The sequence below is a fragment of the Oncorhynchus mykiss genome, chromosome 16 (assembly GCF_013265735.2).
Source record: "Oncorhynchus mykiss isolate Arlee chromosome 16, USDA_OmykA_1.1, whole genome shotgun sequence".
Lineage (NCBI taxonomy): Eukaryota > Metazoa > Chordata > Actinopteri > Salmoniformes > Salmonidae > Oncorhynchus > Oncorhynchus mykiss.
In genome coordinates, this window is record NC_048580.1 from 27,430,700 (window position 1) to 27,554,238 (window position 123,539).

A 123,539-nucleotide genomic window follows, 5' to 3' on the forward strand; every position below is an offset into this window, starting at 1 on the left:
AGTTGTACTGAAGGGATGCAAGTATTTCATTGGTGCAAGGCTGCATATCATTTTTAGAAAGGTACAGTTGACCAATTTAGCTTGCATGTCTTGTCCAATTATAAACATTGTTAAGACAAGCTTACTAAGGCTGATTGCCCACAAGTCAGTGCTAAGCAACTGCTTTGGTTTAAGTGCACTCTGTTGGCTTCTTTTTCCCATGTATCCAACCTTGGTGATGCACCATGTGGAGCCCATCAGTCACTGTCCTATTTGGTGAACCCCCTTCTCTTAGTCTAAGTGTTAATGTAATTTAACTGTCCAAGTGTGTGTACACCATGGCCAAGGAATTGGGTTGTGGGGCTGTCATGTTTCCTAGAAAAGGGAGGAGCATCTCCAAAATGGGAACGTCCAAAGCCAGAGAGCTGATGAGAGGAGGGGCACCTGAAACAAGAGTGTATATGAAGCCCTCACATGCACAGAATATGCCAACAGTAGAGCAGCTGCATTCCCTTTTCTGCTGGTGTCTCTCTCTCTTTTGGCTTTTTTATTCTGTTGTGTCTCCACCATGTTGGGATGGCTACTTCTACGGACTTTGCTGGTCCTTTGGCTGGCGCATAGTGCGCACCTGAAGAACAATGGTAAGTGGAAGAGTTGTGGAAAGAGAGAAAGGCTCTGTCACATATTTATCAGAAGTATCAGTGGTTTTGATGGCTAAGTAGATTGGAGTAAAGTGCTGGTAACACCAGGGTTGTGGGTTCAATTCCTGGAGGGGCCACATACAGTATGTGACACTGTTAATGTTGCCAGTTCTGTAAGTTGCTTTGGATACAAGTATCTACATGATGCTAACCCGGCAGGGTAGCCTAGTGGTTAGAGCGTTGGACTAGAAACCGTAAGGTTGCAAAGTCAAACCCCCGAGCTGACAAGATACAAATCTGTCGTTCTGCCCCTGAATAGGCAGCTAATCCACTGTTCCTGTAATTGGTTACAAATCCTTCTACAATCTTTTTGATTCTTAGACATTCCTTTTTATTTATTTATTGAACATTCTTGCACAGAGGCTTTTCTTTGAGACTTGAATTGCACCTTCATTTGCAAATATAGTATTGGGCTTAATATTGATTTATTACCTTGGATGTCAGTATGCACGGAAAATGGTGTGGCTAGCCTACACTAGTCTTACATTTTTATGGTGGCATTTTGATCATTTAGATTAGTATACAATTGCTGATAGATTTTATTACAGTAAATGTGTACAATTTAACTTTCTTTGAAGAATTTCATGAAGTCAGTAGTTTGTCACGGGCATGTCTGTTATGAGAAGGTGCAACGCTCCATGACCCACGGCTTTTGAGTTATGAGCGTCGAGACATGTGGCCAGCAGGTTATGATGCTGTGGCTCAGTAGCAGTTGGCGCTGATTTGATTGTCTGTTTTATGTTTGTGTAAGTCCCACATAACTACCTTTTGGCTATTTGCAGTGTGGGTATACTTGTGTCACTCAATTACAATTTCTTAAGATGTGGACATGTTGGTTTCTGTGGTTCAGTTCAAGTAAACAGCTGTTAAGTAAATGACCTGTTGCTACACATGGCTCATTCAAAAGGCATTATACTGTGCATGTTTATGCAACATTACACTTGGTATACAGTACCACTTGTATAAAACCTCACACATTAACTTTTAAAAAGCACATTTAAAAAAAAAAAAAACGTCTTTCTATGAGGCAGTTTTCCAGCAGACTCTAAATGGTTGATAATAAAACTCAGGATCATTAGAGGATCAAGATGATGATAACACAAGGAGTTTATAGATGCTTGACAAGTCATGTTATGTGTTGTGACCATATTATAAGGCATTACACGTGTTATCTAGGTCGAAATATGATCTTCAACCGAGCCTGTTGTAAAGGTCTTTTCCATTTGTTTGAAGGCAAACATGTCAGTTTCACTTGGAGCAGTTAATTACCATGTGTTACCATAAAAAATCAACCTGGATTGGTTTTTAAGGAGCCAGACACCTACAGTACATGTATACATTTTTTGGGATGTGTGCCCTCTAAGACCTGATGTGAGATGCACCGCTATTTAGATTATCATACAAAAGGGGTGTGGTAACATGGGTATTGAAACACTTGGAGATGGGTGGTAATGCTGCATGACGATTCAAATACGGCTTGAGTCTGCAAACAATATCAAATCAAATCACATGCGCCGAATACCACAGATGTAGACCTTACAGTGAAATGCTTACTTACGAGCCCTTAATCAAAAATGCAGTTTTAAAAAATACGGATAAGAATAAGAAATAAAAGTAACAAGTAATTAAAGAGCAGCCGTAAAATAACAATAGCGAGACTATATATAGGGGGGTACCGGTACAGAGTCGATGTACGGGGGCACCGGTTAGTTGAGATAACATGTACATGTAGGTAGAGTTATTAAAGTGACTATGCATAGATGATAACAGAGTAGCAGTGGTGTAAAAGAGGGGGGGAATGCAAATAGTCTGGGTAGCCATTTGATTAGGTGTTCAGGAGACTTATGGCTTGGGGTTAGAAGCTGTTTAGAAGTCTCTTGGACCTAGACTTGGTGCTCCGGTACCACTTGCCGGGCGGTAGCAGAGAGAATGACACGGGTGGCTAGAGTCTTTGACAATTTTAAAGGCCTTCCTCTGACACCGCCTCATATAGAGGTCCTGGATGGCAGGAAGCTTGGCCCCAGTGATGTACTGGGCCGTTCGGACTACCCTCTGTAGTGTCTTGCGGTCGGAGGCCAAGCAGTTGCCATACCAGGCAGTGATGCAACAGTCAGGATGCTCTCAATGGTGCAGCTGGGGGAATAGGTTTTGTCGTGCCCTCTTCACGACTTGGTGTGCTTGGACCATGTTAGTTTGTTGGTGATGTGCACACCAAGGAACTTGAAGCTCTCAACCTGCTCCACTGCAGCCCCGTCGATGAGAATGGGGGCGTGCTCGGTCCTCCTTTTCCTGTAGTCCACAATCATCTCCTTTGTCTTGATCACGTTGAGGGAGAGGTTGTTGTCCTGGCACCACACGGCCAGGTCTCTAACCTCCTCCCTATAGGCTGTCTCGTCATTGTCGGTGATCAGGCCAACCATTGTTGAGGCATTGGCAAACTTAATGATGGTGTTGGAGTCGTGCCTAGCCGTGCAGTCGTGAGTGAACAGGGAGTACAGGAGGGGACTGAGCACGTACCCCTGAGTGGCCCCTGTGGTGAGGATCAGCGTGGCGGATGTGTTGTTACCTACCCTTACCATCTGGGGGCGGGTGTTTAGTCCCAGGGTCCTTAGCTTATTGATGAGCTTTGAGGGCACTATGGTGTTTAACGCTGAGCTCTAGTTAATGAATAGCATTCTCACATAGGTGTTCCTTTTGGTGCTGGAGATTCATTAAAAAAATATTATGCTGGGCACATGCAGTGTATGTTTCTATGCAATATATTATTCTGAAAGTCAAGACAACATTCAATGTAAGTTTTTTTTTTTTAATGATGCCAGATACTGTAGATCTGTTCAAAAGTATGAATTAAGTTTACGATGGTGGTGTTTGCATAGGCCTTCTTACTTTTGTTCATTATTTCCTATGATTGCAAGAAGGGTGTTAAACGGGCAAAGTCTGTCTTCTTTTAAATCTATTTTCAAACTTTTAATAGATGGCTTTTAATTGATTGGCATGTACACAGTGAATATAGTATACGGTATTGATTACCTGGTGTGGGTTTTATCTAACCTTTTTATATTTTACTCGTTGATAGTTTCACTGTATGTTGTCTTCACCTGTTGGTTTATATAATGGGTATATATATATATATATACACCCATTGATTCTTGAAGAATATAACTTATAATTGCCTCATGAGCTTAGTTCAACTGTCATTCCCCATCAGAACTCAAAATATGAGCTTGTTTTACTCCTTTGTTTGTGAACATTGTGAACGTAAACAAACACTGTAAAGCCTTAAAACATGGTTAAAACTATAATCTTGATATCATGGATGGTTAGACCCTATATCCAAAGCTCTGGCAATGAGTTTGAGAGTGGTTCAATTTCTCCAGCCCGATCCCTCAGCTATTTACCAAATCAGTGGCAGGGTGATGCTATTTAAATTTTATTTTACCTTTATTTAACTAAGCTAGTCAGTTAAGAACAAATTCTTATTTTCAATGACGGCCTAGGAACAGTGTTCAGGGGCAGAACAACAGATTTGTACCTTGTCAGCTCGGGGATTCGAATTTGCAACCTTTCGGTTACTAGTCCAACGCTCTAGCCACTAGGCTACCCTGCCGCCCCAATCTCTAGTTATTGTTTGACAGATTGCCCATTTAAGTGTTTATTGTATGTTTACAAATTAATATTTTCATTTTTTTGTGTGTGTGCAAAGCACTTTGAACTACTGTGTGTAAAGTGGTATCGAAATAGTAATTACAATTAGTTTTACTAAAAATATTTTCTACACAATTACGTGTCATTTTGTTGAAAGATTGAGCTAGTACTACTTCATGAAATGGTCCAGTCCACATGCCTGAATGAAGAAGAGAGAAGGCAAAGAAGAGAGAAATCTCTAGCAAATGCTGGTGTTTACCTGTCACATTTCAAACGATCATGTCAAACTGTAGAAAGACAAACATCTGAGTGATGCTTGCTGTGAAACTCTTAAGTGCATTGCTGTGTCCCTCAAGTTCTCTTGTGATTGTGCGAGAAAAAAAAACATATTCCTTTTCCACTGGTTCTCTTTCTTGAAATCAAAGGCAGCTAAGCTTTGGTGACAGCGACAGTCTAAATTTGACATCTCACCGTGAGAAAATAGATTTGACTACTTGTACACAGTCCCTGTATTGAGGGATTTTCCCCTAGTGTCAATGGATCTCATTTCCCTTAAATGATCTGCAAAATCCAGACTCACACAGGAATGTCATAGTTTTTATATTTGACATTAGAAAGTAGCCAATCAGTTTCTCCAAATGTCATGTTGATTCGTTAATGTGAGATTACATCACTGTCAACATGTGACACCTTTTACATTTTTGCTGATGTCATTTGTGATTCCCAATTGTAGGATATAGACTGGCACCGGCAGCTGTTGTGCCCGATGGACATAGCCCTCGACCCAACTCAATTCAACTTAGGCTATTTGAGATCGTTACGCTTTATTTTAAAACCTTTTATTTTCCCATTTCAGGAAATGGTGGGGGTGTTGGAAGGATGTTGATGCCATCCAATGGATATGGATACAAGGGAATTGGTAAGTTGTGTGAAGAGGTTGCTGTGGGCTGCTTGGTCTGTACATTATGTGCATTAGGGTAAATGTGTGATAACTGGTATGGTAGTCTGACCTACTACTTTTAACATTTTCCTGAGTCTGCCTGGAGTGCAGGGTGTGCAATTTTTTGACATTTCTATTGGTGCATTAAGTCAGACAAGCTCAAACTAAGTGCTAGAAACAATTGTCAAGTATTTGAAACCTAGGTCTAAATGGTAATAACAGTTGCCATGCTAATTGTAGGATATTTAACTAGGCAAGTCAGTTTAGAACAAATTCTTATTTACAACGATGGCCTACCCCGGCCAATCCCTAACCCAGACGACGCTGGACCAATTGTGTGCCACCCTATGAGACTTTCAATCACGGCCGGTTGTGATACAGCCTGGAATCGAACCTGTAGTGGCACTTCTAGCACTGAGATGCAGTGCCTTAGACCACTGCATCACTCGGGAGCCCAGTGGTGCAACAAATGATCAGGGGGCTAAACCTAATGGTATATGCTTTTTTTTCATTGTGAATCTGCTTTAATTTGTCGGAGAGGGTCGAGTTTGTGAAACGACGTTGTATAGTCACGTTTGGTATAACACTGTATGATCCCAATGGTGCTTGAGGTGGACTGCTCAATGGACAGGGGGCTAAACCCAATGGTAAATCCACCCTATTTTGTGTGTGTTTTTTAAGGCACACATTTATGATATTTCTTTACTACTAATTGCTCTTTTGACCAATCAGATCAGCGTTTTGCCAATAATTGGGCAAAAGATCAGAATGGGCTGCTTGTGTAAACGCAGCCTAAGAGTTTACGTCTGACTGTATATCAACAACTTGAATGCTTGACTATTGACCAGTAGGTGTCATGTCCTAATCATTGTCTTATAAACGTTGTCAAATCAGCATAAGGGTCGTTCCAACAAACGAATACCTATTGCTTCCCTTTGAAATTTTAAGTATTGAATATATTGAATATTAAAGGAAGTGCCCTTTAATATACTGCATACCACATGGGAACATTAAATAAATCAGATTTTGCATATGAATGAAGACTTGCTAAAGTGTCAAAATTCTGCATTTTGACATGTTCCACTGTGTACCCTGTTATTTCTCTGAAGATTTGAACCCACAACCCCAAAATGTCTCCCAATTCTCATCATTGTAAAGCCCTCGTTATTTTTGTTGCATTGACAGTCCTTTCTGAAGATGATTATTTATTTAATGTGATTAGTGATTCATCTAATCACATGAAATGTCTGTCCCTCATTTTAAGTGCCTAAGAACACCAACGTAACCTATCTGAATGACTACCGTCCCGCAGCACTCACATCTGTAGCCATGAAGTGCTTTGAAAGGCTGCCCATGGCTCACATTAACACCATCATCCTAGACACCCTGGACCCCCTCCAATTCGCATACCTCACCAACAGATCCATAGATGACTCAATCGCTATTGCACTCCACACTGCTCTTTCCCACCTGGACAAAAGGAACACCTACGTGAGAATATTGTTCATTGACTACAGCTCCACGTTCAACACCATAGTGCCCATTCAAGGTCATCACTAAGCTAAGGACCCTGGGACCGAACACCTCCCTCTGAAACTGGATCCTGGACTTCCTGACGAGCCGCCCTCAGGTGGTGAGAGTAGGCAATAACACATCTGCCATGCTGATCCTCAACACGTGGGGCGTCTCAGGGGTGCGTGCTCAGTCCCCTCTTGTACTCCCTGTTCACCCACGAATGCGTGGCCGCACACAACTACAACACCATCATTAAGTTTGCCGACGACTCGGCGGTGGTAGGGCTGATCACCGACGACGACGAGACAGCCTATAGGGAGGAGGTCAGAGATCTGGCAGTGGTGCCAGGACAACAACCTCTCCCTCAATATGGGCGATACAAAGGAGCTTATCTTGGACTACAGGAAACAGAGTGCTGAACAACCAACATTTACATCTACAGGGCTGTAGTGTAGTGGGTCAAGAGCGTCAAGTTCCTCAGTGTCTACATCAGTAAGGATCTATCATGGTCCAATCACACCAACACAGTTGTGAAGAGGGCACGACAATGCCTCTTCCCCCTCAGGATACGGTGACACGATTCCTTTTTAAATATATATATATATAAAAAATAAACATTGAATCGTAGTGTAAAAGCAGATCAGCTGGTTCTACTCTTTTGGGCCATTTTCTGATGTTTTGTGGTGGAAAGCTGAGCGGGTCGAGCATAAGATGTTAACCATATACAGTATAGGTTAGAAATGTTTTATCATTTATTTTTTGTGAAGCTTGCATTCAATTGCCCCTCCCTGTTGCACCCAACAAGCTTCCATTCCCCCTGTCACAATGGCTGATTTTAAGATGAAATCGTCAACCCTGTTACTTTATTTGGCACTTAATAGACACTTACAATAGTCATGTTTTCATTTAACCTCTTGAAATGGGACAACGTGTTTTTTTATTAAGTTGTACATGTGCTCTTTATGATCATGTTAAAATGAGGTGAAATAAAACCTTTTTTTAGGGTACACTACGCCAATAATACTCATTTGGTGGAACGAACCATAACGCGATGTATAACCTTTTATACCTGCAATGCCAATGCTAACCTTTTATGTGTTCATAATTTTCATATGTTATACAGTATATGTTGGTAACACCTGGGTGTTTAGGTTACAGTGCTGGAGCCGGAGTGCCCAATGGAAACGGTGCCAAACCCAATGGTAAATACTCACTTTGCACTGTGTTTCTCTGTTTACATTATGTTTCTTGCACAATACTACAGTCGGAGAACATGTTTTGGTTGGTGTTGAATTGATGACACCTCATCAGTGTCTGTCCAGCAGGGTTGGTGGGGTGTGACACGTTGTTCCATGAGAGTTGAGTTTATTCAATAGCTAAATGACATATGGAGGGTTTACACCTGTGGAGTGCAGCGATTTAATCTACATGCAATGTGTGTTTGATTTCTATAGGTTATGGTGCTCCTGCAGCTATGTCCAATGGAAATGGTGCTAAACTCAATGGTTAATCTCCCTTTTTTTCTTTCATGCCAATTTTTGGTTGTTGTGCTTAAGCAAGTAGTCTGCATTAGTACTTTTTCAGAGATTCAGTAAGTGATACAACTTTGACTATTGGTTTTAACCTGTCTGATCTCTAGGTTATTATGGTGCTCCTGCAGCTGTGCCTAATGGAAATGGTGCTAAACCCAATGGTAAATTACCCACTTATCTGCACTATGTCATATCGGATTTATTTGTTGAGATTTGGTACAATCATGCATTTTCTGTAACACTTTGGCATCCCTGTTGAAGGATATGGTGCTCCAGCTGCTGTACCCTATGGCCAAAGGTCAAAAGGTAAATCACGTCTTTTTTTTCCCTTTGAGTGTCAATTGTGTGTGTTAGTAATTATATAGGTATTAGGTTTTCAGAGGTTCAGGAAGTGACACAACTACCATGTGGTTCGAGTTAACAGCTGTTGTTAACTGCTGTTAACAGTTCGAGTTAACAGTTTGTCTGATCTCTAGGTTATGCTAAACACAATGGTAAAATGATCCCCTTATCTGTACTACTACCATATCAGATGTATTTGTTTATCTGGTACAATCATGCTTTCTCTGTAACACTGACGTCCCTGTTGCAGGCTATAGTGCTCCAGCTGCTGTACCCAATGGAAATGGTCAAAAATCAAAAGGTAAATCGTTTTTTCCCCTTGAGTATCACTTTAGTGTTTTAGTAATTATATTGGTGTTCAGAGGTTCAGTAAGTGGCACAAGTACCATTTGGTTTATTTTAATTAACATTTGCCTTATCTCTAGGTTATGGTGCTCCTGCAGCTGTGCCTAATGGAAATGGTGCCAAGGCCAATGGTAAACCTCCTTGGCTTTGTTTCTGTCCATATCTAGATCATTCATGGTGAATTTGCAGTATATAATCATTGTTTTGTTGTGACAACTGTGTTATTTCCAGGTTATGGTGCCGGTGTGCCTAATGGCAATGGACAAGGAGCTAAACACAATGGTATAGTAAACTCTTATATTGGTGCCGCAATCAAAGCTCATAATGATGCCTTTGCCAAGTAAATTTTCATTGAGACTGAAAATGATTACTTGTTCCCAAACTGTCTGTGAACGATTGTTTCGGGTTCCGTTACTTTTAATAATTTATTTATAGGTTACGGTGCTGCTCCAATATTGTTTAAATATCAATTTATAAGAATAAGTTGTGTGGTGTCATTTACCTGAAACCTCTAGGTCAAGGAGCTGGAGCTGGTGCACCCAATGGACATGGTGCTCCGAATCCAAATGGTGTGTGTGTTGTACTTATGTGTTGTACTTCAGAGTTGGTTGGTTGTTTAGCATCAAAAACCGATACTTGCGCAACTATGCGGCAAAACAGACTGGGTTGGCTTAGATTGTTGACAGCAGGTCAGCTATATTTTGTCCCCAATGTTTAATGGAAAGCATAAATACATTTGCACAATGTTTCTCAAATACATTGTTAGTTGTCGGTTAGCTAGCAAATTTATTAAGTAATATTAGCTTGGACATGAAATGAGTCAAAACACCTCAAAACAAGACATGGTATCAAGAACAAGGTTAAGCTATCTGAAACGAGCCACTTACGATTCCCCACATGGCAGTTTCTTGTCATTGTTGCTAACTATCTGGCCATCAGAATCACAACAACACACGGCCTTTTGCCCCATTTGAAGCGAGTGTTATCGTTTTCGCGACGTTGTCAACCCGCCTATATATTGCCAATATTCATTCAGCATGACTAAATTAATGAGTTTACACTAGCACTGCATGCTAGTCTTGTTAGCTTGTAGCTTGTAGCTTTCCTCATCTTTTCCGAGGTGACTTCTGCATGTCCGTGTGCGTTGTGTTTGTGTTTTTTTTGTGTTCACGTTGTGTGTATTGCGTGTTCATATTCTTCATATTTTACAAGCTTACTGCTGTAACACCATGTATGTGTGTTAAATGGTGGAGGAGTTTGAGTTGGGTCACATCATGTTGTTTTGTGTATGTGTTTTAAAGCTGGCATGAAAGGACCCATGAAAGGATACGGCCGACCACCTTTTGGTGCAGGTAAAGTACTGTCTTCTCTAATCACCCACCATTTTTTATAGCATAATAATCTATAATTTATCACAATGACCACATATTTGCTCCTTTGTTCTTGTTTTGGTACCAGGTGCTTCTCTTGGAGTGGGGACTCGAAAGGGTCTGGGGGTACCTCAACTAGCTACAAACAGGAGGGGAGGTAAGTGAGAAACTGAAAGTTGTGTATGGGTATATTAAATCACTTTTTATAGATACTTGTTTTAACTAACTATTAATGTTGTCATTTGTGTTTCCAGTGTATGGCGGTAATGGATATGGCTCACAGCCAATGAATGGTGAGTCAATACAAAACTATCTGAGCTATTTACATTTTTTTTTTTTAACTAATCATTTGGAATATTATAGTATATCCTTGTATACTTTTGACCCTTGTCCGTTGTCTAACCAGGCTACAGGCCAAATGGTGCCTATGCCAGGGCTGGTCTTGGCCTGGGTGGTGGCCTCTCGGCTGGATACTCTAATGGAGGAGGCCAAAAAAGTAAGCTTAGAATTGTGTTTGAATAAGTCTTCCTCAGCTGTTGATATGAAAAGTGTTTTGTTAATTTACACCATTTGTGATTCTCTCTGTAGGTTACGGCGGTCCCAATGGACAAGGTGTTAAACCCAATGGTAAATCTCCCTTTTTCTTTATATGTACATTTTGTGTTTTACAAGTTAGTATGTTTTAAGATATTCAGTAAGGCTATACACATAATTTTGGACTATTTGAAGGATCACATTTCTCACTTCGCCACAGTGTGGAAGTTTGGGTTTGGATCAATCGCGGTACATTGAATCATGGGAATCAAAATAATAATTTGTCAATCTGTCAATGATTAGCTGTTGCCTTTCATTTGAATTATGTCTCTGCAACACATGTATTGTACATACTTAAACTTGATTTGGACATTACATTTATGGGACATTGCAACTCAATAGATGCTAGTCAGCCTGCAAAGTAAACACTTCTAAGGTAAGTTAAATACATTACATGACCAAAAGTATGTGGACACCTGCTCGTCGAACATCTTATTCCAAAATGGTGGGCATTAATATGGAGTTGGTCCCCCTTTGCTGCTATAACAGCCTCCACTCTTCTGTGAAGGGTTTCTACTAGATGTTGGAACATTACTCTGGGGACTTGCTTCCATTCAGCCAAAAGAGCATTAGTGAGGTCGGGCACTGATGTTGGGCGATTAGGCCTGGCTCGTAGTCGGTGGTCCAATTACTCCCAAAGGTGTTTGATGGGGTTGAGGTCAGGGCTCTGTGCAGGCCATTCACGTTCTTCCATATCGATCTCAACCAACCATTTCTGTATGGACCTCGCTTTGTGCACGGCGGCATTGTCTTGCTGAAACAGGAAAGTGTCTTTCCCAAACTTTTGCCACAAAAGTTGGAAGATCAGAATAGTCTAGAATGTCATCAAAACTATGCATCATACAGGGATCATTTCTGTAGAGAGAGAACTTTGCCTTTTTAAAGCTTAAATTACAGTGCATTTATGTATGTTTTTGGTGAGTACAAGAAGTGTTGAGTTAAAGTTACAATTGGTGGAGTACTGTGGATGCCAATATCCCTGTGAGCCTCCCAGACCCATGTTGCCCCAGGTTAAGAACATAAATTGTAGATTAATAATATTACATTGTATTACACTTTCTAAACGTATTCCAAGGACCCCTGTGACAAAATTAGTTTAATATGTTCTTAGTAATATTCATAAAAAAATAACATGTAAAAAATACAGAGTTTACAAAACATTAAGGACACCTGCTCTTTCCATGACATAGACTGACCAGGTGAATCCAGGTGAAAGCAATGATCTATTATTGATGTCACTTGTTAAATCCACTTCAATCAATGTAGATGAAGGGGTGGAGATAGGTTTAAAGACATGTTTTTAAGCCTTGAAACAATTGAGACATGGATTATATGTGACTGCCATTCACAGGGTGGATGGGCAAAACCAAAGACTTAAGTGCCTTTGAACGTGGTATGATAGTAGGTGCCATGTGTCAAGAACTGCAACGCTGCTGGGTTTTCACGCTCAACAGTTTCCCGTGTGTATAAAAAATGGTCCACCACCCAAAGGACATCCAGCCAACTTGACACAATTGAGGGACGCATTGGAGTCAACATGGGCCAGCATCCCTGTGGGCTGTTCTGAGGGCACTTTGAGAACCCCTGGCCTAAGTGGTACAACCATGAACATTGGTTTGAATCTGTCTGATCTCTAGGTTATGGTGCTCCTGCAGCTGTGCCAAATGGAAATGGTGCTAAAAAAAACAAAGGTAAATCTCCCTTTTTTTCTTGGTATGCTAATTTTGTGTTAAACCAAGTATTTTAGGATTATTTTAGTCAGGGAAACATGGTGCTGCTGTGCCCAAGGAAATGGTGCTAAACCAATGGTAAACCGCCTTGGCTCTGTTTCTGTTCATTCTAGATGATTCATGTTGAATTAGCAGTATATTATAATTAGGTGTGCTTGCTGAATGCAAGAACAGCTGAAATCTGACATTTATTATTCACCTTCCGCTGCTACCTGTAGCACCAAAACCATCAAAGCTACTAATACCAAAACAACTATAAAATGTACAAGCTGATTGTCTTCAGGTTGCTAGAAATAAACTTATTGATACTAATTATACTTTTCACACTACAACCATATTTGCAGAAATCCCAATGCATTTCAATGGCCATAGACTTGAATGGTAAACAAAAATGGAGACATCTACTATTGAACTGTTTAAGCTACCAACATCAAACCAATGTTGAAATGTGCAGACTGACTAAACCTAGATTGCTTATATACAGCTTTTTGTTACTATTTATAATTTGAACTATAACAATTTTAAATTTGCATAAAAGGGAAGTATTGGGAAGTATCTGGATTCGCCACTGCTCAACCGTTTATTCTACAAACACCACACTAACGTTGAAATGTGTAGACTAACTCAACTAACATTGGTTTTAAAAAGCTTTTAGAATATATTTATACTTTTTGCACTAACATTCTACATTTACATAAAAGCTCCATAGTCTACGATTGGCACATTTTGCTTTTCCGCACTGCTCTTGAACCGTTAAAGTTACAAACACCGAACGTTGACATGTACAGATTGACTGAACTTAGAAGCTTGTAAAAAAAAAAAAAGATTGTTGATACTATTTGTACTTTTAACCCGAACCATTTCATATTTTCAATAAATGCTCCGTAGACTTCAATGGTCAAATTGGATCAGACACCTTTCTTGAACCATTTATGTTACAAACACCAAACCAATGCTGACGTGCTGACTGATTCAACTGCTTGTCTAAAGATTGTTGATACTTTTTGTACTATAACTATTTTAAATGTGCACTATTTTAAATGTGCATCCATAGTCTACAGAAAGGCACATTTTGAATTTGCCACTGCTCTTGATCCGTTTCAGCTACAAACACCGAACCAACGTTGAGATATGCAGACTGACCCAACTTAGATTGCTTTAACACATCTTTATGCTACCATTCATCATTTATCATCTATAAAGCTTGTTGTATTCCCGCTTCAATGGCAAAATGCAGGCTTCAACGTTCTAAACTGAGAACTTTCAAAATGTTGAAAAATCAACAATCCTATTCCTCGGCCAGTGTCCAGTGTGCGCTCTAAATGCTCTGAGAGCGGAACGCTCTGAATTTACAGACAATCTGACAACGCTCTGAATTTATGAATGCCCAGAGCGCACTCTGAGCACACTCTGGCACTCCAGAGTGAATTTACAAACACACCCATAGTACTCCCTCTAGCCTACTATACTAACTCACTAAAGTAACTCCACACGACAGCTCACCACACAACTAACCCATAAGCCTATAACAGCCCTATTACTGCCATTGCTAATACTAATATTACTACTAGAGTCACTACCACTACTACTATTTCACAACAATGCAAGCACACACATTTTTTTTTTTTAAGGAAATGTCATTTTCTAGTTGTTTTTGTTGTGACAACTGTGTTATTTATAGGCTATGGTGCTGGAGCTGATGTGCCAAATGGACAAGGTGCCAAACCCAATGGTAAGTCCAACCAAAACAACTCTGTGTTTGTCAATTTATCGTTAGTGTTTTAAGCATATTATATCAGTATTGTGTTTTCAGAGTTTGGTTTGAGTTAACATTTGTCTGGTTTCTAGGTTATAGTGCTGGAGCTGGTGTACCCAATGGACAAGGAGCTAAACCCAATGGTAATGTAAACCCCTACATTGGTGCTACAATCACAGCTATTAAGTGACATTTCTATTGAGACTGTTCACCATGAGAACTGGTTTTATAACTGCATGTAGTCCAGGGTTTCTTGAAAGACGGGACAATCACAATAAATAAATACAAATCTTAATATTAACAACATTGTAAATATACTCCATCAGACACCATAAAAAGCATTTACAAAAAAAAGTGTTTAAAGACCTTGATTGTTTCATTCTAACATTAGATTATTCAAATGTGTAATACAAATCTCCAAACCCAATAGTAAGTCCCCCCTAGAATTTTGTTTGCAGGAGTTTCCTAAATCTCATGATTTGTTGTTGTTGAACCATGTCATTCAAGGACCCAATTTTGTTTGAAATTTGTCACAATCATCTTTAAGTAAAAAGTTTTGAATTTATTCTTCCTGTGGGGATAACTTCAGGTTATGGTGGTGTACCCAATGGATATGGTTCCAGACCCAGTGGTAAGACTGCAAAGTTACTCAGTTGTATGAATTCCTTTTTTGTTCTATAGTTATGGTCATTTGATATGAAACCAGTTGTAATGACCATCTAAGAACATAAGCATTTGTCTGTTCCTGATGCCTAGGGTATGGATATCCCAATGGTGGGGCAAAGGCACCCAAACCAGGTAAATATCAACAACACGTCCCAACCCGTGTACGACCCGACTGATAGATAGAAATAGAATAGAAATGATAGAAATGCGAGTTATAGACCTGTCATGCTCATTTAATGCAAGTCTGATAAGTGGTCCTCATCCTTGTTATGAGCGATACTTCTATGCTTCCCTTTCCGGTAAGTTTTTTTATTTAGTTTTACTTTCTGTTTTGTACATCAGCTTCAAACTGCTGAAAATAGGATATTTTTGGTTATTGAAAAGATATTTCACAGAGTTTTAGATGGAACAATGTTGAGCCAACCATAAGAAAATATATGCACACATTACTGTAAATCGCTTTGGATAGAAGTGTCTGCTTAGTGGCATATATTATACAATTGTATTATGTATTATTATATACACTACTGTTCAAAAGTTTGGGGTTACTTAGAAATGACCTTGTTTTTCAAAGAAAAAAAAGAGATTGTCCATGAAAATGACATCAAATTGATCAGAAATACAGTGTACACGTTGTTAATGTTGAAAATGACTATTGTAGCTGGAAACGGCTGATTTTAAAAACAATTTTCTTTATGGAATATCTACATATGCGAACAGAGGCCATTATCAGCCACCATCACTCCTGTGTTCCAATGGCACGTTGTGTTAGCTAATCCAAGTTTATCATTTTAAAAGGCTAATTGAACATTAGAAAAGCTTTTTGCGATTATGTTAGCACAGCTGAAAACTGTTGTCCTGATTAAAGAAGCAATAAAACTGGCCACCTTCAGACTAGTTGAGTATCTGGAGCATCAGCATTTGTGGGTTTGATTACAGGCTTAAAATGAACAGAATCAAATAACTTTCTTCTTAAACTCGTCAGTTTATTCTTGTTCTGAGAATTGAAGGCTATTCCATGTGAGAAATTGCCAAGAAACTGAAGATCTTGTACAACGCTGTGTACTACTCCCTTCACAGAACAGCGCAAGCTGGCCCTAACCAGAATAGAAAGAGTGGGAGGCCCCGGTGCACAACTGAGCAAGAGTACAAGTACATTAGTGTGTCTAGTTTGAGAAACAGACGCCTTACAAGTCCTCAACTGGCAGCTTCATTAAATAGTACCCACAACACCAGTCTCAATGTCAATAGTGAAGATGCGACTCCGGGATGTTGGCCTTGAGCCATACAGTGCCTTGCGAAAGTATTCGGCCCCCTGGAACTTTGCGACCTTTTGCCACATTTCAGGATTCAAACATAAAGATATAAAATTGTATTTTTTTTGTGAAGAATTAACAACAAGTGGGACACAATCATGAAGTGGAATGACATTTATTAGATATTTCAAACTTTTTTAACAAATCAAAAACTGAAAAATTGGGCGTGCAAAATTATTCAGCCCCTTTACTTTCAGTGCAGCAAACTCTCTCCAGAAGTTCAGTGAGGATCTCTGAATGATCCAATGTTGACCTAAATGACTAATGATGATAAATACAATCCACCTGTGTGTAATCAAGTCTCCGTATAAATGCACCTGCACTGTGATAGTCTCAGAGGTCCGTTAAAAGCGCAGAGAGCATCATGAAGAACAAGGAACACACCAGGCAGGTCCGAGATACTGTTGTGAAGAAGTTTAAAGCCGGATTTGGATACAAAAAGATTTCCCAAGCTTTAAACATCCCAAGGAGCACTGTGCAAGCGATAATATTGAAATGGAAGGAGTATCAGACCACTGCAAATCTACCAAGACCTGGCCGTCCCTCTAAACTTTCAGCTCATACAAGGAGAAGACTGATCAGAGATGCAGCCAAGAGGCCCATGATCACTCTGGATGAACTGCAGAGATCTACAGCTGAGGTGGGAGACTCTGTCCATAGGACAACAATCAGTCGTATATTGCCCAAATCTGGCCTTTATGGAAGAGTGGCAAGAAGAAAGCCATTTCTTAAAGATATCCATAAAAAGTGTCGTTTAAAGTTTGCCACAAGCCACCTGGGAGCCACCAAACATGTGGAAGAAGGTGCTCTGGTCAGATGAAACCAAAATTGAACTTTTTGGCAACAATGCAAAACGTTATGTTTGGCGTAAAAGCAACACAGCTCATCACCCTGAACACACCATCCCCACTGTCAAACATGGTGGTGGCAGCATCATGGTTTGGGCCTGCTTTTCTTCAGCAGGGACAGGGAAGATGGTTAACATTGATGGGAAGATGGATGGAGCCAAATACAGGACCATTCTGGAAGAAAACCTGATGGAGTCTGCAAAAGACCTGAGACTGGGACGGAGATTTGTCTTCCAACAAGACAATGATCCAAAACATAAAGCAAAATCTACAATGGAATGGTTCAAAAATAAACATATCCAGGTGTTAGAATGGCCAAGTCAAAGTCCAGACCTGAATCCAATCGAGAATCTGTGGAAATAACTCAAAACTGCTGTTCACAAATGCTCTCCATCCAACCTCACTGAGCTCGAGCTGTTTTGCAAGGAGGAATGGGAAAAAATGTCAGTCTCTCGATGTGCAAAACTGATAGAGACATACCCCAAGCGACTTACAGCTGTAATCGCAGCAAAAGGCGGCGCTACAAAGTATTAACTTAAGGGGGCTGAATAATTTTGCACGCCCAATTTTTCAGTTTTTGATTTGTTAAAAAAGTTTGAAATATCCAATAAATGTCGTTCCACTTCATGATTGTGTCCCACTTGTTGTTGATTCTTCACAAAAAAATACAGTTTTATATCTTTATGTTTGAAGCCTGAAATGTGGCAAAAGGTCGCAAAGTTCAAGGGGGCCGAATACTTTCGCAAGGCACTGTATCTCAGACTGGCCAATAAAAGAAAAGATTAAGATGGGCAAAATAACACAGACATTGGATAGAGGAACACTGCCTAGAAAGCCAGCATCCTGGAGTCGCCTCTAAACTGTTGACATATTAATACTATATTAATGCTATATTTGATCTCAAGGTCATGGTGCAGGAGCTGGTGTACCCAAGAGATATGGAGCTAAACCTAATGGTAAATTCCTGCTAAAGTGTTTGAAAGTCCTGAAAAGTGTATCCAATATTTATTTTTTCTACACATAAATACCCCATTTAAAAAAAAGAAAGAAAAAAAAGAAATACAGATATATCTAATTTACCTAAGTATTCACACCCCTGAATCAATACTTTGTAGAAGCACCTTTGGCAGCGATTACAGCTGTGAGTCTTTCTGGTTCAGTCTCAGAGCTTTCCACACCCAGATTGTGCAACAATTATTTAAAGAATTCTTCCAGCTCTGTGAAATTGGTTGTTGATCATTGCTAGATAACCATTTAAGTCTTGCCATAGATTTTCAAGCAGATTTAAGTCAGACTAACTCGGCCACTCAGGAATATTCACTGTCTTCTTGATAAGCAATTCCAGTGTCGATTTGGCTTTGTGTTTTAGGTTATTGTCCTGCTGAAAGGTGAATTCATCTCCCAGTGTCTGGTGGAAAGTAGACTGAACCTGGTTTTCCTCTAGGATTTTACCTGTGCTTAGCTCCATTTTGCTTATTTTTTTTTATCCTGAAACTGCCCAGTCCTTAACGATTACAAGCATAGCCATAACATGATGCAGCCACCACTATGCTTGAAAATGTGGAGAGTGGTACTCCATAATGTGTTGCAATTAGATTTGCCCCAAATTACAACACATTAGGACAAAAAGTGAATTTTTGTGCCACAATTTTTGCAGTATTTCTTTAGTGCTTTGTTGCAAACAGGATGCATGTTTTAGATGTAAAAAAAATAATCTGTACCGTCTTCCTTCTCTTCACTCTGTCAATTAGGTTAATATTGGGGAGTAACTACAATGTTGTTGATCCATCCTCAATTTTTTCCTATCACAGGCATTAAACTGTAACTGTTTTAAAATCACCATTGGCCTCATGGTGAAATCCCTGAGTGGAACTTGTTGGGTTACACACTTTTCAGCTTTTAATTTGAATTAATTTGTAAAGAATTTTTAAAAAAAGAAGAAAATTCCGCTTTAACATTATGGGGTGTGTGTAGGCCAGTGACAAGAATCTAAATGTAATCTGTTTAAAATTCCGGTTGTGTAAAAATGTGTAATAAAGTAAATGGGTGTGAATACTTTCTGAAGGCACTATCTGATCTGTTGAATAGGAAGTGTCTACACTAAAACTATTATGGTGATTTTGCAGTAGGTCGATTAGGAATTTTCAGTCGGTCTAAATCGTAATTGTTTGTTGTTGTCATTTCCAGGTTATGGTGCTGGAGCTGGTGTGTCCAATGGACAAGGAGCTAATGGTGAGTCTACCCTGGAAGTAGATTCCATCCCAGGTAATACATGTCTCTTCTTGATTGTGCTGTGGCAAATTGATATGTTACTGGGATATGTTGTAGGTTATGGAAATGGATCACCTCAACCTCAAAATACTAAAGGTGTCGGAGCAGGTGCACCCATTGGAGGAACTGAAGCGTCCAAGGGAGGAGCTAAAGCACCAAATGGTGGTAAGCATTCACTGTCAAAAGCTGAGATTGTGTACATCTGCGCCCCTATGTTTCAACGTTTGTATTATTTCAAATAAAACATTTGCTCACTCTATCCGATGTCTGTCATTTTCCAATGTCTATCAATTGCCACTTTGATCTTAACTTGTAAGCAATGAATATTGTAAATGCGCACTTGATTTGTGAGCCAGTATTTTTAACTCTTGTGATTCCTAGGGTATGGTGTTCCTGCTGGTGTACCCAATGGACATTTGGCTAAAGTAGTCAATACTGGTAAATGCTCCATGTTGTCTGATTGTGGCCTCAGCTTTTCTGTCTTAACCAGTTTGAGTCCATTTTTGTTCTGTATGGTTGAGTTTATCTTGTATGTGGTTTGTCTCAGCATGTCCTACAATATGTGTCTTCTGATCTAATATGGGGGAAACTAGTAGTATGGTGTTTAAAGCATGTTTTCATGTTCTTCTTGCATGTTGTAATTTGTGTCAATCGGTCTGTACTGTACAGTTTGTCTCAGAGTAACTGTACTAAGGTATTATGGTGCATGTGTTTTATTTTATAAGCAATAATTGAGCAGTATTGCATTTCAGACTTCAAGCATGTCTTCCTGTTCTACTTATGCATGTGCTGTATGTCTGTCGTGGTTTGTGTTAATCGGTAAGGTGTCCCTTGTTTGTTTTTATCTCCTAAATGATCATGTCAAGATACTGTCATACTGCATGTTTCACTGTTGCACTTTTTCACTGATTAGTTATCTTTTAGTTGGTACAAAGTTACTGTGTTTTGGTTCCCAGGTTACGGCATGCCAAATGGATACAGCATGTCAAATGGTCAGGGTACTAAAGGTGTTGGTGCACCGAATGGAAAGGGCCCCAAAGGTGAAGTTCTTACTCCTGAAGCACTAAACCTTGCACCGGCACCTGAGCCAGGATTTGTAGTACCTGAGCCAACAAAGGGTGTAGCTCTAATCTTTCCACAAGGGAAGACATACCCTAAGCCAGCACCAGTTCCACAAGGGAAGCTTTTCACTAAGCCAGTACCTATAGTACCACAGGCAAAGAGTCCAAAGACAGCGCCAGAGCCAGCACCGGTTCCACAAGGAAAGACATACGCTAAGCCAGCACCAAAGCTAGCACCTGTCGTTCCACAAGGAAAGCCGTGCCCTAACAAAGCACCAGCGGCAGCACCAGTTCCACAAGGGAAGACATACCCGAAGCCAGCCCCAAAGCCAGCAGCTGTAGTACCACAGGCAAAGAGTCCGAAGCCAGCGCCGGTTCCACAAGGGATGCCGTACCCTGAGCCAGCACCTGTTGTTTCACAAGGGAAGCCGTACCCTGAGCCAGCACCTGTCGTTTCACAAGGGAAGCCGTACCCTGAGCCAGCACCTGTCGTTTCACAATGGAAGCCGTACCCTGAGCCAGCACCTGTCGTTTCACAATGGAAGCCGTACCCTGAGCCAGCACCTGTCGTTTCACAAGGAAAGACGTACCCTAAACTAGCACCAGAGCCAGCCTCACAGGCAAAAAGTCCAAAGCCAGTGGCACCAGCCGTGCCTCAAGGAAAGAGTCCCAAAGTACCAGATATGGGTAAAACTCTACTATTCTCTGCATGTCCATGAAATGGTGTGCCATGTTAATGGCATGCTTCGTATTTAGTTAGAATTTGTATCACACTGGGCAAGGGGTGTAAAAGCATCAGATTTTCTTATAGCATGTGAGTAGCTAGCTATGGAAATAACCTGTATTGAAATGGAATATCCTCACAAACAGAATAATGGTTTGGGATGTTCAATCCATGGGGGAATATTTTTAAACCAACCTTTACTTGGCGATTCTTCCTTCTCGACTTGGAAGGAACCGTTGTCTTCTGAATTCCTATGGCTAGTTGCAGCTGCATTTTGGAATTTAGGAAATGCTCTGTTAAATAAAAATATGTTTGTGCCATGAAGTAATTCAACAATGGACAGTGGGGTTCGCAATTATTGACACCCTTGATAAAGATGAGCAAAAATGACTCTAAAATAAATCATTCAAATACTGAGCTATATTTATTGTATGCAAAAAAACAAATTGGGAAACTATATTATGGTATACTCATACAATTGCTCATTGTGTACTCACACAAAATATAGGGGTCAAAATTGACACCCCTGTTTTCAATAACTTTCAATACCACACCTTGCAAGGATAAAGACACAGACTTTTTCTAAAATGTTTTATGGTTTAGAGAACACATTGGGAGGGATCTTAGACCATTCCTCCATACAGAGTCCTTCCAGATCCTTGATATCCTTTGCCTGCACTTATGAACTACACTCTTCAATTCAAACCACAGGATTTCAATGGATTTCAAGTCTGGAGACTGAGATGGCCATTGCAAAATGTAGATTTTGTGGCCAATTAACCATTTCTTTGTTGATTTTGATGTGTGCTTGGGGATGTTGTCTTGCTGGAAGATCCACTTGCAGCCACATTTCAGCCTCCTGGCAGGCAACCAGGTTTTTGGTTCAAATATCCTGGTACTGGGTAAAGTTCATGATGCCATTGACCTTAACAAGGGCCCCAGGATCAGTGGAAGCAAAATAGCCCCATAACATCAAAGATCCACCACCACATTTTACAGTAGGTACAGTGGTTCTTCCTTTAAAAATGTTGAGCTTATGCTGTTACCGTTTGTGGTAGATGGTGACAGATTGTGGTAAATTTCGTCATTCTGGCACCAATGGCTGACACTTAAATAACATGCCATAGAATTCTGCGGCACCCCTCAAGCTGTATGCCGCAACTTTTAAAGGAAGAACCACTATGTGGTTATTTTCTGCTCATGCATTCTAATTGAGAAGCCAAACCCACCACTGGTGTTCGTGGCCAAAGAGCTCTATTTTCATGTCATCTGACCAAAGCCCCTGTTCCAATCCAAGTATGGTGGTGGATCTTTGATGTTGTGGGGCTATTTTGCTTCCAAGTGGCTCTTGCAGCAAGACAACCCCAAGCACACATAAAAATCCACAAATAAATGGTTAATTGGCCATAAAAATCAACATTTTGCAATGGCCATCTCGGTCTCCGGACTTAAAACCCATTGAATTGAAGAGGGCAGTCCATAAGCGCAGATGAAATATATCAAGGATATGGAATGATTCTGTGTGGTGAAATGGCCTAAGAACCCCCCTAATGTGTTCTCCAAGTCATAAAACGTTCTAGAAAAAGGCTCCGTGCCATTATCCTCGCAGTTGAGCTATTGAGAACAGGGGTGTCAATCATTTTTACCTCTCCCTTTTCTCTGAGCAATTGTATTAGTATACAATATAGCTCAGTATTTTAATGTGTTATTTTATTCAGTCATTTTTTGCTAATCTTTCATCAAGAGTTTCAATCATTTCAGACCCCACTGTATAATGTATGCCACCATATTTTCGAAAGCACAAATGTGCCTTCCAAGTCGAGAATTAATGAAGTATCGCCAAGTTGAGGTTGGTTGAAAAATTATCTCCCTTGGACTGAACATACCAAACCATAATGGCTGGTCATGGGAGGATAATCCATTGCGTTACTGGTCATTTCCATAGCTAGTGAGTAGCTTCACCACTCAAATCTGGTATACTGTAAGTAGCATCATATATGGGTGAAAAAAAAGCTGACACTTTGTAGATTCCCAAATATAATCTTCTATCAGCAAAGGTCTAGCCAGTGATAATTCTCTGTACTAGGGACTAGATATCTATGGTCCTTCTCTTTTTAGAAAGCACTGACGGGTCAGCAATATCCTGTGGACAGGTAACCCCGACAACAGTCAAGCCCTCTAGTCTGAAGTTTTTTTTACACCCCTTTTCCCATGATCGGATAATAGTCTACTACTATGGTACTCATGTTTTAATGCGTTCTTAACATGTGCCGTGTTATACTACATGTATGGTCAATCTGCATCACTTGTTTCTAATTTGCTAGTCTAGAAATTGTCTACAAGGCATTGTAGTAGTCTAATCTAGACGTGACAAAAGCATGGATTAATTTTTCTGCCACATTTTTGGACAAAGTTCCTGATCTTTGCAATGTTACATAGATGGAAACAAGCTAATAATAATGATATGTGTGGGGTACAGAGATGAGGTAGTCATTCAAAAATGATGTTAAACAGTATTATAGTGCACAGTGGGAATCCATGCAACTTATTATGGGATTTATTAAGCACATGTTTACTCCTGAATTAATTTAGGCTTGCCATAACAAAGGGGTTGAATACTTACTGACTCAAGACATTTCAGTTTCTCATTTTTTATAATTTAATATTTTGAAAAATGTAATCCCACTTTGATATTATTGGGTATTATGTGTAGGCCATTGACAAACATATTAATTTAATATTTTAAATTCAGGCTGTAACAAAACTAAATGTATGTCTAAATCTGTTTACATGTTTGTTTTTTACCGTGTTTAACATAGTCTGCTTTAGTTTGTGGTGTTTTCTGTAGTTTAGACAATGAAGGCTTTGACAGTGCCTGTATTTACACATTTTGGGCTGAATCCTATCTCGAGATCCATGCAACCAAGTCAGATCTTCGCATAGATCATGCATTGAAATTATGTCAAAGAGAAATGTATGAAAAGTTTCAAGATAGAGGTACGGATTTTCATGTTGGGTTTCCACCCTGTGTGTTTTCAGTGTTTACAATGCAATTTTTTTTTGCACACCATGGTTGTTGTTCATTAGGTCATAGTTTTTTGTGTCCACCAAAATGTTTCTGTCCATTGATGTTCTAAAAAGAAGAGCCGTATGTGGGAACTTCACTGGGAATGTTTAATTTTAGGCAAATAACGGAAACCAGATGACCATTTACATATTTGTTTACAATTTCCAACTAAAATGACCAGTGGCTGTAAATGGTGATGACCTTGTGGCCCTTAGGTTATGTCACTGGAAGTGAGGTCCCTGAGAAAAAAAATGGTGGGTCGGGCACACCTCCTGGGAAAGGTGATTGGGGCGTAGACCCTGAAACTCAGGTGCCTAAAAGTACTGGACCCATGGTTACAAAGGCTGTGCCTGCGTTGGTACCTGAAACGATGGCAGCTAAAAAGACTGGTCCCATCGTCCCTGGAGAAACCCTGACTAAAAGTGCACCAGGGGTGGCACCGGAAGAAGTGAGCATTAAAAGTGAGCCTGCAGTTGTACCTGAAAAATCAGCAGTGGAACATGGGGTGCTGGAATCTAAAGTTGGGAGTCCACCTGCTAAACTAACACTTGATATTGTTTGCGTCTTTGGATGTGTAAGTGCTGTCATATAAACACAGTGTATGTTTGTCATACTGGTCCTTGCATACAGTGCCTTGCGAAAGTATTCGGCCCCCTTGAACTTTGCGACCTTTTGCCACATTTCAGGCTTCAAACATAAAGATATAAAACTGTATTTTTTTGTGAAGAATCAACAACAAGTGGGACACAATCATGGAGTGGAACGACATTTATTTGATATTTCAAACTTTTTTAACAAATCAAAAACTGAAAAATTGGGCGTGCAAAATTATTCAGCCCCTTTACTTTCAGTGCAGCAAACTCTCTCCAGAAGTTCAGTGAGGATCTCTGAATGATCCAATGTTGACCTAAATGACTAATGATGATAAATACAATCCACCTGTGTGTAATCAAGTCTCCGTATAAATGCACCTGCACTGTGATAGTCTCAGAGGTCTGTTAAAAGCGCAGAGAGCATCATGAAGAACAAGGAACACACCAGGCAGGTCCGAGATACTGTTGTGAAGAAGTTTAAAGCCGGATTTGGATACAAAAAGATTTCCCAAGCTTTAAACATCCCAAGGAGCACTGTGCAAGCGATAGTATTGAAATGGAAGGAGTATCAGACCACTGCAAATCTACCAAGACCTGGCCGTCCCTCTAAACTTTCAGCTCATAAAAGGAGAAGACTGATCAGAGATGCAGCCAAGAGGCCCATGATCACTCTGGATGAACTGCAGAGATCTACAGCTGAGGTGGGAGACTCTGTCCATAGGACAACAATCAGTCGTATATTGCACAAATCTGGCCTTTATGGAAGAGGGGCAAGAAGAAAGCCATTTCTTAAAGATATTCATAAAAAGTGTTGTTTAAAGTTTGCCACAAGCCACCTGGGAGACACACCAAACATGTGGAAGAAGGTGCTCTGGTCAGATGAAACCAAAATTGAACTTTTTGGCAACAATGCAAAACCTTATGTTTGGCTTAAAAGCAACACAGCTGAACACACCATCCCCACTGTCAAACATGATGGTGGCAGCATCATGGTTTGGGCCTGCTTTTGTTCAGCAGGGACAGGGAAGATGGTTCAAATTGATGGGAAGATGGATGGAGCCAAATACAGGACCATTCTGGAAGAAAACCTGATGGAGTCTGCAAAAGACCTGAGACTGGGACGGAGATTTGTCTTCCAACAAGACAATGATCCAAAACATAAAGCAAAATCTACAATGGAATGGTTCAAAAATAAACATATCCAGGTGTTAGAATGGCCAAGTCAAAGTCCAGACCTGAATCCAATCAAGAATCTGTGGAAAGAACTGAAAACTGCTGTTCACAAATGCTCTCCATCCAACCTCACTGAGCTCGAGCTGTTTTGCAAGGAGGAATGGGAAAAAAATTCAGTCTCTCGATGTGCAAAACTGATAGAGACATACCCCAAGCGACTTACAGCTGTAATCGCAGCAAAAGGTGGCGCTACAAAGTATTAACTTAAGGGGGCTGAATAATTTTGCACGCCCAATTTTTCAGTTTTTGATTTTAAAAAAAAGTTTGAAATATCCAATAAATGTCGTTCCACTTCATGATTGTGTCCCACTTGTTGTTGATTCTTCACAAAAAAATACAGTTTTATATCTTTATGTTTGAAGCCTGAAATGTGGCAAAAGGTCGCAAAGTTCAAGGGGGCCGAATACTTTCGCAAGGCACTGTATGTCTACACCTGTCCCGCACCTGTGTGATGTGTAGTGTATGTGTCCTCTGTGACATGTCAAGTCCTCTGTTTTGTCTTGTCAACAAGTTCATCCTATGTTGGTATCATTTATGGCACTGTCAGGTCTGTTTGAGTGTGTCACATTATTTATTTTGAATTGTTTTAGTGTGTTGGTTGTCATATTAATTTTATGTTTTTGTTGCATGCTTTCTTGTGGTGTTGGCTTTTCGCAAAATGTATTTAAGAAAATGTAGGTATATTAATGTCATGATGTGTTTTTTCTTATTGTACTTCTCATGTGTTGGTCTGTTGGAACTTCCGCTGGCGCACGGCTGCATCCAATGTTATTGGACATGAATAACCTAAATGATACCATATAGATTGTAGGTTCAAGTATTTGTTTGATGTTGAGTGTGAAGCCTGTGGTCTGTCTATGAAGTAATTGGTTGTTACAAGACATCTCTTTGTGTTTCCCTAGTTTGAGATCAGTTTCAATCAACGTTTTAAGTATGATGACTGGATTACTGGCGGTTATTTGTCTTGATAAGTCTGTGGTGTAGCCTGATATTTCTCTGCGAGTAAGTTGAGGGATGTATGTTGAGGTCGGCCTTGCCAGTCTTGTTTTATTGATACCGTTGTGACCCCTAGTAGATGGTGAAGGAGCTGGGAACCCCAATGGCAATGGGCAGGGAGCTAAACCAGCCAAACCTGGTAAACATCAGTTACTAGTAAAATATACAGTATAAATACACCCATAGATAAATACAAAGTATAACTAATGTAGAAATAGTTTGCTACCCCAGCACCGCATTTGTATTGTGCTATTAGTATAATTCTTGTTAGGTTTTGTCATTTTATTCATTTGTTTACTTGAATACATGGCATTCTATTTATATTGCATTTTTCTGACATGGATATTCTAGACGGTGGACCATCAGGAGTGCCAAATGGACAATGGGTGAAAATACCCAGTAATGGTAAACCAAGAGTACTATATGTTATTCACAGGTGATCTGAATGGCATTTATTGAACAATGTGCCATAATCACCTCAACCTAAATGGTTTAAAGTGCATGCTGTTTTTCCGTTTTTGCCTATTTGTGCAGTTCATGTTTTTGCATGGATATTGTTTGTCCTGGCATGGTAACAACTGCTGGAATGTCTTTGCTATTGTACGGTGAATGTTGAGTCTCACTCTGAGTGCATGACCTTTGACTCATGCTGCTTGTGACCCCTCTTCCCTAGATTGTTCACGTTGAGCACCTGCGACGTGTCCCACTTGGTTGACCTGTGCTGGTGGAGGAATTGTTCATTTATAGTGCTGAACCTAACTTGAACACAATAATATCATACGACATGTATAGGAGTTACACAGTTGTAGAACAGTTAACTCGTACCTGATTTCACTTTACACCATGTTATTTAAGGTTATGGTCCAGGAGCTGGTGTCCCCATTGGCTTGGGTGCTAAACCCAATGGTAAATTTGCCCTAATATCATACATTCTTGCCTAATATCATACATTCTTGTGCATGGCATCAATGAGGTCTTCCACACACTCAGCTTTCTGTGTATGATGATTAGGTTACGGAGGAGGAACTGGTGTAAACGGAGGTGGTGCCCCCAATGGCTATGGTGCAAAACCCAATGGTAAATTGTTACTGGTTAATTGAAGCAGTCATAGTAGCTATTTATTATAGATTATTTAAAGATTAATGTTACCATGTAGGCCCACAAGATAACAGTCACTCTTATACAGTGCATTCGGAAAGTATTCAACTCCTTCCCTTTTTCCAAATGTTGTTACATTACAGCCTTATTCTAAAATGGATTAAATAGTTTTCCTCATCAAGCTACACACACTACCCCATAATGACAAAGTGAAAACAGGTTGTTAGAAATGTTTGCAAAAACAGCAATACCTTATCTACAGAAGTATTCAGACCCTTTGCTATGAGACTCGAAATTGAACTCCGGTGCATCCCGTTTCCATTGATCATCCATGATTTTTCTACAACTTGATTGGTGTTCACCTGTGGTATATTCAATTGATTGGACATGATTTGGAAAGGCACACACCTGTCTATATAAGGTCCCACAGTTGGCCGTGCATGTCAGAGCAAAAACCAAGACATGAGGTTGAAGGAATTGTCCGTAGAGCCCGAGACAGGATTGTGTCGAGGCACAGATCTGGGGAAGGGTAAGAAAAAATGTCTGCAGCATTGAAGGTCCCCAAGAACACAGTGGCCTCCATCATTCTTAAATGGAAGAAGTTTGGAACCACCAAGACTCTTCCTAGAACTGGCTGCCCGGCCAAACTGAGCAGTCGGGGAGGAAAGGGCCTTGGTCAGGGAGGTGACCAAGAACCCGATGGTCAGTCTGACAGAGTTCCTCTGTGGAGATAGAACCTTCCAGAATGACAACCATCTCTGCGGCACTCCACCAATCAGGCCTTTATGGTAGAGTGGCCAGGGGGAAGCACTCCTCCGTAAAAGGCACATGACAGCCGGCTTGGAGTTGCCAAAAGGCACCTAAATGACTCTGACCATGAGAAACAAGATGCTCTGGTCTGACGAAACCAAGATTGAACTCTGGCCTGAATGCCAAGCATCACGTCTGGAAGAAACAGAGCACGGACAACACTCCCCATCCAACCCGACAGAGCTTGAGAGGATCTGCAGAGAAGAACACCCCAAATACAGGTGTGCCAAGCTTGTGCCAAGAAGACTCAAGGCTGTAATCACTGCCAAGGGTGCTTCAAACAAAGTACTGAGTGAAGGGTCTGAATACTTAAGTAAATGTGATTTTTCATATTATCATTTTTGTACATTTGCAAAAATGTCTAAAAATCTGTTTTTGCTTTGTCGTTATGGGGTATTGTGTGTAGATTGATGAGGGGGGAAATGTAATCCATTTTAGAATAAGGCTGTAACGTAACAAAATGTGGAAAAGGTCAAGGGGTCTGAATACTTTCCGAGTGCACTACATGTGGTGATATAATACCCAATGCGGAATTCATTATAAAATAACTTTGGCAGAGATAATGGTGTGTGTGCAGGAGTTGTCTTTTATAATAAGTGTTTTTAGTGGGGGTTTTTGGTACACATTTTTACATGATTGTGCATGCTATCAATGAGATCTTCTACACACTTTGATTTCTGTTAATGGTGAATAGGTTACGGTGTCGGAGCCGGTGCACCGCACGGACGTGGAGCCAACCCCAATGGTAAACCTACTCTGTTTTCTTGTGTAGTTTTAAGCCTAAACAAAATGTTTGCCATTTCGTGGTGGCATCAGGTTTTCCAGTGCAATTAGGATGAAGGTTCATATTTTTTGTTGAGCTGTTGTCTTTGTCAATTTTAATGGTTTGTGGGAGTTTACTTTTACATTAAGTTTAGTTTTCATCATCATTCTTGTGCATACCATTAATGAGGTCTTCCACACTAAGATTTTCGTTAACGGTCATTAGGTTACGGTGCAGGAGCTGGTGTACCAAATGGAGATGGTGTCCCCAATGGCTATGGTGCTAAACCAAATGTTAAATTGCTACTGTTTTGAAGAAGTCATATGTGGTTCTTGGAATAAAACCCCCAGGGTTGAATTCATTATCAAAATTATTTATTGTTGACGTTTCAGTCTTTGGTCACATACCTAAATGTTGACATGTGCAAAGGTAATAAAGTGTGCAGGAGTTGTCTTTTATATTTTAAATTACCCCACAATTTGAATTCATGTATAAAAAATGTCTAAGTGTGTGTGTGTGTGTGTGTGTGTGTGTGTAATGTATTTGTTTCTAACCCATTTATCGACTGTGTGCAATGCACTCAGTGGCTCTGTTTTGGAAATGCCTTTACAGATTGTCTTTTTAGAGGCTTAATTTCAAGTAAATCTGTGTGCCCTGACCGAATAAATGCATTTTACTAGTGTCATTGGCCACAATTCATCTCCATATGCGTCTCCGATTTTGCTCAATTTCATGTAAATGCTTGTCCAGGGTTCAAGCACCATTTTCTATTGCACTCAGTGACTAAGTTCTGCTGTTTCAGATATTAAGTAAAAGATATTCAGACTTTGTGATATATTTGTTATAGGATATGGAGCTGGGGTACGTCCGAATGGAGGGGGAGCTAATGCACCCAAACCAGATAAACGCCTTGTTTTTAAATAAGTTATGAGCCTTGCAACCTTTCTAACACCTGGCAGTGTTTTCTCTCTATAGTGTGTCGTAAATGTTGTCTTGTGATCCATAGGTGATGGTGCTTTTGCAGGAGGCTATAATCCTGTTGCTGCTGGCTATGGATATGGACCTGGAGCAGGTAATGCCAATATTAACTGTACAATGATTGTGAGTGTGAACCATTTTCCATTTTTGTACTGAAGAAAACATGTTCAATATAGGCTATTAAAATGTCCTAATATAAATTCCTCGATGGATTGTCTTTGTGCAGGTGAAAATCCTTTCGCAGGGAAACCCAAACAACATAGTGGTGAGTACCCAGCTAGCACACAACATTCTAAGAGAGCATGCCCAAGCGAAAAACAATTAATTGTATTATATTACAAGTATACTTAAATATACAAAACATTAAAATAATATACTTCAAATATGAGATGTATATCTTATGTATACTATACATATAATATAATTACACTTCAACACACTTTAAAGTTTACTTTAAATTCATTGTTTTTTTTGTATTTTTTTGTATACTATAAATATACAATTATCAACCTTCAATACACTTATTGAAAGTGTACTTCAAATTCATTGTTAAAGTATACTATATGTTCCCTATCATTAAACGTACACTCATTAAAACTGTACTAAAATTTAAAACGCTTTAATTGTAATTTAGTATATTAATTCTAAATGCACTTGGAGTTGAAGCATAGATTTATTTTTAAAGGAAACTCTGGTTGTGAGTGATCAAGTACACAGTGCCTTGCAAAAGTGTTCATACTCCTTGTATTTCTTCACACTTTTGTGTTACAAAGTGGGATTAAAATTGATTTGTCATTTGTTGTCAATAATGAACTCAAAATACTCATGTCAAAGTGGAAGGGGAAAAAAGTTTGATTAATAAAAATGTGATAAGTAGAGTCGTTGCATAAGTATTCAAGCCCTTTGTTTAAGCAAGCCTAAATTATGCTGAACAAAAATATAACATGCAACAATTTCAAAGATTTTACTGAGTTACAGTTCATATAAATAAATCTGTCAACTGAAATCAATTCATTAGGCCTTAATCTCTGGATTTCACATGACTGGGAACAAAGATATGCATCTGTTGGTCACAGATAAATTGCAACAAAAAGGTAGGGGTGTGGATCAGAAAACCAGTCGGTATCTGGTGTGACCACCATTTGCTTCATGCAGCGCAACACTTCTCCTTCACAGGGTTGATCAGGATGTTGATTGTGGCCTGTGGAATGTTGTCCCACTCCTCGCTGCCAAAGGTGTTTCTAGCATGTATTGTCTCGAGGAGCTGAATACTTTAATTTTACCAAATTGTTCAGAGAACTTTAAGAAACATAATTATTTTATAGGAATTTCAGTACTTCAACATAATGTTTCCTAGAGGTTCCCAAAGGTTCTATTTAAAAACCTCTGACTATATTCTGGGAGCGCTCTCCAAAATGTTGTGACATTACAGATGTTCTCAGAACATAAAGACAACTTAGAGAAACAACTATATTTTTGGACAATGTCATTACTTCATCAGAACATTTCATACAAGTTCTCATGTGGTTCTATTTAAAAAAAAATGGTTTTACTATTGTAGGTTATGGTCAAGGTGTCTACCATGGAGCTGGTTATGGCTATGACGCAGCTGCAAATGGAAATGGCTACGGTGCACCTGCAATTGGTAAGTTTAGCATCACACATTGTGTGACCAAACAAAGATATACACACATGCAAGAGGCATATCTCATCGGATACAAATCATAGATTTAATATATTTCAGAATTTTCTATGATTTTTTGGAACGCCACCAAGCTACCTTTTTCACATAATCGAGAACTAAGAAAGTATTGCCAAGAAGAGGTTAGTTGAAAAATCTATAGTGACGGTTTATATGGGGCTTTCCTGTAATGGACACCAAAAATCTTTGCTTATATCAAATTATCTGGCCTACAATCTGTAGCTACATAAATGCTACCTCGTTAGAGGCATCCTACTGAGCACAAGATGTCTTGTGCTCAGTCGGATTGTTCAAAATCACGCTATTTTGTCTATCTTGTATCTGTACCAATTCAAGTTAGTTGAGTAGTCTATGCTGATGGAGAGTTGCCTGTTTTAGACATACTGGCTAGGACTGCTACACCTACATGTGAGAAGCCTGGTTTCTAAAATTGACTTTAACATATGGACCTTTCAGGCAAACCAGGACACTGCTTTTAGCCGTGTCTTTTTCTAATAACAGTTTCAGACTCTGTAACTTGAGGGATACAACATTTACAGATCTGATTGAAAAAGGAAGAGGTGAAGGTATTACATTCCACCTCTGTCCCTAGTCAGTTGGAATGCCAAGCCCTAAACGTATGCTCAGGAAATGGCACCCGATTTACGGTGGAAGGGGTACGCCCTCATTTGCTTTATTACTCCAGTGCTTTTAAAGGGCTAGTTCACCCAAATTTCCTTACCCTGTAAGTAGTCTATGAACAAGGTATGGCAGCAGTTCTTGCCTTGATCTTGTGTATCTGGCCACTATTTCTAGAATTTGTGGCACAAATGCAAGTCAATGGTACCGATATTATAATTTTTCATTATTACAGTTGTCATAGCTTTACCTCCTGGGTGAGGATCAAAGAGACCCCCTCTCTCCTACCGGAGAGTCGTAAACTTCCTCTCTTGTGCACTGCAATATGGAGAAGTCAAAAATCCCACAGAGAGACTCTGCCCCAAAACTTTATGGAGATTTCACAATGTATATGTCAGAGTTACATCTAAATGTTGTAAAACTTATATGATTAAATATGAAACTATTTGTAAAAACATATCAATGTGATTTTAACCTTCTAAATGAGAAATTGTATTTGATTTAAAGTTCAAGTCATGAACCATGCCCACATGAGAACAGACATTATGCCAGCGTGATGGAACGCCCCCTTTGACCAGAGCGCTTTTTAATTGACTCGTAACAACATTTTACATTAGACCAAGCAGACGGACAGTGTAAGCCTAACGTCACGAATGGTTAGACTCTACTAGACCAGACAGTGTGGAGCGGTGGCTATACGGCTGACAAATAGTTTAAAACTACTAGACCAGTATACGTGCACTAAATAGAGAAGACTAGACATGCACCGCCTGCAGATTTGCATGTAAAGTAGTCTAGAACTTTGACCATAGGCACGAGGAAGATCTTATCAAACGATCATTGGAACGTCTGATGTAACCAGTCTAACGGACACTTCCAGAACAAAGAAAGCTACTACTACAACTACTAAGGACATGGTGATCTCTGGTGGACCACCAGAGACTTACACAACCAGAGACTTTCTGTCGAACTATTCGTCACAGACGAATCGGGCAATTTCAACAGAGAGAGACAAAGACATACAAGCGTAAATATTTACATTGCATTTCTAAATCCAAATGCTAAATATCCATTTTTACAATGAGCATATTATTCAACTGTATGTACGATACTTTGTCTCTCCTTCTCCTGCTATTTCTTTCCCCACCCCTTTCATTGTGTAACCAGCTGCCATATCGAGTTAGTCCACTAGGGACTTTATTGTTAGTAATCAATGTGTAATCTATCCTGTGTGTGTTTATGTAATTGTGTGATTATTTGGTAGTTAGTAAATAAATGATTTAGCCAATTTGTGCATCACTGAGTCATGTAGACTAGGGTTTATGCAGATTTATAGAATATTAGGACGTTCAGAATGAGACTGATATGAGGTAATAATAATTCATGCATGACTAATATGATAACGATATATTCTGATATTCTTGAGTTAATTCGGGAAAGGGTAACTTATTACATTTTTTTTGTGGTGCCCATGATTGCTTTGAGTTAATTGTTACGTGATTAATTTAATCACAAACAGTTGATTTGATAAGATAAGTCATTGCATTAATGATAGTCACGACACAGCACATTTTTATTTTTATTTTTTACCTTTATTTAACTAGGCAAGTCAGTTAAGAACAAATTCTTATTTACAATGACAGCCTAGGAACAGTGGATTAACTGCCTGTTCAGGGGCAGAACATTCACAAAGTATTCAGACCCCTTCCCTTTTTCCACATTTTGTTACGTTACAACCGTATTCTAAAATTGATTAAATAAATAAAAAATCCTCAATCTACACACTATACCCCATAATGACAGTGAAAAAAGTTTTTTTTGGGGGGGGGGGGGGGGGGGGCAACTTATTTACATAAGTATTCAGACCCTGCTATGAGACTTGAAATTGAGCTCAGGTGCATCCGTTGATCATCCTTGAGATGTTTCAACAACTTGATTGGAGTCCACCTGTGGTAAATTCTATTGATTGGACATGCTTTTGAAAGGCACACACCTGTCTATATAAGGTCCCACAGTTGACAGTGCATGTTAGAGCAAATACCAAGCCATGAGGTCGACGGAATTGTCCGTAGAGCTCCGAGACAGGATTGTGTTGAAGCACAGATCTGAGGAAGGGTACCAAAAATGTCTGGAGCATTGAAGGTCCCCAAGAACAGTGGTTTCATCATTCTTAAAATGGAAGAAGTTTGGAACCACCAAGACTCTTCCTAGAGCTGTCCGCCCGGCCAAACTGAGCAATTCGGGGAAAAGGGCCTTGGTCAGGGAGGTGACCAAGAACCCGATGGTCAGTCTGACAGAGATCCAGAGTTCCTCTGTGGAGATAGGATAACCTTCCAGAAGGACAACAATATCCGCGGCACTCCACCAATCAGGCCTTTATGGTAGTGGCCAGACGGAAGCTACTCCTCAGTAAAAGGCACATGACAGCCCGCTTGGAGTTTGCCAAAAAGCACCTAAAGACTCTCAGACCATGAGAAACAAGATGCTCTGGTCTGATGAAACCAGGATTGAACTCTTTGGCTTGAAAGCCAAGCGTCACGTCTGTAGGAAACCTGGCACCATCCCTACGGTGAAGCATGGTGGTGGCAGCATCACGCGGGGATGGGGATGTGGGGATGTTTTTTGCAGCAGGGACTGAGACTAGTAAAGGATGATCACTCTTGGACTCAATATACTGTTTTTTTGTCAAATCAAAATGTTCTGAAAAAATGTCAAATCCAGTACTATAAGTACTGTATCCAGTACTATAATCATTTATAATCATTTTCTGCGAAAAATTCATGAAATAGTTTTTTTCCTTCATAAAATAAAACATGTATTTGTCACATACCTGTTGTATTCGGCGCATGTCAAATGTCAGTCAAATGCTTACTTACAAGCCCTTAACCAACAATGCAGTTTTAAGAAAATACCTAAAAAAAGTAAGAAATAATTAAAGAGCAGCAGTAGAATAACAATAGCGGGGCTATATACTGGGGGTACCGGTACAGAGTGAATGTGCTGGGGCACTGGTGGGTCGAGGTAGTATGCACATGTAGGTAGAGTTATTAAAGTGACTATGCATAGATAATAACAGAGAGTAGCAGCGGGGGGGGGGGGGGGGGGGGGGGGGTTGGCAGGCAATGCAAATAGTCTGGGTAGCCATTTGATTAGATGTTTAGGACTCTTATGGCTTAGGGGTGGAAGCTGTTTAGAAGCCTCTTCAACCTAGACTTGGTGCTCCGGTAACAGAGAGAACAGTCTCTGACTAGGGTGGCTGGAGTCCATTTTTAGGGCCTTCCCCTGACACCGCCTGGTATAGAGGTCCTGGATGGCAGGAAGCTTGGCCCTGGTGATGTACTGGGCTGTACGCACTACCCCCTGTGGTGTCTTGCGGTCAGAGGCCGAGCAGTTGCCATACCAGTCAGTGATGCAACCCGTCAGGATGGTCTCGATGGTGCAGCTGTACAACTTTGAGGATCTGAGGACCCATGCCAAATCTCTTCAGTCTGAGCTTGTTGTCATTGCAGGCAATCTCAACGCTGTGCATTACAGCGAAGACATCCTCCTCATGTGGTTTGATGGTTCGTCGGAGTGCATAGCAGGATTTCTGCTATGCAGAGTCCCACTCCTTGAAAGCGTAAGCCGTACCGTTTAGCTCAGTGCAGATGTTGCCTGTAATCCATGGCTTCTGTTTGGGGTATGTACGTACAGTCACTGTGGGGACTTATTGATGAAGCCAATGACTTATTTGGTGTACTCCTCAATGCCATCAGAAGAATCCTTGAACATATTCCAGTCTGTGCTAGCAAAACAGTCCAGTAGTTTAGCATCTGCTTCATCTGACCACTTTTTTATTGACCGAGTCGCTGGTGCTTCCTGTTTAATGTTTTGCTATACCCCATAATGACAAAGCAAAAACGGGTGTTAACTTTTGTCCTCTGAAAGTATTCCTTAATTTTTTTTTATACACCATCAATCTACACACAATACCCCAAAATGACAAAGCAAAGGTTAAATCCATTTTTGCTTTGTCATTATGGGGTATTGTGTGTAGATTGATGAGGTGTATTTATAACAGGCATGAGGTGTATTTAACATATTGATGAGGTATATTTATAACAGGTAAAAACCTGTTTTTGCTTTGTCATTATGGGTTATTGTGTCTAGATTGATGAGGTGTATTTAAAAAAAAAAAAGTTTTATCATAAGGCTGTAACGTAACAAAATGTGTAGACAAGTCAAGGGGTCTGAATACTTTCTGAAGGCACTGTATGTGCTAGATTTAACTATAATGTGTAATGATGACCTGTGATCCTTTAGATATTCAGAGAAAAATTAGGATGGATTATAGTACTGGATTTGACAATTCATTCATATTTTTTTTTTTTTTACAATAGAACATTTTGATTTGACTAAAAAACAGTATTGAGTCCAAGAGTGAGTGCCCTAGTTTTCAAAATAACAGTGAATGTCAAACGTTTCATCTTTCTATCAAGGTGTGCCTGCTGGTATGGAGGGAAAATCAGGTATGTAGGCTACTATATGTTATAGACAAATACAACATCAGTCCTAGCCTCCCACCATGTCGAGCAATCAATCCATGCCAATGAATGAATCCATACATCCTAATGCAGGTGGGGTTGGTGCAGGACTTGAAGAGCCTGCAAATGGCGGCAAATATGGTGAGAAGGGCCCCCTCAAATTTTTAAGAACAAATTAGTGCATGACAACACTGAATGGATCAGAATAATAGTTTAAAACAAAATCAGAACTGCCTGCATTCCCCTCATTTTCTTTAACAGGTGGTTCCGGACCTTATGGTGGAGCACCAATCATTCCTGCTGGACTGGATGGTACGATTACACCCATATCTATACACAGTGCTTATCTCGTGTACAGTGTGGGTGTACACTCGTATACACAGTAGCTGAAATGCGTCTCTCCTCCTTGACAGGAACAAGTCAGTTTGAACCTCAACCCGCTGGCCTACGTCCTGATGGGAAATCAGGTGGAATATATGGTGGTGAGTTGGTTGTACACAAACACATTTTCTTCAGGAAATGTACCTTTTCTAAATGATATGTAAAGTCAGCAAAAAAAGAAACGTCCCTTTTTCAGGACCCTGTCTTTCATAGCTAATTCGTAAAAATCCAAATAACTTCACAGATCTTCATTGTAAAGGGTTTAAACACTGTTTCCCATGCTTGTTCAATGAACCATAAACAATTAATGAACATGCACCTGTGGAACGGTCATTAAGACACTAACAGCTTACAGACGATAGGCAATTAAGGTCACAGTTATGAAAACTTAGGACACTAAAGAGGCCTTTCTACTGACTCTGAAAAACACCAAAAGAAAGATGCCCAGGGTCCCTGCTCATCTGCGTGAACGTCCCTTAGGCATGCTGCAAGGAGGCATGAATACTGCAGATGTGGCCAGGGCAATAAATTGCAATGTCCGTACTGTGAGACACCTAAGACAGAGCTACAGAGAGACCGGACGGACAGCTGATTGTCCTCTCAGTGGCAGACCACGTGTAACAACACCTGCACAGGATCGGTACATCCGAACATCACACCTGAGGGACAGATACATGTGGGCAACAACAACTGCCATCACCAGACGTCACCGGCAACAACGTTGCCTATGGGCACAAACCCACCGTCGGTGGACCAGACAGGACTGGCAAAAAGTGCTCTTCGCTGACGAGTCGCGGTTTTGTCTCACCAGGGGTGGTGGTCGGATATGCGTTTATCGTCGAAGGAATGACCGTTACACCGAGGCCTGTACTCTGGAGCGGGATAGAGTTGGAGGGTCCGTCATGGTCTGGGGTGGTGTGTCACAGCATCACCGGACTGAGCTTGTTGTCATTGCAGGCAATCTCAATGCTGTGCATTACAGGGAAGACATCCTCCTCCCTCATATGGTACCCTTCCTGCAGGCTCATCCTGACATGACCCTCCAGCATGACAATGCCACCAGCCGTACTGCTCGTTCTGTGCGCGATTTCCTGCTTGACAGGAATGTTAGTGTTCTGCCATGGCCAGCGGAGTGCCCGGATCTCAACCTGTTGGATTGGAGGGTAAGGGCTAGGGCCATTCCGCCCAGAAAGGTCCGGGAACTTGCAGGTGCCTTGGTAGAAGAGTGTGGTAACATCTCCCAGCAAGAACTGGCGAATATGGTCTAATCCATGAGGTCGGAGATGCACTGCAGTACTTAATGCAGCTGGTGGTCAGATACGGTCTTTTACTTTTGTTTTGACCCCCCCCTCCCTCCCTCCCTTTGTTCAGGGATATGTTATTCCATTTCTGTTATACACGTGGAATTTATTCAGTTTATGTCTCAGATGTTGAATCTTGTTATGTTCATAGAAATATTTACAAATGTTAAGTTTGCTGAAATTAAACGCAGTTGACAATGCGAGGACGTTTCTTTTTTTTGAGTTTGTGTAAAATTTAAATGGAGTTTACTCTTTTGCTCTGTCGGTCACAGGATTGGGTGGGCCATATGGTGGTCAGCCCCTCGGAATGGGCTCAGAGGCAACATCTCAGGCCAAATATGGTGAGTGAGTTGCTTGTGGTGGGGCTCAGGGTTGCATTTCTCCAATGATACATATTTACAGGAAAATAATGAGAAACAGGAAGATAAATGTATAACTGATGCTGCCTCGCTTTGTGGACCTTTTTCTCATCAAGCTTTAGAAATTCGCAATTGTCCACATAATGTGGAAATTTGTCTTTGGCTTTGCATTAACATCACAGCAGAGTGACTCACAATGAACAGTAGTCCACTCCCTCTCTTGCTTCGTGCCCTAATACATTATCTTGCTCTGACTCAGGCATTGGGGGGTTGCCATTTGGTGGTCAACCCCTCGGGTTGGGGACTGATGGTGCAGGCAAGTATGGTATGTGTATGGTATATGTACGCCTGCTGCATCTACGGGTAACAGCCAAAATAACGTAAACACTTGAGGATTTGTATTTATTAAGGATCCCCATTAGCTGCTTCCAAGGCAGCAGCTACTCTTCCTGGGCTCCATCACCATTAAGGCAGTTATATACCATTTTAAATATGACATTACATTTCACAACACTTTTCACAACACATTGTGTTCACTCAGGCCACTACTCTACTATCACATACAGGTATCTATCTGCAATACAAAATCCATGTGTATGAGTGAGTGTCTTATGTGTGCTTGTGTGTGTCTCTTCACTGTTCCATAAAGGTGTATTTTTATCTGATTCTACTGCTGGCATAATTTACATGATGTGGAATAGAAATCCATGTGGCCATGGCTCTATGTACTACTGGGCACCTCCCATACATAGTCTGTTCTTGACTTGGGTATTGTGAAGAGACCTTTGGTGACATGTCTCGTGGGGTACACATGGGTGTCTGAGCTGTGTGCTAGTAGTTTAAACAGACACCTCAGTGCATTCAGCTTGTCAACACTTCTTACAAAAACAAGTAGTGATCAAGTCAATCTCTCCTCCACTTTGAGCCAGGAGAGATTGACATGCATATTATTGTTAGCTCTCTGTGTACATCCAAGGGCCAGCCGTGCTGCCCTGTTCTGAGACAATTGCAATTTTCTGAGGTCCCTCTTTGGGGCACCTGACCACACGACTGTACAGTAGTTCAGGTGCGACAAAACTAGGCCTGTGGGACCTGCCTTGTTGATAGTGTTGTTAAGAAGGTAGAGCAGCGCTTTATTATGGACTGACTTCTCCCCATCTTAGCTGCTGTTGTATCAACATGTTTTAACCATGACAGTTTACAATCCATGGTTACTCCAAGCAGTTTAGTCACGTCCACTCAATTTTCACATGATTTATTACAAGATTCAGTTGAGGTTTAGGATTTAGTGAATGATTTGTCCCAAATAAAATTGAAATATTTAGGACTAACTTATTCCTTGCCACCAATTCTGAAACTGACTGCAGCTCTTGGTTAAGTGTTGCAGTGATTTCACTCGCTGTAGTCGCTGACGTGTATAGTGTTGAGTCATTTGCATACATACACACTGGCTTTACTCAAAGCCAATGGCATGTCATTAGTAACGATTTAAAAAAAATAAGGGACCTAGACAGCTGCCCCGGGGAAGTCCTGATTCTACCTCGATTATGTTGGAGGGGCTTCCATTTTAGTGATAATGCCTGAGAAGCCAGTGTTTGGAGGATATATTGGCATGGGTGTTGTTAGCAGCAAACCATGCCAATATATCCTCAAAACACCGGCTTCGAGGCTATTATCACTTTTAGACAACGCATTTAAATAATGATTGACATTTTCATTAATGTTATTTCAATAAATGTATTCATACTATTTCATCCTTCCACAAGATATAGTCCCTAGTGTTGCTACCCAAACCGGCTGTTCGTTTGTTCTTTTGGTTTGGTTGCTAGAGACTCGACCCAGTCATTGTCTTTTTGTTCTGCATCTATGAACGCAACCCAGTCATTCGTTCTAAATGTTCCATTGCCATACTGGCTGGCAACGTTCTTATCCCTTTCTTGCTAGCTAGCCAACTACAGCTAACTTACAGTCACGTCAAAAAGTGCATTCAGAATCACACCAAAGTAGCTGCATTTGCATAAGCTGTTTTCTAGAGACATTTATTTGGATACGTCCATAACAATGAGCTAATAAGACACGATTTCGCCTGGCATAGAAAATGTGCACTCTCGTCAGGACACTGTTGCTCAGAAGAGCTAGCCATCAAACAGCTAGCACAATCACTTCAAACTCGAGCTGGAAAGACTACAAACTAGCTGCACTTCGTTTCGTTTTTACTTTATTTCAATTGAGAAAAAAAAAGAAACCCACACACTGCTCTTTAATAAGCTTTACGTATCGGCCTCAAGGACTTCGTCAGAGCTTTTGTGCTCACTATTTGAGAGACCGGGATACTAACAAATACCCACCAACAAACTTTATTTTTTTCCATTTGGGGAGGAATGGGAGAAGAGTTGTCAGACTTTACGGCATTCCTCAATGACATTGACCCCAATCTAAAATTCACTATTGAATGTGATACTCATTACTTCTATGTGGATTGAAAAATCAAATGGAACCTTGTTTACAACTCTGTATAGAAAAGAGACAGAAATAGTATAGTGCAGGGGAACAGCTTCCACCCTGAGAAATTAAAAAGGACTTCCAAGAAGCCAGTTGTTCAGATAGTCCTCTGTGGGAGTGGCATATATGGCACAATCTAGAAAAAGCAACGGAGATGCGCAATAGCTTTCTAAGAAGAAGCTACTCTCCACAATGTGTGGATGAAGCTCTTGATTTGGCATTGGGGAAAACACGAGATGAAATGCTACAAAAAAATAAGCACTAAAGCTAAAGAACACTAATGTTCACCACAACATATATGTTGATTTTGCACAAAGTGGGAGATGCTGACAAGAGGAACTGGCATGTTTTACCATCAGACCCAGCTTTGCCAGCTGAATTTAAGAATCCACCACTTATTGTATATAGAACAGGTCACAATTTCCGCGATAAATTGGTCCATACCCTCTTCGGAATGGTAGCTATAAATGCAGAGGTTGCGCACAGTGAAACAATATCATGAAGTGTGAATATTTCTGCCACCCACATACAGGAAAAAGGTTCCAAATAAATTACATTATTATGTGCTCCACCACCCATTACAGGTTGCAGGCACTGGTTCAAGTTTGAAGCATTTAAATGTATTTTTTTGTGGGTAGATCAGCTTTAATACTGAAGATAAATTGTAGCTTCCATCAATGTAACCGTCTGCATCATTTCCAATCCCCCATATATATATATATATATTACATACGGTTACACGGTTACATACATAGATAGATAGATAGATAGATAGATAGATAGATAGATAGATAGATAGATAGATAGATAGATAGATAGATAGATAGATAGATAGATAGATAGATAGATAGATAGATAGATAGATAGATAGATAGATCTATATATATATATATATATATATATATATATAGTGTGTGTGTACGTACGCACACAGTACCAGTCAAAAGTTTGGACACACCTTCTCATTCAAGGGTTTTTCTTTATTTTTACTATTTTATACATTCTAGAATAATAGTGAAGACATCAAAACTATGAAAAAGCACATGAAATCATGTAGTAACCAAAAAAGTGTTCAACAAATAAAAATATATTTTAGATTCTTCAAAGTAGTCACCCTTGCCTTGATAACAGCTTTACACACACTTGGCATTCTCTCAACCAGCTTCATGAGGTAGTCACCTGGAATGCTTTTTCAACAGTCTTAAAGGAGTTCCCACATATGCTGAGCACTTGTTGGCTACTTTTCCTTCACTCTGCAGTCCAATTCATGCCACACCATCTCAATTGGGTTGATGCCGGGTGATTGTGGAGGCCAGGTCATCTGATGCAACACTCCATCACTCTTCTTCTTGGTCAAATAGCCCTTACACAGCCTGGAGGTGTGGTTTGGGCCATTGTTCTGTTGGAAAAACAAATGACAGTGGGACTAAGTGCAAACCAGATGGGATTGGTTATTGTTGCAGAATGCTGTGGTAGCCATGCTGGTTGTGTGCCTTGAATTCTAAATAAATCAGTGTCACCAGCAAAGCAGCATCACACCACCTCCTCCATGCCTAATGGTGGGAACCACACTTGCAGAGATCATCCGTTCACCTACTCTGCGTCTCACAAAGACAAGGCAGTTGGAACCAAATATCTCACATTTGGACTCATCAGACCAAAGGACAGATTTCCACCAGTCTAATGTCCCTTGCTTGTGTTTCTTGGTCCAAACAAGTCTCTTCTTATTATTGTTGTTGTTTAGTAGTGGTTTCTTTGCAGCAATTTGACCATGAAGGCCTGATTCACACTGTCTCCTCTGAACAGTTGATGTTGAGATGTCTGTTACTTGAACTCTGTGAAGCATTTATTTGGGCTGCAATCTGAGGTGCAGTTAATTGACCATTTCTGAGGCTGGTAACTCTAATGAACTGCAGCAGAGGTAACTCTGGGTCTTCCTTTCCTGTGGTGGTCCTCATGAGAGCCAGTTTCATCATAGCGCTTGATGGTTTTTGCGAATGCATTTGAAGAAACTTTCAAAGTTCTTAATGTTCAGTATTGACTGACCTTCATGTCTTAAAGTAATGATCAACTGTCGTTTATCTTTGCTTATTTGAGCTTTTCTTTCCATAATATGGACTTGGTCTATCTTCGGTATACCACCCCTACCTTGTCACAACACAACTGATTGGCTCAAACGCATTAAGGAAAGAAATTCCACAAATACATTTTAAACAAGGCACACCTGTTAATTGAAATGCATTCCAGGTTACTACCTTATGAAGCTGGTTGAGAGAACGCCAGGAGTGTGCAAAGCTGTCAAAGCTGGTAACCGGTAACCCGGTGGCTACTTTGAAGAATCTGAAATATAAAATATATTTTGATTTGTTTAACACTTTCCTGCTTACTACATGATTCCGTATGTGTTATTTCATAGTTTGATGTCTTCACTACTATTCTACAATGTAGAAAATAGTACCAATAAAAACATTTGACTGGTACTGTATACATACAGTGCCTTGCGAAAGTATTCGGCCCCCTTGAACTTTGCGACCTTTTGCCACATTTCAGGCTTCAAACATAAAGATATAAAACTGTATTTTTTTGTGAAGAATCAACAACAAGTGGGACACAATCATGAAGTGGAACGACATTTATTGGATATTTCAAACTTTTTTAACAAATCAAAAACTGAAAAATTGGGCGTGCAAAATTATTCAGCCCCCTTAAGTTAATACTTTGTAGCGCCGCCTTTTGCTGCGATTACAGCTGTAAGTCGCTTGGGGTATGTCTCTATCAGTTTTGCACATCGAGAAACTGACATTTTTTCCTATTCCTCCTTGCAAAACAGCTCGAGCTCAGTGGCTTTTTCCGTGGCTTTTACTGAGGAGTGGCTTCCATCTGGCCACTCTACCATTAAAGCCTGATTGGTGGAGGGCTGCAGAGATGGTTGTCCTTCTGGAAGGTTCAGTGACCATCGGGTTCTTGACGAAGGACCTTCTCCCCCGATTGCTCAGTTTGGCCGGGCGGCCAGCTCTAGGAAGAGTCTTGGAGGCTCCAAACTTTGATGAGCATGGAAATTATGTAAACCATATCCCATGGCCGTCTCCGTCACCAGATCCCAACCCAATTGAACACTTATGGGAGATTCTAGAGCGGCGCCTGAGAGCGTTTTCCATCAACAAAACACAAAATTATGGAATTTCACTTGGAAGAATGGTGTCGAATTCCTCCAAAAAAAGATGTCATTCTGCACCCTGAACAAGGCAGTTAACCCACGGTTCCCCGGTAGGCCGTCATTGTAAATAAGAATTTGTTCTTCACTGTTAAATCAAGGTTAAATATTTGTTGAAAAATAGAATCTGTACCAAGGCGCATTGAAGCTGTTCTGGCTCGTGGTGGCCCAACGCCCTATTAAGACATTTTGTTGGTGTTTCCTTCGTTTTGGCAGTTACCTGTATGTCAGTGTACCTTTTTTATTGTTAACATTCTAAATGCATGTGTTTATATAATGTGTTGTATGCATGTCTGTTGATTACTGGTATGTATTTATCTCAATGTATTTATGTAATCATGCACGTATGCATTTAGTGTATGTGCCAGTATGTACAGTTGAAGTCGGAAGTTTACATACACCTTAGCCAAATATATTTAAAATAATTTTTCACAATTCCTGACATGTAACATCTTAGTAAAAATTCCCTGTCTTAGGTCAGTTAGAATCACCACTTTATTTTAAGAATGTGAAATGTCAGAATAATAGTAGTGATTTATTTCAGCTTTTATGTCTTTCATCACATTCCCAATGGGTCAGAAGTTCCCATACACTCAATTAATATTTGGTAGAATTGCCTTTGAAACGTTTTGGGTAGCCTTCCACAAGCTTCCCACTAAGGTGTGTGAATTTTGGCCCATTCCTCCTGACAGAGCTGGTGTAACTGAGTCAGGTTTATAGGCCTCCTTGCTCACACACGCTTTTTCAGTTTTGCCCACAAATGTTCTATAGGATTGAGGTCAGGGCTTTGATGGCCACTTCAATACCATAACTTTGTTGTCCTTAAGCCATTTTGCCACAACTTTGGAACTATGCTTGGGGTCATTGTCGATTTGGAAGACCCATTTGCGACCAAGCTTTAACTTCCTGACTAATGTCTTGAGATGTTTGCTTCAATATATCCACATTATTTTCCTGCCTCATGATGCCACCTATTTTGTGAAGTGCTCCAGTCCCTCTTGCAGCAAAGCACCCCCACAAGATGATGCTGCCACCCCGTGCTTCACGGTTGGGATGGTGATCTTCGGCTTGCAAGCCTCCCCCTTTTCCTCCAAACATAACAATGTTCATCATGGCCAAACAGTTCTATTTTTGGTTCATCAGACAGAGGACATTTCTACAAAAAGTACGATCTTTGTCCCCATGTCTGGCTTTTTTAAGGCAGTTTTGGAGCAATGGCTCCTTCTTTGCTGAGCGGCCTCTCAGGTTATGTCGATATAGGACTCGTTTTACTGTGGATATAGATACTTTGTACCTGTTTCCTCCAGCGTCTTCACAAGGTATTTTGCTGTTGTTCTGGGATTGATTTGCACATTTTGCATCAAAAAACGTTCATCTCTAGGAGACGGAACGTGTCTCCTTCCTGAGCGGTATGGCGGCTCCGTGGTCCCATGGTGTTTATACTTGCGTTCTATTGTTTGTACAGATGAATGTCGTACCTTCAGTCATTTGGAAATTGTTCCCAAGGATGAACCAGACTTGTGGAGGTCTACAATTGTTTTTTCTGAGGTCTTGGCTGATTTCTTTTGATTTTCCCATGATGTCAAGCAAAGTGGCACTGAGTTTGAAGGTAGGCCTTGAAATACATCCACAGGTACACCTCCAATTGACTCAGGCTAATTGACATAATTTATCAGAAGCTTCTAAAGCCATGACATAATTTTCTGGAATTTTCCAAGCTGTTTAAAGGCACAGTCAACTCTGTGTATGTAAACTTCTGACCCACTGGAATTGTTATACAGTGAATTATAAGTGAAATGATCTGTCTGTAAACAATTGTTGGAAAAATGACTTGTGTCTTGCACAAAGTAGATGTCCTAACCGACTTGCCAGAACTATAGTTTGTTCACATGAAATTTGTGGAGTGGTTGAAAAACAAGTTTTATTGACTCCAACCTAAGTATATGTAAAATTCAGACTTCAACTGTATGTTAATTATTAGATATTTCCTTTGTCTGTTTCTTACAGATATTTTCTTCACGTACAAGAAAATGCACTGTGACTATGCTATATTCTGCATCTATACACTTAGTATACAAAACATTAAGAACACCTGCTCTTTCCATGACATATGACACCAGGGGAATCCAGGTGAAACCTATTATCTTTTATTTATGTCACTTGTTAAATCCACTTCAGTCAGTGTAGATGAAGGGGAGCAGACATGTTAAAGAAGGATTTCTAAGCCTTGAGACAATTGCGACATGGATTGTGTACTTGTGCCATTCAGAGGGTGAATGGGTAAGACAAAATATTCAAGTGCCTTTGAACGGGGTATGGCAGTAGGTGCCAGGCGCACCGGTTTGTGTCAAAACACTGCTGGGTTTTTCACACTCAAGTTTCCCATGTGTATCAAGAATGGCCAAAGGACATCCAGCCACCTTGATACAACTGTTGGAAGCATTGGAGTCAACATGGACCAGCATCCCTGTGGAGAGCTTTCAACACCTTGTGGAGTCCATGCCCCGATTAACTTGAGTCTGTTCTGCAACTTAATATTAGGAAAGTGTTCCTAATGTTTGGTATACTCAGTGTATGTACAGTGTTTTTTTTCTCTATCTACTGTATGTATTTATGCATGTACTGTATGTGCCAGTGTGTGTGTATTCTATGGGTTTGCATTTTGTTCTCTCTGAACTTTGTCTCAATCGCGCTCAGGAAATGGTGGAATCGCCAACGCACCTGATGTTGGCAAGTCAGTTGGTAAATACGGTGAGTGCCATACATTTCTCTAAATCACTGAGAATATGTCAATCTGAATTCTATCACTATTATTTTCTAATATATTAATTGCACTGCTTACACAAACAGGAAATGGTGGTCTACCCTATGGATCTCAGACTCTTGGATTGGGTGCCGAATCCAAATCCTCTGGAAAATACGGTAAATTTATCAATCAAATGTATTTAATGAAGCCCTTTTTACATCAGGAGTTGTTACAAATTGCTTTAAACCAGCCTAAAACCCCAAACATCAAGCAATGCAGAGGTTTTAGCTTCCCTAGAAAGCTGGAACCTAGGTAGAAACCTAGAGAGGAACCAGGCTTGCAGAGGTGTCCAGTTCTCTTCTGTCTGTAAGGGGGCAGGGGGTCAATGGTTGAACCAGTACTGGTTGAACCAGTAGGGCTAGTTTTTCTTTAAGGTGTTTAAGCCAGGCCTAGGTTTAATCTGTGTTAAGGAAACCGGACCCTAAAAACAGGATTTAATTCTGTTTCAGGCGGGCTAGGCACTGGAATGGGAGGGGATCCTGCACCTGGAAAATATGGTGAGCTACCTCATTTCTATCTGAAAAGGACCTCTATAATCCAGACAGACCTATGCAATATCTGATGAAATATAATAATAATAATGGATGTTCTCATGCATGGTATAGGCCTAGTAAATAAAAAAGGTAATTTCTTATAGTTCCAATGCAGCAGTTTATATCTCAATATCAAATCATTTATGTGTAACAATTAAGCACCTTACTGTGATTGTTTTCTATTAAAGTGGTCAACAAGAAACAAAAATAGCTTCTTAGCAAAGATACATTTCTAGAATAATTTTGCTAAGGGATGGATGATCGAAATTTACAGAATTGATACCTGATGGAAAATAGGGGAGGGTCATGCTTTTTACATTTCAGTCAAGGGGAGGGTTTAGAGTTTTTTTTCTTCCAAAATCTAGTCCAGGTTAGGGTCCTGTTATTTGTAATTGATGACATTTCAATATTTCTCTGTTTTAGAATTAGTTGCTTACTTGGATATATATCGAAGTGTTCCCAATGCCACCCTTCATCTCTGATTCTCTGCTGGGCGCGCAATATCAAGTGCGCCTATAGCCTATTTAATGTGGTCTCAATCAAATGGTCCATAGCCTATAGGCTAGGAAGTGCAAGCTCGTAGAAGCACAGAGCAAAGTTATATTTCTAAGATAGCTGCCGGGATGGTGTAAGTAAAACCAGGCAGCATTACACACGGCAATGGATATTCCAACTCTGAGCCCCGGCCTGCTCTTGCTGATCAAAACCTTTTTTGTGTGCTGCCTAACCAATGGTGTGACGTGTAGGCCTACGGTGGCAGTTCAGGAAGAGAGTCAAAGGCTTCTTCCAATTTTTATTTATTTGGCCTAGTCCAAAAAAATGCACTATCATGCGTGCAGACTAACCTATAGCCTTTGTTCTGTTTAGTTTGAGAAGGAGGTTACAAAGATTTTTTTATTTAACCCTTATTTAACTAGGCAAGTCAGTTAAGAATAAATTCTTATTTACAATGACTGCCTACCCTGGCCAAACCCGGATGACGCTGGGCCAATTGTGCATCGCCCCATGGGACCCCCAATCATGGCCGGAAGTGATACAGCCTGGATTCGGACCAGGGACTGTAGTGATGCCTCTTGCACTGAGATGCAGTGCCTTAGACCGCTGCATGGCGCAGGAGGACCGGAGATCAACTTTGATAGCTTGCTACTACTGTAGATTTAAAAATAGATTTTTATTAAAAACTGAGTGTACAAAACATTAGGAACTCTTTCCATGACATAGACTGACCATGTGAATCCAGGTGAAAGTCATAATCCCTTATTGATGACACCTTTTAAATCCACTTCAATCAGTGTAGATGAAGGGAGGAGACAGGTTAAAGAAGGATTTTTAAGCCTTGAGACAATTGAGACATGGATTGTGTTTGTGTGCCACTTAGAGGGTGATTGGGCAAGACAACATTTTAAGTGCCCTTGAACGGGCTATGGTAGCAAGTGCCAGGCGCACCGGTTTGTGTCAAGAACTGCAACGCTGCTGGGTTTTTCACACTCAACAGTTTCCCGTGCGTATGAAGAATGGTCCACCACCCAAAGAACATCCAGCCAACTTGATACAACTGTGGGAAGCATTGGAGTCGACATGCACCAGCATCCCTGTGGAGTCCATGCCCCGAATAATTGAGGCTGTTCTGAGGGCAAAAGGGGTGCAACTCAATATTAGGAAGGTGTTCCGAATATTTTGTACAGAAGTGTTTTATCAGAGTTATTGACCTCACGGTAAGCCAGATTCAAGAAACTAACATTCTGGTGCTGACACTTGAAGCAGCAGCCGCCACACAATCAATCGGAAATGGACAGCTCATGGTGCTGAAAGTATGCAAATTCGAGTAGGCATAATTAATTTAAACCGTCTTAAATTAAAATTAACTTCACTAACAACAATGGGGCCTACCTCTGTGTGCTGTTAAGTTAAAACCAAGACTCGAATTGAGGGGGTATGAGAGGGTATGTCATAGACCTACCTTTTATTAGAGAAAATGGCAATGACAACAAAAGCACAGGCCTGCCCTTTGTTAGCTTAAGATTTTGAAGAAAATAAAACAGATCCGATTATATAACGTGTCCTACAATGCTTTGGTCCGTGATGCTTTATACTATAAACAAGCTGAAAATACTCGGGAAAGATGTGACTCAGATACGTAAGGGGATATTAATCTTCTATAGCCGAGGAGACAAACAATTGACTTTCCTTGGGAAGTAATCTAATTATTTCACTATCAATTGATTAAGCTATTCACTTTCTGTACAATAGATGGTTTTAAGGGAAACACTTGTGACCTTCTCTTGTTGGGTTAAAAATCACAGAAGAGTTAAGCAGTTAAAGCTGCAATGTTTCTGCTATCGTAGACCTACTCTGTCTGTGGTGGAACGGTGGGCCAACTTTTGAAAGTACCATGCTCAGATTCCTAATGATGTCTCACACAAGACACTGATTTGGCATTGGAGAAATATGATAGATAGATGAACGCATAGGCCTATCTGTCCATTCTTAGCCTGTAATTTCAGTAATTTGTGTGCTATTAAAAAAGGTTCTGCAAATATGTAAAATGACATAGAATTGCATGACATTTTTTATAAAAGGCAACTTTTTCTCAGACCTGGAAATACGATGATAGATTCATGCAATGCTTTAATTACAAAGGAGATGTTTCCACCCCTACTCTTGTCCACCGTGGTCTGCGTACCCACAACCTTCTGGCCCGCAAACCTGTGCTCTATCAAAATTCACACGTTGCCATGTAATGCTTACAGGACGAAAAACTGTTTCTAAAACGGCATATCTAAGGCTCTGGTCTGTTCAAAAAGTGAGGGTAAACAGTAGACATGGTGTCTGCTATTCACTTTGTTTTTATTATTATTTTAGGTATAGGGAAGGTTCACTCCGTTTCTCTTTCAAGCGATCAGGGAGGGTTTATTTCAAAAATATTTTGCTGAAGGGAGGGCCATCCATTTTCATTTCAAAGAGGTCTGATTTTCTCCATATAACCCTTATTATATAATACGTTCACTCCCTGAGTGTGGGGAGGGGAAAACTGAACATTTGCTGTTATTGTCATAGGTTTGGAACTCTTATTGGTCTACTAACTAATTTACCTCCTGATGATGTCACCAGGCAGGCCAAAACTCCATCCCACCAAAAGAGGCTGACATTTCAGCCGGTCTTTTCAAACCGCTCTTACACTAAAAGAGCTGTATTATTCCAACTTCATAGTGTTTTTGACTGCACTGGGCCTTTAATAACGTGAAATGGATGCAACAAATAATTAATTTCAGGCAACTTGGATCTACAAAATGCCTAGTTACAGGTCATTTCCTCCAATGGTGTAATGCAATGAAATCTCTCTCACCCTAGGATATGGTGCACCCTATGATGGGCAACGTCTTGGCCTAGGGGGTGATCCTGGGAAATCAGCTGGCAAGTATGGTAAATGCCTCTTTCACTTCTCCTTTGTCAGTCAGGTTGCGTCCCTAAATTGACTTCCATGCCCCCCCCCCCAAAAATTTTTTTTTTTACAGTTGAATAAAATGACATTTTCTCAAAATGCATTATATTATCATTAATATATTGCTACAAGAACACATCACCCACACCAGTATCTACAGCAGGTATTTTGTGAATGCTTCTTTGTATGTTCTCTGTTTGCAATGCATAAGTGCAGCAATTTATCACCACCATCCAACCACATCAAACCAGACCAGAGCTACACGCTCTCACCATTCAAACGCTCTTCTTACCAGTTCATTGCCAACGCTGTGGCCTATTTTATGCTCAGCAAGAAAGAGCAAGCTGCTTATCACCTTGAATATTAGTTTTTGTTTTTTAAAGCTCAAAATAAGTGACCAAAACTACATTGCTATTCCTGGGACTCTATTCCTGGGACTGAGCTAGGCTACTCATAGGCCTACAAGAGCTATTATAAATAGAAAGAGGAGAGGTGAAGAGAGAGAGGCCAGTGGATCTGATGTCATCTGGAGATTCATGAATTATTCAAGATGGGAACAGTGAAGACAGCAGGATGTGTAAATTAGAAATTAGGATCTGTCATTTGTAGGCCTACGCTCCCATGCTCTTCTTTTTTTGTTGCCTACAGTGCATTCGGAAGGTATTCAGACCCCTTGACTTTTTCCACATTTTTCTACGTGGTTCCCTCATTTCAGTGCCTCTTCCCCCCCCCCCCCCCCCCCCCCCCCCCCCCCCCCCCCCCCCCCCCCCCCCCCACCCACACCCTCTTTCTCTCCCTTCCTCCCTCCTATTCGTGCAGGCTATGGAGAGATGCCATACGAGCCTCAGCCTCTTGGACTTGGCCCCGATTCTGGTAAATCGAATGGAAAATATGGTATGGCTGTCTTTGGCTTTTACTTCATGTTCTTTCGCTGCTTTCTTTACATATACATTTCTTTACGTATGTATGCATTGCACTGGTGTTTATGTACCATGCTGTCTGCTGTTACTGTCGTGCTTCAAGTTTAAAGATAAAATATAGAAGTTTAGGTTTTTCTAAGCATACTGCACGTATGTATTGTGTTGTTCTTTATTTTGTGCTATTCTTTATGCCGCCATTGTCTAAGCAAGAGGTGTGCTAATAATGTATGCCCAATCAAACATACTTTGCTGGGGGTTTTTACAGGACAGGGTAGGTTGCCATACGAGCCTCACCCTCTTGGGCTCGGTCCAGATGCTGGAAAATCTGCAGGCAAATATGGTGAGACTCAGCAAACCTGGGGTGTATTAATAGTTTTTTAAAAACTTAGCAAAACATTTTGCACGTTTTGCAACGGAAAATGTTTTGCAACGAAAACAAGAGTTTCTACTTGACAAATTCATGTAGGTCCCGCTTCGTTTCGTTTGCCTCCATTATGTTCCTATTGAATACACCCCTTGCACCCTCCATCTTTCTGCCGTCTGACATGTCTATTTTCTCTGTGGTTGCCATGTTAGGGGCCGGTGCACCAGAATCCTATGCACCAGAACCTCTTGGCCTTGGTGGTGAAGGACAGAAATCTGCTGGGAAATATGGTGAGACTTTTGTCGTATTTCACATTGCTATTGTTTTTTCATTATAGTTCATTCTGTCATCTCTTCCTACCCATCTTAAAGCTACTCTACTCTGTAAAAGAGCTGCAATTTCTTTGTGAATCAAATACTTGACCAGTACTCTAGTCCTCACCTGTCCTGGCTTTTCTCCACAGGTAACCTTGGACCATACGAGCCACAGACCCTTGGATCAGTCACTGATGGCAAATCCACCGGACAATACGGTAGATACATCTCTTCTTTAAAGCCACACTTTCAAATTGTATATAGGCCCAATGAAAGGGTGACCATTTGCCTCTTGCTCTATGAAATGAATCAATAAGTGCTACATTGTCCGAACCCCCTTTTAATCTCATCTGCTCTCTTTTCTCTGTCATTAGAAAATCCTATGCCTTATGAGCCTTTGCCCCTCGAATCAGAGACTGTCGGAAAGTCATACGGTAACGGTAGGAGTGTAGTGGTGAATGGTAGATATTTGTTTTTGCTCAAAGATACAGTAGCCTGTTCCCAGATCTGTTTGTGCTGTCTTGTCAACTCTGTCACTCATTGACATGTTTGGCAATGACAACAACCATAGGAGTTTGCTATAGGCATATAGCACAAAAAGATGTTGGACCAGCCTAACATATCTCATGCATCTCCCAGTAGATCTGCCGCTTTCAAGGAGCGGGACACTAATCCGGGCGCTTTTAAGAAATCGCACTATGCCCTCAGATGAACCATCAAACAAGCAAAGCCTCAATACAGGATTAAGATTGAATCCCTACAACACCGGCTCTGACACTCATCGGATGTGGCAGGGCTTGAAAACTATTACAGACAACAAAGGGAAACCCAGACGCGAGCTGCCCAATGACACAAGCCTACCAGATGAGCGAAATGCCTTTTTATGCTCGCTTCGAGGCAAGCAACACTGAAGCATGCACGAGAGCACCAGCTGTTCTGGATGACTGTGTGATGACGCTCTCGGTAGCCGATGTGAGCAAGACCTTTAAACAGGTCAACATTCACAAAGCCGCAGGGCCAGATGGATTACCAGGACATGTACTCAAAACATGCCTGGACCAACTGGCAAGTGTCTTCACTGACATTTTCAACCTCTCCCTGACTGAGTCTGTAATACCTACATGTTTTAAGCAGACCACCATAGTCCCTGTGCTCAAGGAAGCGAAGGTGACCTGCCTAAATGATCACCGCCCCGTAGCAATCACATCGGTAGCCATGAAGTGCTTTGAGAGGGTGGTTATGGAACACATCAACAGCATCCTCCCGGATACCCTAGACCCACTCCAATTCACGTACCGCCCCAACAGATCCACAGATGACGCAATCCCACTCCACACTGCCCTTTCCCACCTGGACAAAAGGAACACCTATGTGAGAATGCTGTTCATTGACTACAGCTCAGCGCTCAACACCATAGTGCCCACGAAGCTCATCACTAAGCTAAGGACCCTGGAACAGTGGTAGGCCTGATCACCGACAACAATGAGACAGCCTTTAGGGAAGAGGTCAGAGAACTGGCAGTGTGGTGCCAGGACAACATCCTCTCCCTAAACGTGATCAAGACAAAGGAGTTGATCGTGGACTACAGGAAAAGACGGGCCGAACAGGCCCCCATTAACATCAACGGGGCTATAGTGGAGCGGGTCAAGAGTTTCAAGTTCCTTGGTGTTCACATCACCAACGAACTATCATGGTCCAAACACACCAAGACAGTTGTTAAGAGGGCACGACAACACCTTTTCCCCCTCAGGAGACTGAAAAGATTTGGCATGGGTCCCCAGATCCTCAAAGTTCTACAGCTGGACCATTGAGAGCATCCTGACCGGTTGCATCACTGCCTGTTATGGCAACTGCTTGGCCTCCGACCGAAGGCACTACAGAGCCACCCTAGTCATAGGCTGTTCTCAATGCTACCAACCGGCAAGCGGTACCGGAGCGCCAAATCTAGGACCAAAAGGCTCCTTATTAACGGCTTCTACCCCCAAGCCTGCTGAACAATTAATCAAATGGCCACCGAACTATTACATTGACACCTCCCCACCCCCTCCATTTGTTTTGTACACTGCTGCTACTCACCGTTTATTATCTATACATAGTCACTTCACCCCTACCTACATGTACAAATTACCTCAACTAACCTGTACCCCTGCACACAGACTCGGTACCAGTACCCCCTGTATATAGCCTAGTTATTGTTATGTTATTGTGTTACGTTTCAAAAATCTTGTTGAACTGCGCTATTGGTTAAGGGCTTGTAAGTAAGCATTTCACGGTAAGGTTTACACTTGTTGAATTCGTCGCATGTGACAAATAAAGTTTGATTTGATTTAATCTCCCCTTCTCAGAGAGAATAGGAGAAATAGCACCAGCACAACCTACTAGACTTGAAGAAGAGGGAAAATCTACTGACAAATATGGTATGAATTGTCTGGACATACATTGACTTAATTTATATTGTTTGTTTTCTGTGTTTGTCTGGACATGCATCAAAGTGAATTTATATGATTTGGTTTTCTGTATCCCAATGTATTTATTTAATCCCAATGTACTCTTTACATTTCAGGCAATGGGGGTTATATAAATGGACAAGTTCAGCCAGAAGGTAACGAAAGCACCCAGTTGTCTAGTTACTACACTTGCAAATCATGTAAAATGTTAATAGAACTTCAATAATCTCAACTTTCATTTGTCTATGCTCATACATTACAGAAACATAATTATATTTACATCAGTAGTTCCAAACCTAGTATTAGGTGTCTGCTATAGCAACAACGTTCTTGTACATGACATGACCAAAAGTATGTGGACACCTGCTCGTCGAACATCTCATTCCAAAATCATGGGCATTAATATGGAGTTGGTCCCCCCTTTGCTGCTATAACAGCTTCCACTCTTCTGGGAAGGCTTTCCACTAGATCAGGTATTCCCAAACTGGGGTACACGCAATGCCATTGGGGGTATGCCAAATAAAAATGTGATTCATTTTAAAAATACATACGAACATAGTTTTTTCTTCACATTTTCAAACAGTCCATTTAGTAAGGCCCGCGTCCATAGAGACACATACCAGCTCTACTGGTAGTACTGCTACTACCAGCAGTACTACACCTGCACCTGTCGACAACACAAGTTGTACTGCTTCCATGAGCACATCCAATGCTAGCATCAGTAATTCTACATTTGTTGTTAGCCCAGCTAGCATGGACACTGACAGTTGTGAATCTGATGCAGCCGAAGAGCTACTGCCCCCTTACCTGGAAAATCACCGAACAGACAGGGACGTTGGACCATCGAAGAGGTGCAAGTGTGATGAGAACTACATTGATTTGGGGTTCACTTATATTGGGAGTAGTGCCGTTCCTCAGCCAATGTGTTATATGTGCAAAAGTATTATCTCACAACTCGATGAAACCTTCACTCGTACCAGACATTTATAGAAACAAAAAATGCCAATTTGAAAGAAGTTTTTTGTGAGAATTAAGGTGACTTTCAAGTTGTAAGGCATGTATAAAAGCAACAGATACATTAATAAGAAGGGCCTAGAAGCGTCTTATATGGTGAGCTACCGAGTGACGAGGACAGGCAAGCCCCATACTATTGTGTTGGACTTAATTCTTCCTGCTGCCACGGATATGGATGGGACAATGCTTGGGGAAAAGGCCAAAGAAACTATACAGACAATGTCTCCATCAAACAACACTGTTTCACGACGCATCAGTGACATGGCAGGAGATGTTTTGAAACAATTACTGCTTCGTATACACGCCAGTGAATTCCATGCGTTACAGCTGGATGAGTCAACAGACGTGGCGGGCCTGGCACAGCTCCTGGTACATGTCCGTTATGTTTATGGGGGGGTCAATTAAGGAAGACATCCTCTTCTGCAAACCACTGAAAACCAGAATAACAGGAGAGGATCTTTGTAAAGTACTGAACAGCTTTGTGACATCAAATGGACATTGGTGGTCAAGATGTGTTGGTATCTGTACTGATGGCACAAAAGCAGTGAGACATAGTGGAGTGGTAACGCGCGTGCAAGCAGTTGCTTCCGACGCCACTTGGGTACACTGCAGCATCAAGAGGCTCTTACTGCCAAGGGAATGCCTGACAGCTTGCAAGACGTTTTGGACACTCTTGTGAAAATGGTTAACTTTGTTAAAGCAAGGCCCCTGAACTCAATGTGTATTTTCTGTACTATGCAATGTGATGGGCTGCGACCATGCTGGTTATCAAGGGGCAAAGTATTGATTTTTTTTTTAATTGAGAGACTAGCTTAAAGTTCTCGTTACTGACCAAAAGTTTCACTTGTCCGATCGCTTGCATGATGACGAGTTTCTCACACGGCTGTCCTACAGTGGCTTGCGAAAGTATTCACCCCCATTGGCATTTTTCCTATTTTGTTGCCTTACAACCTGGAATTAATAAAAAAAAAAATGGGGGGGGGGGGGGGGGGGTGTTGTATCATTTCATTTGCACACAATGCCTACCACTTTGAAGATGCAAATATGTTTTGTGTGAAACAAACAAGAAATAAGACAAATAAAATGGAAAACTTTGAGAGTGCATAACTATTCACCTCCCCAAAGTCAATACTTTGTAGAGCCACCTTTTATAGCAATTACAGCTGCAAGTCTCTTGGGGTATGTCTCTATAAGCTTGGCACATCTAGTCACTGGGATTTTTGCCCATTATTCAAGGCAAAACTGCTCCTTCAAGTTGGATTGGTTCTGCTGGTGTACAGCAAACTTGAAGTCATGCCACATATTCTCAATTGGATTGAGGTCTGGGCTTTGACTAGGCCATTCCAAGACATTTAAATGTTTCCCCTTAAACCACTCGAGTGATGCTTTAGCAGTATGCTTAGAGTCGTTGTCCTGCTGGAAGGTGAACCTCTGTCCCAGTCTCAAATCTCTGGAAGACTGAAACAGGTTTCCCTCAAGAATTTCCCTGTATTTAGCGCCATCCATCATTCCTTCAATTCTGACCAGTTTCCCAGTCCCTGCCGAGGAAAAACATCCCCACCGCACGATGCTGCCACCACCATGCTTCACTGTGGGGATGGTGTTCTCGGAGTGATGCGGTGTTGGGTTTGCGCTAGGAATAGCGTTTTAATTTTTTTATTTTTTATTTTAATTTTTTTAATTTTACCCCTTTTTCTCCCCAATTTCGTAGTATCCAATTGTTGTAGTAGCTACTATCTTGTCTCATCGCTACAACTCCCGTACGGGCTCGGGAGAGACTAAGGTTGAAAGTCATGCGTCCTCCGATACACAACCAACCAAGCCGCTGCTTCTTTAACACAGCACACATCCAACCCGGAAGCCAGCCGCACCAATGCGCCGGAGGAAACACCGTGCACCTGGCCACCTTGGTTAGCGTACACTGCGCCCAGCCCGCCACAGGAGTCGCTGGTGCGCGATGAGACAAGGACACCCCTACCGACCAAGCCCTCCCTAACCCGGGCGACGCTAGGCCAATTGTGCGTCGCCCCACGGACCTCCCGGTCGCGGCCGGTTACGACAGAGCCTGGGCGCGAACCCAGGTACTCTGATGGCACAGCTGGCGCTGCAGTACAGCGCCCTTAACCACTGCGCCACCCGGGAGGCCGGAATAGTGTTTTTCTTGATGGCCAAAAAGCAAAATGTTTGTCTCATCTGACCAGCATGCCTTCTTCGATATGTTTGGGGAGTGTCACACATGCCTTTAGGCGAACACCAAACACGTTTGCTTATTTTTTTCTTTAAGCAATGCCTTTTTTCTGGCCACTCTTCCATAAAGCCCAGCTCTGTGGAGTGTACGGCTTAAAGTGGTTCTATAGACAGATACTCCAATATCTGCTGTGGCGCTTTGCAGCTCCTTCAGGGTTATCTTTGGTCTCTGTGCTGCCTCTCTGATTAATGCCTTCCTGGCCTGATCCGTGAGTTTTGGTAGGCGGCCCTCTTGGCAGGTTTGTTGCCATATTCTTTCCATTTTTTAATAATGGATTTAACGGTGCTCTGTGGATGTTCAAAGTTAAGGATATTTTTTTTTTAACGCAACCCTGATCTGTACTTCTCCACAACTTTGTCTCTGACCTGTTTGGAGAGCTCCTTGGTCTTCATGGTGCCGCTTGCTTGTTGGTACCTCTTGCTTAGTGGTGTTGCAGACTCTGGGGCCTTACAGAACAGGTGTATATATACTGAGATCATGTGACAGATCATGTGACACTTAGATTGCACACAGGTGGACTTTATTGAACTAATTATGTGACTTCTGAAGGTGATTGGTTGCACCAGATCTTATTTAGGGGCTTCATAGCAAAGGGGGTGAATACATATGCAAGCACCACTTTTCAATTTTTTTATTTTTAGAATAAAATAAAAAAAATAAAAAAAATTTGCTTCACCAATTTGGACTATTTTGTGTATGTCCATGACATGAAATCCAAATAAAAATCCATTTAAATGACAGGTTGTAATGCAACAAAATAGGAAAAACGCCAAGTGGGATGAATTATTTTGCAAGGCACTGTATCTGGGTGATGTATTTTCTCGCCTGAATGATCTGAATCTAGAATTACAGGGACTCTCCACAACTATCTTCAATGTGCAGGACAAAATTGAGGCTTTGATTAAGAAGTTGGAGCTCTTCTCTGTCTACATTAACAAGGACAACACGCAGGTCTTTCCATCATTGTATGATTTTTTGTGTGCAAATTAACTTACGCTTACGGACAATTTCAAATGTGATATAGCGAAGCACCTGAATGAGTTGGGTGCGCAATTATGCAGGTACTTTCCTGAAACGGATGACACAAACTGGATTCGTTATCCATTTCATGCCCTGCCTCCAGTCCACTTACCGATATCTGAACAAGAGAGCCTCATCGAAATTGCAACAAGCGGTTTTGTGAAAATTGAATTTAATCAGAAGCCACTGCCAGATTTCTGGATTGGGCTGCGCTCAGAATATCCTGCCTTGGCAAATCGAGCTGTTAAGACACTGATGCCCTTTGCAACCACGTGAGACTCTCCAATACAACCCACATTGCAGAGTTATGAGCATCCTTTCAAGCACACCTTTTTCATTAACCTGTGGTGAGTTATTCACAATTTTCGATTAACAAATAAGGTTTCATATGTAAGATGGTTAAATAAAGAGCAAAATGATTGATTATTATTATATTATTATTTGTGCCCTGGTCCTATAAGAGCTCTTTGTCAGTTCCCACGAGCCGGGTTGTGACACAAACTCACACTCATTCTTATGTTTAATAAATGTATCGTATAGTTTGTGTGTGGCAGGCTTACAATGATGGGAAAAAAAAACTTTTGAGAGTGTGCTGACCCTGGTGCTGGTGGAGGTTTGAATGTTTGAAGGGGTACAGGACTATAAAAAGTTTGGGAACCACTGCACTAGATGTAGGAACATTGTTGCAGGGACTTGCTTCCATTCAGCCACAAGAGCATTAGTGAGGTCAGGCACTGATGTTGGGCGATTAGGCCTGGCTCAAAGTCAGCATTTAAATTAATCCCAAAGGTGTTCGATCGGGTTGAGGTCAGGGCTCTGTGCATGCCAGTCAAGTTCTTCCACACCTATCTCGACAAACCATTTCTGTATGGACCTCGCTTTGTGCATTGGGGCATTGTCTTGCTGAAACAGGAAAGGGCCTTCCCTAAACTCTTTCCACAAAGTTGGAAGTACAGAATTGTCTAGAATGACATTGTAAGCTGTAGCGTTAAGATTTCCCTTTAATGGAACAAAGGGGCCTAGCCCAAGCTATGAAAAACAGCCCCAGACCATTATTGCTCCACCACCAGACTTTACAGTTTGTGTGCTGACTTCCAGAGGCAGTTTGAAACTCGGTAGTGAGTGTTGAAATCGAGGACAGACTATTTGTACGCGCTACATACTTCAGCATCAGGCGGTCCCATTCTGTGAGCTTGTGTGGCCTACCACTTCGGGGCTGAGACATTGTTGCTCCTAAACGTTTCCACTTTACAATAACAGCACTTACAGTTGACCGGGGCAGCTCTAGCAGGGCAGAAATTTGACGAACTGACTTGTTGGAAAGGTGGCATCCTATGACGGTGCCATGTTGAAAGTCACTGAACTCTAAAGTAAGACCATTCTGCTGCCAATGTTTATCTATGGGGATTGAATGGCTGTGTGCTCGATTTTATACACCTGTCAGCAACGGGTGTGGCTGAAATAGCCAAATCCACTAATTTGAAGGGGTGTCCACATACTTTAGTATATATAGCATATCTCCGTGTGTTTCATATTTTGTTCAGTGTCAGTCTGGCTTTGGTTTGTTCTGTCTTGTTGTCTTTGTGTTCATCCTGATTGTGCATCTCCTTTTGCATCTCCGTGTGCTATACAAACCCTCCCCTTCTTTCTCCCCTTCTTTCATCCCTCTTTCATCCTGCCATGCCATCCACACCTCCTCTCTTCTATAAAATCCCTTAATTCTCTTTCCTCAGTTGTCTCCTTCCCCCCAGCTCCCACTCCTTGGCCCTCCATCTCCTATCCCCCCATCCCCTCATTTGTGCCCGTAGTGTCCTTCTTCCCCCCCGAGGCCCCTGCCGCAGCTGTTTCAGAGGCCCCACCCAAGCCTGTGGACACTGCCAGCCTCTCCCTTGCATCTGCGCCCAGCACCCAAATGAAAGCCCCGCCACACGGGCCTGACACAGCGTTGCTTCAGCCACCGCACCAGATAAACATTCAGCAGCACCTCAAGCTGCACATTCACCCGCAGGGCAAATCATGGCGAGGTAAAAAGTACAGTCCAAGCAGACCCAGCTTATGTTCATTAGGGCACGCAATGCAAAAACGCTTTAAAACGGTTGGCAATTGATAATGGAAATGAGAGTTTCTTATTGGACAAGTCCCGGTAGAGTCCCTCCCTGTTTCAGTCGTTTTTTTTCCCGTTAAATGCATATTGAACATGATCTAGTGCCAATGGAGTAAGAAGAGTGGAGCAAAGTTGAGTTCACATCACCACTTTGAGCAAGACACCATGAGCTTGATTGTATTTTGACTAAGGGATTATGGTAACCAGTCAGAAGTCAAATAGACCATAGACTGTATTGATAGGAGATTGGATCCTGGAAAGTAGAGTAGCAGTAAAGATAGAACAGCGTTGCACACCTGCTAGCTTCACATAGCTATTGCTATTGCTTTGTGCTTTGTGCTTTGCTTTGCTACCCCTAAACTCACTTGTTTTTACCTTTTTTTTAATACAATATATCCTGATTTAAGTAGCCAGCCAACCTTTAGAAATAACAAATACAACCTTATGGAACAATCCTTGGATAGCTTTTCAGAATTCATTGATAAATTGGCCCACATGGAAAACTAAAAGCATAGAAACCATAAATGACTTGGTAATAGGAAATACATTTATTTCCATGATAGCTTTAAAAAGCAATTTTGGGTCGATCAATGTAGATATTTTCAAATGCATATTTTATGTCACAAAATGTATATTTGAAATCTGGACATCAGAGCAATCTTGAGGGAATCTTATTTGAGTCAGAAAAGGATATTCATATTATAGGTAATCTATAGAAAACCTTACAACTAACAATCTCTTACCAAAAAATATAAACTATTGGAACCAAGATGGATGGAATGTTGGAACATAACTAACCGGGTAACAGTTAATGAAAATGTATGCTTAATCCAATATAAATTAATGTATAGAATGTATTATACAAGAGACAATTCACAAATTCTACAGCACAATGGCATAGTCATGTCTGAAGTGTAAACTACTAATGATTCAATAATTTATGCCTTCTTGGAATGTTGCAAAATTCAAACGTTATGGGCGGAGTTACAAAGATTGATGTTTCAGAGGTATTGAAATGTAAATGTATTTTTTAATTCATCTGTGTATATTTCAAGACATGACAAATGAGGGCGCAGTGAGATACCCAATGAGTTGGACAATAACCTTCTCATCAATTATAATTTTAAAAATTCTACTCAAACTGGAAATCAGCCCATCCTCCGGTGTTCACGCAATGGAAAGGTCAAATGTTTAATAATCTCAAAATTGAAAGAACGTGGGCGACGGAGAGAAACAAAATTGTGCAGTTTGAGGCCATGTGGCAGAAAGTGATAAGGGCACTGGAGATAGGGGTGGGTGCTAGTGGGTCTGGGCAGGTGTGATGTTTGTATGATGATAGTCATTTGTATGTGTATGTTGTCTATTGTTTGTAAAATATCAAATCACATCTTTAAAAAATATATACACTACCGTTCAAAAGTTTTAGAACACCTACTCATTCAAGGGTTTTTCTTTATTTTTTACTATTTTCTACATTGTAGAATAATAGTGAAGACATCAAAACTATGAAATAACACAGGGAATCATGAAGTAACCAAAAAAGTGTTAAACAAATCAAAATATATTTTATATTTGAGATTCTTCAAATAGCCACCCTTTGCTTTGATGACGGCTTTGCACTCTTGGCATTCTCTCAACCAGCTTAATCTGGAATGCTTTTCTAACAGTCTTGAAGGAGTTCCCACATATGCTGAGCACTTGTTGGCTGCTTTTCCTTCACTCTGTGGTCCGACTCATCCCAAACAATCTCAATTTCAAATCAAATCGTATTAGTCACATGCGCCAAATACAACCTTACAGTGAAATGCTTACTTACAAGCCCCTAACCGACAGTGCAGTTTAAAAAAATATGGATAAGAATAAGAGAAAAGTAACATGTAATTAAAGAGCAGCAGTAAAAAAAATAACGATAGGTGGGTGCCGGTACGGAGTCAATGTGCAGGGGCACCGGTTGGTTGAGGTAGTATGTACATGTAGGTAGAGTTAATTAAATTGACAATGCATAGATGACAACAGAGTGTGGCAGGGAGGGCAATGCGAATAGTCTGGGTATTCATTTGACCAGATGTTTAGGAGTATTATGGTTTGGGGGTAGAAGCTGTTTAGAAGCCTCTTCAACCTAGACTTGGTGCTCCAGTAGCAGAGAGAACAGTCTATGACGAGGGTGGCTGGAGTCTTTGACAATTTTTAGGTCCTTCCTCTGACACCACCTGAAATAGAGGTCCTGGGTGGCAGGAAGCTTGGCCCTGGTGATGTACTGGGCTGTACACACTACCACCTGCAGTGTCTTGCCTTTCAAAGCACTTCATGGCTACAGACGTGAGTGCTATGGGTCGGTAGTCATTTAGGCAGGTTACCTTAGTGTTCTTGGGCACAGGCACTATGGTGGTCTGCTTAAAACTGTTGGTTTTACAGACTCAGACAGGGAGAGGTTGAAAATGTCAGTGAAGACACTTGCTAGTTGTTCAACGCATGCTAGCAGTACACGTCCTGGTAATCTGTCTGGCCCTGCGACCTTGTGAATGTTGACCTGTCTGAAGGTCTTACTCACATCGGCTGCGGAGAGTGTGATCACAGTTGGGGTTTGTACGTACATCACTGTGGGGACGACGTCATCGATGCACTTATTGATGAGGCCAATGACAGGTGTGGTGTACTCCTCAATGCCATTGGAGGAATCCCGGAACCTATTCCAACCTGTGCTAGCAAAACAGTCTTGTAGCTTAGCATCTGCTTCATCTGACCACTTTTTTAATTGATCTAGTCACTGGTGCTTCCTGCTTTAAGTTTTCCTTGTAAGCAGGAATCAGGAGGATGGAATTATGGTCAGATTTGCCAAATGGAGGGTGAGGGAGAGCTTTGTATGCACCTCTGTGTGTGGAGTATAAGTGGTCCAAAGTTATTTTCCGTCTGGTTGCACATTTAACATGCTGATAGAAATGTGGTAAAACTGATTTAAGTTTCCCTGCATTAAAGTCCCCGGCTACTAGGAGCACCGCCTCTGGGTGAGCGTTTCCTTGTTTGCTTATGGCGGAATACAGCTCATTCAATTCTATCTTAGTGTCAGCCTTTGACTGTGATGGTTTGTAAACAGCTACAAAGAATATAGATGAAAACTCTCTCGGTAGGTAATGTGGTCTGCAGCTTATCATGAGAAACTCTACCTCAGACGAGCAATAGCTCAAGACTTCCTTAGATATTGTGCACCAGCTGTTGTTTACAAACATACATAGACCGCCGCCCCTTGTCTTACCAGATGCCACTGTTCTATCCTGCCGGTACATAATATAAACAGTATGTTGATATTGTCGTCGTTCAGCTACGTCTCCGTGAAGCGTAAGATGTTACAGTTTTTAATGTCCCATTGGTAGTTTAATCTTCCCAATAACGCGTCCATTTTATTGTCCAATGATTGCATGTTTGCTAGCAGAATTGAGGGGAGTGGGGGTTTATTCGATCACCTCTGACCCCTCAGAAGGCAGCCCGCCCTCCGGCCTCTCTTTCTCTGCCTCTTTAAGCAGATCACTGGGGTCGGGCCTGTTCCCGAGGGAGCCGTATATCCTCGGGCTCGTCAGAGTCTTGAAATAAGAAAAAGGGTTCTGCTAGTCCATTGTAAGTAATCGCAGTCCTGATGGTTGAGGTCGCGGATTGTGGAGGCCAGGTCATCTGATGCAGCACTACATCATACTCCTTCTTAGTAGCATCTCAGTGCAAATGATAGTCCCACTATGCCCAAACCAGATGGGATGGCGTATCACTGCAGAATGCCTTGAATTCTAAATAAATCACAGACAATGTCACCAGCAAAGGTCCCCCACACCATAACACCTCCTCCTCCATACTTTACGTTGGGAAATACACATGCGGAGATAATCTGTTCACCCACACCGCGTCTCGCAAAGACATGGCCTCTGGAACCAAAAATCTCAAATTCAGACCAAAGGACAAATTCCCACCGGTTTAATGTTCATTGCTCGTGTTTCTTGGCCCAACCAAGTCTCTTCTTATTGATGTCCTTTTAGTAGTGGTTTCTTTGCAGCAATTTGACCATGAAAGCCTGCTTCACGCAGTCTCCTTCTGAACAGTTGATGTTGAGATGTGTCTGTTACTTGAACTCTGTGAAGCATTTATTTGGGCTGTAATTTCTGACGCTGCTAAATCTAATGAACTTATTCTCTGCAGCAGAGGTAACTCTGGGTCTTCCATTCCTGTGGCGCTCCTCATGAGAGCCGGTTTCATCATAGCGCTTGATGGTTTTTGCGACTGCAACAAACTTTCAAAGTTCTTAATGTTCCGTATTGACTGACCTTCATGTCTTAAAGTAATGATGGACTGTCATTTCTCTTTGCTTATTTGAGCTGTTCTTGCCATAATATGGACTTAGCCCTATTTGGTAAAATACCATCTTCTGTATACCACCCCTATCTTGTCACAACACAACTGATTGGCTGAAAAGTACATATTAACTTTTAACAAGGCACACCTGTTAATTGAAATGCATTCCAAGTGACTACCTCATGAAGCTAGTTGAGCGAATTCCAAGAGTGTGCAAAGCTGTCATCAAGGAAAAGGGTGGCTATTTGAAGAATCTCAAATAACACATATGAAATATATTTTATATTTCATAGTTTTGATGTCTTGACTATTGTTCTACAATGTAGATAATAGTAAAAATAAAGAAAAACCCTTGAATGAGTAGGCGTTGTAAAACTTTTGACAGGTAGTGTACGTGAAATGACAAATATAAAGCATACAGGATTCCAATATATAACTGTTGTCATCATTGTAAGGAAACTCAGCAAAAAAAGAAACATCCCTTTTTCAGGACCCTGTCTTTCAAAGATAATTTGTAAAAATCCAAAGAACTTCACAGATCGTCATTGTAAAGGGTTTAAACACTGTTTCCCATGCTTGTTCAATGAACCATAAACAATTAATGAACATGCACCTGTGGAACGGTCGTTAAGACACTAACTGCTTACAGACGATAGGCAATTAAAGTCAGTTATGAACACTTAGGACACTAAAGAGGCGTTTCTACTGACTCTGAAAAACACCAAAAGAAAGATGCCCAGGGTCCCTGCTCATCTGTGTGAATGTGCCTTAGGCATGCTGCAAGGAGGCATGAGGATTGCAGATGTGGCCAGGGCAATAAATTGCAATGTCCGTACTGTGAGATGCCTAAGACAGCGCGACAGGGTGACAGGACGAACAGCTGATCGTCCTTGCAGTGGCAGACCACGTGTAACAACACCTGCACAGGATCGGTACATCCCAACATCTCACCTGCGAGACAGGTACAGGATGGCAACAACAACTGCCCGAGTTACACCGGGAACGCACAATCCCTCCGTCAGTGCTCGGACTATCCACAATAGGCTGAGAGAGGCTGGACTGAGGGCTTGTAGGCCTGTTGTAAAGGCATGTTCTCACCAGACATCACCTGCAACAACATTGCCTATGGTCACAAACCCACCGTCGCTGGACCAGACAGGACTGGTGAAAAGTGCTCTTCTTTGATGATGGTCGGATTCACGTTTATCGTTGAAGGAATGACCGTTACACCAAGGCCTGTACTCTGGAGTGGGATCGATTTGGAGGTGGAGGGTCCGTTATGGTCTGGGGCGGTGTATCACAGCATCATCGGACTGAGCTTATTGTCATTGCAGGCAATCTCAACACTGTGCGTTACAGGGAAGACATCCTCCTCCCTCATGTGGTACCCTTCCTGCAGACTCATCCTGACATGACCATCCAGCATGACAATGCCACCAGCCACACTGCTCGATCTGTGAGTGATTTCATGCAAGACAGGAATGTCAGTGTTCTGCATTGGCCAGCGAAAAGCCCGGATCTCAATCCTGTTGAGCACTTCTGGGACCTGTTGATCGGAGGGTGAGGGCTAGGGCCATTCCCCCCCTAGAAATGTCTGGGAACTTGCAAGTGTCTTGGTGGAAGAGTGGGGTAACATCTCACAGCAAGAACGGGCAAATCTGGTGCAGTCCATGAGGAGGAGATGCACTGCAGTACTTAATGCAGCTGGTGGCCACACCACATACTGACTGTTTCTTTTGATTTTGATCCCCCCTTTGTTCAGGGACACAGTATTATTTTTCTGTTAGTCACATGTCTGTGGAACTTGTTCAGTTTGTCTCAGTTGTTGAATCTTGTTATGTTCATACAAATATTTACACATGTTAAGTTTGCTCAAAATAGACACAGTTGACAGTGAGAGGATGTTTATTTTTTTGCTGAGGTCATAAGTAATTTTACCCTGTTTGTCTGACATGCATGTCTCAGTTCCTTTTGGTATTTTTAGTAGAAGAACTTAAAATGCATGATCACGCATGCATAGCCGCTGCGTGACTGCAGCACCCCCCCGATAAATGCATAAATTTTTCAATATTATAAAAAATAAGTGTCCACAAAATTTGTGAACTGGCCTTCATTACTCCTTACTTTATTACTCCTGACATGACTTTATTACCCCATCGACAGGACCCCTAACTCAAAACATCTTCCCGCAGCCATGCACACGTTCAACCAAGGAATTTAAGTTATTGAAAGATTCTGTTGAAGTGTTGGCATTGCCATGCCAGCTTTTGTGAGGGACACTGTCTGCATTTCCCCTCTGGATATATTTAAAGAGCCGCGTTATTATGTAATCAAGCATACAAACGTCTGTGTCTTTGAGTGGTTATCTTGGGCAGATAAGAGAGAAATTGATAGGAAATTGTCTTCTTTTTTTCTATACTTTTTCCTTTTATTTTCAGGAGGTGCAAAGGAGAAGAAATATGAATTAACAGGATTCTTTGGGAATAGTGGATACTAAGGTAAAACATTAAAGGTAGACTAAACATGTCCTATAGATGATCCTATAGATTTGAAATATTAGGCAGTATGAATATGAATTGTGTTGACCACTTTCTCTCCCTCTTGTCTTTCTCCTCGTAGGTTGACCAGGGTGACGGTGGCCATTTACAGCATTTAACTTCACTAGATTTTTTTTACATTGCTGTTGTTGTTGTATATTTGTTTTAATTCCCTTTTTAATTGATCTCTAGTTTTTGTATAATTATTCATATCTCCCTGTCCATGCCAAACCAGTCCTGCCTGACATATTTTTTTTATCATTTTCATGCCATGTCTGTAATATCACTAGAACTAAGAAAACACACATTTAAGTTTTGTTAGGGCATGCCTTCTTTGTAGTTTATATTTTCTACAAATGTATCTTGATTATGTGTCTGTCTTATTTCATTTCGTAACCACCTGTCTTACTCCACTTACTGGATAAGGTGAATCACGTTTTGAGAGTTTGTGTGCTACAAATATTTAATGTGTTGATTGAATCAGTCCAGTTTTTGTCTGCATAGTTTTATAAACTCAAACTCAAACAAATGTATTTTGTATGGGAAAGTTTTTTTTATTTTTTTTTTACTACCTGTGGCAAACACCTGTATATTTTTGGACAGTTTTGATGGAATAAAAACAGACTGGAAATACCATCAGTGTGGCAAAAGTGTATTTTATGCATGTATTTATTTTTTATCTTTCAAGATGTGATGTCATTGCTTTCAAACAATATCTTGTTGGTGTAATAGGTGGTAGTGTGTTTGAGCAGTGCTGCAGGTTGCCCATCTTGAAATGGCCTGTGCCACATTTACCATAGCTTCTTTATTAAAGCATCTTTATCCCAACTATTCCTCATACTCATTAAAGTGGTGCAATCCCTAGATTAGCCACTGAAATGACAGTACTGTAGAGCAAGAGCATTAGAATATACTGTGCATGCAGCCTACAAACTCCACAACAAACAGACAAATTGAGGAGAATGTTGAGCAGAGGCTTGGTGGCAAACAGGTATATGACATTGAAATAGTGAGCAGAGCACACCGCACACAGCTTTCCAGTGAGGATTACACCAGATTTAACCCTATGAATAACAGTGATTGCTGATTGGTCACACAGAAAGCATGCCACTCTGTGAGCTCAACAGGTCGCTTGCTAAGAACTTCAGTACCTGTTCCAAGGATGAGACTCGTGCCGACATTATCCTGCCAACTATCCTGCTTGACTTGACAATGTATGTGCCTAAAGTTCTTACTGGAGACTCTTTCAGGATATATGTATATTGCACGATCAACTAATGTCCTGTAAACTCAGGGGGACATTGGCTGGAGAAAGCCACCATGGCTTGCTTACATGGACCACGACTACTGAATTTGGAGAAAACCCCTCCTCATCTTCAGTTCAATGACTTGATCCTGACAGGCTACCGGCCAATTTCAACCTTTCAGGGGTGCATCAGAAGCTTGTTCTACTTGCACAATGAATTTGGTAACATTTATACCCATGGTAAGTATACGGCCCCTACCGTTGATATATGAACTGGCATAGTTTATTGATAATTTACACTTCAGAATAACTCATGTCTCATTATAAATGCGTTTATATATATCTAAATGATTATACATATATAACTGATAATTGTAACGCTTATACATTTTCATGTTTACAAAAAATGTATGAAATACTAATTTATTTATTTACAAAGTGTATTCACGATTAATAATTCAATATAAAGTATCTATGGTTCTCCTGTTTTTTTTAAACTAAATTGTCTCATCTCATGTGTATTATGTATTTAATGTATAGTCTAAGTGAGTATGTAGTCTTTGTAGGCTAGTAGATGTCTTACTACACCAGTAATGAAATTGTTAACAGCTGCAAGTTTGAAAAATAGGCCGCTTTGGGCTACTCTCACTTATGGGCCATTTACAAGCATACCGGTACTTTTACAAGTATGTGTAAAGAGACAAGGATATGGGGGATTACTGGTAATCTGTCCTTGTCCTGGATATATTGCATTAGTAATTGGCCTTGGAGTTGTATGATTGACCCATTAAAGTGGTAAAAATAGTCTAAACACTTTTCTATCTTTGGCAACAACTCTCAATAGGCTATGCATGAAACTTGAAAGATGCACCAAAAAAAATAGGAATGATTATTTTGTACATTTTGTTTGTATGATTATTTTCCACTCTCTGACACCCTACAACCCTACAACTGAGATGTGCATAATGCTATGCAATGCATAACATTGCAGAACATTCGTAGTTTAAGCATGTGCAGCTATGCACCCTTGAACCTAAGTGTGGCAGTCTCTATGATGTGACTCCTCCTTGGATATCCTCTGTAGCTAAGCACATTAACACTAACTCTAACTCAGGAGGGGATTAGCATAGGAGAGTTGCTCAGCAGGCTGCAATACACCTGTGAGAGAGACTTCAGAGAAATGCAATGGTGTTGGACAAAACAAACTGAAGGGCTATTATACTATGAGGGCCATTTCAAGGACACAGAGTAAGCCTTTATCTGGTGTACTCCCCTACATGTACTGGTACCAATATACCTGACCTAGACTGTGTTGAATCCACTGTGCCTCCATCTTGGTACTCCTCCTAAAAAAATATTTTGGAAGGTATATAAATGCATTTATTAATGTCAACATTAGTTTTTGCCACCTTGACTCTATTACAGACACCTTAATGTACACTTTTAAATTATATGATGTGAGCTAAACATAAAAATAAAATGAAAACAAAATCACACTTTTTTTAGATTAATGTCCCCACTACAACAAAACATTATTAAATACATGTCATCTTTAGCTTGAAAGATGGAATTGAAATACCATAGAATTCAGATACTGTAAAATGTGCCAGACCATGCCCATGTGGATGTCCAATGGTTAGTAGTGGCCATGTTGTTTGAGGTGCTAGCCTGAAAAACATTGCATTGAGAGAACTTGGTCCATAGAGGCCATGTTTTAGGTTTTGTGCAAATCGGTCATTCGGTGCGAGAGGAGTAGCGTTTTAAGTGTTTTTCACAAATTCAAAATGTCTGGAAAATCCATCACCTTATGGGTCCTAGAGGCAAATTGTTTCTTGTGAGGAGAGGGACATATGTACAACATTTTATGACTCTAGGGGAGAATCCCAGTTGCATACTCCTCACGTCCTCTCTCCTCACCTCCTCAAAACAGGACTTCTGTCTTTCTCATTCAGTGGGTTTTGAGAAGGAGAGAGGACACAATGAGTATTGAGATTCTCCCTAGGTCTCATGGGGTGAAGGGCGTGACCTTTCAAAGTTTTCATCTTCAATTGCTTGTTATAGCACCACCATGTGGCCAATTTACATGGCACTGCTTGACAAGATGTTGCCCTTGACCTTTTTTGCAAAGTATCAACCTTGTAGGCCTTACCATCTCACAGTAATTTGAATTTGTGTGAATTTGCCCTTATGGAATAATAATAATAATAATGAACCCCAGCAAATACAACAAGGTTTCTTGCAGATTTGCTGCTTGAACCTCTAATTAGCAAAGCATGGCAAAATAAGAGTCTAGACTTCAAAAGTCTATCAATACTGAGATCTCCCTCCATCCATCCAGGAATCCCATTCTTCTGTTTCCTTGTGCTGCTGCCACTTAACATCCCCTGGTCCGAGGTGGAGCAAACGTGGATGTGTGTGTTCCACTACCTTGCCTGCCTGTCCCCCACCGTGGGCTCAGTGCTTTACCACACCTTCATGAACCATGAGGGCGGGGAGCCCATCTACGACACACTCCTTTCCCTTGACATGGTCGGAGTCTGCCTGGTCAACACCTTGGGTAGGTAAAGTCAGATTCCAGATCAGTTGTTTGAAATATGTTTGAAAACGTATCCTTCCTTCCTATTCTCATCACACAGTCACTCACACATCCATCTTCATTGACTCTCCTGTTTCTGTGTCAACCAGGATGCCTGCCCATCATCTATATCACCCTGATGTGCTACCCTGGCACTTGCATCCTGGCCCTCCTGTCCTACAGCCTAATCTCAGCCTGGGGCATCCTCTGTGCCACCACAGCGCGTAGCAACTATGGGCGCCTTCGCGCTTTCATCTGGCAGGCCCTCTTCCGTGTGCTCCTCTTCCTGTTCCGTTGGCTGGGCGACGGTGTAGGCAGCCCAGCTTCGCTGCGCCTCTTCTTCACCATGGACATGCTGGCTATCATGGGTGGCCTGGTGAACCTTAGCCGGGTGCCCGAGCGTTTTAGCCCAGGCCTCTTCGACTACTGGTGCAACAGCCACCAGATAATGCATGTGCTGGTGATCTGCTCCATTATCTACATGCACTGGGGGATGCTGGAGGATTTAGCCTGGATTAAGACGTTCCAGTGTCCGGTGTTGGAGTGAGGGACAGAGAACAAATAGGGCTGGGGCGTAGGATTTGAGGGGTGGGTAGGAGTGACCATAAAAATAGAATGACCAGAATGGACAGCCCCATTCAAGTCTATGTTCGGTGATGGGTGGACTGGCAGCCATATTGAATGTACTTACCGATAAGTACACATTAACATTTCTGTGGTCTGAGGGGCTATAAACCTTCTCGTAAATTATATTTCTATGGGTGACGAGAGAGTGAAATTAATGTTTTAACATGCACTTTAGGACTAGCTGCTGAAATGACTGTAAGGATTACGATTGATTCACTGTCCATTTTGAAATATTCACCCCCGTACAGCAGAAGAATGTAGGGATAAGAATCGATTGGTGCTATTAATGATGGACGTCGGGGAATTGTTGTTTTGCTTTTGAACCCAAATTTCAGTGTTATTACTTTGCAATGAGATGGACACACATCTACACGATTCTGTATCAGTTAAAATGCAGTAGGCCTTTGCCTCCAGTGACCAACATACATTTTTTCAATGAAAAGGATTGCAATAAATTAAATAAATATATATTTCTATCTCCTGTTTCCAGTAATACTTCAGTGTTTGACCATTATAATTTTCTTGTCAGAAACAACTGTTACTGTGGCATCAAAAAGTACAAAAGTTACTACGAAAAGAACATGGCAGGACAAGAAAACGTAAGCTTTGGCGGTTTAATTGCAAGAAAGAGATATATATATATATACACTCGAAAGGAAAAATGTAGATGCAAAACTCTCATTAGAAATTAATTATACATGTTTTATCAATATTAATACACTGTACTAGCATTTTATATCAGGTGTGCATTTTCTGTGTATTTATTATTATTTGTGTTTTATTCAGACTTGGCACCAAACAAATTACAGGCTTAACCATAGCATTAATGTAAACCAGAGTTTATCTTTCAGGCTTAACATTGGTACCACTTCTACTTGTACTGCACCTTAAACCCAAAAGCACAAGCATGTCAAATTCTGTGAGTATGATGATAAAGCAATAATGGTCAGGTTTTGCACTTTATGCACTCTATTGCTTCTTGCAACTTTGCGCTGTGTTCCTCACAGTTCTGCAGACTAAGAGTACCCCCAGGTCTAATTTCTCTGTTGCAGTGTGTCATTTATTCTTCATCAGAGCTGCTGTCATCCTCAGGTTCCGATAGATCAGCGATGGGGAAACGCAAGATGGCCGCCACTCCACTGAGCTGGGTCAACTCTGTACAAGGGAGAGACAGATGAGGCTGCTCAATTGTTTAAGCAAATTATACAATATTTGGTTGACAAATAATAAATATCACAAACTCAATGATGCAATGCTACTCAGTAACCCTATCAGTGAAATTCACTATGGTGAGAAGAAACATTGGGTGTTTCTCAATATGCATACAACCGTATCTCCACACTCATGCGCCGAGTGCATTCTCCGACCACATTCTTGTGAGTACGTTCTTGTGAGGAATGCATAAAAACACATTTGAGAAGCACTCGCACTCCCCCTACTGTGTTACCTTACGCTTCACCTCCCCATTCACCGAACTTCCTTCTAGCCAAGTCAATGGCAACAATAGACAAAACAAGATATATACAAAGCAAACTTCCTAATTTTCAGCTAGATATGTAAATCGTAATAATCTAGCTAGCCAGCTAGTTAAACAAGAAAAAATGTACCTAAAACTAAAGTTATGCAAGGTAGATGTATATTTTTCATAGGTAGCTACCAATTCTTCGTGGCTAGCTAGCTAGCCCTATTGACTTACAATAAACTTATCCATCCAACTAATATTATGCAAGATAGATGTCAATTGTTTGTGGGTAGCTAGCAAACAATTATTCGTAGCTACCTGGCTAGTTAACAGTACTAGTAGCTAGCCCTATTGACCCTATTATTAGCCCTATTATTATGGGCTTGCGATCTACGGTACGTAGGCAGGTAAACATGCCAAAACTAACACAGCATGTATTTATTAACATATCAAGATAAAATATTGTAGTCAGGCAACATATGAAAAGTGAATAGGCAACATTTCATTCTGAAGTCAGAGTGTTTTTTCTTACGCTTAAGCTCAAATAATGGCCGCCATTTATTTCAATAAATGTTGCATCCTTTTGTACGTAGTTGCGTACAAAATACTTTCCGTTGACGTTTACGTCGATGCATGTACAAACGGAGTACTCATTTGAGAAGTGCCCTCTGTGCTCCATTTCACATACTTTGATTTGCACTCGCCCTACCGTGCTCCAATTTGCATGCTCGGAGCACGGCAGTATGCATTGAGAAACACCCATGGTATACTACCAATAACACATCTGTGAAATTGGCATTGACATGTCACTGAATATGGAAGGAACAAAACTTACGTTCTCCAGATACATGAAGGCTTGAAAATATTCTGTGGAAGAAAATAAAGAGGATCAGAATGAGAGTCGAGGACATGATCACTATAAGAAACAATCATCATAATTACAGTATAACTTGTCTACAGTAGCCTATCATATTTTTTTTTACTCATCATATTTTCACCATTATCATCGTTTCTCTTTCCTGCCTATCCCTACCTCACGGTTCCACCATTGTCTCTCACGTTGTCCACCAGCCGTACGTATCTACTCCGTGTGGCCACATCCTGGTGCCTGGGGACAGAGACATCCAAATGAAATGAACAACATGCACAGATAAGCGACGACACCCCCTCACAGCTCATCTTCTCGCTGCCTGCTCTTTCCATGACATAGACTGACCAGGTGAAAGCTATGATCCCTTATTGATGTCACTTGTTAAATCCACTTCAATTTGTGTAGATGAAGGGGGGGAGACATGTTAAAAGAACCATTTTATTAAAGCTTTGAGACAATTGAGATGTGTTGTGTATGTGTGCCATTCAGAGGGTGAATGGACAAGACAAAAGATTTAAGTGCATTTGAAAGGTTTATGGCAGTAGGTGCAGCCCCCTGGATTGAGTGTGTCAAGAACTGAAATGCTGCTGGGTTTTTCACGCTCAACAGTTTCCCGTGTCTATCAAGAATGGTCCACCACCCAAAGGACATCCAGTCAACTTGATACAACTGTTGGAAGCATTGGAGTCAACTTGAAGAAGTCATTCCCCAACAAATTGAGGCTGTTCTGGGGACAATTCAATATTAAGAAGGTGTTGCTAATGTTTTGTACACTCCGTGTAAGTCTACTTATCTTGAGAATAGAATAACTTTCTTTTTTTCTGGAGGGAACTTTGGTTGTGGCATTCGAGTTAGGTTATAAACACATATGAGCACAACTCATACATGACAGATACACATGCATTGTATGTGTAGGTCTCTATCCTCACTTTCTCAAATATTTATATAAAACACACACAAAATACAACATTTTCCCCCACAGAAATCCAGATATAATGCCATAAAACTACATACCTGAAGAGCTTATCGCTAATCAACAAGATGTCAATAGCCAGTGCTTCGGAAGCTTTCTCCACGTGAGCCAACCTGCAACATCAAGTGAATAGAAAGGTTAGTAGTGGTGGAACACGATGACTCTCAATGTCATAGTCAGTCATTGGCATCGTGTTCAGTAGGGCACACCGTAGCAAAACGTTTTGCAACGGAAAACATGTTCTTATTAGCCTAATTCAGATTTTAGCTCAAAGAAAGAAAACAAACCAAAACAGGGAGGGACCATCTAGACGTGTCCAACAACGTACATTTTCGTTTTCTGTCGCCAAACGGTATAAACTGTTTTTGATGTATGCCCTAATGAACACGACCACGGTCTCTCTCTCTCACCCATAGAAGGCTCTGTCGGGCTCATGTTTTAGCATCTTGTAGAAGTCCTCCAGGGCTTTCACCTCCCCTGCTGCCTGTGAGTCACAGAGAAGACAAAGCATGAATAAACTGCAGTGTTCCTATTGAAAGGACCACGCAGCTGGATTAATAGACTATTAGTAGGATTAATAGACTAAATGGGACACTCGCCTTGGTATCAGACAATCTAGCCGTGACAGCTGGATCGCATAGAATCTCTGCAGGAAAAAAAAACAACCCAGTAAGCATTGCCCCACAGAAAAGGAAGAAATATCAAAACAACATTCTGAAATAAAATAAACATAAATAACACATAACTTAAAGTTGAAAGGTATATGTATTATTACATCTTATAAGCATGATAATAAGATATAAGGGGTTACAGATGCTTATAGCAATTCTTACAATGCATTACAACCACATTAATAATGCATTGTAATAATACATTGTAACGTTATCAAAACATGTTCCCTACCTTTTAGGGAGTATTTGTGTCCCGAGGAGGAATGGACTAACATAAACTTGGGCCTATTCTCCAGCAGAATCTTGGAGTCTTGTCGGACTGCTTCTCTGAAGAGGTAGGACATGAACTGGTCCTTCACAAACCCTGGACTGGCCACGAGTATACACTTCACCACTGACACATAAAAGACAGAGGACCAGAGTGAGAAAGAGGTGATATTAGGTAAAAGGTGAGTAGGTGTGTAGGGGGAGCGACCGTCACGTGATCTAAATCTGCCCCATTTCACAGGCCAGATGATGCCTGCTTAATCAGCCCTGAGTTGTGTTCAGTAGGGAGTTTCACCATGAAGGGGGATATCCTAGAGGACCCACCGTCAAAGTTGATATGTCTGAGGATCCCCTGCATCACTGCCTCATAGAACCTATCCAGGGCCTGAGAAAGGGAAAGAACCCATTAGGAAACCAAACCCTTGCACATACTGATTGTTAAGACGCTTACACACAGGAAAATAAAATACAGCCGCCTCCATTGGTTTCTATGTAAAGCTGGCAGCAGGTTTGCCTCCCACCCTGGCGAGAGCGGAACAGGGAGGGACGGCAGCTGCCGCCAAGGGCACACGAGGTACATGCTTCTCTTCCACTCCAGTTAAACACTTTCATCTTCTCGTGCTGGGTGCAGCTGCCTCTCCTCTTGCGAGGGATGGTCACCTCCACCTTGGCCCTTAGTAGGGTCATAGCAGGGGTCACCAGCACCAGGTTGGCCAGACTCTCATGCATCACCAAGGCTAATTACTTTTGTATTACCATAGAATAGTCAATATGGCAATATACCATGTCATACAGATTTCAAATACTTCCAGGAACACTCAAATGGCAACCACTCACTGATGGTAGAACTGTAGTATGGCGTATGATCATTGTTCTGTGTTTGTTCCAAATATGACAACAACCATAGTTGGCTACACAGCACAGATAGATCTGGGACCAGACTAGGATTATGTAGCATAGTTATAGTGTAACAGAGTTAGATTTGCAGCATGCCGCTAGTGCCGACTTTGGCAGCTCCCTGTCTGTAAGCCCCTTTAATGATGGGGTCATGAAGCCAATACTGACCTTCTCGTGCTGGGTGCAGCTGCCTCTCCTCTTGCGAGGAATGGTCACCTCCACCTTGGCCCTTAGTAGGGTCATAGCAGGGGTCACCAGCACCAGGTTGGCCAGACCCTCCTGCATCACCACGGCCGCTACGTCTGCCTTCTGGGTGGGGTCACACGCCTGCTCTGAGAGGGCCACAGGAAATAGAATAAGAGTTCAGGTTGCATACAGGCCTAGGTACTCAAAACAGGGTTCGCACTCCGTGGTAAATCTATTTACTTTTCCCCGACTTTCCATGTCTACAGATAATAATTTCCATGTGACAACTTTCACACACATTAGGCAATGCAATGTACATGTTTCTGATCATTTAATGTATAAACTGCGATCCATATGAAACATTCCCTGATTTTCCATAATTGCATCAATGTATTGACTAAATTCCCTGACTTTTCCTGTCTGAAATGCGTATTTGAAAATTGTAATTTTTAATGATATTCCTGACATTTCTCGACCAGTGGGAACCATGTCAAAACAGGTCTCAATACAGAGAACCATATGAAAGACTTAGTGAGTGGAATACCTTGAAATTCAATGATTTTGATTGACAGATTACGTACAAAACAACAAAACAGGGATTTAAGCCTTTGAGGAGCACCATCACCTCACAGGTTACAAGTACACACTAGAGGTCGACCGATTAATCGGAATGGACAATTAATTAAGGCCTAATTAGGGCCGATTTCAAGTTTTCGGTAATCGGTATTTTTGGGCGCCGATTTCCGATTTTTATACCTTTATTTAACTAGGCAAGTAAGTTAAGAACACATTCTTATTTTCAATGATGGCCTAGGAACGGTGGGTTAACTGCCTTGTTCAGGGGCAGAACGACAGATTTTCACCTTGTCAGCTCAGGGGATCCAATCTTGCAACCGTACAGTTAACTAGTCCAACGCTCTAACCATTGCACTCCACGAGGAGCCTGCCTGTTACGCGAATGCAGTGGAAGCCAAGGTAAATTGCTAACTAGCATTAAACTTATCTTATAAAAAACAATCAATCATAATCACTAGTTATGACTATTAATCCAGTTTAGCAGGCAATATTAACCAGGTGAAATTGTGTCATTTCTCTTGCGTTTATTGCATGCAGAGTCAAGGTTTGCAACAGTTTGGGCTGCCTGGCTCATTGCGAACTTATTTGCCAGAATTCTACGTAATTATGACATAACATTGAAGGTTGTGCAATGTAACAAGAATATTTAGATTTAGGGATGCCACCCGTTAGATAAAATACAGAACGGTTCCGTATTTCACTGAAATAATAAACGTTTTGTTTTCGAAATGATAGTTTCCGGATTCGATCATATTAATTAAAGGCTTATATTTCTGTGTGTTATTATGTTAATTAAGTCTGATTTGATAGAGCAGTCTGACTGAGCAGCAGCAGGCCCGTAATCATTCATTCAAACAGCACTTTCGTGCTTTTTGCCAGCAGCTCTTCGCAAGCACAGCGCTGTTTATGACTTCAAGCCTATCAGCCTAATGGCTGGTGTAACCAATGTGAAATGGCTAGCTAGTTAGCTGGGTGTGCGCTAATACCATTTCAAACGTCACTCGCTTTTAGATTTGGAGTAGTTATTCCCCTTGCGCTGCAAGGGCTGCGGCTTTTGTGGAGCGATGGGTAACGCTGCTTCGAGTGTGGCTGTTGTCGATGTGTTCCTGGTTCGAGCCCAGGTAGGGGCGAGGAGAGGGACGGAAGCTATACTGTTACACTGGCAATACTATAGTGCCTATAAGAACATCCAATAGTCAAAGGTATATGAAATACAAATGGTATAGAGAGAAATAGTCCTATAAATACTATATAAACTACAACCTAAAACCTCTTACCTTGGAATATTGAAGTCTCATGTTAAAAGGAACCACCAACTTTCATATGTTCTCATGTTCTGAGCAAGGAACTTAAACGTTAGCTTTTTTACATGGCACATATTTTACATGGCACATATTGCATATTGGCACATATTTATTTATTCTCCAACACTTTGTTTTTATATTATTTAAAACAAATGGAACGTTTCATTATTTATTTGAGGCTAAATTGATTTTATTGATGTATTATATTAAGTTAAAATAAGTGTTCATTCAGTATTCTTGTAATTGTCCTTATTACAAAAAAATAATAAAAATGGGCCGATTAATCGGTATTGGCTTTTTTGGTCCTCCAATAAATCGGTATCGGCGTTGACAAATCATAATTGGTCGACCTCTAGTACACACTCACCGATCCTATCGAGGACGACACTATCCCAGATCTTTTTGGCAAGTGTGAACTTCCTGTTTAGCTCCAACTCAATGGTGTGGTAAGCCCCCATCTAGGGACAGAGGAAAAAGCACTTCCTTCACTTGCTACTACAAAACAACAACAAAAATTAAATTGGAAACGCCACGTAACTTAGACTATTAGCATTAGCTTTCCTAGCATCATGATTTGTCTACTGGTAATGTGTCAACGCTAAACTAACATAATAACAGTTACAGGCTAAAGTGGAAGTGCGTTGTTTTTGTCCTCAACGTTTTAATCTCGGACCTTCACATATTGATTCTCTTGGATGTTGGTTCCCTTCACCCTCAGCTGGCAGGCCTGTGAGTCAAAGTCAATAGTATCCACACACAAACACAGGGTGGTGCGCACTCTCGAGCTCCCCACGCTGCCCGTGGATGACTCAGTCTGCACCTTTCTGAGGAATCAGGGAGAAAGGTATCATGGGTCACTAAGGCTGTGCTTTGTAGTAAAGGTGTGTGTGTGTGAGAGAGAGTGAGTGAATGAGTGAGTGAGAGTGACAAAGTGAGGTAGATAGCTTTTCTCACTTGAGCTGTAATGCTCTAATTATTTATGACTTACCATAAAATAGTCAATATGGCAATATACACTGCTCAAAACAATAAAGGGAACACTTAAACAACACAATGTAACTCCAAGTCAATCACACTTCTGTGAAATCAAACTGTCCACTTAGGAAGCAACACTGATTGACAATAAATTTCACATGCTGTTGTGCAAATGGAATAGACAACAGGTGGAAATTCTAGGCAATTAGCAAGACACCCCCAATAAAGGAGTGGTTCTGCAGGTGGTGACCACAGACCACTTCTCAGTTCCTATGCTTCCTGGCTGATGTTTTGGTCACTTTTGAATGCTGGCGGTGCTTTCACTCTAGTGGTAGCATGAGACGGAGTCTACAACCCACACAAGTGGCTCAGGTAGTGCAGCTCATCCAGGATGGCACATCAATGCGAGATGTGGCAAGAAGGTTTGCTGTGTCTGTCAGCGTAGTGTCCAGAGCATGGAGGAGCTACCAGGAGACAGGGCAGTACATCAGGAGACGTGGAAGAGGCCGTAGGAGGGCAACAACCCAGCAGCAGGACCGCTACCTCCACCTTTGTGCAAGGAGGAGCAGGAGGACTGCCAGAGACCTGCAAAATTACCTCCAGCAGGCCACAAATGTGCATGTGTCTGCTCAAATGGTCAGAAACAGACTCCATGAGGGTGGTATGAGGGCCCGACATCCACAGGTGGGGTTTGTGCTTACAGCACAACACCGTGCAGGACGTTTGGCATTTGCCAGAGAACACCAAGATTGGCAAATTCGCCACTGGCGCCCTGTGCTCTTCACAGATGAAAGCAGGTTCACACTGAGCACGTGACAGACGTGAGAGTCTGGAGACGCCGTGGAGAACATTCTGCTGCCTGCAACATCCTCCAGCATGACCGGTTTGGCGGTGGGTCAGTCATGGGGTGGGGTGGCATTTCTTTGGGGGGCCGCACATCTCTCCATGTGCTCGCCAGAGGTAGCCTGACTGCCAGTAGGTACCGAGATGAGATCCTCAGACCCCTTGTGAGACCATATGCTGGTGCGGTTGGCCCTAGGTTCCTCCTAATGCAAGACAATACTAGACCTCATGTGGCTGGAGTGTGTCAGCAGTTCCTGCAAGAGGAAGGCATTGATGCTATGGACTGGCCCGCCCGTTCCCCAGACCTGAATCCAATTGTGTACATCTGGGACATCAACTCCTGGACAGTCTTGCACCACAGACTGTCCAGGAGTTGGCGGATGCTTTAGTCCAGGTCTGGGAGGAGATGCCTCAGGAGACCATCCGCCACCTCATCAGGAGCATGCCCAGGCGTTATAGGGAGGTCATACAGGCACGTGGAGGCCACACACACTACTGAGCCTCATTTTGACTTGTTTTAAGGACATTACATCAAAGTTGGATCAGCCTGTAGTGTGGTTTTCCACTTTAATTTTGAGTGTGACTCCAAATCCAGACCTCCATTGGTTGATAAATTTGATTTCCATTGATACTTTTTGTGTGATTTTGTTGTCAGCACATTCAACTATGTAAAGAAAAAAAGTATTTAATAAGAATATTTCATTCCTTCAGATCTAGGATAGTGTTTAGTGTTCCCTTTATTTTTTTGAGCAGTGTACTATGTCACACAGATTTCAAAGACTTCCTGAAACACTCAAATGATAACCATCCACTGATGGCAGAACTGTAGTATGATCATGGTTCGGAGCAGGATTATATTAACCGGGTACCAGATCTGTTTGTGCCAAACATGACAACAAACATATTTAGCTACAAAGAACAAATAGATCTGGGACCAGACTAGGATTATGTACCATAGTGAAAGTGTAACAGAGTTAAATTTGTAACCTCACTCCATAACTTGAAATGTTTCCACCCACACGATCAAATCGCTAACTTTTCTATAGTGCAGTTGGCTAAGATGTTGTCAAGTGGGCAGTCCAGTGAGTTTGCAAGACAGAGAATCCAAGATTGAGTACCAGTGCAAGCTCGAGTGGAAGGAAGTTATGCTGTTAAGCAAGCACAATGAAATCCGTCACAATAGCAAGTTACCTAATAGTGGAGGCCATAAGACTGTCACCGATCTGCAGTAAGTTGTAAGTGTGCCACATGTCCTCTGCCTCTTCCGGCATCAGTGTCACCTGACTGGGAGACAGACACACACACACACACACACAACCTTGATAATAGAGCTCAGTTCAGGTTGTGTGAGATTGAAAGTCATCAAAATCAGCAGTAATGGGAATTGCTAATGTTGGAAGGTTAGTCATTCAATTTGATCAAGACAATAATAACTGTTTCTGTGTAGCAATGGGGATGGAAATGTATTGAGCAGGGGTTTTTAAACTGGGTTCCACTTCCCCCAAGGTACTGCAGGGGGTCTACCAGTCAAAAGTTTGGACACACCAACTCATTCAGTGGTTTTTCTTTATTTTTATTATTTTCTACATTGTAGAATAATAGTGAAGACATCAAAACTATGAAATAACACATACGGAATCGTGTAGTAACCCCTAAAAGTGTTAAACAAACCAAAATATATGTTATACTTGAGATTCTTCAAAGTAGCCACCCTTTTTTGCCTTGACAGCTTTCACAGCTTTGCACACTCTTGGCATTCTCTCAACCAGTTTCATAAGGTAGTCACCTGGAATGCAATTTCAATTAACAGGTATGCCTTGTTAAAAGTTTATTTCTGGAATTTCTTTCCTTCTTAATGCGTTTGAGCCAATAAGTTATGTTGTGAGAAGGTAGGAGTGGTATACAGAAAATAGCCCTATTTGGTAGAAAACCAAGTCCCTATTATAGCAAGAACAGCTCAAATAAGCAAAGAGAAATGACAGTCCATCATTATTTTAAGACATGAAGGTCAGTCAAACCAGAAAATGTCAAGAACAAAAACCATCAAGCGCTATGATGAAACTGGGTCTCATAGGGACCGCCACAGGAAAGGAAGACCCAGAGTTACCTCTGCTGCAGAGGATAAGTTCATTAGAGTTAAATGCAACTCAGATTGGACACCATTAAGAAGAATATACTTAATTGTGCCAAGAAACATGAGCAATGAACATTAGACCGGTGGGAATCTGTCCTTTAGGCCAAATTTGAGATTTTTGGTTCCAACCGCCGTGTTTTTGTGAGACGCCGAGTAGGTGAATAGATGAGCTCTGTGTGTGTGGTTCCCACCGTGAAGCATGGAGGAGGTGTGATGGTGCTTTGCTGGTGACACGATCTGTGATTTATTTAGAATTGAAGGCACGCTTAACCAGCATGGCTACCATAGCATTCTGCAGCTATACACTATCCCATCTGGTTTGCGCTCAGTGGGACTATAATTAATTTTTTAACAGGACAATGACCCAAAACACACCTCAGGGCTGTGCAAGGGCAACTTGACCAAGGAGTGATGGAGTGCTGCATCAGATGATCTGGCCTCCACAATTACCCAACCTCAACCCAATTGAGATGGTTTGGGATGAGTTGGACCGCAGAGTGAAGGAAAAGCAGCCAGATATGTGCTTAGCATATGCCGGAACTCCTTGAAGACTGTTGGAAAAACATTCCTCATAAAGCTGGTTGAGAGAATGCCAAGAGGGTGTAAAGCTGTCATCAAGTACCAGTCAAAAGCTTCATGACTACCTCATGAAGCTGGTTGAGAGAATGCCAAGTGTGTGCAAAGCTTTCATCAAGGCAAAGGGTGGCTAATTTGATGAATTTGTTTCACACTTTTTTGGTTACTACATGATTCCAAATGTGTTATTTCATAGTTTAATGCTTAATAAAGATCTTGTACCTTTGGAATAGTATTTTATTCCAATGGTAACTACCTCTAATTTCCTTCATACTGGACGCAGAGACATAAAAATGGTATCCACGGTGGTATTCTGTTGCAGCTAGTGATATTCAGTAAATAATGATTTTTCACATAAAAAAAAATGTATATATATTTATACAGTGCCCGTCAAGATTTGGACAAACCTACTCATTCCAGGGTTTTTCTTTATTTTTACTATTTTCTACATTGTATAATAATAGTGAAGACATCAAGTTTTTAAATAAATAATTATGTGAAAAATTATTATTTAATGAATATCACTAGCTGCAACAGAATACCACCGTGGATACCATTTTTATGTCTCTGCGTCCAGTATGAAGGACATTTGAGGTAATTTCATGAGACAATGCCAACTAGCATTAGAACAATGCCGAAGTCTACAGGAACAGTTAACATGCTACCTGTTCCTGTTCACCTGACTCTGAGGAAGTAGATAAATAAATTACAGTCATTGGAGCTTATTACAGGGTTTTCTATGTTGAAAATTCTTAAGTGGGCCGTCTAAGTGGTTATTTTCAGGATGGAAAAACTTTGTGTCAACTTAAACAACTAAAACCAGATAGAAAGCATGCAGAAAAGATATTGAACTATATATATTTTTTTCTCAATAATACCATAGTTGAGAACTAACAATCAAATACAAGCAAAAAAATATGAAACTTGTATTTTCCTACTAGCACTGACTTTGTTGATAAAATCATAACTTTGACGGAAAATGTACACTACATGACCAAAAGTATATGGACACCTGTTCATCGAACATCTCATTACAAAATCATGGGCATTAGTATGGAGTTGCCCCCCCATTGCTGCTATAACAGCCTCCATTCTTTTGGGAAGGCTTACCACTAGATGTTGGAACATTGCTTCCATTCAGCCACAAGAGCATTAGTGAGGTTGGGCACTGATGTTGAGTGATTAGGCCTGGCTCGCAGTCGGCATTCCAATTCATCCCAAAGGTGTTCGATGGGGTTGACGTCAGGGCTCTGTGCATGCCAGTCAAGTTCTCCAACACCGATCTCAACAAACCATTTCTGTATGGACCTTGCATTGTGCATGGGGGCATTGTCATGCTGAAACAGGAAAGGGCATTCCCCAAACTGTTGCCACAAAGTTGGAAGCACGGAATCGTCTAGAATGTCATTGTATGCTGTAGTGTTAAGATCTCTCTTCAATGGAACTAAGGGGCCAAGCACAAACAATAAAAAACAGCCCCAGACCATTATTTCTCCACCACCCAACTTTACAGTTGGCACTACGCTGTCGGGCAGGTAGCGTTCTCCTGGCATCCACCAAACCCAGATTTGTCTGTCGGACTGCCAGTTGGTGAAGCGTGATTCATCATTCCAGAGAACGCGTTTCCACTGCCCCCAGAGTCCAATGGCGGTGAGCTCTACACCATTCCAGCCGACGCTTGGCATTGCACATGGTGATCTTAGGCTTGTCTGTGGCTGCTCACCCATGGAAACGCATTTCATGAAGCGCCCAATGAACAGTTCCTGTGCTGAAGTTGCTTACAGGGGCAGTTTGGAACTCAGTAGTAAGTGTTGCAACAAGAGGACAGATGATTTTTAGGTGCTACGTGCTTCAGCACTCGGCGGTCCCGTTCTGTGAGCTTGAGTGGCCTACCACTTCGCAGCTGAGCCGTTGTTGCTCCTAGACGTTTCCACTTCACAAAAACAGCACTTACAGTTGACCAGGGCAGCTCTACCAGTGCAGAAATGTGACAAAATTACTTTTTGGAAAGGTGGCATCCTATGGCAGTGCCACGTTGAAAGCCACTGAGCTCTTCAGCTTGGCCATTCTACTGCCAATGTTTGTCTATGGAGATTGCATGGCTGTGTGCTCAATTTGATACTTGTCAGCAACGGGTGTGACTGAAATAACAAAATCCAATCATTTGAAGGGGTGTCCACATACTTCTGCATACAGTGCATTCGGAAAGTATTCAGACCCCTTCAGTTTTTCCACATTTTATTACGTTACAGCCTTATTCTAAAATGTATTAAATTGTTTTTTTCCCCTCGTCAATCTACACACAATACCCCATAATGACAAAGCAAAAACTGTTTATTTTTCTTCACATTTAATACAAAAACATCACATTTACGTAGGTATTCGGACTCTTCACTTAGTACTTTGTTGAAGCACCTTCGGCAGCGATTACAGCCTTGAGTCGTCTTGGGTATGATGCTACAAGCGTTGCACACCTGTATTTGGGGGGTTTCTCTCATTCTTCTCTGCAGGTCCTCTCAAGCTCTGTCAGGTTGGATGGGGAGAGTCAGTACACAGCTATTGTAGGTCTCTCCAGAGATGTTTGATAAGGGTTCAGGTTCGGGCTCTGACTGGGCCACTCAAGGACATTTAGAGACTTGTCCCAAAGCCACTCCTGCGCTGAAGCAGGTTTTCATCAAGGATCTCTCTATACTTTGCTCTGTTCATCTTTCCCTCAATCCTGACTAGTCTCCCAGTCCCTGCTTCACCGTATGGATGGTATTGGCCAAGTGATGAGCGATGCCTGGTTTCTTCCAGACGTGAAGCTTGGCAATCAAGCCAAAGATTTCAAACTTGGTTTCATCAGACCAGAGAATATTTTTTCTCGTGGTCAGAGGTGTGTTTTGGCAAACTCCAAGAAGGCTGTCATGTGCCTTTCACTGAAGAGTGTTTTCCGTCTGGCCACTCGACCATAAAGGCCTGATTGGTGGACTGCTGCAGGAAGGTTCTCCCATCTCCACAGAGAAACTCTGGAGCTCTGTCAGATTGACCATCGTGTTCTTGGTCACCTCCCTGAGCAAGACTCTTCTCCCCCAAGTGCTCAGCTTGGCCAGGCGGCCAGCTCTAGGAAGTGTCTTGGTGGTTCCAAACACCTTCAATTTATGAAAGATGGAGGCCACTATGTTCTTGTGGACCTTCAATGCTACAGACATTTTTTTGTACCATTCCCCAGATCTGTGCCTTGACACAATCCTCATGGAGCTCTACGGACAATTCCTTCGACCTCATGGCTTGGTTTTTGCTCTGAAATGCACTATTACCTGTGGGACCTTATATAGACAGGTGTGTGCCTCTCCAAATCATGTCGAATCAATTGAATTTACCACAGAAACAATTCGGAAAGTAGAAAAAAACAAGTTGTAGAAACATCTCAAGGATGATCAAAGGAAACAGGATGCACCTGAGCTCAATTTCGAGTCTCATAGCAACTACTAGTATTTCCGTTTTTTATTTTATATATTTGCAAAAAAAAAACTGTTTTCGCTTCATCCTTATTGAAGTGTGTAGGTTGATGAGGTTGGGGCGGCAGGGTAGCCTAGTGGTTAGAGCGTTGGACTAGTAACCGGAGGGTTGCAAGTTCAAATCCCCGAGCTGACAAGGTACAAATCTGTCGTTCTGCCCCTGAACAGGCTCCTGAACAGGCAGTTAACCCACTGTTCCTAGGCCGTCATTGAAAAAGAGAAAAGATTGAAGGGGTCTGAATACTTCTGGAATGCGTTTTATATAATAGCGTACTTACAACAACGGTGATAAGTGATTGTCTCACCTAGCTATTTTAAGAAGAACACAAGGAGAATTAACTGTAATTAACTGCTCTGGATAAGAGCATCTGCTAAAAGGCCTTAAATATAAATGTCAAGGAGAATTGAAAATTCCAAAAACCAGGCACATGCTCATTGATTTTGTAATGTTTGCGCAGAGGAACACAGCATTAGCCATGGCAAAATGCACAGAATTCAAGTAAATTAGCTTCAAATCTTCAAAATGTGTACCGCAGAAAATGTGATTTCCGACAGTAACATTTTCTGTATGCCAAGAAACCTTTACATTTCTAGTTAAAAGACTATGTTAGAGTTTACACTTCCTCATAGAATGAACTGTGGCCAGGGAGGTCTAAAATAAAAATTAACTCCTTACCAAATCTATTTATTTTTAAATGTTGATTACTTCTACTTGACATTCACCTTATGATAAAACATGACGGGATTAAACACTACGCAAAAAATAAAATAAAGGGAACACTTAAACAACACAATGTAACTCCAAGTCAATCACACTTCTGTGAAATCAAACTGTCCACTTAGGAAGCAACACTGATTGACAATACATTTCACATGCTGTTGTGCAAATGGAATAGACAACAGGTGGAAATTATAGGCAATTAGCAAGACACCCCCAATAAAGGAGTGGTTCTGCAGGTGGGGACCACTTCTCAGTTCCTATGCTTCCTGTCTGATGTTTTGGTCACTTTTGAATGCTGGCGGTGCTTTCACTCTAGTGGTAGCATGAGACGGAGTCTACAACCCACACACGTGGCTCAGGTAGTGCTGCTCATCCAGGATGGCACATCAATGCGAGCTGAGGCAAGAAGGTTTGCTGTGTCTGTCAGCATAGTGTCCAGAGCATGGAGGCGCTACCAGGAGACAGGCCAGTACATCAGGAGACGTGGAGGAGACCGTAGGAGGGCAACAACCCAGCAGCAGGACCGCTACCTCCGCCTTTGTGCAAGGAGGAGCACTGCCAGAGACCTGCAAAATGACCTCCTGCAGCCACAAATGTGCATGTGTCTGCTCAAACGGTCAGAAACAGACTCTATGAGGGTGGTATGAGGGCCCCGACATCCACAGGTGGGGGTTGTGCTTACAGCCCAACACCGTGCAGGACGTTTTTCATTTGCCAGAGAACACCAAGATTGGCAAATTCGCCACTGGCGCCCTGTGCTCTTCACAGATGAAACAGGTTCACACTGAGCACATGTAACAGACGTGACAGTCTGGAGACGCTGTGGAGAACGTTCTGCTGCCTGCAACATCCTCCAGCATGACCGGTTTGGCGGTGGGTCAGTCATGGTGTGGGGTGGTATTTCTTTGGGGGGCCGCACAGCCCTCCATGTGCTCGCCAAAGGTAGCCTGACTGCCATTAGGTTCCGAGATGAGATCCTCAGACCACTTGTGAGAACATATGCTGGTGCGGTTGGCCCTGGGTTCCTCCTAATGCAAGACCATGCTAGACCTCATGTGGCTAGAGTGTGTCAGCAGTTCCTGCAAGAGGAAGGCATTGATGCTAGGGACTGGCCAGCCCGTTACCTAGACCTGAATCCAATTGAGCACATCTGGGACATCATGTCTCGCTCCATCCACCAACGCCACGTTGCACCAGACTGTCCAGGAGTTGGCGGATGCTTTAGTCCAGGTCTGGGAGGAGATGCCTCAGGAGACCATCCGCCACCTCATCAGGAGCATGCCCAGGCGTTATAGGGAGGTCATACAGGCACGTGGATGCCACACACACTACTGAGCCTCATTTTGACTTGTTTTAAGGACATTACATCAAAGTTGGATCAGCCTGTAGTGTGGATTTCCACTTTAATTTTGAGTGTCACTCCAAATCCAGACCTCCATGGGTTGATAAATTTGATTTCCATTGATAATTTTTGTGTGATGTTGTTGTCAGCACATTCAACTATATAAAGAAAAAGTATTTAATAAGAGTATTTCATTCATTCAGATCTAGGATGTGTTATTTTAGTGTTCCCTTTATTTTTTTGAGCAGTGTAAATATTTTTGCTAACATACAGTGGGGAAAAAAAGTATTTAGTCAGCCACCAAATGTGCAAGTTCTCCCACTTAAAAAGATGAGAGAGGCCAGTAATTTTCATCATAGGTACACTTCAACTATGACAGACAAAAGACAAAATCCATGAGAGATGAGAGAGGCCTGTAATTTTCATCATAGGTACACTTCAACTATGACAGACAAAATCCAGAAAATCACATTGTAGGATTTTTAATGAATTTATTTGCAAATTATGGTGGAAAATAAGTATTTGGTCAATAACAAAAGTTTATCTCAATACTTTGTTATATACCCTTTGTTGGCAATGACAGAGGTCAAACGTTTTCTGTAAGTCTTCACAAGGTTTTCACACACTGTTGCTGGTATTTTGGCCCATTCCTCCATGCAGATCTCCCCTAGAGCAGTGACGTTTTGGGGCTGTTGCTGGGCAACACGGACTTTCAACTCCCTCCAAAGATTTTCTATGGGGTTGAGATCTGGAGACTGGCTAGGCAACTCCAGGATCTTGAAATGCTTCTTACGAAGCCACTCCTTCGTTGCCCGGGCGGTGTGTTTGGGATCATTGTCATGCTGAAAGACCCAGCCACGTTTCATCTTCAATGCCCTTGCTGATGGAAGGAGGTTTTCACTCAAAATCTCACGATACATGGCCCCATTTATTCTTTCCTTAACACGGATCAGTCGTCCTGGTCCCTTTGCAGAAAAACAGCCCCAAAGCATGATGTTTCCACCCCCATGCTTCACAGTAGGTATGGTGTTCTTTGGATGCAACTCAGCATTCTTTGTCTTCCAAACACGACGAGTTGAGTTTCATCTGACCATATGACATTCTCCCAATCTTCTTCTGGATCATCCAAATGCTCTCTATCAAACTTCAGACGGGCCTGGACATGTACTGGCTTAAGCAGGGGGACACATCTGGCACTGCAGGATTTGAGTCCCTGGCGGCGTAGTGTGTTACAGATGGTAGGCTTTGTTACTTTGGTCCCAGCTCTCTGCAGGTCATTCACTAGGTCCCCCCGTGTGGTTCTGGGATTTTTGGCTCACCGTTCTTGTGATCATTTTGACCCCACGGGGTGAGATCTTGTGAGGAGCCCCAGATCGAGGGAGATTATCAGTGGTCTTGTATGTCTTCCATTTCCTAATAATTGCTCCCACAGTTGATTTCTTCAAACCAAGCTGCTTACCTATTGCAGATTCAGTCTTCCTAGCCTGGTGCAGGTCTACAATTTTGTTTCTGGTGTCCTTTGACAGCTCTTTGGTCTTGGCCATAGTGGACTTTGGAGTGTGACTGTTTAAGGTTGTGGACAGGTGTCTTTTATACTGATAACAAGTTAAAACAGGTGCCATTAATACAGGTAACGAGTGGAGGACAGAGGAGCCTCTTAAAGAAGAAGTTACAGGTCTGTGAGAGCCAGAAATCTTGCTTGTTTGTAGGTGACCAAAAACTTATTTTCCACCATAATTTGCAAATAAATTCATAAAAAATCCTACAATGTGATTTTCTGAATTTTTTTTCTCATTTTGTCTGTCATAGTTGAAGTGTACCTATGATGAAAATTACAGACCTCTCATATTTTTAAGTGGGATAACTTGCACAATTGGTGGCTGACTAAATACGTTTTTTTGCCCCACTGTATGGGTAGTCTGGACAATAGAAAGAGTCAAAATTCACCCAGGGCTGAAAAATAGCAAAAGAACGTTGGCTAAGCAGGAACACTAGCGCAAGCCCATAGCTAATGAATGGAATCGAACGTTCACAGAACCTGACTGGTGACACTTAGAATTCCATTTAGCCTAAATGGCACCAAAAAAATGTATCCTTTTTTTTTATTTTAACACTACAATATGTTCTTAGGACGAAACGTAAAAAAAATAACAACTCGTGTAGAAAGTAAACATCCGCACATCGTTGGTGCCAAGTGTGCTTATGTCTGAATAAAATGAAGTAGGGGAAAAAATGGCAACTTTTGACTATTTCTGGTCTAGAGACCGATGACAGGAGAGTACCCTGCCCAACCTTGTGTAATTAGAAAGAGGAGATTATCTTGTCCTTGATGACAAGGAGTACGCTGTCCATCCTTACACAATTAGAAAGAGGAGATTATACTGTGTAAAAATAGTGTCAACTTTGGAGAAAAAAAATTCAAATATAAACATTGCGAGATATTTGGCAAAATAGTCAGACATATCTATATTTCCCTGTAGTAAACAATGGGACGACCTCAGAGTTCCATGAGTATTTTTTTGTTGTTGTTTACATTCTAACTAACCAGCAACGTGGGCAGGTCTCGTTGCCATCAATAGCAAAGCAGGCATTGTGACGTAGAACAATAAACTGGGAATAGAACGTTCAGAAGGCGAGTTGGTGCCCCGTTGCTCAATGGAACTAATAAGCCTGTTTTTTCGTAATTACTTCAAAACTACGGCAAGCAGCTGGGACATACGGTCATATTATGAATCTTGGCTCCACCACGGATGCAATGAACTAGTTATCAGAAAAAAAGCATTGTTAAAAATGTAATGTGTCCAGGGTCGCCGGTTTACCTGCGCGGGGGTCCCTGGACAACAAAAGTTTGAAAACCCCTGGTATAAAGCACTCAGCACAACAATATTATAATGCAATGGTATTCCTATGATGATATTCTAGCTAAACTACCTAGCATGCATGACTATGAGTATGGACAACTGCCCATAGTTTGTGCTCAGCAGCTGATAAACCAGGACGGCCATTTCCATGTCAAATTAAACAACACATGGATACAACATTGTTCTTGTTTAATGATGTATAGAAATGCATACAATACACTGGTGGTGACTGAATAGTTGCACTGTACGAGAAGTATATACTGCTACATCGGACACGTGCTAACTAGCGACAGAAATGCGCTAGCGTTAACGTTCGTTAGCTTACCAGCTAGCTAACGTTAGCTTGTTGACGCTTACTTACCCGGCATTGTCTTTTTCGATATCTTTATGAAGCAACTTCATGGTGTAATAGCTTTGTTATAAACAACAGTATTATTTGCTAGCATATGAAGGAGTTATTATTACATTTAGCTAGTGTCATATTTACTTCCTCTCAAGAGTCTAGTTATCTATTTCTTTAGAATGAACCGCTCAAGAGATTTGGGTTGGCGGCCTGACCTCCGTTCCGCCAGCAAGAATAAGTAATACCAAGCAAGAACAAGGTGGCAATTTCCGTTCAAAATAAAAGTCTCACGGTGAAGATGGTAGATTTTTTGGTTCTTTCGAAATTCGTGCAGTAATACCTAACAATACAAAACGATACACATAAATTTAAGAAACAAAGACATATCAGAAAGAGCAGAGTCCGGAATATAAATATATGTATGTATAATGGTGTGTATAGACAGTATGGACAGTATATTAATAGAAAATGTGCATACAGAAGTAGTTATGTAGCACTAGCCTTGACTAGAATACAGTCTATACATATGAAGTGGGTAACACAGTATGTAAACATTGTGACCAGTGTTCGATCACTATTTACCGTGCCTTCAGAAAGTATTCACACCCTTGACTTTTTCCACATTTTGTTATATTACAGCCTGAATTTAAAATGGATTAAATTGAGGTTTTGTGTCACTGATCTAAACACAATACCCCATAATGTCAAAGTGGAATTATGATTTTTGACATTTTTGCAAATTAATTAAAAATGAAAAGCTGAAATGTCTTGAGTCAATAAGTATTCAATCCTGTTGTTATGGCAAGCCTAAATATGTTCAGGAGTAAAAATGTGCTTAACAAGTCACATAATAAGTTGCCTGGACTCACTCTTTGTGCAATAATAGTGTTTAACATGATTTTTGAACGACTACACACACTGTAAGGTCCCCCAGTTCAGCAGAGAATATCAAGCACAGATTCAATCACAAAGACCATTGGTAGATGGGTAAAAAAACAACAGACATTGAATAATCCCTTTGAGCATGGTGCAGTTATTCATTACAATTTGGATGATGTATCAATACACCCAGGAACAGTTGTGCTAGGAAAATAACCTCTCCTTCAACGTGAACAAACGGAAGGAGCTGATTGTGGACTTCATGAGACAGCAGAGGGAGCACGCCCACATCTAAGTTCCTTGGAGTACACATCACTGACAATCTGAAATGGTCTATCCACACAGACAGTATGGTGAAGAAGGCACAACAGCTCCTCTTCAAACTCAGGAGGCTGAAGAAATTCGGCCTGGCCCCTAAGACCTTCACAAACTTTTACAGGCCTGTCGGGCTGTATCACCGTCTGATACGGCAACTGCTGTTGAGAGTGAAAAACCCAGCATCATTGCAGTTCTGCCTAAAAAAACAAGTGTACTTTGTCTTGCCAAAACGTTTGACCTGATGCATGTTTTGGCACGTAAGTTTGCCCTCGGGCCAGTGGCGTGTATTCATGGATGCCAAATGAAGTTGCCAGGATTCATGGATGCCAAAGGAAGTTGCTAGGCTACCCCAAAACATGTACAATATATATATATATATATATATATATATATATATATATATATATATATATATATATATATATATACAGTATATCACAAAAGTGAGTACACCCCTCACATTTTTGTAAATATTTGAGTATATCTTTTCATGTATGAGTGCTGCCAGCATTGCTGCAGAGTTTGAAGGGGTGGGGGGTCAGCCTGTCAGTGCTCAGACCATACGCCGTACACTGCATCAAATTGGTCTGCATGGCTGTCGTCCCAGAAGGAAGCCTCTTCTAAAGATGATGCACAAGAAAGCCCTCAAACAGTTTGCTGAAGACAAGCAGACTAAGGACATGGATTACTGGAACCATGTACTGTGGTCTGATGAGACCAAGATAAACTTATTTGGTTCAGATGGTGTCAAGCGTGTGTGGCGGCAACCAGGTGAGGAGTACAAAGACAAGTGTGTCTTGCCTACAGTCAAGCATGGTGGTGGGAGTGTCATGGTCTGGGGCTGCATGAGTGCTGCCGGCACTGGGGAGCTACAGTTAATTGAGGGAACCATGAATGCCAACATGTACTGTGACATACTGAAGCAGAGCATGATCCCCTCCCTTCGGAGACTGGGCCGCAGGGCAGTATTCCAACATGATAACGACCCCAAACACACCTCCAAGACGACCACTGCCTTGCTAAAGAAGCTGAGGGTAAAGGTGATGGACTGGCCAAGCATGTCTCCAGACCTAAACCCCATTGAGCATCTGTGGGGCATCCTCAAACGGAAGGTGGAGGAGTGCAAGGTCTCTAACATCCACCAGCTCCGTGATGTTGTCATGGAGGAGTGGAAGAGGACTCCAGTGGCAACCTGTGAAGCTCTGGTGAACTCCATGCCCAAGAGGGTTAAGGCAGTGCTGGAAAATGATGGTGGCCACACAAAATATTGACACTTTGGGCCCAATTTGGACATTTTCACTTAGGGGTGTACTCACTTTTGTTGCCAGCGGTTTAGACATTAATGGCTGTGTGTTGAGTTATTTTGAGGGGACAGCAAATTTACACTGTTATACAAGCTGTACACTCACTACTTTACATTGTAGCAAAGTGTAATTTCTTCAGTGTTGTCACATGAAAAGATATACTCAAATATTTACAAAAATGTGAGGGGTGTACTCACTTTTGTGATATACTGTATATAACAAAAAATATTTTGTCTTATTGTGTTTCATAATTTTCCTTCAAATCACAAGAGGCTGAATGTATGTAACAGGAGAAAGCATCCGAGCAAGCAAAACAGTGCCCCACTGTCTCTCTGTGTGTTGGCCATCTACCTGATGCTGTCTGGTCCAAACGAGTATGACATTGTTGGCGCCCGTAGCATTGAAGGCAAGGGAAGCCAGCGGGCATTTGGCCTACCTTTACAAAAAAAAATCTTTAAAATGTGCCAGTTTTGAGCTAAACTGAGCGAGCTCAACTGTGAATGGTCCTGACGCACCAAAACAAGGTGTCAAGGGGAGCCAGAAAAACTTGAATTGTTGCATCTCATTATGTTGTTGTCCTCAAGTGGCTTGGCTTCCCCAGTGATTTTACCCACACACCGCTACTGCCTTGGGCTGATTTACATGTGTAAAGTCTGCAGCCTGCTCATCATCATTAGGATAATGTAGGTAATTTATAGGTATGCAAATCAGTTAACACTCCATTTACTGATCACATTGTCTCCATTGTTTCGCTTTAGCAGTTAGCTTCTCACCTAATCACCCGCAAATAGTCGGATTTTGGCACCTCCATTTTAAGGGCAAGCCAAGAGTCTGGTGTGGAATGGCATTTTGAATTCACACTGGAAGCAAACAGAGAGTAAGTAAAAAATAATTAATGTATTCCTTTATAATTAAGATATACCCCTGCATTAGTCAGTCAGCAGAGTTAAAGTGTCAGTACAAAAGTCCAGAATGGATCTTGGTTTTATGAACATAATCTATAGTTTTTCCTGCACAGTGCTGTACAGTATTTGTACCATATAGTGTTTAGGGGGCCCACGCAAACTTTTTGTTCAAACTAATCTGTTTGGTTTGCTCGGGACTCTAGTGAGTAGGCTGGACCCTGGTTTTATGGACACACAATCAATTATGTTCGGTGTAAAATGTATGTCCAATTCCCTGCATTTAAGCTGATTGGCCACTTTTTAAGGGCCGCAAGATGACGCTCCTCTGTGTGTAAACTATGTGGATTTGGAAAATAAAAGTGTTCCTGAGTAGAATGGACATCCCTATTACTGCAACACAATGTACAGGCAATAATGTACAGTCCAATAAATGATATGAGTGCACAAACAGCATTGTTGACCATTTAAGCTTAAAATAAATACAAATATATTTATAGAAATACTTGAAATTATTGTTTGTATAATATCTAATGTAAAATATATTTCTAATTGTGCAAATGTATCATTATTTCCGCCATACTTATTAATTTAACAAGTATACAGGACGGGACTCTTATTCTGAAGGATTACGCTGGGCTCAAACACTCCAGTGCTAGTGCGCATTCGTAACCCGGAAGTGCTTAGTTATTCTTGCCTGTTTCACATAGTTGGTGGCCTGTACATTACATCATAAAGGGGCAACGGTTCCGGTTTGCTTCGGTACTGCAGTTTAACCAGAGCTTTTATGTACCCAAAGACAGTACAGTATAAAGATAGGCAAAATGCTTCTCCAATATAAATCCCCGGCAATGTCATGTTGACGCCTAGATGAAGCCAGTTTCAGGTTGGATATTCGAGCTTTCAAACTTCAATAGCTTTCAAACCACTTGATCCACAGACTCCAAATAAGTGTCAAGATGTTGGAAATATTGCGCACAACATTGCACAGGTCTTTTTCACGATTTGGACAATAATACACTTTGCAAAGCTAATAAACATGTGGAAATGTAAGCAGTATTTTGTATTCCTCGTTGAATTAGTTAGTACAAAGTACAAACTTTTTTTAACATTTGAATTTCAATAGCTCTTTGGTCATGTGACCTACTGACTTCAAACAAGGTTCCGAATGTACACTCAGTGGGTCTACACATTGCACACCTTTTAGGCTGTCCATTTTCATCTCACACTTTTTTACATGCATTTTTCCAACTTTCTCATTTCAATAGCTCCTTGGTTATGTGACCTGCTGGACTCAAACAAGGTGCAGAATGTCCACTAACTACCCTTCTATATTGCACACCTTTAGTTTGTCCATTTTCATCTCACACGTTTTTACATACATTTTCAAACATTCTAATTTAAAAACCTCCTTGGTTATGTGACCTGCTGACTTCAAACAAGATTCAGAATGTACATTCATTGGTCCTACATATTGCACACCCTTTAGTTTGTCAATTTTCATCTCACACGATTTTACATGAATTTCTCCAACTTTAGAATTTCAATAGCTCCTTGGTCATGTTACCTACGGACTTCAAACAAGGTTCAGAATGTACGTTCAGTGGGCCTAAACATTGCACACCCTTTTTTGGTCCATTTCCATCTCACACAATTTTACATGAATATGCCTGCTCTGCCCCCTGAAGGACAGTGACCCCATTGACCTGGTGACCTCTGACTCCTGGCCTCTAGGCCTACAATCCCTGCCCACCTGCCTGCCCTCTCACTGGGCCTGAGAGTGTATAGCTTACTCCCTGGAACTACAGACCTCCAGTCCTTATTATAACATTATTCTGAATATAATGTGTGTAGTTTTAGTCAAGAATTAGAACAAGGACTTCCTGTTCCTTGTTAGAAATTAATGGAGCTATCGTCAGACCGGCTGGAATACTGTGTTCCTTACAGGACATTCTGTCCCTACCCAGGGAGGGGGGAGACCTTGGGCTTGTAGTAGATTGTTTAACAGGTGGCAGACAATGTGAGAAGGCTTGTGAACTATATTGCCATTGTATCTGAGAGGAGGAGGGACATTTATGACAAAATGTGAGTTATATAAACCAATGTACATGGTATTATGACCAGAGCTCTCGGGAATAAACACTATTGGTTAATTTTGAGACTGATCTTTGTCTATTTTATGCAAATAAGAACCTTACATATTCTTAGAAACGGACAGTGTTTTGCTTTGTTATAATTGAATTGGTTAACACCATATAGGAATTAAATTCCTCTAACATAGAGACAGTGGGAATCTCGTTCATCCATTCATGCACGTCACTAATTAGATGACGAGGCATTTGGCAACCTCAAGGGACTCTTACTTATGTCCCGCCGTTTACCCCCGCTTCATAGAATTTCCTCACTTTGACATGAGGGGGTCACAGCCACCCGTGGTATCATCAGAGGCTTTTCTGTCTTACAAACTGGACATAAGTTGCCGCTATTCTGAACCTCGCTTGACTCCAGTAGGTCACATGACCAAATAGCTATTGAAATTAGAATGATTACAAAATTCATGTAAACTCGTGTGAGATGAAAATGGACAAACTAAAGCGTGAGCAATATTGAAGGGTAGTCATTGGACATTCTGAACCTTGTTTGAGTGCGGGCAATTTTACTGCCATTGTTTTCTTTTGTAGATTGCATGGCTGTGTGCTCGATTTTATACACCTGTCAGCAACGGGTGTGGCTGAAATAGCAGAATCCACTCACTTGAAGGGGTGTCCACATACTTTTGTATACACAGTCCATTCAGGAAAGTATTCACACCCCTTGACTTTTCCACATTTCTTTCTAAACTTAATTATTTAGTTTAGTTCTTTTTTTTATCAGTCTACACACAATAATGACAAAGCAAAAACAGATTTCTCAATTTTTTTGCAAATGTATTAAAAAACCAAAAACTTAAATATGACATTTACATAAGTATTCAGAATCTTTACTCTGTACTTTGTTGAAGTGACTTTGGCAGTGATTACAGCCTCAAGTCTTCTTCAGTATGATGCTACAAGCTTGGCATATGTGTATTTGGGGAGTTTCTCCCATTCTTCTCTGCAGATCCTCTCAAGCTCTGTAAGGTTGGACAGGGAGCACTGCTGCACAGCTATTTTCAGGTCTTTCCAGAGATGTTCGATCAGGTTCAAATCCGGGCTCTGGCTCGGCCACTCAAAGACATCCAGAACCTTGTCCCGAAGCCACTCCTGCATTGTCTTGACTATGTTCTTAGGGTTGTTGTCTGGAGCAGGTTTTTATCAAGGATCTCTGTACTTTGCTCCATTAATCATTCCCTCATTCCTGACTTCTGGTCACTCTGACTGACTTCATCTTTCCTAATTCATCCTTTACCATCCTCAATACTTCAAACGGATCTCCCAAAAAAGCATACAGTGGGGCAAAAAAATATTTAGTCAGCCACCAATTGTGCAAGTTCTCCCACTTAAAAAGACGAGAGAGGCCTGTAATTTTCATCATCATAGGTACACTTCAACTATGACAGACAAAATTAGAAAAGAAAATCCAGAAAATCACATTGTAGGGTTTTTAATGAATTTATTTGCAAATTATGGTGGAAAACAAGTATTTGGTCACCTACAAACAAGCAAGATTTCTGGCTCTCACAGACCTGTAACTTCTTCTTTAAGAGGCTCCTCTGTCCTCCACTAGTTACCTGTATTAACGGCACCTGTTTGAACTTGTTATCAGTATAAAAGACACCTGTCCACAACCTCAAACAGTCACACTCCAAACTCCACTATGGCCAAGACCAAAGAGCTGTCAAAGGACACCAGAAACAAAATTGTAGACCTGCACCAGGCTGGGAAGACTGAATCTGCAATAGGTAAGCAGCTTGGTTTGAAGAAATCAACTGTGGGAGCAATTATTAGGAAATGGAAGACATACAAGACCACTGATAATCTCCCTCGATCTGGGGCTCCACGCAAGATCTCACCCCGTGGGGTCAAAATGATCACAAGAACGGTGAGCAAAAATCCCAGAACCACACGGGGGGACCTAGTGAATGACCTCCAGAGAGCTGGGACCAAAGTAACAAAGCCTACCATCAGTAACACACTATGCCGCCAGGGACTCAAATCCTGCAGTGCCAGATGTGTCCCCCTGCTTAAGCCAGTACATGTCCAGGCCTGTCTGAAGTTTGCTAGAGAGCATTTGGATGATCCAGAAGAAGATTGGGAGAATGTCATATGGTCAGATGAAACCAAAATATTACTTTTTGGTAAAAACTCAACTCGTCGTGTTTGGAGGACGTAGAATGCTGAGTTGCATCCAAAGAACACCATACCTACTGTGAAGCATGAGGGTGGAAACATCATGCTTTGGGGCTGTTTTTCTGCAAAGGGACCAGGATGACTGATCCGTGTTAAGGAAAGAATGAATGGGGCCATGTATCGTGAGATTTTGAGTGAAAATCTCCTTCCATCAGCAAGGGCATTGAAGATGAAACGTGGCTGGGTCTTTCAGCATGACAATGATCCCAAACACACCACCCGGGCAACGAAGGAGTGGCTTCGTAAGAATAATTTCAAGGTCCTGGAGTGGCCTAGTCAGTCTCCAGATCTCAACCACATAGAAAATCTTTGGAGGGAATTGAAAGTCTGTGTTGCCCAGCAACAGCCCCAAAACATCATTGCTCTAGAGGAGATCTGCATGGAGGAATGGGCCAAAATACCAGCAACAGTGTGTGAAAACCTTGTGAAGACTTACAGAAAACGTTTGACCTCTGTCATTGCCAACAAAGGGTATATAACAAAGTATTGAGATACACTTTTGTTATTGACCAAATACTTATTTTCCACCATAATTTGCAAATAAATTCATTAAAAATCCTAAAATGTGATTTTCTGTATTTTTTTCTCATTTTGTCTGTCATAGTTGAAGTGTACCTATGATGCAAATTACAGGCCTCTCTCATCTTTTTAAGTGGGATAACTTGCACAATTGGTGGCTGACTAAATACTTTTTTGCCCCACTGTAAATACTAGTGAATAGTAGGGGGGGGGGGGGTGTTATCGTCTTCACCTCGTGTTGAGATTCAAAGTTCAAACCACTTTAAACGTGCAGCTGCAGCTTCACGTCTTTCTGGTCTGGTATGTTAATTTCCTAACACATAATTTATACATGCACCATGCATAGTATGGAAACATCATACATGTACTGGGTATACTTCAAAGTTACAGTATGTCCTTTATAACAGTTTAATGACATCACAAAATAACAAACAAAATTAATCCGAACAATTGAACATATGCGACATCTGAGACATTCTCATCAATGATCAGATGACATAAACTCTACAGTGGAAAGTCTACACATCAGAGTTATCGGATTCACATGGAATTGTTGTTCAATTTAAATGTTTGAATATGAAATTATTTGTGATGGGATGAAATGTGATTTTAGCTTCTAAAATGTGAAATGTAGGTTTTCATAAGATAGGGCTGCTCACTCAGTGGCCCGCCCACGTGAAGAGACAGCGGTTGTAAACTATAAAACACACCTCTTTTCTCCCTTCTTATATAAAGCCTTGACGACAATAGAACTTTATTTGTTATTTTATTTATTTTATTTAACCTTTATTTAACCAGGTAGGCAAGTTGAGAACAAGTTCTCATTTACAATTGCGACCTGGCCAAGGTAAAGCAAAGAAGTTCGACACATACAACGACACAGAGTTACACATGGAGTAAAACAAACATACAGTCAATAATACAGTAGAAACAAGTCTATATACGATGTGAGCAAATGAGGTGAGATAAGGGAGGTAAAGGCAAAAAAAGGCCATGGTGGCAAAGTAAATACAATATAGCAAGTAAAACACTGGAATGGTAGATTTGCAGTGGAAGAATGTGCAAAGTAGAAATAAAAATAACGGGGTGCAAAGGAGCTAAATAAAATAAAATAAATACAGTAGGGAAATAGGTAGTTGTTTGGGCTAAATTATAGGTGGGCTATGTACAGGTGCAGTAATCTGTGAGCTGCTCTGACAGCTGGTGCTTAAAGCTAGTGAGGGAGATAAGTGTTTCCAGTTTCAGAGATTTTTGTAGTTCGTTCCAGTCATTGGCAGCAGAGAACTGGAAGGAGAGGCGGCCAAAGAAAGAATTGGTTTTGGGGGTGACCAGAGAGATATACCTGCTGGAGCGCGTGCTACAGGTGGGTGATGCTATGGTGACCAGCGAGCTGTTCTGTTCCGAGGACGTGAGGATAACGGTCCTATGTCAGAATGGTTCAGATAATAACTACAGAATGAAGCCAACATCAGCGTGAGCTTTGGTTGCAAATGGTATGAACTTTGAACTCTTATTCACTACAGAAGTGATACCTCCTAGCCGCTGAGTTAGCAATTGCAGCTGCAAATGCAGGTTAGGAAGGAACAGACAGAGTATCCCGTCTACCACACAACAATGTTACTACAACATATCCATTTGACCACCAGAGACATTCTTCAAAGGACAAAGGACTAGGTTTGGCAACACGGCCTTCCATCTACCACCAACCTACTGAAGCGCAGCTCAGAGTAAATATTTATTGCATTTTCCTTTTCCAAATGTGCGGTAATTTAGAATGCATAAGATACTGTATTTATGATAGCCCAGCTTTTTCCTTTGTTACTCAGTCTTCCCACTCCTTCAATCAACCCAGCCACTTTTCTTTTGTGTAACAAGCTGTCATATCTGTTCCGCCCGCTAGGGACGTTTTCCTTTATGACGTCATTTGTAATCAAATTATGATTAATTGTGTATATGTGTAATTCTGTGTGATTAGTTAGGTATTTAGTAAATAAATAATTAAACCCAATTTTGTATTGCTGATTCAACTTGTTAGCCAGGGTTCTTGCAAATAAAATAATTTACAACTTTCAGATGAGACTGAATTAGGACGACTATTGATATTGACTGCTATTGATGTAAAATATTACTAGGTCTTTAAGAGTTTATTCGGAAGATAACAGCTCTATAAATATTATTTTGTCGTGCCCGACTCTCTAGTTAATTACATTTACATGATTAGCTCAATCAGGTGATATTAATTACGGAGAAATGATTTTATAGAATAGCATGTCATATCAATTAATCCGACATAGCCAAAGACACGACAGCGGGTAAGGCCTGTTTTTCGTCATTAACTAGGGTACAGGCAGGACTCAGATATCACTAAATTGAACACGCCATTTGCTCATGCTCTCCTTCCCAGTACAGTCATATCTGACTAAGATCATACGATTGTATCAGAAGTGCTTCAACCTTGCCAAACATAAAAAATTAGAGATTATTTCACAGAAAATAGTTATGTTCCTTGAGTTGTCAGAGTTTAGAGTGATGAAAAGTAGCTAACTACTTTCTCATGTCTCTTCATTGAGCAGAGCAGCCCAAGTGGAGCTTTTGCTATGGATACTCACAGACTCATGAGCAGAATGCATGCAGAGCGAGCTAAATGATCAGTGAGCGAGTGACAGACAGAGAGGGGCGGCTAATGGATTTACTAATGGAGGAAGTAATTTCTGATTTGGGGTTTTGGGCAGGGCCGGGCCATACATTTGGCAGAAGCAATCAGGCCTGGGTAGGGTAGGGCCTGAATGTTGTGGACACGGGTAGGGCTCGGCCTTACAATTAACGCCTGTGCAGGGCTCTACCGACTTGCGCCTGCCTACATGTCGACTCCATGAACTTTACAAAAACCATGTGATCAAAGGTCATGCAGTTTTTTTTAAAGTCGCCTTCAAGTCTTAGTTGCTTCTCACCAACTGCACCATGCAGCCATTGCCTAGCTATTTAATGGGAGGCACTGGCCGTGTTCAAGAGGACCAGAACCATAATGTATCATGGGTAAATTGTGACTGACTGACTAATCTACAAATAATAATGAGTAGTTACAGTGCCTTGCAAAAGTATTCATCCCCCTGCAAGTTTTTCATATTTTGTTGCATTACAACCTGTAATTTAAATAGATTTTTATTTGGATTTCATGTAATGGACATACATAAAATAGTCTACATTGGTGAAGTGAAATTAATAAAATAACTTTTAAAACCAAAATTGTATTCACCCCCTTTGCTATGAAGCCCCTAAATAAGATCTGGTGCAACCAATTACCTTCAGAAGTCACATAATTAGTTCAATAAAGTCCACCTGTGTGCAATCTAAGTGTCACATGATCTGTCACATGAGATTAGTATATATACACCTGTCCTGGAAGGCCCCAGAGTCTGCAACACCACTAAGCAAGGGGCACCACCAAGCAAGCAGCACTATGAAGTCCAAGGAGCTCTCCAAACAGGTCAGAGACAAAGTTGTGGAGAAGTACAGATCAGGGTTGGGTTATAAAAAAATATCAGAAACTTTGAACATCCCACGGAGCACCATTAAATCCATTAGGAAAAAAATGGAAAGAATATGGCACCACACCAAACCTGCCAAGAGAGGGCCTCCCACCAAAAACTCATGGACCAGGCTAGTAGAGAATTAATCAGAGAGGCAACAAAGTGACCAAAGATAACCCTGAAGGAGCTGCAAAGCTCCACAGCGGAGATTGGAGTATCTCTCCATTTGACCACTTTAAGCCTTACACTCCACAGAGCTGGGCTTTACGGAAGAGTGGCCAGAAAAAAAGCCATTGCTTAAAGAAAAAAATAAGCAACACGTTTGGTGTTCGCCAAAAGGCAAGTGGGAGACTCAAACATATGTAAGAAGGTGCTCTGGTCAGATGAGACTAAAATTGAGCTTTTTGGCCATCAAGGAAAACGCTATGTCTGGCGCAAACCCAACACCTCTCATCACCCCAAGAACACCATCCCCACAGTGAAGCATGGTGGTGTCAGCATCATGATGTTGGAATGTTTTTCATTGGCAGGGACTGGGAAACTGGTCAGAATTGTAGGAATGATAGATGGCGCTAAATACAGGGAAATTCTTGAGGGAAACCTGTTTCAGTCTTCCAGAGATTTGAGACTGGGACAATGACCCTAAGACCCTCAGTTATCATGGTTAAATATTTGAAAATAAGTTTGTATTTTCTAGAAATATGCATGGAATAATTGATGAGACAACCCATATTTAAGAATAACTTAGGAAAGTAACCCAAACTAAAGACAATTTTTTAAATGACCTTGCTTAAATCGAGTTATGTTTTCTGACATATCCCCCTTCCAGCAGGACAATGACCCTAAGCATACTGCTAAGGCAACACTTGAGTGGTTTAAGGGGAAACATTAAAATGTCTTGGAATGTCCTAGTCAAATCCCAGACCTCAATCCAATTGAGAATCTGTGGTATGACTTAAAGTTTGCTGTAGACCAGCGGAACCCATCCAACTTGAAGGAGCTGGAGCCGTTTTGCCTTGAAAAATTGGCAAAAATTCCAGTGGCTAGATGTGCCAGGCTTATAGAGACATACCCCAAGAGACTTGCAGCTGTAATTTCTGCAAAAGGTGGCTCTACAAAATATTGACTTTTGTGGGGCTGAATAGTTATGCACACTCAAGTTTTCTGTTTTGTTGTCCTTTTTCTTGTTTTTTTCACAATAAAAAATATTTTGCATCTTCAAAGTGTTAGGCATGTGTAAATCAAATTATACAACCCCCCCCCAAAAAAATATATATTTTAATTCCAGGTTGTAAGGCAACAAAATATAAAAAAATCCAGGGTGGGTGAATTATTTCGCAAGCCACTGTATTTATGATGCAAGATTCTTTGTAGATCAGTCAGTCGGCAGTTCCCTGCACTGTTGGCTACAATGTTGATCAAGCTCACTAAAACTCACTTGTTATGTCTTTACATCACCTGCCTTCAGATTGTTGGGAAGTTACTTATCCAATCGAACTCTGAGAGTTTTTATCAATGGAAGCCTCTGTAACATCAGATATGTACAGTGCGATATCCCTCCGAGCATTTCCCTTGGGCCGTTACTCTTCTCAATTTTTACAAATGATTTGCCACTTGTCTTACAAGAATCTAAAATTACTATATATGTTGATGATTGAACACTATACATCAGCACCTACAGCCAGTGAGCTCACTGAGACTCTTAGCAAGGAGTTATAGTCAATGTCAGAATGGGTAGGTAACAATAAACGGGTCTTAAATACATCTAAGCATTGTATTTGGTTCAAAGCATTCTCTTAGACCTCAACCTAAACACGAGTTGTGCATAAAGGGTGTGCCCATTGATCAAGTTGAAGGACCTGAACTCATATGAGTAACATTGGATGGTCAGTTATCATGGTTAAGTCATATTGACAAAGTTGTTGTCAAGATGGGGAGATTAACTGTACTAGTTGTTCAGGCTTTGTTCTTGTCCCATCTTCATTACTGTCCAGTAGTATGGCCAGGTGCAGCAAAGAAAGACCTAGCAAAGCTGCAGCTGGCTCAAAACAAAGCAACACGCCTTACCCTTAAGTGCACACACAAAATGAACATTAATTAACAACATGCATGATAGTCTTTCATGGTTGAGGGTTGAGGAGAAATAGACTACTTCTCTTCTAGTCTTTTTAAGAAACATTTCTGTGTTGAAAATGCCAAACCACTAATCTATTTGCATACACCTCAAACGGACATACATACCCCACCAGACACGCCACTGTGGATTTGTTCATGGTACCCAAACCAAAAACAGATTTAATGCGTCTGTAAGGTCCTGGGTGTCGTGAGGGTGAAATCAGGCGCAGGAAAGCAGAGTTCAATAAAGTGCTTTTTGAGCATGTCTCCAGACCTAAACCCCATTGAGCATCTGTGGGGCATCCTCAAACGGAAGGTGGAGGAGTGCAAGGTCTCTAACATCCACCAGCTCCGTGATGTTGTCATGGAGGAGTGGAAGAGGACTCCAGTGGCAACCTGTGAAGCTCTGGTGAACTCCATGCCCAAGAGGGTTAAGGCAGTGCTGGAAAATGATGGTGGCCACACAAAATATTGACACTTTGGGCCCAATTTGGACATTTTCACTTAGGGGTGTACTCACTTTTGTTGCCAGCGGTTTAGACATTAATGGCTGTGTGTTGAGTTATTTTGAGGGGACAGCAAATTTACACTGTTATACAAGCTGTACACTCACTACTTTACATTGTAGCAAAGTGTAATTTCTTCAGTGTTGTCACATGAAAATATATACTCAAATATTTACAAAAATGTGAGGGGTGTACTCACTTTTGTGATATACTGTATATAACAAAAAATATTTTGTCTTATTGTGTTTCATAATTTTCCTTCAAATCACAAGAGGCTGAATGTATGTAACAGGAGAAAGCATCCGAGCAAGCAAAACAGTGCCCCACTGTCTCTCTGTGTGTTGGCCATCTACCTGATGCTGTCTGGTCCAAACGAGTATGACATTGTTGGCGCCCGTAGCATTGAAGGCAAGGGAAGCCAGCGGGCATTTGGCCTACCTTTACAAAAAAAATCTTTAAAATGTGCCAGTTTTGAGCTAAACTGAGCGAGCTCAACTGTGAATGGTCCTGACGCACCAAAACAAGGTGTCAAGGGGAGCCAGAAAAACTTGAATTGTTGCATCTCATTATGTTGTTGTCCTCAAGTGGCTTGGCTTCCCCAGTGATTTTACCCACACACCGCTACTGCCTTGGGCTGATTTACATGTGTAAAGTCTGCAGCCTGCTCATCATCATTAGGATAATGTAGGTAATTTCTAGGTATGCAAATCAGTTAACACTCCATTTACTGATCACATTGTCTCCATTGTTTCGCTTTAGCAGTTAGCTTCTCACCTAATCACCCGCAAATAGTCGGATTTTGGCACCTCCATTTTAAGGGCAAGCCAAGAGTCTGGTGTGGAATGGCATTTTGAATTCACACTGGAAGCAAACAGAGAGTAAGTAAAAAATAATTAATGTATTCCTTTATAATTAAGATATACCCCTGCATTAGTCAGTCAGCAGAGTTAAAGTGTCAGTACAAAAGTCCAGAATGGATCTTGGTTTTATGAACATAATCTATAGTTTTTCCTGCACAGTGCTGTACAGTATTTGTACCATATAGTGTTTAGGGGGCCCACGCAAACTTTTTGTTCAAACTAATCTGTTTGGTTTGCTCGGGACTCTAGTGAGTAGGCTGGACCCTGGTTTTATGGACACACAATCAATTATGTTCGGTGTAAAATGTATGTCCAATAAGATTTTTTTTTACTGCATTTAAGCTGATTGGCCACTTTTTAAGGGCCGCAAGATGACGCTCCTCGGTGTGTAAACTATGTGGATTTGGAAAATAAAAGTGTTCCTGAGTAGAATGGACATCCCTATTACTGCAACACAATGTACAGGCAATAATGTACAGTCCAATAAATGATATGAGTGCACAAACAGCATTGTTGACCATTTAAGCTTAAAATAAATACAAATATATTTATAGAAATACTTGTAATTATTGTTTGTATAATATCTAATATAAAATATATTGCTAATTGTGCAAATGTATCATTATTTCCGCCCTACTTATTCATTTAACAAGTATCCAGGACGGGACTCTTATTCTGAAGGATTACGCTGGGCTCAAACACTCCAGTGCTAGTGCGCATTCGTAACCCGGAAGTGCTTAGTTATTCTTGCCTGTTTCACATAGTTGGTGGCCTGTACATTACATCATAAAGGGGCAACGGTTCCGGTATATAAACATGGTTTCAACTGTTCGGTTTTGACTGCTCTTACAGTTTTGCTTCGGTACTGCAGTTTAACCAGAGCTTTTATGTACCCAAAGACAGTACAGTATAAAGATAGGCAAAATGCTTCTCCAATATAAATCCCCGGCAATGTCATGTTGACGCCTAGACGCCTAGTTTCAGGTTGGATATTCGAGCTTTCAAACTTCAATAGCTTTCAAACCACTTGATCCACAGACTCCAAATAAGTGTCATGATGTTGGAAATATTGCGCACAACATTGCACAGGTCTTTTTCACGATTTGGACAATAATACACTTTGCAAAGCTAATAAACATGTGGAAATGTAAGCAGTATTTTGTATTCCTCGTTGAATTAGTTAGTACAAAGTACAAACTTTTTTTAACATTTGAATTTCAATAGCTCTTTGGTCATGTGACCTACTGACTTCAAACAAGGTTCCGAATGTACACTCAGTGGGTCTACACATTGCACACCTTTTAGGCTGTCCATTTTCATCTCACACTTTTTTACATACATTTTTCCAACTTTCTCATTTCAATAGCTCCTTGGTTATGTGACCTGCTGGACTCAAACAAGGTGCAGAATGTCCACTAACTACCCTTCTATATTGCACACCTTTAGTTTGTCCATTTTCATCTCACACGTTTTTACATACATTTTCAAACATTATAATTTAAAAACCTCCTTGGTTATGTGACCTGCTGACTTCAAACAAGATTCAGAATGTACATTGATTGGGCCTACATATTGCACACCCTTTAGTTTGTCAATTTTCATCTCACACGATTTTACATGAATTTCTCCAACTTTAGAATTTCAATAGCTCCTTGGTCATGTTACCTACGGACTTCAAACAAGGTTCAGAATGTACGTTCAGTGGGCCTAAACATTGCACACCCTTTTTTGGTCCATTTCCATCTCACACAATTTTACATGAATATGCCTGCTCTGCCCCCTGAAGAACAGTGACCCCATTGACCTGGTGACCTCTGACTCCTGGCCTCTAGGCCTACAATCCCTGCCCACCTGCCTGCCCTCTCACTGGGCCTGAGAGTGTATAGCTTACTCCCTGGAACTACAGACCTCCAGTCCTTATTATAACATAATACTGAATATAATGTGTGTAGTTTTAGTCAAGAATTAGAACAAGGACTTCCTGTTCCTTGTTAGAAATTAATGGAGCTATCGTCAGACCGGCTGGAATACTGTGTTCCTTACAGGACATTCTGTCCCTACCCAGGGAGGGGGGAGACCTTGGGCTTGTAGTAGATTGTTTAACAGGTGGCAGACTGTCATGTTGTCTTGTCTCTGTCCTTTCCCTTCACCCTGTCTCCCTCTGCTGGTCGTGTTAGGTTACCTTTTCTCCCCCGCTTTCCCCCAGCTGTCCCTTGTCTCCTCTAACTACCCATTCACCCCGTTCCCCACCTGTTCCCTTTTTTCCCTCTGATTAGGTCCCTATATCTCTCTCTGTTTCTGCTCCTGTCCTTGTCGGATTCTTGTTTGTTTGTGTTTCATGCCTGAGCCAGACTATCGTCATGTTTGCTGTAACCTTGTCCTGTCCTGTCGGAATCTGCCGGTCTATCTGAGCCTACCTATGTTTGGTTATTAAAGAAGCTCTGTTTAAGTTAGTTCGCTTTTGGGTCCTCATTCACTCACCATAACAGAAGAATCCGACCAAGAATGGACCCAGCGACTTCGGATCCTCTCCACTCAGCCGTCGAGATCCAGGGAGCGATGCTAGGCAGACACAAGCAGGAATTGTCTGCTGCTCGACATGCCGTTGAGACCCTGGCCACCCAAGTCTCCAACCTCACAGAACAGGTTCACCATCTCCGCCTCGATCCACCGGCCACTTCCAGGGCTTTCGAATCTCCGGAGCCCAGAATCAATAACCCGCCGTGTTACTCTGGGGAGCCCACTGAATGCCGCTCGTTCCTCACCCAGTGTGATATTGTGTTTTCTCTCCAGCCCAACACTTACTCCAGGAGCACTGCTCGTGTCGCCTACGTCATATCTCTCCTTATTGGACGGGCTCGTGAGTGGGGCACGGCAATCTGGGAGGCAAGGGCTGAGTGTACTAACCAGTATCAAGACTTTAAGGAGGAGATGATACGGGTTTTTGATCGATCTGTTTTTGGGGAGGAGGCTTCCAGGGCCCTGTCTTCCCTATGTCAAGGCAATCGATCCATAACAGACTACTCTATTGAGTTTCGCACTCTTGCTGTCTCCAGTGGCTGGAACGAGCCGGCCTTGCTCGCTCGTCTTCTGGAGGGTTTCCGCGCAGAGGTAAAGGATGAGATTCTCTCCCGGGAGGTTCCTTCCAGCGTGGATTCCTTGATTGAACTCGCTATTCGCATTGAGCGACGGGTTGATCTTCGTCACCGAGCTCGTGGAAAGGAGCTCGCGCTCTCCGTCGCCTCCCTCTCCGCATCACTACCATCTTCCTCTGCCGGCTCGGGTGCTGAGCCCATGCAGCTGGGAGGTATCCGCATCTCGACTGAGGAGAGGGAACGGAGAATCACCAACCGCCTCTGTCTCTATTGCGGTTCCGCTGGTCATTTTGTCACTTCATGTCCAGTAAAAGGCCAGAGCTCGTCAGTAAGCGGAGGGCTACTGGTGAGCGCTACTACTCCTGTCTCTCCTTCAAGATCCTGCACTACCTTGTCGGTCCATCTACGCTGGACCGGTTCGTCAGCTTCCTGCAGTGCCTTAATAGACTCTGGGGCGGAGGGCTGTTTTATGGACGAGACCTGGGCTCGGGAACATGACATTCCTCTCAGACAGTTAAAGGAGCCCACGGCCTTGTTCGCCCTGGATGGTAGTCCTCTCCCCAGGATTCAGCGTGAGACGCTACCTTTAACCCTCACTGTTTCTGGTAATCATAGTGAAACCATTTCTTTTTTAATTTTTCGTTCACCTTTTACACCTGTTGTTTTGGGCCATCCCTGGCTAGTTTGTCATAATCCTTCCATTAATTGGTCTAGTAATTCTATCCTCTCCTGGAACGTCTCTTGTCATGTGAAATGTTTAATGTCTGCTATCCCTCCTGTTTCCTCTGTCTCTTCTTCACAGGAGGAGCCTGGTGATTTGACAGGGGTGCCGGAGGAATATCACGATCTGCGCACGGTGTTCAGTCGGTCCAGGGCCACCTCTCTTCCTCCACACCGGTCGTATGATTGTAGTATTGATCTCCTTCCGGGAACCACCCCCCCCCGGGGTAGACTATACTCTCTGTCGGCTCCCGAACGTAAGGCTCTCGAAGATTATTTGTCTGTAGCTCTTGACGCCGGTACCATAGTCCCCTCCTCCTCTCCCGCCGGAGCGGGGTTTTTTTTTGTCAAGAAGAAGGACGGGTCTCTGCGCCCCTGCATAGATTATCGAGGGCTGAATGACATAACAGTGAAGAATCGTTATCCGCTTCCTCTTATGTCTTCAGCCTTCGAGATCCTGCAGGGAGCCAGGTTTTTCACTAAGTTGGACCTTCGTAACGCTTACCATCTCGTGCGCATCAGGGAGGGGGACGAGTGGAAGACGGCGTTTAACACTCCGTTAGGGCACTTTGAATACCGGGTTCTTCCTTTCGGCCTCGCTAACGCTCCAGCTGTCTTTCAGGCATTAGTCAATGATGTCCTGAGAGACATGCTGAACATCTTTGTTTTCGTTTACCTTGACGATATCCTGATTTTTTCACCGTCACTCCAGATTCATGTTCAGCACGTTCGACGTGTCCTCCAGCGCCTTTTAGAGAATTGTCTTTTTGTGAAGGCTGAGAAGTGCACTTTTCATGCCTCCTCCGTCACATTTCTCGGTTCTGTTATTTCCGCTGAAGGCATTAAGATGGATCCCGCTAAGGTCCAAGCTGTCATTGATTGGCCCGTCCCTAAGTCACGCGTCGAGCTGCAGCGCTTTCTCGGCTTCGCGAACTTCTATCGTCGTTTCATCCGTAATTTCGGTCAGGTGGCAGCTCCTCTCACAGCCCTTACTTCTGTCAAGACGTGCTTTAAGTGGTCCGTTTCCGCCCAGGGAGCTTTTGATCTCCTCAAGAATCGTTTTACATCCGCTCCTATCCTTGTTACACCTGACGTCTCTAGACAGTTCGTTGTCGAGGTTGACGCGTCAGAGGTGGGAGTGGGAGCCATCCTTTCTCAGCGCTCCCTCTCTGACGACAAGGTCCACCCATGCGCGTATTTTTCTCATCGCCTGTCGCCGTCGGAACGTAACTATGATGTGGGTAACCGCGAACTGCTCGCCATCCGGTTAGCCCTAGGCGAATGGCGACAGTGGTTGGAGGGGGCGACCGTTCCTTTTGTCGTTTGGACTGACCATAGGAACCTTGAGTACATCCGTTCTGCCAAACGACTTAATGCGCGTCAGGCGCGTTGGGCGCTGTTTTTCGCTCGTTTCGAGTTCGTGATTTCTTATCGTCCGGGCTCTAAGAACACCAAGCCTGATGCTTTGTCTCGTCTCTTCAGTTCTTCAGTAGCCTCCACTGACCCCGAGGGGATTCTCCCTGAGGGGCGTGTTGTCGGGTTGACTGTCTGGGGAATTGAGAGGCAGGTAAAGCAAGCACTCACTCAAACTCCGTCGCCGCGCGCTTGTCCTAGGAACCTTCTTTTCGTTCCCGTTCCTACTCGTCTGGCCGTTCTTCAGTGGGCTCACTCTGCCAAGTTAGCCGGCCACCCTGGCGTTCGGGGTACGCTTGCTTCCATTCGCCAGCGTTTCTGGTGGCCCACCCGGGAGCATGACACGCGTCGTTTCGTGGCTGCTTGTTCGGTCTGCGCGCAGACTAAGTCCGGTAACTCTCCTCCTGCCGGCCGTCTCAGGCCGCTTCCTATTCCCTCTCGACCGTGGTCTCACATCGCCTTAGATTTTGTCACCGGACTGCCTTCGTCAGCGGGGAAGACTGTTATTCTTACGGTTGTCGATAGGTTCTCTAAGGCGGCTCATTTCATTCCCCTTGCTAAGCTTCCTTCTGCTAAAGAGACGGCACAAATCATCATCGAGAATGTTTTCAGAATTCATGGCCTTCCGTCAGACGTCGTTTCGGACAGAGGTCCGCAATTCACGTCTCAATTTTGGAGGGAGTTTTGCCGTTTGATTGGGGCTTCCGTCAGTCTCTCTTCCGGCTTTCACCCCCAGTCTAACGGTCAAGCAGAACGGGCCAATCAGACTATTGGTCGCATCTTACGCAGTCTTTCTTTTCGCAACCCTGCGTCTTGGTCAGAACAGCTCCCCTGGGCAGAATACGCCCACAACTCGCTTCCTTCGTCTGCGACCGGGCTATCTCCTTTTCAGAGTAGCCTCGGGTACCAGCCTCCGTTGTTCTCATCTCAGTTCGCCGAGTCCAGCGTCCCCTCCGCTCAGGCTTTTGTCCAACGTTGCGAGCGCACCTGGAAGAGGGTCAGGTCTGCACTTTGCCGTTATAGGGCGCAGACTGTGAGAGCTGCTAATAAGCGTAGAACTAAGAGCCCTAGGTATTGTCGCGGTCAGAGAGTTTGGCTCTCCACTCAGAACCTTCCCCTTAAGACGGCTTCTCGCAAGTTGACCCCGCGGTTCATTGGTCCATTCCGTATCTCTCAGGTCATTAATCCTGTCGCAGTGCGACTTCTTCTTCCGCGATATCTTCGTCGCGTCCACCCGGTCTTCCATGTCTCCTGTGTTAAGCCCGTTCTTCGCGCCCCCGCTCGTCTTCCCCCCCCCCCCCCCCCCATCCTTGTCGAGGGCGCACCTATCTACAGGGTCCGTAAGATCTTGGACATGCGTCCTCGGGGCCGTGGTCATCAGTACCTAGTTGACTGGGAGGGGTACGGTCCTGAGGAGAGGAGTTGGGTTCCATCTCGGGACGTGCTGGACCGTGCGCTGATTGATGATTTCCTCCGTGGCCGCCAGGTTTCCTCCTCGAGTGCGCCAGGAGGCGCTCGGTGAGTGGGGGGGTACTGTCATGTTGTCTTGTCTCTGTCCTTTCCCTTCACCCTGTCTCCCTCTGCTGGTCGTGTTAGGTTACCTTTTCTCCCCCGCTTTCCCCCAGCTGTCCCTTGTCTCCTCTAACTACCCATTCACCCCGTTCCCCACCTGTTCCCTTTTTTCCCTCTGATTAGGTCCCTATATCTCTCTCTGTTTCTGCTCCTGTCCTTGTCGGATTCTTGTTTGTTTGTGTTTCATGCCTGAGCCAGACTATCGTCATGTTTGCTGTAACCTTGTCCTGTCCTGTCGGAATCTGCCGGTCTATCTGAGCCTACCTATGTTTGGTTATTAAAGAAGCTCTGTTTAAGTTAGTTCGCTTTTGGGTCCTCATTCACTCACCATAACAGCAGACAATGTGAGAAGGCTTGTGAACTATATTGCCATTGTATCTGAGAGGAGGAGGGACATTTATGACAAAATGTGAGTTATATAAACCAATGTACATGGTATTATGACCAGAGCTCTCGGGAATAAACACTATTGGTTAATTTTGAGACTGATCTTTGTCTATTTTATGCAAATAAGAACCTTACAAATTCTTAGAAACGGACAGTGTTTTGCTTTGTTATAATTGAATTGGTTAACACCATATAGGAATTAAATTCCTCTAACATAGAGACAGTGGGAATCTCGTTCATCCATTCATGCACGTCACTAATTAGATGACGAGGCATTTGGCAACCTCAAGGGACTCTTACTTATGTCCCGCCGTTTACCCCCGCTTCATAGAATTTCCTCACTTTGACATGAGGGGGTCACAGCCACCCGTGGGATCATCAGAGGCTTTTCTGTCTTACAAACTGGACATCAGTTGCCGCTATTCTGAACCTCGCTTGAGTCCAGTAGGTCACATGACCAAATAGCTATTGAAATTAGAATGATTACAAAATTCATGTAAACTCGTGTGAGATGAAAATGGACAAACTAAAGCGTGAGCAATATTGAAGGGTAGTCATTGGACATTCTGAACCTTGTTTGAGTGCGGGCAATTTTACTGCCATTGTTTTCTTTTGTAGATTGCATGGCTGTGTGCTCGATTTTATACACCTGTCAGCAACGGGTGTGGCTGAAATAGCCGAATCCACTCACTTGAAGGGGTGTCCACATACTTTTGTATACACAGTCCATTCAGGAAAGTATTCACACCCCTTGACTCTTTTCCACATTTCTTTCTAAACTTGATTATTTAGTTTAGTTTTTTTTTTTATCAGTCTACACACAATAATGACAAAGCAAAAACAGATTTCTCAATTTTTTTGCAAATGTATTAAAAAACCAAAAACTTAAATATGACATTTACATAAGTATTCAGAATCTTTACTCTGTACTTTGTTGAAGTGACTTTGGCAGTGATTACAGCCTCAAGTCTTCTTCAGTATGATGCTACAAGTTTCTCCCTTTCTTCTCTGCAGATCCTCTCAAGCTCTGTAAGGTTGGACAGGGAGCACTGCTGCACAGCTATTTTCAGGTCTTTCCAGAGATGTTCGATCAGGTTCAAATCCGGGCTCTGGCTCGGCCACTCAAAGACATCCAGAACCTTGTCCCGAAGCCACTCCTGCATTGTCTTGACTATGTTCTTAGGGTTGTTGTCTGGAGCAGGTTTTTATCAAGGATCTCTCTGTACTTTGCTCCATTAATCATTCCCTCATTCCTGACTTCTGGTCACTCTGACTGACTTCATCTTTCCTAATTCATCCTTTACCATCCTCAATACTTCAAACGGATCTCCCAAAAAAGCATACAGTGGGGCAAAAAAATATTTAGTCAGCCACCAATTGTGCAAGTTCTCCCACTTAAAAAGATGAGAGAGGCCTGTAATTTTCATCATCATAGATACACTTCAACTATGACAGACAAAATTAGAAAAGAAAATCCAGAAAATCACATTGCAGGATTTTTAATGAATTTATTTGCAAATTATGGTGGAAAACAAGTATTTGGTCACCTACAAACAAGCAAGATTTCTGGCTCTCACAGACCTGTAACTTCTTCTTTAAGAGGCTCCTCTGTCCTCCACTCGTTACCTTTATTAATGGCACCTGTTTGAACTTGTTATCAGTATAAAAGACACTTGTCCACAACCTCAAACAGTCACACTCCAAACTCCACTATGGCCAAGACCAAAGAGCTGTCAAAGGAAACCAGAAACAAAATTGTAGACCTGCAGCAGGCTGGGAAGACTGAATCTGCAATAGGTAAGCAGCTTGGTTTGAAGAAATCAACTGTGGGAGCAATTATTAGGAAATGGAAGACATACAAGACCACTGATAATCTCCCTCGATCTGGGGCTCCACGCAAGATCTCACCCCGTGGGGTCAAAATGATCACAAGAACGGTGAGCAAAAATCCCAGAACCACACGGGGGGACCTAGTGAATGACCTGCAGAGAGCTGGGACCAAAGTAACAAAGCCTACCATCAGTAACACACTACGCCGCCAGGGACTCAAATCCTGCAGTGCCAGATGTGTCCCCCTGCTTAAGCCAGTACATGTCCAGGCCTGTCTGAAGTTTGCTAGAGAGCATTTGGATGATCCAGAAGAAGATTGGGAGAATGTCATATGGTCAGATGAAACCAAAATATTACTTTTTGGTAAAAACTCAACTCGTCGTGTTTGGAGGACAAAGAATGCTGAGTTGCATCCAAAGAACACCATACCTACTGTGAAGCATGAGGGTGGAAACATCATGCTTTGGGGCTGTTTTTCTGCAAAGGGACCAGGACGACTGATCCGTGTTAAGGAAAGAATGAATGGGGCCATGTATCGTGAGATTTTGAGTGAAAATCTCCTTCCATCAGCAAGGGCATTGAAGATGAAACGTGGCTGGGTCTTTCAGCATGACAATGATCCCAAACACACCACCCGGGCAACGAAGGAGTGGCTTCGTAAGAATAATTTCAAGGTCCTGGAGTGGCCTAGTCAGTCTCCAGATCTCAACCCCATAGAAAATCTTTGGAGGGAATTGAAAGTCTGTGTTGCCCAGCAACAGCCCCAAAACATCACTGCTCTAGAGGAGATCTGCATGGAGGAATGGGCCAAAATACCAGCAACAGTGTGTGAAAACCTTGTGAAGACTTACAGAAAACGTTTGACCTCTGTCATTGCCAACAAAGGGTATATAACAAAGTATTGAGATACACTTTTGTTATTGACCAAATACTTATTTTCCACCATAATGTGCAAATAAATTCATTAAAAATCCTACAATGTGATTTTCTGTATTTTTTTCTCATTTTGTCTGTCATAGTTGAAGTGTACCTATGATGCAAATTACAGGCCTCTCTCATCTTTTTAAGTGGGAGAACTTGCACAATTGGTGGCTGACTAAATACTTTTTTTGCCCCACTGTAAATACTAGTGAATAGTAGGGGGGGGGGGGGTGTTATCGTCTTCACCTCGTGATGAGATTCAAAGTTCAAACCACTTTAAACGTGCAGCTGCAGCTTCACGTCTTTCTGGTCTGGTATGTTAATTTCCTAACACATAATTTATACAGTTTGCAGGAAAGGGGCGGTTCTGGCCGGGTGACACACTTTCTGACCTCACTCAGGGGCGGTGACAACTCGCTGTGCAAAGTTATAAAAAACTATTACCTCTTATGGCTTCTTAAATCACATTCCTCTCTCAACAAAAACACTTTCATCATTTTTCATATTACATGCACCATGCATAGTATGGAAACATCATACATGTACTGGGTATACTTCAAAGTTACAGTATGTCCTTTATAACAGTTTAATGACATCACAAAATAACAAACAAAATTAATCCGAACAAGTGAACATATGCGACATCTGAGACATTCTCATCAATGATCAGATGACATAAACTCTACAGTGGAAAGTCTACACATCAGAGTTATCGGATTCACATGGAATTGTTGTTCAATTTAAATGTTTGAATATGAAATTATTTGTGATGGGATGAAATGTGATTTTAGCTTCTAAAATGTGAGATGTAGGTTTTCATAAGATAGGGCTGCTCACTCAGTGGCCCGCCCACGTGAAGAGACAGCGGTTGTAAACTATGAAACACGCCTCTTTTCTCCCTTCTTATATAAAGCCTTGACGACAATAGAACTTTATTTGTTATTTTATTTAACCTTTATTTAACCAGGTAGGCAAGTTGAGAACAAGTTCTCATTTACAATTGCGACCTGGCCAAGATAAAGCAAAGAAGTTCGACACATACAACGACACAGAGTTACACTTGGAGTAAAACAAACATACAGTCAATAATACAGTAGAAACAAGTCTATATACGATGTGAGCAAATGAGGTGAGATAAGGGAGGTAAAGGCAAAAAAAGGCCATGGTGGCAAAGTAAATACAATATAGCAAGTAAAACACTGGAATGGTAGATTTGCAGTGGAAGAATGTGCAAAGTAGAAATAAAAATAACGGGGTGCAAAGGAGCTAAATAAAATAAAATAAATACAGTAGGGAAATAGGTAGTTGTTTGGGCTAAATTATAGGTGGGCTATATATAGGTGCAGTAATCTGTGAGCTGCTCTGACAGCTGGTGCTTAAAGCTAGTGAGGGAGATAAGTGTTTCCAGTATACAGAGATTTTTGTAGTTCGTTCCAGTCATTGGCAGCAGAGAACTGGAAGGAGAGGCGGCCAAAGAAAGAATTGGTTTTGGGGGTGACCAGAGAGATATACCTGCTGGAGCGCGTGCTACAGGTGGGTGATGCTATGGTGACCAGCGAGCTGTTCTGTTCCGAGGACGTGAGGATAACGGTCCTATGTCAGAATGGTTCAGATAATAACTACAGAATGAAGCCAACATCAGCGTGAGCTTTGGTTGCAAATGGTATGAACTTTGAACTCTTATTCACTACAGAAGTGATACCTCCTAGCCGCTGAGTTAGCAATCGCAGCTGCAAATGCAGGTTAGGAAGGAACAGACAGAGTATCCCGTCTACCACACAACAATGTTACTAAAACATATCCATTTGACCACCAGAGACATTCTTCAAAGGACAAAGGACTCGGTTTGGCAACACGGCCTTCCATCTACCACCAACCTACTGAAGCGCAGCTCAGAGTAAATATTTATTGCATTTTCCTTTTCCAAATGTGCGGTAATTTAGAATGCATAAGATACTGTATTTATGATAGCCCAGCTTTTTCCTTTGTTACTCAGTCTTCCCACTCCTTCAATCAACCCAGCCACTTTTCTTTTGTGTAACAAGCTGTCATATCTGTTCCGCCCGCTACGGACGTTTTCCTTTATGACGTCATTTGTAATCAAATTATGATTAATTGTGTATATGTGAAATTCTGTGTGATTAGTTAGGTATTTAGTAAATAAATAATTAAACCCAATTTTGTATTGCTGATTCAACTTGTTAGCCAGGGTTCTTGCAGATAAAATAATTTACAACTTTCAGATGAGACTGAATTAGGACGACTATTGATATTGACTGCTATTGATGTAAAATATTACTAGGTCTTTAAGAGTTTATTCGGAAGATAACAGCTCTATAAATATTATTTTGTCGTGCCCGACTCTCTAGTTAATTACATTTACATGATTAGCTCAATCAGGTGATATTAATTACGGAGAAATGATTTTATAGAATAGCATGTCATATCAATTAATCTGACATAGCCAAAGACACGACAGGCCTGTTTTTCGTCATTAACTAGGGTACAGGCAGGACTCAGATATCACTAAATTGAACACGCCATTTGCTCATGCTCTCCTTCCCAGTACAGTCATATCTGACTAAGATCATACGATTGTATCAGAAGTGCTTCAACCTTGCCAAACATAAAAAATTAGAGATTATTTCACAGAAAATAGTTATGTTCCTTGAGTTGTCAGAGTTTAGAGTGATGAAAAGTAGCTAACTACTTTCTCATGTCTCTTCATTGAGCAGAGCAGCCCAAGTGGAGCTTTTGCTATGGATACTCACAGACTCATGAGCAGAATGCATGCAGAGCGAGCTAAATGATCAGTGAGCGAGTGACAGACAGAGAGGGGCGGCTAATGGATTTACTAACAATGTTGATCAAGCTCACTAAAACTCACTTGTTATGTCTTTACATCACCTGCCTTCAGATTGTTGGGAAGTTACTTATCCAATCGAACTCTGAGAGTTTTTATCAATGGAAGCCTCTGTAACATCAGATATGTACAGTGCGATATCCCTCCGAGCATTTCCCTTGGGCCGTTACTCTTCTCAATTTTTACAAATGATTTGCCACTTGTCTTACAAGAATCTAAAATTACTATATATGTTGATGATTGAACACTATACATCAGCACCTACAGCCAGTGAGCTCACTGAGACTCTTAGCAAGGAGTTATAGTCAATGTCAGAATGGGTAGGTAACAATAAACGGGTCTTAAATACATCTAAGCATTGTATTTGGTTCAAAGCATTCTCTTAGACCTCAACCTAAACACGAGTTGTGCATAAAGGGTGTGCCCATTGATCAAGTTGAAGGACCTGAACTCATATGAGTAACATTGGATGGTCAGTTATCATGGTTAAGTCATATTGACAAAGTTGTTGTCAAGATGGGGAGATTAACTGTACTAGTTGTTCAGGCTTTGTTCTTGTCCCATCTTCATTACTGTCCAGTAGTATGGCCAGGTGCAGCAAAGAAAGACCTAGCAAAGCTGCAGCTGGCTCAAAACAAAGCAACACGCCTTACCCTTAAGTGCACACACAAAATGAACATTAATTAACAACATGCATGATAGTCTTTCATGGTTGAGGGTTGAGGAGAAATAGACTACTTCTCTTCTAGTCTTTTTAAGAAACATTTCTGTGTTGAAAATGCCAAACCACTAATCTATTTGCATACACCTCAAACGGACATACATACCCCACCAGACACGCCACTGTGGATTTGTTCATGGTACCCAAACCAAAAACAGATTTAATGCGTCTGTAAGGTCCTGGGTGTCGTGAGGGTGAAATCAGGCGCAGGAAAGCAGAGTTCAATAAAGTGCTTTTTTTTTTAATGCA

At 41.7% G+C, this 123,539-nt stretch overlaps 3 protein-coding genes across 42 annotated transcripts; 2 read left to right on the forward strand and 1 right to left on the reverse strand.

The window, feature by feature from the left end:
• Nucleotides 1–451: 451 nt before the first annotated feature.
• Nucleotides 452–70,188, forward strand: cmn (calymmin). Of its 37 annotated transcripts, none has more exons than XM_036946640.1 (53): nt 453–620; nt 5,182–5,244; nt 7,932–7,982; nt 8,235–8,285; nt 8,420–8,473; nt 8,574–8,618; nt 8,905–8,955; nt 9,080–9,130; nt 9,231–9,281; nt 9,515–9,568; nt 10,301–10,351; nt 10,458–10,526; nt 10,624–10,662; nt 10,776–10,865; nt 10,958–10,996; nt 12,601–12,654; nt 14,375–14,425; nt 14,542–14,592; nt 15,039–15,080; nt 15,206–15,247; nt 18,185–18,235; nt 19,467–19,511; nt 19,608–19,715; nt 19,932–19,988; nt 20,507–21,298; nt 27,301–27,363; nt 27,576–27,629; nt 28,080–28,130; nt 28,236–28,301; nt 29,827–29,877; nt 30,902–30,967; nt 31,100–31,138; nt 32,435–32,518; nt 37,672–37,701; nt 37,810–37,857; nt 37,978–38,028; nt 38,130–38,198; nt 39,671–39,739; nt 40,017–40,082; nt 48,171–48,224; nt 48,324–48,395; nt 48,729–48,776; nt 52,164–52,235; nt 53,074–53,148; nt 53,440–53,514; nt 53,751–53,828; nt 54,002–54,070; nt 54,227–54,313; nt 56,198–56,269; nt 56,416–56,454; nt 62,315–62,605; nt 69,459–69,532; nt 69,640–70,188. In XM_036946640.1, the coding sequence occupies exons 1-52, from the start codon at nt 548–550 to the stop codon at nt 69,515–69,517; spliced, it is 4,023 nt and encodes a 1,340-aa protein (XP_036802535.1). In that variant the 5' UTR covers nt 453–547; the 3' UTR covers nt 69,518–69,532; nt 69,640–70,188. The 37 variants fall into 37 exon arrangements, with proteins under 37 accessions (XP_036802540.1, XP_036802542.1, XP_036802539.1 ...); XM_036946639.1 differs by having other exon boundaries at nt 69,459–69,518; XM_021565484.2 differs by having other exon boundaries at nt 54,227–54,292; nt 69,459–69,518.
• A 443-nt stretch (nt 70,189–70,631) lies between these two features.
• LOC110492863 (progestin and adipoQ receptor family member 4-like) lies at nt 70,632–73,935 on the forward strand. Of its 3 annotated transcripts, XM_036946675.1 has the most exons (4): nt 70,632–71,047; nt 71,597–71,598; nt 73,262–73,360; nt 73,489–73,935. In XM_036946675.1, exons 1-4 carry the CDS (start codon nt 70,878–70,880, stop codon nt 73,923–73,925), a joined length of 708 nt encoding a protein of 235 aa, XP_036802570.1. In that variant the 5' UTR covers nt 70,632–70,877; the 3' UTR covers nt 73,926–73,935. The 3 variants fall into 3 exon arrangements, with proteins under 3 accessions (XP_036802570.1, XP_021423013.2, XP_036802571.1); XM_021567338.2 differs by lacking the exon at nt 71,597–71,598 and having other exon boundaries at nt 70,632–71,043; nt 73,142–73,360; XM_036946676.1 differs by lacking the exons at nt 71,597–71,598; nt 73,262–73,360 and having other exon boundaries at nt 70,632–71,043.
• Nucleotides 73,936–74,605: 670 nt separating this feature from the next.
• On the reverse strand, nt 74,606–94,747 carry pelo (pelota mRNA surveillance and ribosome rescue factor). Of its 2 annotated transcripts, none has more exons than XM_036946677.1 (13): nt 94,526–94,747; nt 84,222–84,310; nt 81,886–82,036; nt 81,580–81,670; nt 79,315–79,478; nt 78,574–78,634; nt 78,215–78,376; nt 77,911–77,957; nt 77,722–77,795; nt 77,353–77,424; nt 76,501–76,575; nt 76,303–76,334; nt 74,606–75,160 (listed from the first exon to the last, which is right to left on the reverse strand). In XM_036946677.1, exons 2-13 carry the CDS (start codon nt 84,299–84,301, stop codon nt 75,066–75,068), a joined length of 1,104 nt encoding a protein of 367 aa, XP_036802572.1. In that variant the 5' UTR covers nt 84,302–84,310; nt 94,526–94,747; the 3' UTR covers nt 74,606–75,065. The 2 variants fall into 2 exon arrangements, with proteins under 2 accessions (XP_036802572.1, XP_021421177.1); XM_021565502.2 differs by having other exon boundaries at nt 84,222–84,314.
• Between the last annotated feature and the right edge of the window lie 28,792 nt (nt 94,748–123,539).

Excerpts from the sequence above, each read along its gene's own strand:
- cmn (XM_036946640.1), top strand. The coding sequence starts at position 548 with ATGTTGGGATGGCTACTTCTACGGACTTTGCTGGTCCTTTGGCTGGCG. Across the intron at positions 14,426-14,541 it reads ACAAGGTGCCAAACCCAATG|GTTATAGTGCTGGAGCTGGT; the intron begins GTAAGTCCAACC and ends TCTGGTTTCTAG. Across the intron at positions 48,777-52,163 it reads TCCTGCACCTGGAAAATATG|GATATGGTGCACCCTATGAT; the intron begins GTGAGCTACCTC and ends CTCTCACCCTAG.
- LOC110492863 (XM_021567338.2), top strand. The coding sequence starts at position 70,878 with ATGGCTTGCTTACATGGACCACGACTACTGAATTTGGAGAAAACCCCT. Across the intron at positions 71,044-73,141 it reads TGGTAACATTTATACCCATG|GAATCCCATTCTTCTGTTTC; the intron begins GTAAGTATACGG and ends CCATCCATCCAG. Across the intron at positions 73,361-73,488 it reads CTGCCTGGTCAACACCTTGG|GATGCCTGCCCATCATCTAT; the intron begins GTAGGTAAAGTC and ends TGTGTCAACCAG.
- pelo (XM_021565502.2), bottom strand. The coding sequence starts at position 94,566 with ATGAAGTTGCTTCATAAAGATATCGAAAAAGACAATGCCGG. Across the intron at positions 77,425-77,721 it reads CCCGACAGAGCCTTCTATGG|GTTGGCTCACGTGGAGAAAG; the intron begins GTGAGAGAGAGA and ends TTGATGTTGCAG. Across the intron at positions 76,576-77,352 it reads ATTAGCGATAAGCTCTTCAG|GCACCAGGATGTGGCCACAC; the intron begins GTATGTAGTTTT and ends CTCTGTCCCCAG.